Source organism: Salvelinus namaycush, chromosome 28 (assembly GCF_016432855.1).
Source record: "Salvelinus namaycush isolate Seneca chromosome 28, SaNama_1.0, whole genome shotgun sequence".
NCBI lineage: Eukaryota > Metazoa > Chordata > Actinopteri > Salmoniformes > Salmonidae > Salvelinus > Salvelinus namaycush.
The window spans coordinates 20200801-20344979 of NC_052334.1; the positions used below are offsets into that span (position 1 = coordinate 20200801).

The 144179-nt window shown below is 43.7% G+C and overlaps 3 protein-coding genes across 4 annotated transcripts in view; all 3 read right to left on the reverse strand.

The window, feature by feature from the left end:
- Positions 1 to 14984: 14984 nt before the first annotated feature.
- Positions 14985 to 17243, reverse strand: LOC120023636 (XK-related protein 6-like). Its single transcript, XM_038967682.1, has 3 exons — positions 16580 to 17243; positions 16074 to 16491; positions 14985 to 15937 (listed from the first exon to the last, which is right to left on the reverse strand). Exons 1-3 carry the CDS (start codon positions 16743 to 16745, stop codon positions 15445 to 15447), a joined length of 1077 nt encoding a protein of 358 aa, XP_038823610.1. The 5' UTR covers positions 16746 to 17243; the 3' UTR covers positions 14985 to 15444.
- A 6989-nt stretch (positions 17244 to 24232) lies between these two features.
- On the reverse strand, positions 24233 to 120546 carry LOC120023672 (transmembrane protein KIAA1109 homolog). Its single transcript, XM_038967725.1, is given in 87 exon segments — positions 24233 to 25241; positions 25491 to 25650; positions 25888 to 26022; positions 27732 to 27926; positions 28033 to 28236; positions 28529 to 28780; positions 28921 to 29138; positions 29303 to 29492; positions 29709 to 29866; positions 30161 to 30314; positions 31441 to 31686; positions 31917 to 32057; positions 32259 to 32435; positions 35157 to 35360; positions 35478 to 35676; positions 35853 to 35992; positions 36153 to 36314; positions 39534 to 39723; positions 39911 to 40091; positions 40278 to 40493; positions 40672 to 40943; positions 45694 to 45747; positions 46134 to 46224; positions 46347 to 46459; positions 46586 to 46709; positions 46810 to 46940; positions 47513 to 47713; positions 50717 to 50940; positions 51503 to 51562; positions 51871 to 52069; positions 54501 to 54712; positions 54844 to 55012; positions 55106 to 55294; positions 55414 to 55511; positions 55614 to 55719; positions 58044 to 58288; positions 58470 to 58705; positions 59000 to 59206; positions 61482 to 61575; positions 61683 to 61949; positions 62080 to 62278; positions 62410 to 62995; positions 65061 to 65236; positions 65410 to 65600; positions 65732 to 65899; positions 66108 to 66312; positions 66468 to 66616; positions 66803 to 67049; positions 67209 to 67361; positions 67601 to 67903; positions 68058 to 68269; positions 69423 to 69620; positions 69825 to 70027; positions 70650 to 70780; positions 70927 to 71070; positions 71189 to 71309; positions 71547 to 71717; positions 71818 to 71888; positions 76740 to 76877; positions 77077 to 77350; positions 77553 to 77999; positions 78146 to 78340; positions 78516 to 78836; positions 79016 to 79335; positions 84193 to 84312; positions 84470 to 84598; positions 84885 to 85061; positions 86197 to 86334; positions 86489 to 86707; positions 86846 to 87063; positions 87798 to 87904; positions 88045 to 88232; positions 92528 to 92625; positions 92751 to 92906; positions 102040 to 102157; positions 102465 to 102556; positions 103375 to 103453; positions 103617 to 103773; positions 103914 to 104061; positions 104180 to 104259; positions 104385 to 104578; positions 104703 to 104959; positions 105113 to 105177; positions 105277 to 105355; positions 105569 to 105685; positions 106085 to 106214; positions 120435 to 120546. Coding segments are annotated over 86 exon segments (15396 nt in total). The 5' UTR covers positions 106182 to 106214; positions 120435 to 120546; the 3' UTR covers positions 24233 to 25015.
- A 3460-nt stretch (positions 120547 to 124006) lies between these two features.
- Positions 124007 to 144179, reverse strand: part of LOC120023491 (guanine nucleotide exchange C9orf72-like) — a 25026-nt gene continuing 4853 nt past the window's right edge. For both annotated transcript variants that reach the window (XM_038967519.1, XM_038967520.1), the window contains exons 2-10: positions 131639 to 132095; positions 131381 to 131476; positions 129300 to 129364; positions 128487 to 128559; positions 128068 to 128184; positions 127504 to 127739; positions 127254 to 127311; positions 127020 to 127129; positions 124007 to 126903 (exon numbers count right to left, since the gene is read on the reverse strand). In XM_038967519.1, the coding sequence (XP_038823447.1) occupies positions 126717 to 126903; positions 127020 to 127129; positions 127254 to 127311; positions 127504 to 127739; positions 128068 to 128184; positions 128487 to 128559; positions 129300 to 129364; positions 131381 to 131476; positions 131639 to 132095 (1399 nt within the window). In that variant the 3' untranslated portion in view covers positions 124007 to 126716. The remainder of the gene's footprint in view (positions 126904 to 127019; positions 127130 to 127253; positions 127312 to 127503; positions 127740 to 128067; positions 128185 to 128486; positions 128560 to 129299; positions 129365 to 131380; positions 131477 to 131638; positions 132096 to 144179) is intronic.

Below are 144179 nucleotides of genomic sequence, written 5' to 3' on the forward strand. Positions count from 1 at the left end.
GGGGGGGGGGGTACACACAGGATATCCGAGTGGAGTGGCATGGAGCAGCCTGGTTCCTCTCTAGACCTTTGGTGTTCAGTCAGGATGTTTTGATGTAGTGTTTTTCCAGTTTGATGGCTAACTAGCCTTGTGACTATCAGCTCCGCCAGCTAGTTAGCTATCCAGCTAATTATCTAGCTGTGTCAGACACAGACAGTGGGAGTGTAGAGAAAACACAAGAGAAGATGGAAATCGATTGAGCCCAAATAGGTTCAAACTGTTTTTACCGAATGAAAAAAAAAAGAAAGCGTTGCTGGTTCTGCATATGTGCCCTTCCTTGCTAATTATATAAGCCATTTATTGTATGTTTTGAGTAGCCTAGATAATACTTACAGCCAATCACATCCTAAATATCACCTCCTTCATTGACTTCCAGTGTGTGCGTGCATTTTTTTGTGTGTGTTTATGTGTCAGCGGCAGACTCTTTCTTCTTTGTTCTCCACCTGTACACACACGGTGAGGTTAACACGTGATCTAGTACATGGACTTCATTAGATAGTAGAGAATAGAGAATGGGAGAGGAGAAGGGAAGAGAGAAGAGGAGAAGTGATGCGAAGGACCTAAATGGCCATGTACTCCTGTAATCTCCACCAGGCACAACCAGAAGAGGACTGGCCACCGCTCACAGCCTGGTTCCTCCCTAGGTTTCTTCCTAGGTTCTGGCCTTTCTTGGGAGTTTTTCCTAGCCACCGTGCTTCAGCATTGCTTGCTCTTTGGAGTTTTAGGCTGGGTATCTGTATAAGCCAAGGGGAAAATTGTGGTGTAGATATTGGGGGATGAACAGTAGACGGGTGGTCCTGGTGGTCCACCCCGGATTTTCTTTATGACATTTTAAAACACATTCCCTGCAATTCTACACAGTTTGAAATTACTTATTATGCCTCTCTTGAGTGTTATTTTGAGGGGTATATGGAGGGGTATTTTGAAAACACAGCACAAGTGGAAGGATAAGTAGAAGGCTACCCAACCCCCCCAAAAAATAAAATATAGATATAAATATATTTTTAGGAAACCAGCTAACTTCCTGCATTTCAACACCTTTTGTCATGGGGCAGAGAGAAAATTGTGCAGTTTATAATGCTATTCTACACATTTTCTCTTGAGTCTGAGAACATTTAGCAGTTTTAAAGCAAATGTCCTGCAATTCTACAAATCCTTCCATGTGGCAGAGAGAAAAATGTGCTGTTTTATAGCTTATCTCATGGTATTCTTCACATTTTGACATGAGGCAGAGATTTTCTTTTGCAGTTTTAAAGTAACTGTCCAGTGTAAATCTCACTTTTAAAAGTTAATAACTCATACCCAAATAATGTTGTTGACTCATCCTATACTTGTATTTGTGGCCAAAGCATAAATTGGAGAAAAAACACTTAAAAAAAACAAACATCTGACACTTGTATCTCAAACAGACCTTTTCAAAAATAATTCCTATTTCCTCATAGAGGATGATGTCATGATGAGCTGGCTAATCAGCGGTCTATTGCATGAACATTTTAATGACTGGTATATGCCCACACCATTCTGTTGTTGGGGTACACCCTCACAATTCCAACGCAGAAACGCTGTGTTTTAACATACTTCATTTTCCTTCCAAATTAAAAAAAAACTCATATTGTAATTCATTCCAGGTCATATTTCATAGAAATCTGGAAACACTGGACAGTTAGACTTTGGGCAAAAACACAAAAATAATTCCTTTAAACTGTATAACTGATCAATGCACCATCACACAAGGTCATTTAATGCTTAAAAAAATTGCTGCATAAGATTTTGGCTACAGAAGTGGCATTTCGTACCGATCTCTACAGCTTACGTCCAAAAACATATCCTGTGAAATGACGTCAACACATAGTGGAGTTACTAGTTAGCTACAAGTGGCTAGCATAGCTAACGAAGTAGCTACATCGTTCACCACCAAAGGCAAACCCCATTTTGTGTTTGAAACTTGAGAAAGAGGAGTTGGAAAGTTTTTTGTGCCCAAAGTTCACAGTAAAAGCTAATTTCCTGCAATTCTACAAATTTTGCCATTGCTTTTTGACATGTTCATATGCTATCTGGGGGCCCCACGACCCAATAAAAAAAAGTATTTTAAAGAAATAGCTCTGTCTATGAATTTGAGTGGTCACATTTCTCCAGGCCAATCCCTCAGCTTTATACCAAAACAGAGGTGGAGTGATCACTTTATTGTTTCAACTAAGGACTCTAACCTTAGTGTGTACTCCACACTAATTTGGTCTCTCTCTCTCTCTCTCTCTCTCTCTCTCTCTCTCTCTCTCTCTCTCTCTCTCTCTCTCTCTCTCTCTCTCTCTCTCTCTCTCTCTCTCTCTCTCTCTCTCTCTCTCTCTCTCTCTCTCTCTCTCTCTCTCTCTCTCTCTCTCTCTCTCTCTCTCTCTCTCTCTCTCTCTCTCTCTCTCTCTCTGTCACTCACTCACTCAGTCACTCACTCAGTCACTCACTCACTTTCTCACTCACTCACTCTTAGAATGTTAGCCCTGCTGTACTTCCTCTTTAGCGTTGCCTCATTGGCTGCTTTGTTGGGAAAGACAGAAAGTGGCGGCGGTGTTGTTGGTGTCGTTTGATGGTTTCAGAGCTGACTATCTCAGACGGTTCCTTCTACTCAACCTAAAGCTTCTGTACTCACAAGGAGTCCTGGTGGAGCAGATTACTAATGTCTTTATCACCAAGACCTTCCACATCCATTACAGCCTGGTAATATATATATATATATATATACTGTATATACAGTGAGGGAAAAAATTATTTGATTCCCTGCTGATTTTGTACGTTTGCCCACTGACAAAGAAATGATCAGTCTGTAATTTTAATGGTAGGTTTATTTGAACAGTGAGAGACAGAATAACAACAAAAAAATCCAGAAAAACGCATGTCAAAAATGTTATAAATTGATTTGCATTTTAATGAGGGAAATAAGTATTTGACCCCCTCTCAATCAGAAAGATTTCTGGCTCCCAGGTGTCTTTTATACAGGTAACGAGCTGAGATTGTGCTCCTACTCTTAAAGGGAGTGCTCCTAATCTCAGTTTGTTACCTGTATAAAAGACACCTGTCCACAGAAGCAATCAATCAATCAGATTCCAAACTCTTGTTGAAAGTGTTGTGGTCAGATGAGACCAAAATGGAGCTCTTTGGCATCAACTCAACTCGCCGTGTTTGGAGGAGTGGGAATGCTGCCTATGACCCCAAGAACACCATCCCCACCGTCAAACATGGAGGTGGAAACATTATGCTTTGTGGGTGTTTTTCTGCTAAGGGGACAGGACAACTTCACCGCATCAAAGGGACGATGGACGGGGCCATGTACCGTCAAATCTTGGGTGAGAACCTCCTTCCCTCAGCCAGGGCATTGAAAATGGGTCGTGGATGGGTATTCCAGCATGACAATGACCCAAAACACACGGCCAAGGCAACAAAGGAGTGGCTCAAGAAGAAGCACATTAAGGTCCTGGAGTGGCCTAGCCAGTCTCCAGACCTTAATCCCAGAGAAAATCTGTGGAGGGAGCTGAAGGTTCGAGTTGCCAAACGTCATCCTCGAAACCTTAATGACTTGGAGAAGATCTGCAAAGAGGAGTGGGACAAAATCCCTCCTGAGATGTGTGCAAAACTGGTGGCCAACTACAAGAAACGGTTGACCTCTGTGATTGCCAACAAGGGTTTTGCCACCAAATACTAAGTCGTGTTTTGCAGAGGGGTCAAATACTTATTTCCCTCATTAAAATGCAAATAAATGTATAACATTTTTGACATGCGTTTTTCTGGATTTTGTTGTTGTTATTCTGTCTCTCACTGTTCAAATAAACCTACCATTAAAATTATAGACTGATCATTTCTTTGTCAGTGGGCAAACGTACAAAATCAGCAGAAAACGGACCAGAAAACACCACCCACATATGACAGGCTCTTATAGAGGTGTGTGTCTAACACATTGGGCTTGTTTGAGTGGTAAGGCTGAAACAATCAACTGCAGACAAGTCGAGGAGTGAAGTCGGGGAAGGTGCATCTGCGACAGCCTAAAATCAGACACTGATGTAGTTTTCCAACAGCAAGGCTCAGTGCAACATGGCACATACCCTTGCTTTTCTTTGGAATAAACTCCCACATATCACACACTCACAAACTGGAAATATATGTGTGTACATTGTAATATCAATTGGTGAGAGAGAGAGACTCAAATATCACATTAATTTGTACATATCCACACTGTATACAATCACGTCAAAGTTTGTTTCAGTCACGTCTTTGGTCACGTTCGCTTGGGTCAAACAAAAACACTAATGATTGGTTGACAATAGAGCCTTCCACAATGCAGGGTGATGCTGCAGGGTGAAGTTGGGGAAGAGAAACTTCAGAAACTTGCAGTCGACTCACGTAATGACGTTTGATCACATGGTTATTGTAAAGCTCAGGCAGTCGTAATGTGGCGCAAGTCTGACAATGGTTGCCTGCAAGGAGACACGTGCCGTCATCATTGCTTTGCACAAAAAGGGCATCACAGGCAAGGATATTGCTGCCAGTAAGATTGCACCTAAATCAACCATTTATCGGATCATCAAGAACTTCAAGGAGAGCGGTTCAATTGTTGTGAAGAAGACTTCAGGGCGCCCAAGAAAGTCCAGCAAGCGCTAGGTCCAGCAAGCGCTAAAGTTGATTCAGATGTGGGATCGGGGCACCACCAGTACAGAGCTTGCTCAGGAATGGCAGCAGGCAGGTGTGAGTGCATCTGCACGCACAGTGAGGCGAAGACTTTTGGAGGATGGATGGCCTGGTGTCATGAAGGGCAGCAAAGAAGCCACTTCTCTCCAGGAAAAACATCAGGGACAGACTGATATTCTGCAAAAGGTACAGGGATTGGACTGCTGAGGACTGGGGTAAAGTCATTTTCTCTGATGAATCCCTTTTGCGATTGTTTGGGACATCTGGAAAAAAGCTTGTCCAGAGAAGACAAGGTGAGCGCTACCATCAGTCCTGTGTCATGCCAACAGTAAAGCATCATGAGACCATTCATGTGTGGGGTTGCTTCTCAGTGGGCTCACTCACAATTTTGCCAAAGAACACAGCCATGAATAAAGAATGGTACCAACACATCCTCCGAGAGCAACTTTTCCCAACCATCCAGGAACAGTTTGGTGACGAACAATGCCTTTTCCAGCATGATGGAGCACTTTGCCATAATCCAAAAGTGATAACTAAGTGTCTCGGGGAACAAAACATCGATATTTTGGGTCCATGGCCAGGAAGCTCACCAGACCTTAATCCCATTGAGAACTTGTGGTCAATCCTCAAGAGGCGGGTGGACAAACAAAAACCCACAAATTCTGACAAACTCCAAGCATTGATTATGCAAGAATGGGCTGCCATCAGTCAGGATGTGGCCCAGAAGTTAATTGACAGCATGCCAGGGCGGATTGCAGAGGTCTTGAAAAAGAAGTGTCACCACTGCAAATATTGACTCTTTGCATCAACTTCATGTAATTGTCAATAAAAGGCTTTGACACTTATGAAATGCTTGTAATTATACTTCAGTATTCCATAGTAACATCTGACAAAAATATTTAAAGACACTGAAGTTGCAAACTTTGTGGAAATTAATATTTGTCATTCTCAACTTTTGGCCACGACTGTACAACCCTTCTCTCTCTTCTCTCTCTCTCTTCCTCTCCCCTCTCTCTCTTCCTCTCTAATCTCTCCCTTCCTCTCCCCTCTCTCTCCTCTTTCTCTCTCTCTCTCTCTCTCTCTCTCTCTCTCTCTCTCTCTCTCTCTGTCTCTCTCTCTCTCTCTCTCTCTCTCTGTCTCTCTCTCTCAGGTCTGTTCAAGTTGTGGAGGCCACGGCGTCAGTCTGCCTCTCATCCCTTCCAACACATCTCGATACAGGACGATGATGTTGATGATGCTGACTATACTGACCAACCACAGATCATAACAACAAGCCAAAGCTTACCACCATGCTCCAAACAACCAATCAGAACTCAAAAGGGAATAAATAGGGAATAGTGTCATTTCAGACACAGCCATACTAGTTTTACAAGAGTTACAGAGCGGTAGTCAGATTTCAGATTTACACACTCCTCATTCTCTGTGGTACAATACTTACAGTATGGAGTATTCAAATAAATATGTACACTATAAATAAACATATTGAACCGTAAATAGATAAAACTAAAGAAATAAGACACTAAAGAGAACAGTCAATTAGTATAAACAGACTGGGGTTACTTGAATTTGTCTGTATACAGAGAAACCATCTAATATGATATAACACGTGTTTATATATTTGAACAAATGCTCTGTTAATTGTTTTGCAAGACGATCCTAAAAAGAAGAATACATGTTTGTTAGGAGAGCTTCTGTTAAAGGGATGTAAATTTGTATTTTGAAGGGTTTATTTCATAAAGAGTACCGCTATATTGCAGAAGTAGCAGTAGTAATTGTTTGAACAGCAGTGATGGGTTTTGTTAGCTACTTTGTAGACTGCTGAGCCAGGGAGTGGAGTCAGAAACAGGACTGAAGCTATGTTTCTGCTGTTTGTTAGTCAGTTAATTTGATTATATTTATAAGTGTGTGTGTGTGTGTGTGTGTGTGTGTGCTGAGATAAGCTATAGCTTTGGTACTGTATGGTTTCCTGTAGTGTTAAAAGGAGACAAACGAGCTATACTGTTCAATTCAGGTCCTTTATCTGAAAATAAGTTATTGAAGGAAAAAAGTTTCAGTTTGTCTGATTCTCTGGTCAAGCCACTGTGTGTGCGTGTGCCAGCGTGTGTGTGTCGGCAGAGAAAGGGCGTGTGCCAGCGTGTGTGTGTCGGCAGAGAAAGGGCGTGTGCCTGCGTGTGTGTGTCGGTGTAGAGAAGTCGAAGATCTGCTGTTACTATGGTTACTATAGCATAGTAACCATAGTACTATGATTAATATGCTGTAACTATGCTGTTATTATGGTTAATGTACAGTAACTCTACTGTTACTATGTCAACCGCCCGCCTCCAGGTGGCTACTGAACTGGTCCGCAGGGTGTTTCTGCTCATATTGTCATTGACTGACATATGAAAGTAAACCTAAATGTTGTGTCCACATTGTATCATTATTTTACAAAGCATCTATGCTTAATCATTACACTGGATATAATGACGTGTGTGTGTGTGTGTGTGTGTGTGTGTGTGTGTGTGTGTGTGTGTGTGTGTGTGTGTGTGTGTGTGTGTGTGTGTGTGAAAAAGAAGGGGAAAGAGTATGTGTCATTGGAACCACCAGGAAAAAAGAAAAGAACACAACCACACATGTTGGGTATGAATAGTTTACATACTCTTCATTTCAGTCACATTATAATGTATTAAAATGCAAAGATATAAAATTAAATAGATACTGACTCATGTAACATTTGTATATTTTTCTGATGAAACTACATGTTCTAAAATATGGGTTATCTTATCTCTTATTACCAATATCGCTATAGATACTACTACTATCTCTGTGGTATCTCATAGTATGTCTGAATTGTCACAGGTTAATAGTCTTTTCAGGAGGCAATGTTACAGTAATAATCCATCTCACAGCATCAACTTTAGTGCGACAATCTCCAAACATTAGCATCAGAGGGGTATGTCACCAAGAAAGATCAATAAGTTAGCCCGTCAAACCCTCCAGAGGGGTGTACTACAAAGCTAGATCAAGGAGTTAGCCAGTTAACTTGCCTGAATATTTTTAAACAGCTTTTTTTTTTGGTGGGGGGGGGGGGGGGGGGGGGGGTAAGCTTGAAATGGGGACGGTCTAATGGACTCTACAACCAAAAATACACATCTAGGTTTAGCTTTCTTAATGAACCAAAAAATCAACTGTTGTTTATCAACGTTAGCTGGCTAATTCATTGATAATGTTTTGTAATATACCCCTCTGGACACTCCCAGATACAGCAGACAGAGGATACAGCACTATATCAAAGTCCTATAAAACACTGTTTTCATCATTCTCATTCAGTTTGGACATTCTAAATGGAAGAACAGAAATCAGCAGTACATAACTAGAATCAATATTGCTAGGGGCAACAAGAGATATGTCCAAGCTGAGGGACATGGACACATCAAAATTAGAAAAATGTAAACCCTCACCAAATAAAAACACTAATATATTTATTTATTAAACTCCTTGAGATGAACCAACTAACTCGTTTTCAAGGGGGTCCTGTGACTTCAAAGGAAGTAATGACTTATGTCATAACTTCTATATCACACCTGTACAATACATCCATGTTAAGTTTGGTTAAAGGTAGATTCAACAATATGACATCATCATCATACACAGTGGTAGGGATTATGATGTGTAACTGGGATCCAAGGACTGTCCCGCAAAAACAATTTATGACAAGAAAAAAAAAATTAGAACATTTTCCCCCTTTGTCGCAGAAATGCATGGGCATCTGTCACAGACATGAAGTCTTAACAATTCAGAGAGACGTGAGGGAAAATTCTATCTTGTCCTGTCCTAGAGCCTAGGCTGTTTTCCTAACCATTCTCAATCCCACTGAAACCCCAAATTCTGACACCTGTCTCGTGTGAAAATTCCTAACTTTATTATGTAAACCATAGGTTACATTATCAAGGCACGTCTCTCGCCTATGCATGTCAAAATACCGCTGTAACATTTCCCCCGCTTCTCTGAGATGTCTCCTACTGCTGCCCATATAAGAACTTCGGTAGAGAATGTGGGATCAACCAACAGTGTGAGAGTAGATATGGATATTTTTAAAACCGAGTTGGCCCCTGTTAAGATACCTTGATAATTAAACTATTTCCACTCGTCATCTGCCCGTTATTATTGAGCTATCTGAAACATCAACTCAATTCTGCCAAATATAGGAGATATCTAGCAAGTTTAGCAACTTTGGTCATTTGACTTTTGTTTGACTGCTGTTACGTTTGTATGATTCGACAACGCAATACTCGGGATGCGCTCTGTGTCGAGATGGGCTACTGCTGAAATGCTCTGAATTGATAACATGATAATGCTCGGAATTTATGAACGGCTTGTTTCGCAATTCACAACGTCATTGGTGATTAAAGATATTTACTCTATCAATACTAAATATCAGTTTCATTTTCTCTGAAATCTTTACATAGTGCCACAGCCAAGCCGACAAGGTGGCGCAACGCCCCTCTTATTTAGGGATAACCCTGGCATTGTGACTATATCTTGGTTTTAAACGCTTTAAATGGGCACTTCTGATTTTTGGGGTATTTCCTGGGACTCTCGGGATAAATATGAATTATTCCCGATATTGAAACTTGGTAGATTTTTGGGAAGATATTCATCCCAACACAGCAGAGGGATTTCCAAATCTGTTCCCTCTCAATGTGTACTGTACCTTCCATTGAGACTATAGTGGCAGTGCCTACACTGACAGTCTTGGCAGAAATTAATTTTACTGTTGATTTCTGTAAGTAGGAAGTTGACCCATATGATAATGTCATATTGCAGTGTACCTTTAACCTGCTCTGTGCTTATAAGAGCTGGCTCCAGCTCAGCCTGATGCCCTGACTGACTTTATTTTTTATAAAACTAGTTTCTGATATGAACCTGGATCAATACAGCCTAATCTCTGAACCGATTGCGTCTCAAACTTTGGCTACAAAGTTCAGACCCTTTACCTGCTGTTACTTTTGACCCAGAACAGAAACAGAGAGAGGTTAAAGGTCAAATGTAGAATGCTGAGTCCACTTGTGACTCCAAATGCATACGCTCAAGTGTATTATTGCTTTTATAAATAAAGTTAATATATATTTGCACCATATGAAGTTTATATATATTTGCCAAAAAAATAAGTTCATATTATGTTCATATATATTTGCACCAAATAAAGTTCACATATATACAGTACCAGTCAAAAGTTTGGACACACCTACTCATTACAGGGTTCTTCTTTATTTTCACTATTTTCTACATTGTAGAATAATAGTTAAGAAATCAAAACTATGACATAACACATGGAATCATGTAATAACCAAAAAAGTGTTAAACAAATCAAAGTGTATTTTATATTTGAGATTCTTCGAAGTAGCCACCCTTTGGCTTGATTACAGCTTTGCACACTCTTGGCATTCTCTCAACCAGCTTCATGTCACCTGGAATGTTAATTTGTGGAATTTCTTTCCTTCTTAATGCATTTGAGACAGTCAGTTGTGTTATGACAAAGTAGGGGTGGTATACAGAAGAGAGCCCTATTTGGTAAAATACCAAGTCCATATTATGGCAAGAACAGCTCAAATAAGCAAAGAGAAATTACATTCCTTCATTACTTTAAGACATGAAGGTCAGTCAATCTGGAAAATGTCAAGAAATTCTAACGTTTCTTCAAGTGCAGTCGCAAAAACCATCAAGCGCCATGATGAAACTGGCTCTTATGAGGACCGCTACAGGAAAGGAAGACCCAGAGTTACCTCTGCTGCAGAGGATAAGTTCATTAGAGTTAACTGCCCCTCCGATTGCAGCCCAAATAAATGCTTCACAGAGTTCAAGTAACAGACACATCTCAACATCAACTGTTCAGAGGAGACTGCGTGAATCAGGCCTTCATGGTCGTATTGCTGCAAAGAAACCACTACTAAAGGACACCAATAAGAAGAGACTTGCTTGGGCCAAGAAACACGAGCAATGGACATTAGACCGGTGGAAATTTGTCCTTTGGTCTGATGAGTTCAAATTTTTGATTTTTGGTTCCAACCGCCGTGTCTTTGTGAGACTCAGAGTGGGTGAACGGATGATCTCCACATGTGTGGTTCCAACCATGAAACATGGAGGAGGAGGTGTGATGGTACTTTGCTGGTGACACTGTCAGTGATTTATTTAGAATTCAAGGCACACTTAACCAGAATGGCTACAACAGCATTCTGAAACGATAAGACATCCCATCTGGTTTGTGCTTAGTGGGACTATAATTTGTTTTTCAACAGGACAATGACCCAACACACCTCCAGGCTGTGTAAGGGCTATTTGACCAAGAAGGAAGGTGATGGATTGCTGCATCAGATGTGCCTCCACAATCACCCAACCTCAACCCAATTGAGTTGGACTGCAGAGTGAAGGAAAAGCAGACAAGTGCTCAGCATATGTGGGAACTCCTTCAAGACAGTTCGAAAAGCATTCCAGGTAAAGCTGGTTGAGAGAATGCCAAGAGTGTGCAAAGCTGTCATCAAGGCAACGGGTGGCTACTTTGAAGAATCTAAAATATAAACTATATTTTGATTTGTTTAACACTTTTTTTGGTTACTACATGATTCCATGTGTTATTTCATAGTTCTGATGTCTTCACCATTATTCTACAATGTAGAAAATATTAAAAATAAAGAAAAACCCTTGAATGAGTAGGTGTGTTCAAACTTTTGACTGGTACTGTATATTCATATATATTTGCACCATATAAAGTTGATCGGTGGAAGGCTTAGTGTTGATTGGTGGAGGGATGGTCAGACGTAGTCAGGTAAAGGTCTCTGTCACCATGACTACCTCAGGGATGAGGTCATCAGAAAGAGAATCACATATCCGTATTCTACATGACAGAAAATCTTATCTGTTCTACACAATTCATGTCTATCTTAACGTTCTGTAATGTTGTGCCTTCCTGAGCAGACAAACAAGCAAACATAATTTACTATGACTCACAGCTCAGGCACAACACACACAGTACACACACATCTCTGTACATATAAATATATACACATTCAGTTAAAAACTAAAGAGATCACACACCCAGTTAACCAAACTAAAGAGAATACACACCCAGTTAACCAAACTAAAGAGAATACACACCCAGTTAACCAAACTAAAGAGAATACACACCCAGTTAACCAAACTAAAGAGAACACACACCCAGTTAACCAAACTAAAGAGAACACACACCCAGTTAACCAAACTAAAGAGAACAAACACCCAGTTAACCAAACTAAAGAGAACACACACCCAGTTAACCAAACTAAAGAGAACACACACCCAGTTAACCAAACTAAAGAGAACACACACCCAGTTAACCAAACTAAAGAGAACAAACACCCAGTTAACCAAACTAAAGAGAATACACACCCAGTTAACCAAACTAAAGAGAATACACACCCAGTTAACCCCAAACTAAAGAGAATAAACACCCAGTTAACCAAACTAAAGAGAATACACACCCAGTTAACCAAACTAAAGAGAACAAACACCCAGTTAACCAAACTAAAGAGAACACACACCCAGTTAACCAAACTAAAGAGATCACACACCCAGTTAACCAAACTAAAGAGAACACACACCCAGTTAACCAAACTAAAGAGAACACACACCCAGTTAACCAAACTAAAGAGAACACACACCCAGTTAACCAAACTAAAGAGAATACACACCCAGTTAACCAAACTAAAGAGAATACACACCCAGTTAACCAAACTAAAGAGAATACACACCCAGTTAACCAAACTAAAGAGAATACACACCCAGTTAACCAAACTAAAGAGAATACACACCCAGTTAACCAAACTAAAGAGAATACACACCCAGTTAACCAAACTAAAGAGAATACACACCCAGTTAACCAAACTAAAGAGAATACACACCCAGTTAACCAAACTAAAGAGAATACACACCCAGTTAACCAAACTAAAGAGAATACACACCCAGTTAACCAAACTAAAGAGAACAAACACCCAGTTAACCAAACTAAAGAGAATAAATACCCAGTTAACCAAAGAGAAGAGAATACACACCCAGTTAACCAAACTAAAGAGAACAAACACCCAGTTAACCAAACTAAAGAGAATAAATACCCAGTTAACCAAAGAGAAGAGAATACACACCCAGTTAACCAAACTAAAGAGAATAAACACCCAGTTAACCAAACTAAAGAGAATACACACCCAGTTAACCAAACTAAAGAGAATACACACCCAGTTAACCAAAGAGAAGAGAATACACACCCAGTTAACCAAACTAAAGAGAATACACACCCAGTTAACCAAACTAAAGAGAATACACACCCAGTTAACCAAAGAGAAGAGAATAAATACCCAGTTAACCAAACTAAAGAGAACACACACCCAGTTAACCAAAGAGAAGAGAATACACACCCAGTTAACCAAACTAAAGAGAATACACACCCAGTTAACCAAACTAAAGAGAATACACACCCAGTTAACCAAAGAGAAGAGAATAAATACCCAGTTAACCAAACTAAAGAGAATAAATACCCAGTTAACCAAAGAGAAGAGAATACACACCCAGTTAACCAAACTAAAGAGAATAAACACCCAGTTAACCAAACTAAAGAGAATACATACCCAGTTAACCAAACTAAAGAGAATACACACCCAGTTAACCAAACTAAAGAGAATACACACCCAGTTAACCAAACTAAAGAGAACACACACCCAGTTAACCAAACTAAAGAGAACAAACACCCAGTTAACCAAACTAAAGAGAATACACACCCAGTTAACCAAACTAAAGAGAATACACACCCAGTTAACCAAACTAAAGAGAACACACACCCAGTTAACCAAACTAAAGAGAACACACACCCAGTTAACCAAACTAAAGAGAATACACACCCAGTTAACCAAACTAAAGAGAATACACACCCAGTTAACCAAACTAAAGAGAATACACACCCAGTTAACCAAACTAAAGAGAATACACACCCAGTTAACCAAACCAAAGAGAATACACACCCAGTTAACCAAACTAAAGAGAATAAACACCCAGTTAACCAAACTAAAGAGAATAAATACCCAGTTAACCAAAGAGAAGAGAATACACACCCAGTTAACCAAACTAAAGAGAATACACACCCAGTTAACCAAACTAAAGAGAACACACACCCAGTTAACCAAACTAAAGAGAATAAACACCCAGTTAACCAAACTAAAGAGAATAAATACCCAGTTAACCAAAGAGAAGAGAACACACACCCAGTTAACCAAACTAAAGAGAATACACACCCAGTTAACCAAACTAAAGAGAACACACACCCAGTTAACCAAACTAAAGAGAACACACACCCAGTTAACCAAACTAAAGAGAACACACACCCAGTTAACCAAACTAAAGAGAACACACACCCAGTTAACCAAACTAAAGAGAATACACACCCAGTTAACCAAACTAAAGAGAACACACACCCAGTTAACCAAACTAAAGAGAACACACACCCAGTTAACCAAACTAAAGAGAACACACACCCAGTTAACCAAACTAAAGAGAACACACACCCAGTTAACCAAACTAAAGAGAATACACACCCAGTTAACCAAACTAAAGAGAATACACACCCAGTTAACCAAACTAAAGAGAATACACACCCAGTTAATCAAACTAAAGAGAATACACACCCAGTTAATCAAACTAAAGAGAATACACACCCAGTTAATCAAACTAAAGAGAATACACACCCAGTTAATCAAACTAAAGAGAATACACACCCAGTTAACCAAACTAAAGAGAACACACACCCAGTTAACCAAACTAAAGAGAACAAACACCCAGTTAACCAAACTAAAGAGAATAAACACCCAGTTAACCAAAGAGAAGAGAATACACACCCAGTTAACCAAACTAAAGAGAATACACACCCAGTTAACCAAAGAGAAGAGAATACACACCCAGTTAACCAAACTAAAGAGAATACACACCCAGTTAACCAAACTAAAGAGAACACACACCCAGTTAACCAAACTAAAGAGAATACACACCCAGTTAACCAAAGAGAAGAGAATAAACACCCAGTTAACCAAAGAGAAGAGAATACACACCCAGTTAACCAAACTAAAGAGAATACACACCCAGTTAACCAAAGAGAAGAGAATACACACCCAGTTAACCAAAGAGAAGAGAATACACACCCAGTTAACCAAAGAGAAGAGAATACACACCCAGTTAACCAAAGTAAAGAGAATAAACTCCCCGCTAGGAGACAGCTTTCAGGCCGCTGTTTATATTACATTCACATTTTTTCTAATTTCATATGATCTTTTAGTATTATTCATGAAGACGTGAAAATAACATGACATGCTGTCTTCTGTCACTATCCAGTCTTCTCAGCAGAGTGAGAAATACAAAACAGAGATGAAGAGATAAAAACAGAGAGAAGAGTCACATTTGTGTGTATCAGTGTCGCTTCCGTCCCTCTCCTTGCCCCAACCTGAGCTCGAACCAGGGACCCTCTGAACAGATGAACAACCATCACCCACGAAGCATCGTTACCTGTCACTCCACAAAAGCTGTGGTCCTTGCATAGCAAGGGAAACAACTACTTCTAGGTCAGAGCGGGTGAGGTCACCGGTTGAACACTACTAGCGAGCACCACTAAATAACTAGCCATTTCACATCGGTTACATGTGCGCACTTGTAAATATGTGTGTTTGTCTATGTGTGTATGTGTCAGAAAGAAGACTCGTACTGCAGTAGTTCATAGAGCAGAGGTCTGTCCCTGTATCGTATGCCTGCGGCTGCAGGCGTCAGGTACTGTAGTAGGTTGATGGTCCTTCGCAGCCGTCTGTCCACGTAGTGAGCGTCCCAGGCCGGGTAATGTTTCCTGGGCATGTCAATCTTTATCAGAGGACCTTCGAAACGCCTCGAGGTGGGGGGCTCCAAACGCACCTGGAACACCGGCAGACAGCCTTCTGCGATGATGTCATCACTGTGAAACGGGGCAGCCAGGTGGGCTGGGGTGGGTGGAGCTGAGGGGGGCAAGGGGTTACCCCACAGCAGCTCATCCCACCAGGTCGATGCCGGGGTGGGGTGTGTGTGTGAGGGGTGAAGAAGGCCGTAGTACAGAAGCATCACCAGTACTCCACCCGCAAAGGACAGGTAGACACCACACAACGCTGGAACCGCGTAGCTGTCTGTCTCTTCATGGTCACGATACACATACCTGTAACACACACACAACTGTTAAGATATCCACGCACACACATTTGTCTCTGTACAATCATGAGAGATACACCTATTCGAAGATAAAACACATACTGTAGGTGTGTGCCTGTCTGTCTATCTGTCTGTCTACATACCACAGTCCAGTGAGCAGTGTGTTCTCAGCCAGTACCACAGAGTAGTAAGCCACCATGCGTCCCCTGGTGTGTCCCTCCTTGACGTTGAACCAACAGAAGATGTAGACGATGCCCACCACCATGTTAAACAGCACCTCCTCCCAGCGAGACATACAGAAGTCTGTTCCGCCATGCACCACCCACAGGGCCATGCCACACCAGTGGAGCACCACGAAGATGCCAAAGTACAGGTGGAAGAGGGATGCGAAGAGGGCGAGAGAGAGAACGCGGGAGGAGATGGTGAGGAGGCGCCAGAGAAGGTGGAGGAGGGCACCGCGATAACTCAGACTGCGCTGGTCGTCTCTGGAGTCGCGCAGGAGCTTGTGGTACGAGGCCAACACCCAGGATAGAGACAGAAGAGAGCCTAGACTAGATATACCTAGGGAGAGAGATGGAGTGACTCATCTTGATAGCTGTAATACCAGTTGACCAGTGAGTGTGTGTGTGTGAACTGTGTGTATACGTACACTGTAGAGTCTCAGCCCGGTTCTGCTGTATCATAATACAGAGCTGTAGTACTAGTTGAGGAGCTGACTCCAGGAAGGTCTCCAGTAGCCGCAGCATGTTGACGTCTGCGTACTCAAACATCATGGCCCAGTAGAACCTCCTCTGTGCCTCCTTATGCTCCTTCATACGGTGGGACTGGATACCCAGGTATAACGTACGGATATACCTGGGGGTCAGAGGTCAATAATCATGGCAGAGAGAGAGAGAGAGAGTGAGACGGTTTGTGTAGAATGAATCAGATTAAACACTGAGTGCCCCAGGCTGTGCTTGTGGGGTTTGTGCGTGTCTGTGTTTCTCTTGTGTGTTTGTGTATGTGTGAGTATGTGTGTAGACATGCTCATACAACCATCTGGGCTGCATCATATGAGCTAATTTCGCATGCACACATTTCACCAGATAAACCTGCAAGATGCCGCATCACAACAGAGTTTAATTTGGTAAATAATTGTATGTCGCTATCCATTATTCCCCTCCCCCCTTCACTTCTGTTATGCGTGTTCAAGCTCTTGTTTCTGCCCATTCTACTCCCTCCCTCCATCTCACAGTGATCTAACTCAATCAGACTGAACCATTCCACACACACCAATCTTTGGGAAAGACTCTATTAGGGAGATTGTTACAAACGTACACACACACTAGCTCTTAAGCCCACTCAACATCTCCCTCAGGCACCTAGGCCATGAAAGATTAGTCTGACAGAGAGAAGGAGAGAGAGGGGGGGGGGGGGGGGGGGGGGGTACACACAGGATATCCGAGTGGAGTGGCATGGAGCAGCCTGGTTCCTCTCTAGACCTTTGGTGTTCAGTCAGGATGTTTTGATGTAGTGTTTTTCCAGTTTGATGGCTAACTAGCCTTGTGACTATCAGCTCCGCCAGCTAGTTAGCTATCCAGCTAATTATCTAGCTGTGTCAGACACAGACAGTGGGAGTGTAGAGAAAACACAAGAGAAGATGGAAATCGATTGAGCCCAAATAGGTTCAAACTGTTTTTACCGAATGAAAAAAAAAAAGAAAGCGTTGCTGGTTCTGCATATGTGCCCTTCCTTGCTAATTATATAAGCCATTTATTGTATGTTTTGAGTAGCCTAGATAATACTTACAGCCAATCACATCCTAAATATCACCTCCTTCATTGACTTCCAGTGTGTGCGTGCATTTTTTTGTGTGTGTTTATGTGTCAGCGGCAGACTCTTTCTTCTTTGTTCTCCACCTGTACACACACGGTGAGGTTAACACGTGATCTAGTACATGGACTTCATTAGATAGTAGAGAATAGAGAATGGGAGAGGAGAAGGGAAGAGAGAAGAGGAGAAGTGATGCGAAGGACCTAAATGGCCATGTACTCCTGTAATCTCCACCAGGCACAACCAGAAGAGGACTGGCCACCGCTCACAGCCTGGTTCCTCCCTAGGTTTCTTCCTAGGTTCTGGCCTTTCTTGGGAGTTTTTCCTAGCCACCGTGCTTCAGCATTGCTTGCTCTTTGGAGTTTTAGGCTGGGTATCTGTATAAGCCAAGGGGAAAATTGTGGTGTAGATATTGGGGGATGAACAGTAGACGGGTGGTCCTGGTGGTCCACCCCGGATTTTCTTTATGACATTTTAAAACACATTCCCTGCAATTCTACACAGTTTGAAATTACTTATTATGCCTCTCTTGAGTGTTATTTTGAGGGGTATATGGAGGGGTATTTTGAAAACACAGCACAAGTGGAAGGATAAGTAGAAGGCTACCCAACCCCCCCAAAAAATAAAATATAGATATAAATATATTTTTAGGAAACCAGCTAACTTCCTGCATTTCAACACCTTTTGTCATGGGGCAGAGAGAAAATTGTGCAGTTTATAATGCTATTCTACACATTTTCTCTTGAGTCTGAGAACATTTAGCAGTTTTAAAGCAAATGTCCTGCAATTCTACAAATCCTTCCATGTGGCAGAGAGAAAAATGTGCTGTTTTATAGCTTATCTCATGGTATTCTTCACATTTTGACATGAGGCAGAGATTTTCTTTTGCAGTTTTAAAGTAACTGTCCAGTGTAAATCTCACTTTTAAAAGTTAATAACTCATACCCAAATAATGTTGTTGACTCATCCTATACTTGTATTTGTGGCCAAAGCATAAATTGGAGAAAAAACACTTAAAAAAAACAAACATCTGACACTTGTATCTCAAACAGACCTTTTCAAAAATAATTCCTATTTCCTCATAGAGGATGATGTCATGATGAGCTGGCTAATCAGCGGTCTATTGCATGAACATTTTAATGACTGGTATATGCCCACACCATTCTGTTGTTGGGGTACACCCTCACAATTCCAACGCAGAAACGCTGTGTTTTAACATACTTCATTTTCCTTCCAAATTAAAAAAAAACTCATATTGTAATTCATTCCAGGTCATATTTCATAGAAATCTGGAAACACTGGACAGTTAGACTTTGGGCAAAAACACAAAAATAATTCCTTTAAACTGTATAACTGATCAATGCACCATCACACAAGGTCATTTAATGCTTAAAAAAATTGCTGCATAAGATTTTGGCTACAGAAGTGGCATTTCGTACCGATCTCTACAGCTTACGTCCAAAAACATATCCTGTGAAATGACGTCAACACATAGTGGAGTTACTAGTTAGCTACAAGTGGCTAGCATAGCTAACGAAGTAGCTACATCGTTCACCACCAAAGGCAAACCCCATTTTGTGTTTGAAACTTGAGAAAGAGGAGTTGGAAAGTTTTTTGTGCCCAAAGTTCACAGTAAAAGCTAATTTCCTGCAATTCTACAAATTTTGCCATTGCTTTTTGACATGTTCATATGCTATCTGGGGGCCCCACGACCCAATAAAAAAAAGTATTTTAAAGAAATGATTGGGGGTAATGAATCAACCTATTCTGAATATTGGGTAGGACATATTGGGTGGCAAATGTGTCCTACCCAATATGGTATAAGCACTTTGTGACAACTGCTGATGTAAAAAGTGCTTTATAAAATACATTTGATTGAAATTTGATTGATTGAAGAAGAGAGGGGAGGTGAGAACAGGGGGCATGCTCTGTCCTTACCTCCAGACCTGTCCCAGCTGTAGAATGTGTATGGTGATCTGCCACAGCCACACTGAGGCCACTCTGACCCGGTCTGTTCCAGGATAAACCCCTCTTTGGCCGGCTGGCCCTTGCCTGGTCAGCTTTTCTCTCTCTCCTCCCCTGCTGCAGTCCACTGTCCCCAGCCAGGTGGTCAGACACTCTCCGCTGTAGTCCTGGATGAACCAGCGGAAGCTCAGTATCTGAACTACAATCGACGGCACCAGCACCAGGAAGAGCGTCAGGCCAAACCACAGATAGTCCTGTCTGTCATAGTAGTCCGCAGCGAGAAGTAGGTCTGTTCCCACATCCCAGAAGAAGACGAGGAGAGCCAGGATCAACCAGAGACAGTCCAGCCACAGTCCCTCTTCTGGCGGGCAGCGAGTCTCCCTCAAACTCCTACCACCGCCAACTCCGGTACCCCCGATCCTTCTATAATAATGATCATAATAATAATGGTAAAAGGCTCAAAATGAGAATAGCAGAGACAATTATCATAACACGCACGCACACACACACACTCTTACCCAGTAGTGTCTTTCCCCAGCAGGTTTCCCAGGCAGTTGGAGCGACAGCCCCAGTAGCAGACAGCAGAGTGACAGCAGAGACAGATGTGGATAGCTGCAGAGTCCAGAGGCTGACAGTCTTCCTCTGTGTCTCCATCAAACACCCCCTCCCCCACTCCTTCCTCCGTTTCTCCCCCTCCCCTTCCATCAGACTGCGCTGCCATGTTCCTCCCCTTTCCTCTCGTCCCGAACCAAAACACAACCTCCTCTGATTCCACGTTACTTCCCAAATACCTCCTGTCCCTCCCCAGCCGCGGTGTTTCTGCCTCTGACTCTCCCGGGTAGCCATCAGAGCCGGTCACCGCACGAAGGTGGCTGCCCCTCTGCCTCCTCCTCCTCTCCCTTCCTCATCGCCCTCCTCTCTAGGAAACACTCTATCCCCTCTCCTACCAGGCGCTCCTTGCGACCAGTGGCAGCGGTTGAATCCGTTCCTATTCCTCTCCTCCTCCAGCCTCTCTTCATCTCCCAGTCTCTCGCTCCCTCTGCATCTTCTACATGGCTGTACTCACCACGGTCATCTAGGGAGACAGTGGCTTGTTATGACGTAATGCAGCATCTCCCTGCTAAGAGACGTGTGTGTGTGCTGAGACATGAGTGTGTGAAAAGCCAGTGAATTAATCCTCATCCATGTGGAGCTGTGGTAGCGTTTCAGCCTTCCCCAGCCTGTCTCTCAACCTGTCACACATACACCACAGCAGCCTATGAGCTGTCCGCTCCACCTCACTGCTTGAGCCCTCTGCGCTGCACAGCTCAGGTCAGAACGCACTCACACACACTCCGCCTCCTAGCGGCAAGACTAGACACAACATCTGCACATCTGTACATACACTCTCTCTCCCAACCCCCCTCTCTTCCCTCCCTCAGCAGGCTTCAGGCCAATAGCTCAGCCAGCCTAATCACCCAGAACATATGTGTGTGTGTGTGCGTGAGCTCTGCCAAAGGAAGGAGAGGGGAGAAGAGATGGAAATAGAGAGAGAGGGAGAGAGGAAGGAGAGGGGAGAAGAGATGGAGATAGGGAGAGAGGAAGGAGAGGGGAGATAGGGAGAGAGGAAGGACAGGGGAGAAGAGATGGAGATAGGGAGAGAGGAAGGAGAGGGGAGAAGAGATGGAGATAGGGAGAGGAAGGAAGAGGGGGTGGGAGATGGGAGAGATAGTGAGGGGGTAGGGGAGGAGCAATTATAAGGATTTAAGAAGAGGGGGATGAGGGAGGGATAAAGCACAAACCAGCCTCTTCACTCTCTCCCTCTCTCTTTCTGTGTCCACTGGAGATTAGCCTCTATGTTGCCATGACTACCATCCCAGGGTGGCTGAAGGGGAGTCTGGTAATTTGGTCTGTGAAGGAAAGAGAGATGGAGAGAGAGAGAGAGAGAGAGAGGGGGAGAGGTAGTCAGTTGTAATTTGTTCTATAATCAATTCTCCTATTTCTCCATGTTTTTCCTAATGTGTATCAGATACAAACCACACTAGTCTACTGGCTACAGGGACTCTTATGCAATATCGATATTTGCATATTTCATAATGCCAATAACACTTTATATTAAATTGGACCGAGGGAGAGAGGAAGATGTACTGCTCACTTGAGATTAAAATAAGAATTGTTTTTTAGAAGCGGGATTGCATGTGATTTTAATTGATGTGACACTTGGTGCTCTGCTTTGAAATGTAGTCCTGTGGACTGTTAGATAACTAGTGTGTTTCTGAATGCAGACATCTTGGCTGGGTTTCCCAAATTCAAAGTTTTTTTACGATACATCGTTGGTTACTAAAGTGCAATATTAGTAACCAGTTTCAAATAAGCTTATGAAAATATATGATAACAGTGCCCCATAATAACACAAATGCATCAGGACTGACAAGTTTCAATATTGTTCATATATACTTTTTTACCAATTATATTTTTTGTTTTGTTTTATTGTTATTGTTTATGTGTGTAACCTAGACATCTTGCCAGATCCTCTTACCTAATCTTGGGTTTGTGTGTGTGAGGCTGCAAAGGGCCAGGATTCCATTCTAGAATCATAGTTTCGACTGATCCTACAGTTTTGTTTCAGTACTGCAGTTTAACTGTCGCCCAGCCCAGAAAGACAATTTCCACAGATGGCCACATAGAGAAGTCAGATTTGAAAATTCCTAATAAGACACTTTAGTCATCACCTTTGTGCACAAAACATCCATTGAATTCTTCCAATAATTGTAGCTGAGGCCAATTTTTTTTAATCACTCAAAGATATTAACAGCCGAACATATGAACATTTTATATTCATCCAATGTCTGCCATGTTTCTGGATGACGTCGTCGCTGCTCGCGTTGCACCCTGTGCACACTGAGTGCTAGTGTGCATGTGACGTTGGTCCGTATAAATTGGATACAACCCGAATATAGACGGTCTATGAATCAGTATATGCGAACATGAGTAAATTACCTTGAAAACAACGGTCCACCATCTTGGATCTTAATACACCTCAGAATTGTGATGTCAGGGTGCATGTGTGTGAATGCTTCCCCCCGGTGGTCAGGGGTATGTGTTGCATGCTGAGCTCTAGCAGGTCATACACCAGGCTGCTCTCCTTCAGCAGTCTCACCAGCAGCTGCTCTCCATTTATTGGACCAGGTCTCTCTTGGAAAAGAGATGTTATCTTAATGAGACAAAACGGTATAAATAAAAGGTGAGACTGCTGAATTATTTTATTTTTTTAACTAGCGGCTGCTCTCATCCAGCACTCACCAGCGGCTGCTCTCCTTCAGCAGTCTCCGACAATGCTGAATAAATGTTTTGCCTGCACTACTGATTGCTATATCAAGACTAGTAAAGGCCAAGTGCACTACTTTTGTGAAAAAATTATTTCGATTTGTATTTTGATTATTTCAGAAAAATATTGTGGTCTGTCAAAAAGCAGTGTCACTTGCCACATAATTTTGTCACACTTTGCTTTTTGAAAGACCAGTATCTTGAAAACTTGACTGCTGACATGCAAAACCTTTTTGGGACTGTTTCAGAGGCTTAATAAAAAAATAATCAGAATTGGTTCAAATTAGGTTGGGGTTAAGGTAAAGGTCAGTTTTAGATTTTGGTAAGCCGTTTTACAGGTCAGAAGTGTCTTTATAGCTTCTCCCGTTGCATTCCACTTAAACAGCGACATTTGGTCTCCATCTTCTGGCCACAAACATTTGGTTCACCATAACCCAATCAAACATTTGGAATGGGATTTTCCTATTCGTACTGACGGTTCACTGCACATAGTGCATAACTGTAGCTAAAATATCTGCAGGATAGTCTGAACAGATCCCACAAGAGGTCTGGAGTATAGTAACCTTCCCATTGCTCGCACACACAGCAACCAGGTTAAAGCTTTTTCTTTGTTGAGAAACACACAACTGTCACTTGACTCAAATCTAGAAAATCTGATAAATAACAGTAGGCTATACACAGTGTACAAAACATTAAGAACATCTTCCTAATATTGAGTTGCAACAACCTTTTGCCCTAAGAACAGCCTTAATTTCTTCGGGGCATGGACTCTACAAGGTGTTCAAAGCATTCTACAGGGATGCTGGCCCATTTTGACTCCAATGCTTCCCACAGTTGTGTCAAGTTGGTTGGATATCCTTTGAGTGGTGGACCATTCTTGATACACATGGGAAACTGTTGAGTGTGAAAAACCCAGCAGTGTCGCAGTTCTTCACACAAACGGTGCGCCTGGCACCGACTACCTAACCCCGTTTAAAGGCAGTTAAATATTTTGTCTTGCACATTCACCCTCTGAATGGCACACATACACAATGTCTCAATTATCTCAAGCTTAAAAATCCTTTAACCTGTCTCCTCTCCTTCATCTACACTGATGGAAGTAGATTTAACAAGTGACATCAATAAGGGATCATAAACTGACCAGGTGAAATCTATGGTCATGGAAAGAGGTGCTCATAAGGTTCTGTACACTCATTGTATATGACAACGAAGTCAGATGTAAAATTGGATGGCTATGATTTTATTTTATTCAGAAATCAACACTTAAGAAATTCACAGTCATTTTATATACACTCATCTATTGCACATATAAAAAAAACAGGCTTGACACACCCAGCTCACATGGGTTTTAGACTATACATTTCTGATCCCCATTAAATTAAGATTAAAAAAAAGAATTAACCATGGTTTAGCATTACAATACATTATATAAGTGGATTTAAACCATCCAATACTTTTTAGTTCATAGGAAAATTTTCCAAAAACTGTTGTCATTGGGATGAATTTAGAAAAGCTGACACTTAAAATGAGATTCCTCATTCCAACTATACCATTGGAAACAAAGAAAAGGCAATGATTTAGAAGTAACCCCCACACTCATCAGAAAAAAGGTAATGAACCATAAAAGAAGTATCATAAATGATGACTTCAACGTGTTTGTTCTGACAACAACCATATAAAGCATGTATATCATATAATTCATGTTGGGGTTTCAGGGTTATTATTTTAAGCTGCCAAATAATAAGACTTACTATTTTGTTCAAAATATACATAAAAACAGTGCACATTTTTCTGTCAAAACCCATAGTGGCATGCACCACAGTAAACATCTATGTTGAAATTCACACGGCTTAGCGGTAAATGTACCTATGACGCTATCCACTGTACAGCAAGTCTAGGAACTATCCAGTGTTTTCCAGTTTTCCAGTGTTTTGTTTGTTGACGATTTACTGTCTGACCTCCAGTTTTTAAAGTGTTGTGTTAGAAGGTATGGATGTTGGTGTTAGTGCTCTTCCTTGTCTCGTCCTATCTTCTCCTTCTTCTCTTTCTCGTCCTGCAGGGCCGTGCCCAGTTTCTTGATGAGGACAGAGAGGACCTTGTCCAGGGGGTCCATCACTCCCCTCTGGAGCCATTTGGGAATTGTAGTCCTTGCGTGGTGGAAGCCTAGCTTCTGGAGAATGTAGTCCACGCCGACAGGATCGATCTTCCGTCCCGTCCAGGAGATGAGCCTGTGGAAATGAATTATTAAGACTGTGTCAAGAAACCTCAGAGATGTATGACTTAAGGGTTTAGGGTTAGTGTATAGGCCTAAAAGTGGGCTTATGGAGTAGTTGAAATGCTCAGGTGAGGGGTTAAGGAGTCAAACACAGGGATCACATACACATACTACAAATGTATGCACTTACTATACTGTTAGTTTGGATAAAAGTGTCTACATAGTGGCATATATTGGGTCTGAGGGAAGGGGTCTGGTTTACCTGAGCGTGGGCTCCAGCTGCCAGGTGTTGCACATGAATTCTCTCCAGTCCACCGTAGTGTAGTTGATGCCATCCTCCTTGTCTGTGGAGTTCTCATCATTAAGGGCCGTTGGGCTCTTCTGGCCAGGCCGAGTGGCAAACATCCGGGGGTTGAAAAGGGCTTCAGACCAGGGAAGGGAGAGAGGGAGAGAAACTATAAAGAGTGCCTTGGTTCTCCTTTTTTTTTAGTTCCGCAATCAAACAGCACCTTCAACTGAAATTCTATTTTAGTTGTACCTTTGTTGCTCTTATTTTCTATATATAGTTCAGTGCTATTTATCTAATGTAAAGTACAGTTAATTGTTCTAGGTTGTGCAATGTAGTGTGCTGCTGCTGTTGACATTTCAGGTGCTCTCACCCTTCTCTTTCTCTTTCAGGTAGGCAGAGACCAGGTCATGCAGGAACATGATGAGCTCTGCGTCCATGGTGACACAGATGTGGTCGGTGAATTCAGTAACCAGGCTGCACTCCACCTTAGGCTTACTGTTGGAGTCTGAAACGGATGGGAAACAATAGTGTCGTTACCTTGCTTTCCAACAAAGATATATATATATAGAGATAGATATATATCTATATACACACACAAAAGTATGTGGACACCTTCAAATTTGTGGACTCTGGAATTTCAGCCACACTGGTTGCTGACAGGTGTATAAAATTGAGCACACAGCCATGCAATCTCCATAGACAAACATTGGCAGCAGAATGGCCTTATTGAAGAGCTCAGTGACTTTCTACGTGTCGCCGTCATAGGATGCCACCTTTCCAAAAAGTCAGTTTGTCAAATTTCTGCCCTGCTAGAGCTGCCCCGGTCAACTGTAAGTGCTGTTATTTTTTGTGAAGTGGAAACGTCAAGGAGCAACAACGGCTCAGCAAGCTCACAGAACGGGACCGCCGGGTGCTGTCCTCGGTTGCAACACTCACTAACGAGTTCCAAACTGACTCTGGAAGCAATGTCAGCACAACAACTGTTTGTCAGGAGCAGTTGCACACAAGCCTAAGATCACCATGCACAATACCAAAGTTCAGCTGGAGTGGTGTAAAGCTCACTGCGATTCGACTCTGGAGCAGTGGAAATGCGTTCTCTGGAGTGATGAATCTCGCTTCACCATCTGGCAGTCTGACCGACGAATCTGGGTTTGGTGGATGCCAGGAGAACGCTACCTGCCCCAATGCATAGTGCCAACTGTAAAGTTTGGTCTAGGAGGAATAATGGTCTGGGGCTGTTTTTCATGGTTCAGGCCCCTTAGTTCCAGTGAAGGGAAATCTTAACGCTACAGCATACAATGACATTCTAGACAATTCTTTACTTCCAACTTTGTGGCAACAGTTTGAGGAAGGTCCTTTCCTGTTTCAGCATGACAATCGAACACCTTTGGGATGAATTGGAACGCTGACTGCGAGCCAGGCCTAATCGCCCAACATTAGTGCCCGACCTCACTAATACTTGTGGCTGAATGGAAGCAAATCCCCGCAGCAATGTTCCAACATCTAGTTGAAAACCTTACCAAAAGTGTAGAGGCTGTTATAGAAGCAAATAGGGGACCAACTCATTATTAATTCCCATTATTTTGGAACGTGATGTACGATGAGCAGGTGTCCACATATACTTTTGGTCTTGTAGTGTCTCTCAGATATAGGTTAGAAACTCCCTTTAGATATTTTGGGGACTGTTGTTCCATGCAGTGAATCTGTTATTCAATGTGTTTGTATGGGCTAATAAAGGCCAAAAATAATTTTTCATACATTTTCAAGGGGTATTAAAATTCAAAATCAAATAGCTAAATGATCCTTGGGATGACCTTCTTAAAACAATTCCATATAGCTTAGTAGACCCCCCCCCGACTTAACCCATAAGAGTCTAAGTGCCTTTGAACAGGGTATGGTAGTAGGTGCCAGGCACACCGGTTTGAGTGTGTGAAGGACTGCAACGATGCTGGGTTTTACACTCAACAGTTTACCGTGTGTATCATGAATGGGCCATCACCCAAAGGATATCCAGCCAACTTTACACAACTACTGTGGGAAGCATTGGTGTCAACATTGGCCAGCATCCCTGTGGAACTCTTTAGACACCTTGTAGAGTCAATGCCCTGACGAATTTAGGCTGTTCTGAGGGCAAAGGGGTGGGGTGGGGGGGGGGGGGGGGGGGGGTGCAACTCAATGTTTTGTACACTCAGTGTATAACTCAACTGAGCCTACCAGTCAAGGAGGGTTCCTCGGGATCCTGAAAGTTTTTGGAGCTGAAATTCAGCTGCATCCTGGGAAGGGCGAAGATTGTCTCCGTCTCGTGGTTGTAGCTAGAAGAGCCGCTGAAGCTGCTGAGCAGGCTTGAACTCTTGGCGGCCGCCCCGCTCTCTGGGTTGTTGGCGTGTACGTTGCGCAAGAGGTTCAGTTCTGGGGAACAGGATACATTAGAATGAGGCAGAGGTCTTGAATAACATTGGGTCAAAGGAAACAATAGACCTTGAATTTGACATTGGTAGTATTTAGTACCCTTTACCCTCATTCCTCATGGCAGTTACGTAGTTGAACCACTCTTTGACCGTGGCTACTCCGTGAGGCGGGTTTTCGTGCCGGCGACGGGTGATTTTGGTGATGGTGGCCATGGGGCTCTCTAGCGCCCCGCAGGGTTTGGTTTCCATAGTGTTGTGACCCAGATTAAAAGCCAACGTCTGCACGATGTAGGTGGACTCATCAGTGGAGCCTGATTGGATAGAAAATAGGTTGAGGTTAGAGGTATTTAGGGCTTAACTTGCTTAGGGATGATGTGCCACTTTGTATGCCTATATGAATGTAATGTAGTTGTTCATAATTTTTTCTAGTCTTTGATCATTAGATGTTTGATTTTTACCATTGAGGACCACTTTGGAAACAAAAGTATCAATTAAAACACTTAAGTCCTATCCTCTGGGAAGACACTGTACATATTGTTGTATAGTTCTTTACCCAAATAAATCCAAATTCCCCATCCCTCCTCAGTCTCTTGAAAGCCTTACCGTCCTCCAATATCTTCTGAGCCTCAGTCAAAAAAGCTATGTTGGGCTCCTCCAGGTGGAATAAGGCCCAGGACTTGGAGCGGAAGTTGGGCCCGTGGAAGCAGGCCAGGGTCATGTGGTTGCCATGGAGACTAATGGAGCCACCCAGTTGCACTGCGTCTTCTGGAAGAGGCATCTGGAAGAGGGAGATGTGGCACCCGGCGATCACCTTCAGAACTCCAGGCCAGTGTCGATGGTGGGCCGCATCCATGTCTAGGAGAGAGGAAGGGAGAGAGCCGGAAGGTGCAATGGCAATAGAGGGGGAAAGGGACGGAAAGAGTGGATGAGCCTTCAGATAAAAAACAGTCCATTTACTTGATGAACCCGGGAACCCAGTCACAATGGATACTTACACAGCTCTGCAGCACCTTTCTCAATGTTGATGACCGGTGCCTTGGGGGGCAGGTAGGGGACTGGACCCCATGTGGACAATGCTCGTTTGCTTGTGTCAAACTGCTGGGTGAAAAACTCCTGCAGCTTCATCCCAATCTTGATGAGGTCGGGGGTAGTGGAGCGCGAGATGATCACCTGGAAGATATCCCACTGCAAGTCCCCTTGGACAAATATCTTACTGGAGAGAAGGAGGGATAGATAGAAAGAGAGGTAAAAAAATAGGAACAAATAATATGAGAAGAGGGGGAAGGGACAGAGGGAGAATGAGAACATACAAGAATGTAGCTTCCAGAGGGGTTATAGCTATACATTTTCTCTGGTAGGCTAGGCTAGCTTATTTACCTTTTCTCTGATAGGCTTGTCTCCACAGTGCACAGGTTGACCTTCCACTCATCCTTAAGCTTCAGGTCTGCGTTGCTGAAGACGCCCATGAGGATGCTGGAGCCCATGTAGTCCACACGGGCCTCCGTGGAACCCATGGTGATCTGGATGTTATGGCTGGGCTGCTGGTTGGGGTGCTCCGAGATGTGGGCTTCAACAAACATGTGTTGTTAGGATCGGCAGAGGGATTTCAAGTTCTACTCGTTTGACAGGGATATTTAAGTTAGAGCTGGATGCATTTATCATTTAAAAACACCAAGCCCGAGGCCAGAGTTCAATCTTTGACATCCATAACAATGTGTTTTGGAATCGCAAAAAAACAGTACATGCCAGTGGCATAATACATGATTCCCATCCCTGTACTTACAGACCATCTCCAGGGTGTTGACGTCTATATTGCCCCCCACCACGCCGCCTTTAGAGTCCAGTTTGGAGCGACCCAGACCCACGGACATGCTGATTTCTCTGTCTCTGTTACTACCCACTGACAGACGACCCTGACTCTTCAGCCCACTGGTGGTCCAACTAGAGGTAAACAAGAGCAAAAAGTTAGTTCCACCCACCTCCGCATGAATAATCAACATCTGCTTTCTATGAGACATGGTATGTTTCAACAGAAATATTTCAATGTTTAGAATCATACTTTTGGTAAGGGTTATATGTCGGATTGTGTTATGTTTTTATAGGTAGTCAGATATAGACATTAAGTAATATGCTGATATGAATTATAAGGAATAGACTTAAATCTGTGTCTGGGAAACTGGCTCCTAGTGTGTAGAGTATAGTGTGTTGAGTGGGAGGGGTAAAAGGAAGACATACGTGTTGTTGCCCATGACATTGCTCATGTTCATCTGGACGTTGAGCTGCTTCAGGTTGATGGCGAACACCACTAGTGTCTCCCACGGGGTCCCCTGGGGGCCGGCTGCCTTGCCGCTCTTATTGAACGATGGTGTGGACGTCTTGTTCACAGAATCTGTATGGGAGGGAAATACATTACCATTCAAAAGTTTGGGGTCACTTAGAAATGTCCTTGTTTACGAAAGAAAAGCAATTTTTTTGTCCATTAAAATAACATCAAATTGATCAGAAATACAGCGTAGACATTGTTAATGTTGTAAATGACTATTCTAGCTGGAAATGGCTGATTTTTAATGGAATATCTACATAGGCGTACAGAGGCCCATTATCAGCAACCATCACTCCTGTGTTCCAATGGCACTTTGTGTTAGCTTATCCAAGTTTATAATTTTATTTAAAGGCTAATTGATCATTAGAAAACCCTTTTGCAATTATGTTAGCACAGCTGAAAACTGTTGTACTGATTAAAGAAGTAATACAACTGGTCTTATTTAGACTAGTTGAGTATCTGGAGCATCAGCATTTGTGGGTTTGATTACAGGCTCAAAATGGCCAGAAACAAATAACTTTCTTCTGAAACTCATCAGTCTATTCTCGTTCTGAGAAATTAAGGCTAATCCATGCGAGAAATTGCCAAGAAACTGAAGATCTTGTACAACGCTGTGTACTACTCCCTTCACAGAACAGCGCAAACTGTCTCTAACCAGAATAGAAAGAAGAGTGGGAGGCCGCGGTGCACAACTGAGCAAGAGGACAAGTACATTAGAGTGTCTAGTTTGAGAAACAGACGCCTCACAAGTCCTCAACTGGCAGCTTCATTAAATAGTACCAGCAAAACACCAGTCTCAACGTCAACAGTGAAGAGGCGACTCCGGGATGCTGGCCTTCTAGGCAGATTTGCAAAGAAAAAGCCATATCTCAGACTGGCCAATAAAAATAAAATATTAAGATGGGCAAAAGAACACAGACACTGGACAGAGGATCTCTGCCTAGAAGGGCAGCATTCCGGAGTCGCCTCTTCAGTGTTGACGTTGAGACTGGTGTTTTGCGGGCAAAGTTATTACGGACAAAGTTATTCTCAGTCTTAATGAGGGATATAGTATTCATTCATCATTCTAACTGCATTTTAAGTCTAGCTTGTGAAAATAATCTCCATACTAAGCTAAAATAAATGACATTAACACAGGTTTAATTAGATAGTGTTCCTTGATGATGCTGAGCACTCATTTTTGAGTTGGTACCTCTTCTGGGGGCAGAGGAATCGGAGACACTCCTGGTGCGTCCTGGGGCCGGGGACTTGAGGTGGGAGGACAGGCCCCCGGGGGACATGTTGCTCCCAGTGGAGTGGTCTGAGAACACGTTGGGGGACTGGGGCATGTGCTGCCCAGTGCTACCGTCCCAGGTCCTCCAGTAGGCTTTACGGCTGGACTCTGGTGACAGGTGTTGGGCCATGTTCTCTACAGAGTCTGGGGTGGCTGGACCCGAGGCTGGAGGAGAGAAGCAGGTTCAGGTAAAGGGCATGTTTTGAAATCAACACAGGTTTGGGGAAAACATTCCTACGGTTTTAAAGAGACTGACATTAACAGAGTCGGAGAGTGAGAGAAAACAGAGTAACTAGGAAATAAACCCAGTCAGAAGTAAAAATGTTGATAATTTATTACACAAGGAAAATTACACTCTCAGGACTCAAAGGCCTATCGAGGAGTTGTGTTTCTACCTGTTGGCATGTTGATGGTCTGGTCTCCTAGGAAGAGGCGTCGGGCGATGCTGCGGCGGTACCAGGCTCTGGGGAAGGCCAGGATTTCACTCAGCCTCCGCATGTCATACTTGAAGGAGGCAGAGCCGATGTCACACACAGCTAAGAGAGAGAAAACATTCAAAGTTGGCCAGGAATACCAGTGTCTGTGGATTCAACCATCTTGGCAGGGGAATTGAAATGTCAAAATGGATCAGCTTCATTGTCAAGATATAAATGACATTCCCATTTTGAAGACCAAAGATTGAGCTCAGGTTAGACAGTGTCCAACCATTAACCCCGTTCCATGAGCAGATAAGGCACCTGAGATATTGATGAGGGTGGTGTCCATCTTGCCCCCCTTGCCGGGTATAAAACTCTCGATAAAGGTTGGTCCTCCGGTGCGTCTCATTCTGGACAGGCTGACCTTGACAAACTCCAGATTGATGCTGAGGGAATCCTTCCTCCCAGTCACAGAGGACGGCTCCTCATCCACTGTACCTTAAAGGAAAGAACAGCTATGAGGCGACATTTCATAGCGCTGTTTTAATGCTACACATTGAACTGATGGAAGACCGAACAAGCCTGCTGTGAAAGTACACTATTACTATAAGGCATGCTGTACAGCGTAGTTGGTAGACTTCACTGCAATATAATGCACAGGACTAAACATGGGCTATAGAACAGGGGATAAGGAAGCCGACTGTACCGACTTCAGACAAGTCCCAAGATGCTTGTGGGGGTCGTACAGCAAAATTAACTATTGTGTTCGTGAGAGTCATCTTTCCATAGGGTCCATAATAGTTTGTAGGCCAAACCGTTCGGACGCTACAGACGATTTTGAGAGAAGACCGATTTTCGGGATGTCTCATGATCTGACAAACACTGCTCTAGCTCTGTCACCACAGATGCGGAAGTGCAACATCGGCGGATGCGGTGGATTGAGATACCCGTATCTATATTTTTTTTGCATTTGATATCTCTAGTTTAAACTGACAGATTTTTATGGGGATTTTATGATGCTAATTAGTGTCTTCAGAAAGTATTCATATCCCTTGACTTATTCCACATTTGTTGTGTTACAGCCTGAATTTAAAACGGATTTAAAAAAAAGTTCTCACCCATCTACACAATTTATTGAAAAATAAATACAGAAATATCTCATTCTCACCACTGAGTCAATACATGTTAGAATCACCTTTGGTGGCGACATACAGCTGAGAGTCTTTCTGGGTAAGTCTCTAAAGAGCTTTGCACACCTGGATTGTACAATATTTGCTAATTATTTTTAAAAATATATTCTTCCAGCTCTGTCAAGTTGGTTGTTGATCCTTGCTAGATAGCCATTTTCAAGTCTTGGCATTGATTTTCAAGACGATTTAAGTAAAAAATGTAACCAGGCCACATTTTGCTCATTTTGCCTGAGCTTAGATCTATTCCGTTTATTTTTATCTTAAACTCCCTAGTCCTTGCCGATGACAAGCATACCCATAACATGATGCAGCCACCACCATGCTTGAAAATATGAAGAGTGGCACTCAGTAATGTGTTATGTTGGATTGGCCCCAAACATAAGAGTTTGTACTCAGGACATAAAGTTAATTTATCTTCATTTTTTTTGTTGCAGTTTTACTTTAACGCAAACAGGATGCATGTTTTGGATTTAAAAAAATTCTGTACATGCTTCCTTCTTTTCACTCTGTCATTTAGGTTAGTATTGTAGAGTAACTACAATGTTGTTGATCCATCCCACATTTTCTCCCATCACAGCCTTTCAACTCTGTTTTAAAGCCACCACTGGCTTCATGGTGAAATCCCTGAGCAGTTTCCTTCCTCTCCTGCAACTGAGTTAGGAAGGATGCCTGTATCTTTGTAGTGACTGGATGTATTGATACACCAACCAAAGAGTAATTAATAACTTCATCATGCTCAAAGGGATATTTAATGTATTTTATTTATTTATTTTATTTTTATTTTTATTTATTTTTTTAACCCCTTTTCTCCCCAATTTTTTCGTGGTATCCAATCGCTAGTAATTACTATCTTGTCTCATCGCTACAACTCCCGTACGGGCTCGGGAGAGACGAAGGTCGAAAGCCATGCGTCCTCCGAAGCACAACCCAACCAAGCCGCACTGCTTCTTTAACACAGCGCGCCTCCAACCCGGAAGTCAGCCGCACCAATGTGTCGGAGGAAACACCGTGCACCTGGCCCCCTTGGTTAGCGCGCACTGCGCCCGGCCCGCCACAGGAGTCGCTGGAGCGCGATGAGACAAGGATATCCCTACCGGCCAAACCCTCCCTAACCCGGACGACGCTAGCCCAATTGTGCGTCGCCCCACGGACCTCCCGGTCGCGGCCGGCTGCGACAGAGCCTGGGCGCGAACCCAGAGACTCTGGTGGCGCAGTTAGCACTGCGATGCAGTGCCCTAGACCACTGCGCCACCCGGGAGGCCATTTTATTTATTTTTTAATCTACGAATAGGTTCCCTCCTTTGCAAGGCATTGGAAAACCTCCCTGGTCTTTGTGGTTGAATTTGTGTTTGAAAGTCACTGCTCGACTGAGGGACCTTACAGATAATTGTATGTGTGAGGTACATAGATGCTGTAATCAAAAAGCATGTTAAATACTATTATTGCACACAGAGTGAGTAACTTACACAGAGTGTAACTTATTATGTGACTTGTTAAGCACATTTTTACTCCTGAAGTTATTTATGCTTGCCATAACAAAGGGATTCAATACTTATTGACTCAAGACATTTGTGCTTTTCATTTTTTATTAATTTGTAAAAAATTCTAAAAACATAATTCCACTTAAAAATTCTTGGGTAGGCCAGTGACACAAAATCTCAATTTGATTAATTTTAAATTTAGGCTGTAACAACAAAATGTGGACAAAGTCAAGGGGTGTGAATACTTTCTGAAGGCACTGTCTATATTTTTTTAGGATTTTAGTCTTAGGTAAAGAAATAATAAAAATCAGTTAAGAATAAGTTTAATTAAAAAAATCTGTTCCCAAGTATTACCATGAATAAATAAGGAAATGTGATCGTGTCTCAATGTAATAAAGGAATGAAATGGGCTTAGTTTCGGGTCAATGTTCCGGCACCTGACCATCCACTCCGAAAAACCCCCAAAAAACATTCAAATTGCTATAGAATATTAGAATATACATGAGAAATGTTAAAGTTGAGAAACTTTCCACTACACTTTTCCATACCTAGAGGTCCTGGGCCTGGTGCCTGCCCTGTGACAGCAGATTTCTGTTTCCCTGCCCCGTAAGGGTGGAACACGTAGAGGGAGAAGTCTGACATGCAGGCAGTGAAGCTGAGCCCTGAGGAGTTGCTGGGGGGGGCGGTGAGGTCTGACTGGCTACTGCTGTGATGGGTCCGGCCCAGAGGGCTACCCAGAGATGGAGAGGGACCTGGAGGTTAGATCAAAGAGGTTTTATTATGGACCAGATAGGCTTAGAAAACAAAATTCATCCACTCACACACCTAGAAGTTGCTTTACAGGTGCATTGGAGTGTTGCTATCTATACCTCCTTTGCCAGGGGGTGGTTTGAGGATGTGTAGGCTCGGGGGGGTGGAGGAGGGTGTATGTGGGCTGTCGGTAGGTTGGGTGCTGGATGGGATCTCCAGTTCACCGCGATTAGAGGAGAATACCAGGTCTAGAGATGGCAGTTTCAGCATGCACTCCACTCTGGACATGGGCAAGCAGCTGAAGCGGATCTGAGAGGGCTAGAGACATTGAGTCATATTAGAATAGAATTTGAAAACGTCATTACTTTGAGTGTGGTGTCTCAGGGATTGGACATTATGACAGCAAAACATACTCATATTGTACAATGGAGAACAGAGTGACATGAACTGAGCTATGGGGGCCACAGTAAGGCGGGCAGACGGAGGTAGGTTACCTGTACTCTGACATAAACCACCACGTCCACAGGAAAGGAGGAGTAGGCAGAGGTGGATGAGGACACCAGGGATGTGGTGGACTCCTCCAGGGGCTCCACTGGATCAAACTGGCCTAAGTCCTCCTCCTGGGAGTTCAGATCTGAGACACACAGAGACAAAAAGGGGTCAGCTTTGAGCAACGGTTTTGTAAGTTGTTGATGTTTTAGGTCCAGCAAACATTTATGGATGTTTTGTACAATTAAAATCCAAAGAGGTGAGGTGAACAGGTGATGTATTTGCAATGGAATGACCCTACATACCAGTATAGTTCCTTTCCACCGGTGTGATGGGAATGGTCTCCAAGGCTTTCTCCAGGAAGTCCAGAAGACAAGGGCTTATGACCATCTCTTCTGGGAGGGTCTGGAGGGCCACCCAGGCATACAGCTTGGCTGTCTTCACCCCACCACTGCCCTTGCCTTTGGCTGCAGGGGAGACATGATTGGAGTTTGGACAGGGTCACACACACACACACACACAAGGCTTCACTACACCAACCAACATTGGTAAGAGAGTGAAAACACAAAGTGAAACAGATATTGGGACAGATTTAACAAATGTTTTTCGCTCACAAGGAAATGAAACAAAAAAGTTAAGAAATAAGATCTTGTGCTTTCATTTACTTTTTGGGTCTACATGTTAGTGTCAAGAAAAACCCTTTGGAAATACCTGGATTTCTGCATAAATTGGTCATAAAATTTGATCTGATCTTCATCTAGGTCACAACAATATACAAACAGTCTGCTTAAACTAATAAAAAAACAATTATACATTTTCATGTCTTTATTGAACACACTGTGTAAACATTCACAGTGCGGGGTGGAAAAAGTATGTGAACCCTTGGATTTAATAACTGGTTGACCCTCCATTGGCAGCAATAACCTCAACCAAACGTTTTCTGTAGTTGCGGATCAGACCTGCAAAACGGTCAGGAGGAATTTTGGATCATTCCTCTTTACAAAATTGTTTCAGTTCAGCAATATTCTTGGGATGTCTGGTGTGAACTGCTCTCGAGGTCATGCCACAACATCTCAATCGGGTTGAGGTCAGGACTTTGACTGGGCCACTCCAGATGGAGTATTTTCTTCTGTTGAAGCCATTCTGTTGTTGATTTACTTCTGTGTTTTGGGTCATAGTCCTGTTACATCACTCAACTTCTGTTGAGCTTCAATTGGAGGACAGATAGCCTAACATCCTCCTGCAAAATGTCTCGATAAACTTGGGAATTCATTTTTCTGTTAATAATAGCAAGCTGTCCAGGCCCTGAGGCAGCAAAGCAGCCCAAACCATGACGCTCCCTCCACCATACAATAAAGTTGGGATGAGGTTTTGATGTTAGCGTGCTGTGCCTTCTTTTCTGTAAGTCTTTAGCTGACACTCTAGGATTAGAGATGAACGTCATTGAGCATTCTGTGCTGTGCTCTTGCAGTCATCTTTGCAGGACGGCCACTCTTAGGGAGAGTAGCAACAGTACTGAACTTTCTCCATTTATAGACAATTTGTCTTACCGTGGACTGATGAACATCAAGACTTTTAGAGATACTTTTGTAACCCTTTTCAGCTTTATGTAAGTCAACAATTCTTAAGTCTTCTGAGATCTCTTTTGTTCGAGGCATGGTTCACATCACATCTCATTGATTGGACTCCAGGTTAGCTGACTCCTGACTCCAATTAGCTTTGAGAAGTCATTAGCCTAGGGGTCACATACTTTTCCCAACCTACACTGTGAATGTTTAAATTATGTATTCAATGTAGACAAGAAAAATACAATAATTTGTGTGTTATTAGTTTAACTTCACTGAAAAGCGTGCCCAAATTAAACTGCCTGCTACTCAAGCCCAGAAGCTAGGATATGCATATAATTAGTAGATTTGGATAGAAAACACTCTAAAGTTTCCAAAACTGTTAAAATAATGTCTGTGAGTATAACAGAACTGATATGGCAGGCGAAAACGCGAGGAAAATCCAACCAGGAAGTACTATTATTTTGAAAGGCTGTTTTCCATTGAAAGCCTATCCACCATACAAAGAGTTAGGACCCAGTTCGTGAGCTCTATGGCTTCTTCTACATGTGGCCAGTCTTTAAGCATTGTTTCAGGCTTTTACTCTGAAAAATGAGGGAGATACAGCACTTTCAATGAGAGGTCAGTGGAAATTTCCAGACATCAGCCATGCGCCTGATCGGGAACGCGCTTTTCTTGTTTCTTCTTTCCTATTGACAAAGCTTTTGTCCGGTTGAAATATTATTGATTATTTATGACAAAAACAACCGGAGGATTGATTTTAAACATCGTTTGGCATGTTTCTACTAACATTTATTGTACTTTTTTTTGTGTGACTTTTTGTCTGGACTTGTGCATTCGGATTACTGGACAAAACGCGCAAACAAAAAGGAGGTTTTTGGTCATAAAGAGGGACATTATCGAACAAAACAAACATTTATTGTCTAACATGGAGACCTGGGAGTGCCACCAGATGAAGATCATCAAAAGTAAGTGATTAATTTTAATGCTATTTCTGACTTTTGTGAGCCCTCTCCTTGGCTGGAAAATGGCTGTATGGGTTTCTGTAGCTAGAGTTTGACCTAACATAAATCGCAAAGTGTGCTTTCGCCGTAAAGCCTTTTTGAAATCTGACACAGCGGTTGCATTAAGGAGAAGTTTATCTTTATTCGTATGTTTAACACTTGTATCTTATCAATGTTTATGATGAGTATTTCTGTTATTTGATGTGGCTCTCTGCACTTTCACCAGATGTTTGTTTGAGACAATGCATTTCTGAACACAACGCGCCAATGTAAACTGAGATTTTTGGATATAAATATGAACTTTATCGAACAAAACATACATGTATTGTGTAACATGAAGTCCTATGAGTGCCATCTGATGAAGATCAAAGGTTAGTGATTAATTTAATCGCTATTTCTGACTTTTGTGAGCCCTCTCCTTGGCTGGAAAATGGCTGTATGGTTTTCTGTGACTAGGTGCTGACCTAACATAATTGCATAGTGTGCTTTCTCCGTAAAGCCTTTTTGAAAATCGGACACTGTGGTTGGATTTACAAGAAGTTTATCTTTAAAATGGTGTATAATACTTATATGTTTGAGGAATTTTAATTATGGGATTTCTGTTGTTTTGAATTTGGCGCCCTGCAATTTCACTGGCTGTTGTCGAGGTGGGACGCTAGCGTTCCACTTGTACCAGAGAGGTTAAGCACACTATGTTTGTCTATTGTTGTGACTTAGCTGAAGATTAGATCAAATTTGATGACCAATTTATGCAGAAATCCAGGTAATTCCAAATGGTTCACATACTTTTTCTTGCCACTGTATGTTTTCTTTCCTCTGGAGAATAACTTTGCAACAGCGTTTAGAAAAACAGCCACTCTGCGTCTGTCCACTCACCCACTAAGTGTTTGAAACGGAATGAAATCAAACCGGATCTTAAAACATTCCAACACAGAAATTACCACCGTCTTCAACATTCACAGATCAAAGCCTTGGACAAGACAGCTTGAGCATGCATTAGATTTTAATGGGTGGGTTGATTAAGGATGTCTATGGGCACGATGGAGACGTGGCGCTCTACTGCGGGTCAACACAGAAGGCGAAAGGGCATGCAGGTAATGATGAGAGCTCTCAGTACCTGATGGTAGAGGTGGGGATGGGGGAGGAAGGAGCGAGTTAGTCTTGCTTTGGCCAGCATTGGAAGGGTTGTGAGGGCCGCTATCATTCATACCATACAGCTTGGATTCTTTGGAGAGGGTGCGGGGGAGGGAGGATCCGCGCGAGGCATCAGGCGACTCGGTCTTTATGGTCTTGGAGTTGTAGTGCAACTGGGGTTGGAGGAAATTGAAAAATGGTTTTGCATCAGAATAGTTTAACTCTTAGGTCATCAACGGCAATATAGTTCCTACCATTTAATGCATCCGATTGATGGGTCATCGTTTAAACTCATTATTTACACAATTCCATAGCTAGAGGGAAACAAACCAGTAATGGCCTGAAAACAAAATAACCGACCTTGACATCTACTCCCGGAATGTAAAAGACAGTGGTCTCCAGGTCACTGGATTTGGTCTGCAGAGAGGAGGGCACCTTCTTCCCGGCCAGGAGCTGGGTGGTGGAGGTATAGGTGGGCTGGAGCTTCTTCTTCTTGGGTGGAGATTCCTGGTCCAGACTCCTGGAGCTGCGGTCACAACTCCTACAGTACAGGAGGAGTAGGAACACTTTGGTTACATAGCATTCTTTGACTAAGAAACTTTGGTAACACTTTACTTAAAGCCTGCAGGTATAATGCTTTATAACTTGTCTAGATTATAATAAGGCATAGGTCTCTATATATATATATCAAAATAGTTAGAAGATCCCTAGGGTTCAGGTGCCGTACCTTCTGAAGGAGACATCCTCGTTCTCCGGCTGCTGGGTAGTGGGGTGCAGGACACACTTGCCGCTGTCAATCTCCACGCGCACGTCCAGCTCAAAGTCGATGTTCCTCTCGGTGACCGAGCTCATGAGGCTGCGATTGGTGGGCGTGCTGGGCCAGCGCTCGCTGAACAGCTGGCTGACGGCGGCGAAGCCCGATGGCTTCCTGTGTGGTGGTTGGCTGTGACACAGAGAGGAAAGCAGGGTCATTAGGGGTTCAGCAGGCACAAAAACAGGAGGAATAAAATAATAAATTGTTTGAATTATTATTCTCCATTGAGCATGCTTTTTAGTCCAAGAGTAGGCTTCATCTGGGTCCAAGAAACAGGCCAAATAAACAGTAATGTTAGAGGACTCACACAGGCCTCCTGAAGTAGCAGGAAGGCCTCTTGCGGTCAAACTCTTCCTCCTTGTCGGAATCCTCTGAGGAAGAGGAGGAGAGCTCGTCGCGGCGCATGTCGTCGTGCTGGAAGGGAATGCCAGGTGAAAAGACGGCAGGGGTGGCAGGGGCACTGAAAACTGAGTGGGGCCCTTCGCTAATGGATGGGAAATTATGAAGGTGATGAAGATGAGGATGGGGTCGCTCATCAATGGTGATAGACAACAGATCCATTTCTGTCTCCTCCGGAAACTTCAGCAGAGGACAGATGGGAGGTGTTGAGAGGGGGACAGTTAGACTCTCAATTAGAAAAGGTCAAACATTTTTTGTGATATAAACTCTGTAGCAGATAGCATCCTGCTCAAAGGAACTGTATGCACGTGTAGTACAAATTAATTTATCACGATTGTGGATAGAAAATTGTCATAACCAATGTGTATGACTAACATCTACTCTAACTTAGCATATATACATACAGTACCAGTCAAATGTTTGGACACACATACTCATTCAAGGGTTTTTCTTTATTTTGACTATTTTCTACATTGTAGAATAATAGTGAAGACATCAAAGCTAGGAAATAACACATATGGACTCATGTAGTAACCAAAAAAGTGTTAAATCAATATATATACACTGCTCAAAAAAATAAAGGGAACACTAAAATAACACATCCTAGATCTGAATGAATGAAATATTCTTATTAAATACTTTCTTTACATAGTTGAATGTGCTGACAACAAAAATCACACAAAAATTATCAATGGAAATCAAATTTATCAACCCATGGAGGTCTGGATTTGGAGTCACACTCAAAATTAAAGTGGAAAACCACATTACAGGCTGATCCAACTGATGTAATGTCCTTAAAACAAGTCAAAATGAGGCTCAGTAGTGTGTGTGGCCTCCACGTGCCTGTATGACCTCCCTACAACGCCTGGGCATGCTCTTGATGAGGTGGCGGATGGTCTCCTGAGGGATCTCCTCCCAGACCTGGACTAAAGCATCTGCCAACTCCTGGACAGTCTGTGGTGCAACGTGGCGTTGGTGGATGGAGCGAGACATGATGTCCCAGATGTGCTCAATTGGATTCAGGTCTGGGGAACGGGCGGGCCAGTCCATAGCATCAATGCCTTCCTCTTGCAGGAACTGCTGACACACTCCAGCCACATGAGGTCTAGCATTGTCTTGCATTAGGAGGAACCCAGGGCCAACCGCACCAGCATATGGTCTCACAAGGGGTCTGAGGATCTCATCTCGGTACCTAATGGCAGTCAGGCTACCTCTGGCGAGCACATGGAGGCCCCCCAAAGAAATGCCACCCCACACCATGACTGACCCACTGCCAAACCGGTCATGCTGGAGGATGTTGCAGGCAGCAGAACGTTCTCCACGGCGTCTCCAGACTCTGTCACATGTGCTCAGTGTGAACCTGCTTTCATCTGTGAAGAGCACAGGGCGCCAGTGGCGAATTTGCCAATCTTGGTGTTCTCTGGCAAATGCCAAACGTCCTGCACGGTGTTGGGCTGTAAGCACAACCCCCACCTGTGGACGTCGGGCCCTCAGACCACCCTCATGGAGTCTGTTTCTGACCGTTTGAGCAGACACATGCACATTTGTGGCCTGCTGGAGGTCATTTTGCAGGGCTCTGGCAGTGCTCCTCCTGCTCCTCCTTGCACAAAGGCAGAGGTAGCGGTCCTGCTGCTGGGTTGTTGCCCTCCTACGGCCTCCTCCACGTCTCCTGATGTACTGGCCTGTCTCCTGGTAGCGCCTCCATGCTCTGGACACTACGCTGACAGACACAGCAAACCTTCTTGCCACAGCTCGCATTGATGTGCCATCCTGGATGAGCTGCACTACCTGAGCCACTTGTGTGGGTTGTAGACTCCGTCTCATGCTACCACTAGAGTGAAAGCACCGCCAGCATTCAAAAGTGACCAAAACATCAGCCAGGAAGCATAGGAACTGAGAAGTGGTCTGTGGTCACCACCTGCAGAACCACTCCTTTATTGGGGGTGTCTTGCTAATTGCCTATAATTTCCACCTGTTGTCTATTCCATTTGCACAACAGCACGTGAAATTTATTGTCAATCAGTGTTGCTTCCTAAGTGGACAGTTTGATTTCACAGAAGTGTGATTGACTTGGAGTTACATTGTGTTGTTTAAGTGTTCCCTTTATTTTTTTGAGCAGTATATATATATATATATATATATATATATATATATATATATATATATATATATATATATATAAAAGTAGCCACACTTTGCACACTCTTGGCATTCTCTCAACCAGCTTCACCTGGAATGCTTTTCCAACAGTCTTGAAGGAGTTCCCACATATGCTAAGCACTTGTTGGCTGCTTTTCCTTCACTCTACGTTCCAACTCATCCCAAACCATCTCAATTGGATTGAGGTCGGGTGATTGTGGGGGCCAGGTCATCTGATGCAGCACCATCACTCCCCTTACACAGCCTAGGGGTGTGCTTTGGGTCATTGTTCTGTTGAAAAACAAATGATAGTCCCAGTAAGCGCAAATAAGATGGGATGAAGTATCACTGCAGAATGCTGTGGTAGCCATGCTGGTTAAGTGTGCCTTGAATTCTAAATAAAAATCACTGACAGTGTCAACAGCGAAGCACCCCCATACCACCTCCTCCATGCTTCACGGTGGGAATCACACATGCGGAGATCATCCGTTCACCTACTCTGCATCTCACAAAGACAAGGCGGTTGGAACAACAAAAAAAAAACTCTAATTTGGCCCCAGACAAAAGGACAGATTTCCACCGGTCTAATGTTCATTGCCTGTGTTTCTTGGCCCAAGCAAGTTTCTTCTACTTATTGGTGTCCTTTTGTAGTGGTTTCTTTGCATTAATTCAACCATGAAGGCCTGATTCACACAGTCTCCTCTGAACAGTTGATGTTGAGATGTGTCTGTTACTTGAACTCTGTGAAGCATTTATTTGGGCTGCAATCTGAGGTGCAGTTAACTCGAATGATCTTATCCTCTGCAGCAGAGGTAACTCTGGGTCTTCCTTTCCTGTGGTGGTCCTCATGAGAGCCAGTTTCATCATAGCGCTTGATGGTTTTTGCGACTGAAGACACTTTCAAAGTTCTTGAAATTTTCCGGATTGACTGACCTTCATGTCTTAAAGTAATGATGGACTGTTGTTTCTCTTTGCTTTTTTGAGCTGTTCTTGCCATAATATGGACTTGGTATTTTACCAAATAGGTCTATCTTCTATATACCAACCCTACCTTGTCACAACACAACTGATTGACTCAAACGCATTAGGAAGGAAAGAAATTCCACAAATTAACTTTTAACAAGGCACACCTGTTAATTGAAATGCATTCCAGGTGACTACCTCATGAAGCTGGTTGATTGTTCCTCCCGGGTGGCGCAGTGGTCTAGGGCACTGCATCGCAGTGCTAGCTGCGCCACCAGAGTCTCTGGGTTCGCGCCCAGGCTGGGCTGGGTTCGCGCCCAGGCTCTGTCGCAGCCGGCCGCAACCGGGAGGTCCGTGGGGCGACGCACAATTGGCATAGCGTCGTCCGGGTTAGGGAGGGTTTGGCCGGTAGGGATATCCTTGTCTCAGTATGTAAAATGTAATAAAATGTATGCACTCTACTGTAAGTCGCTCTGGATAAGAGCGTCTGCTAAATGACTAAAATGTAAAATGTAAAATGAGAGGAATGCAAAGAGTGTGCAAAGCTGTCATCAAGGCAAAGGGTGGCTACTTTGAAGAACCTCAAATATACACGTTTTTGGTTACTACATGATTCCATATGTGCTATTTCATAGTATTTCATGTCTTCACTATTATTCTACAATGTAGAAAATAGTAAAAAATTAAGAAACCCTGGAATGAGTAGGCGTGTCCAAACAATTGACTGGTACTACACACACACACATTTAAACATGGCCAATGTCATGGCTATTGCTAGATGTAATATATATTACTAGAGGATACAAGGTTGCTATGTGTGTTAAGTTTCTTTCGCCCCACAGGAGGCTCAGAGATCATGCAATGCTCTGGGAGAGGACATAGGAGATACAGAGTGAGAGATAAAGAAGATGAAGAGGAGGATGTTAGGATGAAGACACCTGGGTAGAAAGAAGCTGCAGGACAACATCTGGTTTCAGGACAGTGGATGAAACTGACAAACTCCCAAAACAGAAGACATTACAAGCCCTCACAAAAGACAGTATTAGTCATAAACAACCACCAACTAAGAAAGAAAGAAAACTCAATGTCACCTCTAGTCATGGCTTTGATGCACACTTATTCTGACGTTGGCCAACCTAAGGGTTTACAGTTTTAGGCTCAAACTATACAACCTAAAGTTTTGAAGTTGGCCATGCATAGCTGCTGTGGTTAGGAAAAGACATCTGTGGTTGAAGGAAGTTGATTAGGAACAACATGGAATTCCATAACAGGATGGGAAGGTGTGAATCAATTGTAATATTCAAATATAATTTTAAAATTATATTTGATAGAATACTATGGAATACTATGGTATACTATAGTATACATGCATAGAATACTATGCATGTATACTAACATGCACATGCATAGTCTATCCATATCTACGTAGCAGAAAAATATTGTCAATGACGTAGCTGTAGCAATGCAGTGAATAAATCATTTTCTTTGTAACACATAACCAGAGGCAACGGCTAGTTGAAAGCCTTGTTATTCCGAACATATTATTCCCTACTGACCATATTGCTATTAGAGTTGTATTTTGAATGCGTACAATTATTAACTAGAGTGCACTTGACTAGCTCATCTCTAGCTATTAAAGATGGCAAGGAATGACTCAAACCAAGATATGACAATCAAGCATTGATTGATAGTTCTAGCCTATATCCCACCATCCTGTTTGGAATGTCCACGTTTTCAGTTTTAACCAATTTATTAGAAGGAGAAAAAAATCTGGTTATTTTGGGATTTTCATTTGTTCGGGATAGTTTTTGGGGGGTTTTACAAATACCTTGAAGACTTCTCCTGGACTGACCGGTCGGTTTGTAGAGTCCTGATTATTAATCTTCAGTTGAACAGAAAGAGAACAATGGAATCCATCCAGAAAATGAAAGTATGGCATGTTCAGGATGGGATTTTGCACTCAAAAAAGGCACACCTAACTCTCCCTCAAGCTACAAGCAAGCGAAAAAGTTAACACTTAGCTTCCGCTGACATAGAGCTTTTCCACAATGTTTAGACACACACACAGTCAAGAGGCCTGTCATAGTGAAAAACAAACAAGGACATGGAGGATGAAATGATGCCATAACTCAGGGCTGCACATCTCCAGTTCTCTTCCGCTGCTGTACAGCTGCCATCTTGGAGAATCCTATTGTTTACAGCCCTATCTCAGGGTCTACATGGTAATAGCTACCATGAAGACTATTGTGGACTATTTCTATACACTACCATGTCCTGGATGTTGAAGGTGACTCTCGGTCCTGGGGAGGACGCATCAACTCTGATGTCCGGTAAGTCATCAACGTCTCCTATTCTGGAACTGAAAGGGAAATAAGAATAATAACAATCCAACCCATTGGAAATTCAATTCACTTCCTGAATTCCTGATTGACCCCACGACTGCTAGGTTCCGGCTGCAAGCGAGGATTCCTCTTCCAGTACCTTTGGCGTTCAATCCTTTTGAGTGGAGGCCTCCCTGCTGCTGTAGAGATGCTCTTGGAACGGTTATAGCTGGGTTTGTATCCCAGACCCCACTTGTCCTTCAGAGACGCAGCCTGGTAGAAAAGCAATGATCAGCAGTCATGGTGTCCTTTCCATTTCAGCTCAGGTTAATGACATTTTACATTATAGACCGGAAAATGCCAGTAGAATAAAGGGTGGTATTAAATGCGTTGTCTCACCCTCATGCTGGAGCGTCGTAGTTTCTTGCGCACGTCTCTCCTGATGTCGTTGACGGCCACAGACTCCAGCTGCTGGTAGCGCTGGATCTCCTGGTTGATTGTGCCTTCACTCGCTCCCAGTTTCCTGTTGAAGGGTGGGAAAGGAAAACATGATTGAACCTTGTTTTAGGTGATAAAATATACAACATGAGGTTACAATTGCATTTGACATGAAGAACTCTTACTTGAGGTCATCAATGACTTTGGCCTGCTCGTTCAGCTCTCTGATGTCCACTATTCTTTTGTTTAACTTCCCCCTTCTGGGATCCAAGATCTGGTTGCCCACTGCCGTCTGCCGCCTGAGGTCTATGGTCTCCTGTGGAGTATAGAGGACAAATGATACCCTGTAATTCACATATTACACCACAGAATGTTTGGTTATTTATATAACCTAGATTACCAACATTAAATAACCTGAATTAGATTACACCTCCACCAACCTGGGTTACTGTATTAGACCACAAAAAAAGTATTAAACCAAGCATGAATTATTACACCAAAGTTACATAGCTCACCACCTAATCCACATTTTATACTCACACCAATAATCAAGTTATACACACACATAAACAGCAGAGAAATACACAAAATGGAAGTCACCATCACCATAATCCTTGAGACCAATTGATGACCCAATTCTCAGATAAGGAAGTAATTACAACATGTGTAACCAGGTGACAAGGGAACCATAAGTGCTTAAACCCCACGAAGTCAATTGCTAAGTGATAGAATTTTGTTTGCCCTCTGAGATTACCACATTTCATGGTGTAATTTAGCAATTGAAATCTATTCTGCAGCTTGAAACATGGACGATAGAGACTTAATGCCACCCTAAACGTGATTGTGGGGCCCAGTAGATAGGAGACTAAAGGGTGGGGCAGTACATACACATCCCCAGGATATGGGTCTGGGAGCCCTGGTCCTGTTCCCTCTGGACTGGGGAGGAGAATAGTCGCTTAGGTAGTCGGCTGGTACCGAGACGCTCTGGACACTGGGGCTTTTCAGGCCCAGGATGCTGTTTACTAGCCGCTTCCTGAACGTGAGCCTGGGACTGAGCCTTGGGCTGCTGCACTCTCCCTCTGGGCTCCCCTGCAAGCAACGGTAAGGATACACCCAAGGCAAGGTTCAACTGGGTGCATGGACTTAGATAGCTTGGATAGCTTTTAGCGCTGTCACAGTGGCTGGAAGGGGTTAACGTGGCTTGAACAGATATGCAAAGCCTTAACACGCACAGTGCATTTTTACATTTTTGACACAGACTTAGGGTTTTTACACCCACACAGAGCTACAATAATCTCTTACACAAACAGTCTTTTAAACCGTCTCGTGGTTGTACTGCAATAGAATCACAGGTATTAGCAAACTCTAACAGGGTATTAACACACTCAGACTTATGCAACAATTCCAACGATTTTACGGAGTTACAGTTCATATAAGCAAATCAGTCAATTGAAATAAATAAATTAAACCATGGATTTCACGATTGGAATACAGATATGCATTTGTTGGTCAGATACACTATATATACAAAAGTATGTAGACACCCCTTTAAATGTGTGGATTTGTCCATTTCAGGCACACCTGTTGCTGACAGAAGTATAATCAAGTACACAGCCATGCAATCTCCATAGACAAACATTGGCAGTAGAATGGCCTTACTGAAGAGCTCAGTGACATTCAACGTGGCACTGTCATAGGATGCCACCTTTCCAACAAGTCAGTTTGTCAAATTTCTGTCCTGCTAGAGCTGCCCTGTATCACCTGTAAGTGCTTTTATGGTGAAGTGGAAAAGTCTAGGAGCAACAACAGCTCAGCCCCAAAGTGGTAGGCCACACAAGCTCACAGAACTGGACCGGCAAGTGCTGAAACGCGTACAAATCTTCTCTCCTCGGTTGCAAGACTCACTAGAGTTCAAACTGCTTCTGGACGCAATGTCAGGAGTTTCATGAAATGGTTTTCCATGGCCGAGCAGCCGCAAACAAGCCTAAGATCACCATGCGCAATGCCAAGCGTCGGCTGGAGTGGTGTGAAGCTCACCGCCATTGAACACTGGAACAGTGGAAACGCGTTCTCTGGAGTGATGAATCACGCTTCACCATCTGGTAGTCCGACGGACGAATCTGGGTTTGGCTGATGTCAGGAGAACACTACCTGCCCCAATGCATAGTGCCAATTGTAAAGTTTGGTAGGAGGAGGAATAATGGTCTGGGGCTGTTTTTCATGGTTCGGGCTAGGTTGCCTTAGTTCCAGTGAAGGGAAATGTTAACGCTACAGCATACAATGACATTCTTGACAATTTTGTGGCAATAGTTTGGAGAAGGCCATTTCCTGTTTCAGCATGACAATACCCCCGTGCACAAAGCGAGGTCCATACAGAAATGGTTTGTCGAGATCGGTGTGGAAGAATTTGACTGGCCTGCATAGAGCCCTGACCTCAACCCCATCGAACACCTTTAGGATGAATTGGAACGCCGACTGCGAGCCAGGCCTAATTGCCCAACATCAGTGCCCAACCACACTAATGTTCTTGTGGCTGAATGGAAGCATGTCCCAGCAGCAATGTTCCAACATCTAGTGAAAAGCCTTCCCAGAAGAGTGGAGGCTGTTATAGCAGCAAAGGAGGGACCAACTTCATATTAATGCCCATGATTTTGGAATGAGATGTTTGATGAGCAGGTGTCCACATACTTTTGGTCAAGTAATTGTACCTTAAAAAAAGAAGTAGGGGCGTGGATCAGAAAACCAGTCACTATCTGGTGTGACCACCATTTGCCTCAAAGCAGTGCGACATCTCATTCGCATAGAGTTGATCAGGCTGTTGATTGTGGCCTGTGGAATGTTGTCCCAGTCCTCTTCAATGGCTGTGCGAAGTTGCTGGATATTTGCAGGAACTGGAACACGCTATCCAACACGTCGATCCAGAGCATCCCAAACATGCTCAATGGGTGACATGTCTGGTGAGTATGCAGGCCATGGAAGAACTGGGACATTTTTAGCTTCCAGGAATTGTGTACAAATCCTTGCGACATGGGGTCGTGCATCATCATGCTGAAACATGAGGTGATGGCGGCGGATGAATGGCACGACAATGGGCCTCAGGATCTCGTCACTGTATCTCTGTACATTCAAATTGACATCAATAAAATTCAATTGTGTTCGTTGTCCGTAGCTTAAGCTTGTCCATACCATAACCCCACCGCCACCAAGGGGAACTCTGTTCAAAGTTGACATCAGCAAACCACTCACACACACTACGCTGTCTGCCATCTGCCCGCTACAGTTCATCCGTGACGAGCACACTTTTCCAATGGCCATCGAAGGTGAGTATATGCCCACTGAAGTCAGTTACGACACTGAACTGCAGTCAGGTCAAGACCACGGTGAGGACGACGAGCATGTAGATGAGCATACCTGATATGGTTTGACAGTTTTTGCAGAAATTCTTTGGTTGTGCACACTCATAGTTTCATTAGCTGTCCGGGTGGCTGGTCTCAGATGATCTTGTAGGTGAAGAAGACAGATGTGGAGGTCCTTGGTTGGCATGGTTACACATGGTCTGCGGTTGTGAGACCGGTTGGACGTACTGACAAATTCTATAAAACGATGTTGAATGAGGCTTATGGTAGTGCAATGAACATTCAATTCTCTGGCGACAGCTCTGGTGGACATACCTGCAGTCAGCATGGAAATTGCACACTCCCTCAAAACTTGAGACATCTGTGGCATTGTGTTGTGTGACAAAACTGCTTATTTTAGAGTGGCCTTTTATTGTCCCCCAGCACAAGGTGTACCTATGTAATGATCATGCTGTTTAATCAGCTTCTTGATATGCCACACCTGTCAGGTAGATGGATTATCTTGGCAAAAGAGAAATGCTCACGAACAGGGATGTAAAGAAATTTGTGCACATCATTTGAGAAATAAACTTTTTGTGTGTATGGAAAATGTCTAGGATCTTCCATTTCAGCTCATGAAACATGGGACCAACGCTTTACATGTTGTGTTTATATTTTTGTTCAGTATACAATTCACATGTTCAAAGTGATTTATACAAATATTCAGCATGGTTATCATGTTTAGGCAAAGACTGACCATATGGATGGTGGGCGACATGGTGTCGGCCTCATCCTCATCAGAGTCCACCATGTTGATGGAGTTGAGGTCAGCGATGTCGTCCACGTCCTCCTCGCCCGTCAGCGATGTCAGCGTGTTGCCCAGGGCGTTGAGCCGCTTGCCGATGTTGGGGTCCATGTGGACATCGATACCACACATCTTCCACAGCACGTTCAGTGCCCAGGTGCCCGCACTGCTGCTTTCTGAGGGTCGTAGAGGGAGAGAGAATATTACCCTACACTAAATCCATCTATCACACAATACAAAAATCTTGTTCACAGAGAAGTAGAAAACAGCTGTGCTGTGTCTTGGATAACAGCCTGACAATGTTCACACTGACCCCTTTCATAATAAACACAAGGTTCTGTCACGTCCTGACCATAGTTCTTATGTGTGTTGCTTGTTTTAGTGTTGGTCAGGACGTGAGCTGGGTGGGCATTCTATGTTGTGTGTCTAGTTTGTCTGTTTCTGTGTTCAGCCTAATATGGTTCTCAGAGGCAGCTGTCAATCGTTGTCCCTGATTGAGAATCATATATAGGTGGCTTGTTTTGTGTTGGGGATTGTGGGTGGTTGTCTTCTGTCTTTGTGTTCTGCACCAGATAGGACTGTTTTCAGTTTTCACATTTATTGTTTTGTTGTTTGTAGTGTTCTCATATTCTTTATTAAATCATGTTGAACACTAGCCACGCTGCATTTTGGTCCTCTTCTTCATCCCAGGAAGAAAACCATTACAGGTTCGATGCTCATTATCAGTGCAGTACTTACCTGCTGACGGCTGGCCTGTGGTTCTGGAGCAGACTTCATATGTGCCATCAGGAACAACACCTACAACAGCAAAACAAACAACATTACATCAAAAAGGGGAACAGCACAGTGTAGGGGACCACACTGCAAGAAGTAGGGCACAAGTAGACCTTATTTAGGGCGGAATATCAAAAGGTATTGGTCCGTTTGATACACAGTATTTGGGTGAAGCTGAAGACCTTCCCTATGTAATTTTATCTACTTATTCTTAAACTTCAAAACTCAGCTTTCCCAGGCCCAGCTCTAAATACAGACAAGCCATCCTATTTATGCTTTTTTCAATCCCAGTCTGCATGTAAAAGTCAACATTTCGCAGTCCAATCACTCACAGGCGTTCATGATCATGTCTCCTCGGATCTCAGGCTTCCAGTCGTCCCAGGATGTCTCAAAGCCCTCGGCAAAGCGGATGCAGAAGTTCTTGAAGTGGCCCTTGCTGACCAGCGACTCAGAGGAGCAAGCGGTGATCAGCGTGCTCTCGATGGTTAGCACCAGGGCCGAGCCAGTGTCAAAGTCAATGCTGTGGTTTGCCTGTGAGAATGGAGGTTTAAAAGGTGGAGTAAGATGTTACAGTTAGGCCATCAGATAAATCTTACACAGGGATAATATTTAGGCTGAAGTGTCAGTCGTTTGTTGGAAATAGTTAAAGGCTTAATGGTAACATTTTATTTGACAGTCTGCCTATAAACACTATTAAATAGTTTGTTAACAATTAAATGAAGTCGACACACACACACACACAAAGGGTTCACCTCAAATAATGTAAGAGGGGCGTTGCACCACCTTGTTGTTCGGCTACACCACTATGTAAAAAATTAATTAAATAAAAATAAGTTACTTTATTTGTTATCAAGGCCAGGCACCACACCCTAATAGTATTTTTTTGCTTTAGATTGCAGGAAATGGCAGTTAAAAGGTGTTTAAAAATGCACAAACCCCCTTAATAATATAATGGTTTACAAATGGTTAAAAACGATGTAATAATTGTTTATTGGCAGACCCTCAAATAAAGTAGGTTACTGAGAATAGGAAACGTGCCTGTGTGTAATGTTGAAAAACACATTGCTCCTTGGAAACACCCATTTAGTTGCAGCCTGTGATCAAATGTTGCATAGTTGATGCAAGTGTGACATTGTGCGTGCCATAACACTCCATGATACATGAAAACAATAGAATATCTGTGCCAATTGACAGTAACCATTTAAGATTCTTGAAACGGTGAGACGTTAAACCAGTCAAACCATTTCAAGCTTAAATTAAGTTATCCCAGTAGTATCAATAAAATGGTTGGTTGTAAACTGCCATAACCTGTTATGTCAGCATTGTGTTAAGACTGCATCATAAACACTAATGACAGGTTGTTACAAGTAAAGCAGTAAGACTGCTGAATAACATCACACAAGTGTTCAAAAGAGATTGAATAGGTTGTAAGGTTACTTTTCGTGCATATTTTTTCTGGCCTACAGATCTGCTGGCCCCAGCTTCAGAGCGGATGCCTTCGAAACCTGGTATATGTCCTTTCTATGGAGATAAGGGATACAATTATAACTTTAACTAACTTGTAGGAGAACTCACCAGGGACAGTGGATGTAGTCATCAAATTCTAACTTTGATTAATCCCCAATAACTATTTTCCTATATCAGTCAGTCATTCACCAAGTCATAAATGCAATCTTTAGCATTTATGAAGACATTTATCTTGGATACATTTTGTAATTTGCTGCTAATACAAAGGAGGTCACTGCACTGACAAACATTTCTCCACCATTCCCATGTTTGCTACATTTCCAAGTTCATCAAGGTATGTCTATTTACATATATACAGCTACATACTACTGCAGAGAGCTATATATACACTGAACAAAAATATAAACGCAACATGTAAAGTGTTGGTTCCATGTTTCATGAGCGGAAATAACAGATCCCAGGAATGTTCCATAAGCACAATAAGCTTATTTCTCTCAAATGTTGGGCACTAATTTGTTTACATCCCTGTTAGTGAGCATTTCCCCTTTGCCAAGATAATCCATCCACCTGAAAGGTGTGGTATATCAAGAAGCTGAATAAACAGCATGATCATTAGACAGATGCACCGTATGGCCACTCTAAAACGTTCAGTTTTGTCACACAACACAATGCCACAGATGTCTCAAGTTTTGAGGCAGCGTGCAATAGGCTGACTGCAGGAATCTCCACCAGAGCTGTTGCAATAGAATTGAATGTTCAAATCTCTACCAAGCTGCCTCCAACATCGTTTTTGAGAATTTGGTTGTAACCACGCCAGCCTAGGACCACATCCGGCTTCTTCACCTGAGGGATCATCTGAGACCAGCCAACCGGACAGCTGATGAAACTGAGGAGTATTTCCATTTGTAATAAAGCGCTTTTGTGGGGAAAAACTCATACTGACTGGTGTGCCAATGCCTTCCTAAGCCCACCCATGGACACGCCCCTGCCCAGTAATGTGAAATCCATAGGTTAGGGCCTAATGAATTTATTTAAATTGATTGATTTCCTTATATAAACTAACTCAGTAAAATTGTTGAAATTGTTGCGTTTATATTTTTATTCTGTATAGCTAACTATATTTAAATAAAATCAATGAAGGATTGTGAGAATGGTTGAGAAAAAAAACAAGACAATTTGGATCAGTTCTTTAGGGAATGAAATTACCTATGATTTGATGACTACTCACAGAGAGTGCCACTTTCAGACAAGCATATTTCTTACAATTTAGCTCATATGAATATAAACACACAAACAGTTCCAGGACAGGATCTGAAACAGAATCTAAGACAAAATGGGTCTAAGTGTATAAGACAAAATGGAGCACTGTCAGGGTTGGGGTAAAAAAAAATCCCACACCATTTTAACATGCCGCATTGCAAAGGTTTTCTCCTTAAAACATATATGCAATCTTTGGTTGCAAAAATCATTGTTCAGATCATCATTCTCCTCCTACCAGTGAGGTGTTGGTGATGGGCAGACAGATTCCCAGGTCGTTGACAGTGAGCTGCAGGAACAGGGTGCTGAAGGCCTGGGCAGAGGTCTGCTGGATGCCCGGCAGCTTGTCCACCACCTCCTTGGTGGCCATGTGAATGTCTTTGTTCAGTGCCAGACGCTGCTCATTCCAGTTGTCATAGGCCGCCTTGTAGTTTAGCCAGAAGAGTACAGCTGCAATGATAAGGGAAACAGGGATGACGTTTCACTATAACTCCCACTTCAGACGATTTTGTTGGAGGTTATACGATTTAGACATTTTTATTTAGAGAATTAGAAAACATAGTCTATTATCAAGACCTGACCTCTGTCAAAAGCCACAGGCTGAGCAAAGACGATTGGCCGGTTGAGTGTGATGAGGACTGCCTCTTTGTCTGAGGAGCCACTAATCTCCTCCTGAAGGGCGTTCCGTAAGCCAATACGAGTGCGGAAGTAGGCCACCTGGTGAAAGTCTGAACCTGCCTCCTCATAAACCTGTGAGAAAAAAAAAAGGGTTATATCTAACAAAACCTGATTGCAGCAGCCAATAGAAACTAACACAACCTATATTGATTTGCTGTAGCCTACCTGGTGTTTGACTATCTGGCCCAGGGCGAGGTTCAGATCCACTTGGCACTTCCCAAACAGTTTGAGATAGCTGCTGCTGCCGCCGGCCTGGGCTTTACACTGGATCCTGTTGGAGAGCTCCAGCTCTATCAGCCCTGTCTCGAAGCGCACCGCTCTCATGGACGGAGTGGTGGCCGTCATCTGGATCCCCTGCAAACCACAAGTGTTCAGGAAAGTCAATTTATTTCATTTTCAAATGATTAGGACACGTGACGATAGGTGGGTATATATGCATATTGCAGGACTTTTCTTGCTTCTCATACTGGTACCTTAAACATCAGACTGAGTGAGTAAAGCAGAATCTTGGGCTTGTCAGCGTCTGTCGAGATGTCGTGCTCATTCCATAGAGGGATGGGCTGCTCTCCTCCTGCATAGACACAAACAAGCATTTACCCAAAGTGTCTAAGCAAAATACTGAAACACAACATCAACAACTTTCAATGTTCTTGTGTTATACAGCGGGACAGACCTGATACTTTCTGGATGACCTCATTGACTTCCTTCATGAAAACCTTCTGCAGGAACACCAGGTGGTTCAGGAGGTCCGTTGTGAGGTTGTGCTCAAAAGAACCAATCTAGGTGAATGGGGATTGATATCAATGAAAATAACAAAGGCATGCAAACTGAATATGCTCACAATTACCACATTTCAGGGCTCTACAATGTGACCATTTTACTCGCATATGCGCCTAAATATTTTGCTGTGCGAACTGACATTTTTATTTAGGAGCACCAGTGTACCTAGAAAAATTAAGGATTCTATCTTTATTACCTCAAATATTTGTAATTGTTCTCCTAAATTTCTTTGTGTGGACCTACATTCTTCAACTTAGGTGCACACGTTCTCCTTGTAAAAAAGGTCAGCGTAGAGCCCTGGCTTTATTGACAATGTTTCAATCCACAAGGATCTTCGTCAGGTCAAACGGACTGAGTGCTCACCACAAATACACTGAGTATACAAAACATTAAGAACACCGGTGTCAAGAACTGCAACTGTGTTAGAGGATTCTTCAAAGTAGCCACCCTTTGCCTTGATGACAGCTTTGCACACTTGGCATTCTCTCAACCAGCTTCACCTGGTATGCTTTTCCAACAGTCTTGAAGGAGTTCCCACATATGCTGAGCACTTGTTGGCTGCTTTTCCTTCACTGTGAGGTCCAACTCATCCCAAACCATCTCAATTGGGTTGAGGTCGGGTGATTGTGGAGGCCAGGTCATCTGATGTAGCACTCTATCACTCTCCTTCTTGGACAAATAGCCGCTACACAGCCTGGAGGTGTGTTGGGTCATTGTCCTGTTGAAAAACAAATGATAATCCCTCTAAGCGCAAACCAGATGGGATGGCGTATCGCTGCAGAATGCTGTGGTAGCCATATTGTTTAAGTGTGCCTTTAAAATAAAAACAATTAACATTTAAACATTTTCTATGGCGGTTTTGGAGCAGTGGCTTCTTCCTTGCTGAGCGGCCTTTCAGGTTATGTCGATATAGAACTCATTTTACTGTGTATATAGATACTTTTGTACCCGTTGATTTGCACTTTTCGCACCAAAGTACATTCATCTCTAGGAGACGGAACGCGACTCCTTCCTGACCGGTATGATGGCTGCGTGGTCCCATGATGTTTATATTTGCGTACTATTGTTTGTACAGATGAACGTGGTACCTTCAGGCGTTCGGAAATTGCTCCCAAGGATGAACCAGACTTGTGGAGGTCTACAATTATTTTTCTGAGGTCTTGGCTGATTTCTTTTGATTTTCCCATGATGTCAAGCAAAGAGGCACTGAGTTTGAATGTAGGCCTTGAAATACATCCACAGGTACATCTCCAATTGACTCAAATGATGTCAATTAGCCTATCAGAAGCTTCTAAAGCCATGACATCATTGTCTGCAATTTTCCAAGCTGTTTAAAGGCACAGTCAACTTAGTGTATTTAAACTTCTGACCCACTGGAATTGTGATAGTGAAATATAAGTTAAATAATCTGTCAGTAAACAATTGTTGGAAAAATTACTTGTGTAATGCACAAAGTAGATGTCCTAACCGACTTGCCAAAACTATAGTTTGTTAACAAGAAATTTGTGGAGTGGTTGAAAAACAAGTTTTAATGACACCAACCTAAGTGTATGTAAACTTCCGACTTCAACTGTATATATGTATGTATGTATGTATGTATGTATGTATGTATGTATGTATGTATGTATGTATGTATGTATGTATGTATGTATGTATGTATGTATGTATAACATACAAAGTTGCACAGAAAAAGCCATATGTCAGACCTGCCAATAAAAAGAAAAGATCAAGATGGGCAAAAGAACAGACTGGACAGAGGAACTCAGAAGGCCAGCATCCCGGAGTCGCCTCTTCACTGTTGACTTTGAGACTGGTGTTTGCGGGTACCATTTAATGAAGCTGCCAGTTGAGGACTTGTGAGGCGTCTGTTTCTCAAACTAGAAACTCTAATGTACTTGTCCTCTTACTCAGTTGTGCACCGGGGCCTCCCACGCCTCTTTCTATTCTGGTTAGAGACAGTTTGAGCTGTTCTGTGAAGGGAGTAGTACACAGCGTTGTACGTGATCTTCAGCTTCTTGGCCATTTCTCGCATGGAATAGCCTTCATTTCTCAGAACAAGAATAGACTGACGAGTTTCAGAAGAAAGTTCTTTGTTTCTGGCCATTTTGAGCATGTAATCGAACCCACAAATGCTGATGCTCCAGATACACAACTAGTCTAAAGGCGGTCAGTTTAATTGCTTCTTTAATCAGAACGGTAGTGTATGTATGTATGTATGTATGTATGTATGTATGTATGTATGTATGTATGTATGTATGTATGTATGTATAAAAAGTATAGTCAGGAATACTGGAGCTACTCTACTTGACTGTGGCAGCCTCACCTCAGCCACACAGCGCAGGTAATTCCCCTGGAGGTAGTTTCCCTGCTTCATGGGGATTGGGAAGTCGTCTGTGAAATCCGAGTGGCCCTCGTGGTCCTCCATGATGTACTCTCCGGACATGGTGACTGGCGGGAGGTTGAGGCTGGCCGAGGGGGGCATGGCGGACATGGTGTCCACCGGAGACACCTTGGACTGAAAACATAGCTTGTGGTTGGGCAGCTCAAACGTGAACCTTGTCTGGGCTCCTGCACAGAGAACAAACAAGGATGAGGAAGTCCAATTGAAGTCAATAACTTTATCAATCAACTCAGAGGAAATTAAGAAAACATTGCCATATCACAAATAGTAACATCATGTACATACACAGTAATACAAATACAATATCCCATTACCTAAATCAGGGGTTAAAGCTTGGTGCTACGCTACCTGTCATGCCGTGGCTCTTCATGCGGCCCATCTTGTACTCAGCCTTGAGGGAGGGCAGCAGGGCCGCTCCTATGGTGATGCCGTCCATCATGGCACTGAACTTGAGGACGATGGGCTTCTTCTCCAGCCCCTCCGGCAGCTGGGGGAACTCGTTGGCCTCCACAGGAGTCTGGTTGATGCTGGACGCCTTGTCAGAGGGCTGAGGGGTGGGAGTGTCCTCCCTGTTGGAGGGTGGCCTACAGAGAAAAGAACGTAGTTCGGAATGAAGAAGACAAGTATTGCTTAGTCCATGAAGGAGATACAGAGGAAAGGAAATTATGGTTTCTTCTCTAAATGTTACGATTCACTGAAGTGCTTTACTCTCATACAAGATCCTTTTGGTGAGGACCACACTGAGCAAGCAGTTCTGCCTACTCAGCCCCAATTCATCGCCGGGGCTCCCCTAGGAGATACCTATAGATTTCAATGGGACTCAAAGTATATATAATACAACTTATGAATAATCCAACCATTTCCTCCCTGAGACTCACACGCTGGATGGCTGGCGGATGAGGTCGGAGATCTGCTTGGAGAGCTGGTGGGAGCTGCGGACCATCATGCTGTGCAGCGTGGCTGGGTGCTGGGGGATGTTGATCATGATGGCGCCCACCTTGAACACAGCGGCGTTATTGTTCTTCAGGCCCCGCTGGGCGCTGTACAGGGCCTGGGACTTTGCTATGTTGCATTTCACAACTGTTCTGGAATGGTAGAGCAGAGTGTCAGCGTTCCAAATATGACTGTTTGACTACAGGTTAACAAAGGACAACGTCGATAGAACAACAATGTACAAATATGACTGTTTGACTACAGGTTAACACAGGACAACGTCGATAGAACAACAATGTACAAATATGACTGTTTGACTACAGGTTAACACAGGACAACGTCGATAGAACAACAACAATGTACAAATATGCTTGTTTGGGTCATGTTAGACACAACAAGCACACTAAACATTAACAGGCACACAACAACATCCATGTTATGGGGGCATAAGAACTACAGGGTTCTATATGACCTTGCATTACATTGCCTAAATTATCAACAAAAAACAAACAAAATAATAATATTGATCACGATTACAGGAGGAATCGCTGTCATATGGCTGATCTTTAAAGATGATCTACCCGCCATACACATAAAGGAAGGAACACAGAAACAGAGGAGAAAAGGAGTGGGTGATTATCAGACTAACATGAAGAGGGAGAATAACATAACTAGAGCTGTACACTGACAAAACACTGGGGTACCACAGGCTCGAGATAAAATGAAAGCTGTCCTAAACTTAGTACTACAGTACTGTGGCATTGTTATGATGTGCCAAGGTGCAGTAGTTATAAACACATACAGAAACTCTTGTTTGGCAGTGCTGGTAGGAGATGTAGGGAAATCCTCCAGTCTATTCAAGACGATGGAAGAGAAATCCAGGGGACGTAAAAAAAAAAAAAAAAAAAGAGAGCAAATGAGATAGAACATTCACGCAGAGATATATGGAGACAACAGACTAGATTAGAATACTTATTCACCATTCTTCAACTGCCAAAAGTATTTCCAGTGTTGCCAGCCGAATATGTGCAGTCCTTTGAATATTTCTAGGATTTGTTTAGAGTGAAGTAACTGTAGGAATTACTCACACAGTAGGTTGACATGCAATCAGTAGGCAGGTTTCCATTGAACAAGATTTATTTGACAAACGCAAATGTCGCAAAAAATAAAATCACTGCGACATGTGTAATGGAAACGGCAGATATGAGACATTTCTAAAAACAGACAACATTTTTATCCATTAGATTGGGGTGGATTTTTCTTCTTGACGAATAATTTTGAAGGTACGCTGGGCACGTGATCACGTAACTATAAAGCGCCACTTTAATTCTATATTTTTTCTGCTGGCAAAATCAAAATGTTCAACTATAAAAAAAAATATGTTTCTTTGCAGGATAGGGATTGTCCTGACGAAACTTCACTTCTTATCTGGTTGGCTGGCAAGTTTCACTATCCAATTATTTTAGATCTACAGGACTTCAAGTTTCACCATGGGACAGACAGTGGCGATACGTTGGCATGAGAATTATTAGAATATGTCATATATTAGTCAATTATTGCATTCTATCTATTCTATTGCATTCTTTCGCGGGCTATTTGAGACATGAAACAGATTGGTCTGACGTCATTACATCCAGCTGTTTTTATTGACACAAGGGGTGCATTCGTAAATTCGCTCTGGCTATCTACTCCGATTTCAGAGCAGTCTCGTCTGAATGTACCAGAGTGCAGAATAACTGACGAATTTACGAACGCTCAACACCCGTTGAATATGGCCATATATGGTCAGTAAACATTGACAAAACAGCGTAATTAAATTGTTACCAGCATCAGTTGCAGTCACCAACGCTCTGGATAACCAGCTCTGTTAGGGTGAGTAAAATGGTCAGTGAGGTGTTCTCTCATTTTTGTAGCGGGAAAGCTAGCCAACGTTAGCCAGTTAGCTTGGGTGCATGACTGCCGTTGTGAGGTTAGAACGCTCGGATCAACCCTACTCCTCGGCCAGAGCGTTCAGTGTGCGCTCTGAACACTCCCAGAGCAAAACGCTCTGAATTTACGAAAGCCCAGAGGGCACTCTGAGCTCACTCTGGCACTCCAGATTGGCTTTACGAACACACCCAAGATAGTTAAATGGAAAAGCACCCAATTGTCGCATCTATTTTCTATATCGAGACAAATGTTAAATGTCGACACAAAATCACTGGACAAGTTAAATCGAAACATAGCTACAGACACAGTGAGGTAGGAAACTCAAACGTTCATAATTAATCTTACTGGTTACCAAAATGACAGGTAAACCAACTAGAAACGGAGTGTATTTTAGGTCTTATAATTAATTAACAAACCTAATGCACAGTATCAAACTTCAATCCTCAATGTGACAATACAAATTAAACAGTTATCAACTTAAATTGGAGCAGTCCTTACTGAATGTCTGGGGTTATACCCTCCAGGAGCACAATGTTAACTCCTCCTATGTGGGCTGATGCACAAGTCTCTGTCATCTTCTGGTGCAGTATGTCTGAAAAACAGATTTGGGAATTATAATCCAGATATGGCACTGAACAATGTAATACAAAGAGGCGGTGTATTGAACTAGTGACATAACCCAAGAGCTAAGAGCCTCACCTTTCATCTTCTCCTTAAGTGTGAAGCTACCTTGTATCTTCTTTAGCTCTGCCTCCATGGTCAGGCCCCCGATGTCTGCCTCCAGGTGGGTGCGGTTCACAATGCCGATGCCAAACACGATGAGGGTGACGTGCTGTGGCTCACAGCTTACCAAGCTACGCCGTCGCCCCCCCGCTCCGAGCCCAGCCGGAGGCTTGTTGGTGGGGTCCTGCTGCTCGTTCTCAAACATCACCCTGCACAGGGGCTCCGAGGGGCTGCGGCCACCGTCTGTACAGCACACATAACGCACACACACACAAATGATCGAACGATGAGTGTGAGGCTTTCCTACTTCTACACAAGAGCCTAGGTGGTAGGGGCTAGAAGTGGCTAAGTGGAAGGAGAGAGAGAGCCTTACCCGAGAGGCAGTTCTCAGGGGAGCTCTTCTCCAGGATACCGGTGGGGTCGGAGATGAGGGAGTAAAAGTTGAGCAGCTTGTACATGTTCTGCCAGCACTCTGCAGAGGGCTCGCTCTGCTCTGACACTGTGATGGAGTCTGAGTCGTCCATCTGGATGGTCATGTGGTCCGCCACATCCCGTGAGCCCTTCCGCGACACCTTGAGATCAATTGATTGATTGACTTTATTAGATACCAATTAAAACAGAGCACACATCATTTGATAGGTCACTTAGAAATATACAGTCTATATGATTATTGTGAAATAAAGATACATACTGGTTGGTGTACCTTGGAGGTACGGCGCTCCGAGCGAGCAAGCGTGTTGCGTCCCCGGGGCTCCCTCCTGCCCAGCGTGTCCAGTCCTGACTGGGGGCCGTTGGGCGGTTGACCCGCCCCTCCACCCCCCCCCCGCTTGCTCTTCTGAGCAGTGTTCCCGCCGCTGCCAGCCCCACTCCGCCCGGCTCCGTTGACGCTTCCTCGCGAGCTGCGGCTAAAGTCAGAGGAGCGGAAGTGGCGGTAGGGCCGCACTTTAAAGGTGGGTGTGGGGGAGGCAGAGCCGGCAGTGTAGCGGCTGAGCTTGATGTCTGTCTGTGTGGCCTTGATGTCGTCCACCATGGTGCTGAACTGGTGGATGAGGCGCACCAGGGCCATGTCCACGCGCTGGCTGATGGCCTGGCAGGCGATGGTGAAATCGCAGTGAAAGGTGTTGTAGTGGCGACGATTCAGGTCGTGAAAGGCGAGGGGAGCAGCGGCAGCCGTGGAGTTAGGCGGGCCAGTGCTGGTAGACTTCTCCATCACCACAGCGTTCAGGCTGAACGTCTCGATCAGCAGGGCAGGCTTGAACTCCAGCAGAGGGAGGTTTGGCATGCCCTGTCTGGAGGGAGGGAGAGAGAAGATTACCTTTACATGGTAGGACATCTTAGAGCAGGGATCATTAACTAGATTCAGCCACGGGCCAAGTTTTTCTTGAGTTGGAACACACACACAAAAAAAAATTTAGACTGCAAATTGACCGCAATAAGCACAAAAATATATAATATTTGTCTAAAACATAATCATTACAAAACATCATTGATTACATATGGGGACATTGCCCAGCGTAGGGTGCGGTCTTTTGGATGAGACGTTAAAACGGGTGTCCTGACTCTGTGGTCATTCAAAATCCCATGGCTTATTGTAAGAGTCGGGGTGTTCACCCCGGTGTCATGGCTAAATTCCCAACCTGGACACATTCCATCATGACCACCTAATCATCCCCCTAATTGGCATATATCCCTCCTCACCTCTCCACCTGATAGCTGATGTGATGAGCAGTCTGGCACAAAAATGGTCGCCGTGCATCAATAAGGTGGGTGCTACACATTAATGGTGGATGAAGTGAGTTTCCCCCTACTACAGTATGTAAAGTGCCTTGAGAAGCTCAGTTGGCAGAAAAGCACTACGTACAACCAATAAATTATTATGAATTATTTGTATACGATCACGTCTCTCTACTATGCGAAAAAAAGAAAGAAACCCCCCCGGAAATATCACATTAACATAAGTATTCAGACCCTTTACTCAGTACTTTGTTGAAGCACCTTGGCAGCGATAACAGCCTTGAGTCTTCTTGGGTATGATGCTATAAGCTTGGCAAACCTGTATTTGGAGAGTTTCTCCCATTCTTCTCTGCATATCCTGTCAAGCTCTGTCAGGTTGGATGGGGAGCATCGCTGCACAGCTATTTTCAGGTCACTCCAGAGATGTTTGATCGTGTTCAAGTCCGGGCCACTCAAGGACATTGAGACTTGTCCCGAAGCCCCTCTTTCGTTTTCTTGGCTGTGTGCTTAGGGTTGCTATCCTGTTGGAATGTGAACCTTTGACCCAGTCTAAGGTCCTGAGCGCTCTGTAGCAGGTCTGTACTTTACGCCGATCATCTTTCCCTCGATCCTGACTAGTCATCCGGTCCTTGCCGCTGAAAAACTTACACACAGCATGCTGCCACCACCATGCTTCACCGTAGGGATGGTGCCAGGTTTCCTCCAGATGTGATGCTTGGCATTAAGGACAAATAGTTCAATCTTGGTTTCATCAGACCAGAGAATCTTGTTTCTCATGGTCTGAGAGTCCTTTAGGTGCCTTTTGGCAAACTCAAAGCGGGCTGTCATGTGCATTTTACTGAGGAGTGGCTTCCGTCTGGCCACTCTACCATAAAGGCCTGATTGGTGGAGTGCTGCAGAGGCGCTTCTCCCCCAGTTGCTCAGTTTTGCTGGGCGGTCAGCTCTAGGAAGAGTCTTGGTAGTTCCAAATGTCCATTTAAGAATGATGGAGGCCACTGTATTCTTGGGGACCTTCAATGCTGCAGAACTTTTTTGGTACCATTCCCCAGATCTGTTGCTTGACACAATCCAGTCTCTGAGATCTACGGACAATTCCTTCAACCTCATGGATTAGTTTTTGCTCTGACATGGAATGTCAACTCTAAGACCTTATCTAGACAGGTGTGCACATTTCTAAATCATGTCCAATCATTTGAATTTACCACAGGTGGACTCCAATCAAATTGTAGAAACATTTCAATGATGATCATTGGAAACAGGATGCACTTGAGCTCAATTTCAAGTCTCATTGCAAAGGGTCTGAATACTTATGTAAATAAGGTACCTCTGTTTAAAAATTGTAATATTTGTCAATATGGGGTACTGTGTGTAGATTGATATGGATTTTAGAATAAGGCTGTAACGTAACAAAATGTGGAAAAAGTCAAGGGGTTTGAAAACTTTCCGAATGCACTGTATATTTTTTGTTTTGCTCAGAAAACTTGGGGGCAAAATAAAACCACCTCTGGGCCAAATTCATCCCGAGGGCCACCAGCTGGGGAACCCAGTCTTAGAGATTGCACCTTTAAGACTATTGGGACTCGCTAAACATGATATATTTTAGATACTTGGTTTATTTACCTTTTCAACCGTTTATTTTTCCGCTCTTTGGATGTGTCAGAGTCCACAATGTCTGCTCTGAGACACTCCAAGGTGCCAGAGAAGGAGAGGTGCTCCCCAAAGTACATCTTGTAGCTGAGAGGAGTGGTGTCCTGGGCCTGGATCCCTGTGTGACTCAGCAGAGGCTTGAACACAACCTGTGTGTTGTGAGGGAGGGGAGAGAGAATCATCAGAATTATAACTCACTCACTCACTCACTCACTCACTCACTCACTCACTCACTCACTCACTCACTCACTCACTCACTCACTCACTCACTCACTCACTCACTCACTCACTCACTCACTCACTCACTCACTCACTCGGTTACCTGGGCGTCTGCTAGCTGAACAGCGGCGGGACACTGGTTGCCCTCCTCAATGTCGGCCATCATTATGTCATCTTGGCTGGTGCTGTGCTGAGAGTGCTGAGACTGTGTTCCATCAAGAGTGTTCTGGTCGCTGGACAGCACCGTGTTGAAGTCTGACGCTGATGGGATGGTGTGGAGGTTACAGGTGATGCCTGAGGAGCAACAGAAAGACACTTAGGGTGACCTTATTTTTTAAATTATTTTACTGTGAGCATTCAGGGTTGGTTACGTCACCAACATTTCCCCCAACATTCACAGAAGATTCTCACAACATTCCCCCTACCTGTCTGCAGGATATTGTGCTGGGAGCAGTTAACCGGGGACTCCTGGGGTACAGCGGTCCCTCCGCCCCGGTTGCCCACAGCGTTGGACATCCAGTTGTAGAAGCTGACGGAGGAGGGCTCAGACAGCAGGGGGTGTTCCGTCACCACATCTGGGCCCACACTGTTACCTAAAGGGGGGAGCAAACATAATGTCATGTTGCAGTCCAATTATATACCAATTCTCTATCATGATAGCTTGAAAAGGAATCAAAGTACTATAGAAATACAGTGGAAATTCCCTATAACCCATGCTTTAGGAGAATGTTCACACTTTCGGGAATGAGGGTATGGAATTGGAACCCAAACCAAGTCAGAACCAGGATAATGTGAGCATACCTGTGCTCTTGGTGGTGGTTTCATTCCTCTGGGGCGTGCCCTCCAGCAGGTTGTGCAGGCTGGGGAAGCTGCCTGTCAGGTAGCTCAGCAGACTCTCCTTACGGGGACTGTCCTTGGCAGTCATGCCCACGCGACTCACATGGGCAGGAGAGTCAGCCGCTGTGTCCCCGCTGGTGTAGCTGAGGGACTGGTATGGGTGGGAGCCCTGAAGAACACACACCAATATCATTATTGTGAAAACAAATACATTCCTATGGTATACTAATGGCAAGTGGTACCGCCCTGTCGCCCCTGTCCACACATTATATAATTATAATGGTACAATGTTAAAGTAGAAAATGCAGACAGACATACCTTTACCTTTATTTTGAGGGCAGATTCACTGTGTGTGTGGGACTTGGAGAGCTTCCTCATGATCTCCACCCCACTAACTGGTCCAGATTTGTCTCCTGTGGGCAGAGGGCGGCTGCATGCTCCCTCCAACAGCATGGTGTGTTCACTCACTGTGGCTGGACAGCAGTTACAACCCATTGGACCAACATACTGCATGCATTATTGCCATCATCATTATGATCATTATCAAATTCATTAACACGTGGGGGGACTTTTCAGTACAATTGGTTCAAAAAAAGTATATCTGTCATGTATTCATTTACCAGAAATGTCATCGTCCGAAAAAAAACATACGTTCTTACCTGCGTCAAACTCAAACTCAGCCCCGTCAGCACTAGTGTCACTCTGCAGCGCAGCTCCGTTGTCCAGGCCCTGGCTCTGGTCCTGGAAGGTCTGCTGCTGGGGGGTCTCCTTGGGTTTGGGCAGCTGGTTGGGCCTCATCAGGCCGATGGCCTTGAAGCCCTGGGTCACCACAATAAACTTCATCCACTGCCGGGCCAGAGCCACCAGCCCCTTCTTCAGGGTCACCAGGGCAGGCAGCCCGTCATTCTAGTGAGGACAAGATCAGATGGGTTTAATGGTTAATTAGGAGGTAACTTAAGGTAGATCCATAAGAACTATTTCCAGCCCAGTACTAGCACACATGATTCAGTCAATCATGGTCCAGACTGAAGTTCTCAAGCCTCTAAACACACACACACGTCTCACCATGGTGGCCTCCTCTATCACAGAGTAGTTAGCCTGCTGTAGGTAGCGATGCAGGATGTTACACAGCAGACAGGAGGGGTTCTCGTGAAGGTAGCGTGCTCGCTTGGTCACCCTGTTGTACTTGCTCCGAAAGGGGATGTGGATACTCTTTTTCTGTACAGAACAAGGGAAAGAAAAGGAAATGTGTCTCATATAGAATAAGAATCACCGTTATTTGCCAAGGACATTTACATGTACCCTCCATTTGACCTGGTGAAATGGTGCTGACAGCAATAGACAAAATATAGCCAGAGGAATATACACAATCACCATACAGTATATACAATACGTGGAAATATAGGACAATTAAATTGATAAAAGGCATTGGAACCCTCAATCTGTGCAGTACTGACCTCCAAGGCTTCAGTCATGATGCAGCCCATGACAGCACACACTCTCAAAGTGCCCTCCATGTCAAGCTTACGCAGAGAAGACTTGAGCTGGTCGATGGGGACCAACCAGGCGCCAATCGCTGGCGTCGCTGTGCTTAGGAGATTCAGCTGCCTGGAGATGGCCTGTGAGGGGGAGCGTACGTTGGTGGGGGCAGCGAAGCTGAACCAAATCTCCTTGATGGTGAGCTTCATGCTGCTGGAGTCAGGGGGCGGGGGCATGAGGAGGAGGTCCTTCTTCAGGTCGTCAGACTCCACCCCTTCATCCTGCAAGAGCAATCCACACAGCATAAGCCAATGAGAGAACGGGAGCAAGAGAGAGAAGCAAGTCTATTTTTTTTGTGAACGCTTTCTGTTACTGCAACGAGGTTGTATCAAGTACTTGTACAACAGTTCAAAGTGACGGACAGTGATGAGTTACCTGATCGTCAGAGTCTGAGTTTCTGTTGGCATCAGAGTTGGGTCTTGTCACGTCGTTAGGCAGATTGTCATCAGATACATCGGTGCTGTAGCCGCTGCCAGTCTGAGAACACGATGAGCCATTAGATTTGGACATGCCAGTCTTCACGCCCGTACCAGACTGTCCCATGATGCCAAACGCACTGTACAGCACTGCACCCGACTGACGCCCACCTGCACAAAGACAGGCACAAAGACAGGCACACTAATCAGGCAACAGTGTTCAGTGACGGGGTTAATAACATTAATTTAATACATTAAAATTAAATTCAGTTTATTCAAAGTGAATCTAAATGCCAATGTCTATATACAGTGCCTTCAGAAAGTATTCATACCCCTTGACTTAATTCACATTTTGTTGTGTTACAGCCTGAATAAAAAAATAAAATTCTCACCCATCTACACACAATACCCCAAAATGACAATGTGAAAACATGTTTGTAGAAATTTTTGCAAATTTATTGAAAATGAAATACAGAAATAACCCATTTACAGAAGTAGTCACACCCCTGAGTCAATACTTTGTAGAAGCACCTTTGCCAGCGATTACAGCTGGATTGTGCAACATCTTCTCATTATTATTTTCAAAAGTCTTCAAGCTCTGTCAAATTGGTTGTGGATCAGTTCCAGACAACCATTCAGGTCTTGCCATTGATTTTCAAGTAGATTTAGGTCAGAACTGTAACTCGGCCACTCAGGAACATTCACTGTCTTCTTGGTAGCATGATGCAGTCAGCACTATGCTTGAAAATAATGAAGAGTGGATCTCAGTAATGTGTTGTATTTGCCCCAAACATAAGAGTTTGTATTGAGGACAAAAAGTGAATTGCTTTGCCACATGTTTTGCAGTACTACTTTAGTGCCTTGTTGCAAACAGGATGCATGTTTTGGAATACTTTTATTCTGTACAGGCTTCCTTCTTTTCACTCTGTTAATTAGGTTAGTATTGTGGAGTAACTACAATGTTGTTGAGCCATCACAGCCTTTCAACTCTAACTGTTTTAAAGCCACCACTGTCCTCATGGTGTAATCCCGGAAGCGGTTTCCTTCCTCTCTGGCAACTGAGTTAGGACGGACGCCTGTATCTTTGTAGTGACTGTCTGTATTGATACACTATCCAAAGTGTAACTAAGAACTTCAACATGCTCAAAGGGTTAAGCACCATTTTACTCCTGAACTTATTTAGGCTTGACATAACAAAGGGGTTGAATACTTTTAGCTTTTAATTATTTATACATTTGTAAACATTTCTAAAAACACAATTCCACTGACATTATGGGGTATTGTATGTAGGCAAGTGTACATATATTTGGCAATGACACATTACCTTTGACAGTGAGGTTCTCAATGCCGCACTCAAACATGATCCAGCCCCACTTCTCCAAGGATGCGCCGGTCCGGGCCAGGTCTGCAGCCACCTGGTTCTCTGTCTCATCCACCAGGGAAAACTCATCCATTTCCTCCAGGCTGAACAGCACTTTGGACTTCTCAAAGGGGATGGCCGTGATTGCACATGTTCCTATGTCTAAACCACAGGACAGGAAAAAGGAGAAAATATGAAAGTTCTGTTCACAACTGTCTAACACGTAATATTTTATTAGGGCAGGGGTCTCCAACTCCAGTCATGGACAGCCTGCTGGGTGTGAAGGATGGTGTTCCAGCCTAGCACATGTAGAAAGAAAAAAAGAAGAAGCTGTAGAGCATAACATTTAAAATAGCAAATTCTTACCTGTGGAATCCAGGCCTCGTAGTTGGCTGTGGATGCGGTGGATGTTAAGCTTGGCAGCGATCTCCTTGCCCTTCTCGATGCCAGCGTTGGAGCGCAATGAGCCTGAGGACTGCGGCTGCATCTTGGTGGCCGATGCGTACTTTTCCAAGTTGACAGAGGGACGGCCATTCTCTGCTGTGTTGGGTGTCTCCTCCACTATGCCCCTATGAAGACAGACAGTAGGGTACGCACGTGTAATAATAATAATTTGGTGGGTGCTTTTATTTGTCCTATTTCATAGTTTTTAAAAAAATATCCCAACTCCCCCTAAGACACCATCGGAGTGGGGTGACGGCCAGGGTCTGCCATTATCAACAGCAACCCTGGAGCAATTAAGCAATAAAGCCGAGGGGGTGTGGTATATGGCCAATATACCACGGCTATGGGCTGTTCTTAGGCAGGACGCAATGCGGAGTGTCTGGACACAGGCCTTAGCCGTGGTATATTGGCCATATATCACAAACCCCCGAGGTGCCTTATTGCTATTATAAATTGGTTACCAACGTAATTAGAGCAGTAAAAATAAATTATTCATCATACCTGTGGTATACGGTCTGATATACCATGGCTGTCAGCCAATCAGCATTCAGGGATCGAACCACCTAGTTTATAATTAGGTTCAAGTACCTTGCTTAAGGGCACAGAGATTTTTCAGCTAAGGGATTCGAACTAGCAACCTTTCAGTTACGGACCCATGACGACTACCTGCCACCCGCAGGTGCGGTGTAACTGTGTGTGTGTGTTTGTTGTAAGGAGACCCGTGCAGGCTGGTGGAAGTGAGGTTACCTGTTCATGCGAAACTGTGTGGCGATCCTGTCGAAGCACAGAGCAACCAGGGAGACGTGTGTGATGTGGCTCTTACTGGAGTTGGAGGGAGAACACTCTTCTACCGAGGCCTGGAGCAGACACAGGTTCACCTGTACAGTCAGAGACAAAGATGTGTTGTACTTTTGAAATGCAACTCAGGACTCCTGATAAGTTCACTTCAAATTAGTGCGAACTCTGTTTAAGCCCAATACAATTTTCTTGGCACAATGACACAATTCCATGGCACAATTCCTACCTTGGGAATTGACACATTAGCTTGCAGGCCCTTGATCTTCACGTTGTCTGGTTTGACCGTCAGGTCCGTTTGGCCATGGGGCATGTTGAGGGAGCCTGTGGTACCCTCCGTCTTTGATAGCTTGTTCTCCTGCTTGGCTGAGCTCTATAGTGGGGGAAAAAATGTCAAAACAGGACAAACTTAGGGTTAATCTAAAATCGCACTCTATTCTCTTTATAGCGCTACTTCTGGACAGATTTGCCGATTGGTGAGGTTCACCTACGGATTCAGTTACTGTGGACTTGCTGATCTGATAGGCTTCATTGAGGACCTTCCCATGCAGGTCATCCAGAATGGCTGCAGGGTGACGGACACTGACGTAGTGGACCATGGACTCAATGTACCTGAAAGAACATCCCATACATTGTCACTGACTTGAGCAATATACTATTCCTGCAATATGCCAAGGAGAGTGGTTGGGCACAGTTGCAGTGGGGAGACACTGATTGCAGATGGAAAGCTAATATGGTCAGTATTTTCTATGAGGAGCTGTTCTATAAAATTACATATAATGGTATTTCCACAAAAGCCTTCGGTGGCTATGGCATACCAGAATTTAGTATTAACCCAGTAGCTGTTACCTGTCCAGAGCTTCAGCCACCAGAGGGGTGAGCACCACATTGATGGCCCCCTTCACCTCCACGATGGCGGTGGTTCTGGTCTGGGAGAGGGGCTGCTCCATGGTCCAGTCGTCAGTGGTGGTGTCGTCTGTGTTCTCCATAGCCTTCTTATCCAGAGGCGTGTAGGGTTGGCTATAGTCACATAGCGAGAGATGCAGTTACAGATGTGTGTGTGAAACACATGTCGAGCAGACCATAGAGATCCAAGTTAAGCAAAATAAATTCTAAATACTTGTTTGTGTCTCCCATCAACGAAAGGCCTCTGTCAAGTAGAGAGCTGGCAGAGAGGCCTTGTTTCACCACCTACAACATAAGATGACGGGCTATGACTTTAGGGTACACCATGGATGAACAGACACACACAGTAACACACAAAAAAACACACAGTCTATAAAATCTGCCATACTCAGACAGACCGCAGTCTGGATCCGGACACAGAACAGGATCAATACGTCCCGCAGGTCGATTTATACAGTACAAGTCAAAAGTTTGGACACACCTACTCATTCAAAGATTTTTATTTGTATTATTTTACCATCTACTACATTGTTGAATAATAGTGAAGACATCAAAACTATGAAATAATACCTACAGAATCATGAAAAAAGGTTAAATCAATCAAAATACATTTCATATTTGAGATTGTTCAAAGTAGCCACCCTTTGCCTTGATGGCAGCTTTGCACACTCTTGGCATTCTCTCAACCAGCTTCATGAGGTAGTCACCTGGAATGCATTTCAATTAACAGGTGTGCCTTGTTAAAAGTTAATTTGTGGAATTTCTCTCCTTCTTAATGAGTTTGAGCCAATCAGTTGTGTTGTGACAAGGTAGGGGAGGTATACAGAAGATAGCTCTATTTGGTAAAAGACCAAGTCCATATTAGGGCAAGAACAACTCAAATAAGCAAAGAGAAACAACAGTCCATCATTACTTTAAGACATGGTCAGTCAATACGAAAATGTCAAGATCTTTGAAAGTGTCTTCAAATGCAGTCGCAAAAACCATTAAGCGCTACGATGAAACTGGCTCTCATGAGGACCGCCACAGGAAAGGAAGACCCAGAGTTACCTCTGCTGCAGAGGTTAAGTTTATTAGAGTTACCAGCCTCAGAAATTGCAGCCCAAATAAATGCTTCACAGAGTTCAACAGACATCAACAACAACGGTTCAGAGGAAACTGTGTGAATCAGGCCTTCATGGTCGAATTTCTGCAAAGACACCCCTACTAAAGGACACGAATAAGAAGAAGAGACTTGCTTGGGCCAAGAAACACAAACAATGGACATTAGACCAGTTGAAAACTGTCCTTTGGTCTGATGAGGTCAAATTTTAGATTTTTGGTACCAACCGCCATGTCTTTGTGAGACGCAGAGTAGGTGAACGGATGATCTCTGCATGTGTGGTTCCCACCGTGAAGCATTGAGGAGGTGTGATGGTGCTTCGCTGGTGACACTGTCTGATTTATTTAGAATTCAAGGCACACTTAACAGCATGGCTACCACAGCATTCTGCAGCGATACACCATCCCATCTGGTTTGAGCTTAGTGGGACTCTCATTTGTTTTTCAACAGGACAATGAACCAACCTACCTCCAGGCTCTGTAAGGGCTATTTGACCAAGAAGGAGAGTGATGGTGCTGCATCAGATGACCTGGCCTCCACAATCACCCGACCTCAACCCAATTGAGATGGTTTGGGATGAGTTGGAATGCAGAGTGAAGGAAAAGCAGCCAACACATGCTCAGCATACGTGGGAACTCCTTCAAGACATTTGGAAAAGCATTCCAGGTGAAGCTGGTTGACAGAATGCCAAGTGTGCAGAGCTCTCAAGGCAAATGGTGCCAATTTTGAAAAATCTAAATTCAAAAATATATTTTGATTTGTTTAACACTTTTTTGGTTCCATATGTGTTATTTCTTAGTTCTGATGTCTTCACCATTATTTTACAATGTAGAAAATATTAAAAATAAAGAAAAATCCCTGAATGACTTTTGACTGGTACTGTGTGTATACAGTATATAGACAGTTGAAGTCGGAAGTTTACATACACCTTAGCCAAATACATTTAAACTCGGATTTTCACAATTCCTGACATTTAATCCTAGAAAAATTCCCTATTTTAGGTCAGTTAGGATCACCACTTTATTTTAAGAATGTGAAATGTCAGAATAATAGTAGAGAATGATTTATTTGAGCTCATTCCCAGTGGGTCAGAAGTTTACATACACTCAATTAGTATTTGGCAGCATTGCCTTTAAATTGTGTAACTTGGGTCAAATGTTTCAGGTAGCCTTCCACATGCTTCCCACAATAAGTTTGGTGAATTTTGGCCCATTCCTCCTGACAGAGCTGGTGTAACTGAGTCAGGTTTGTAGGTCTCCTTGCTCGCACACGCTTTTTCAGTTCTGCCCACAAATGTTCTATAGGATTGAGGTCAGGGCTTTGTGATGGCCACTCCAATACCTTGACTGTGTTGTCCTTAAGCCATTTTGCCACAACTTTGGAAGTATGCTTGGGGTCATTATCCATTTGGTAGACCCATTTGCAACCAAGCTTTAACTTCCTGACTGATGTCTTGAGATGTTGCTTCAATATATCCACATAATTTTCCTTCCTCATGAAGCCATCTACTTTGTGAAGTGCACCAGTCCCTCCTGCAGCAAAGCACCCCCACAACATGATGCTGCCACCCCCGTGCTTCACGGTTGAGATGGTGTTCTTCAGCTTGCAAGCCCCCCCCCCCCCTTTTTCCTCCAAACATAACAATGGTCATTATTTTTTGTTTCATCAGACCAGAGGACATTTCTGCAAAAAGTACGATCTTTGTCCCCATGTGCAGTTGCAAACCGTAGTCTGGCTTTTTTATGGCGGTTTTGGAGCAGTGGCTTCTTCCTTGCTGAGCGGCCTTCCAGGTTATGTCGATATAGGACTCGTTTTACTCTGGATATAGATACTTTTGTACCTGTTTCCTCCAGCATCTTCACAAGGTCCTTTGCTGTTGTTCTGGGATTGATTTGCACTTTCGCACCAAAGTATGTTAATCTCTAGGAGACAGAACATGTCTCCTTCCTGAGCAGTATGACGGCTGCGTGGTCCCATGGTGTTTATACTAGCATACTATTGTTTTTACAGATGAACGTTGTACCTTCAGGCGTTTGGAAATTGCTCCCAAGGATGAACCAGACTTGGCTGGTTTCTTTTGATTTTCCCATGATGTCAAGCAAAGAGGCACTGAGTTTGAAGGTAGGCCTTGAAATACATCCACAGGTACACCTCCAATTGACTCAAATTATGTAAATTAGCCTGTCAGAAGCTTCTAAAGCCATGACATCATATTCTGGAATTTTCCAAGCTGTTTAAAGGCACAGTCAACTTAGTGTATGTAAACTTCTGACCCAATGGAATTGTGATACAGTGAATTAAAAAGGGAAATAATCTGTCTGTAAACAATTGTTGGAAAAATGACTTGTGTCATGCACAAAGTAGATGTCCTAACTGACTTGCTAAAACTATTGTTTGTTAACAAGACATTTGTGGAGTGGTTGAAAAACTAGTTTTAATGACTCCAACCTAAGTGTATGTAAACTTCCGACTTCAACTATATATATATTTATATAAATAAATAAATAAATAAAGTTCAAAAGTTTGGGGTCACTTAGAAATGTCTAGTTTGAGCAGATGCCTCAAGTCCTCAACTGGCAGCTTCATTAAATAGTACCCGCAAAACACCAGTCTCAACGTCAACAGTGAAGAGGCGGCTCCGGGATGCTGGCCTTCGAGGCAGAGTTCCTCTGTCCTGTGGCTTAATCTCTTCTTTTTATTGGCCAGTCTGAGATATTGCTTTTTCTTTTGCAACTCTGCCTATAAGGCCAGCATCCTGGAGTCTCCTCTTCACTGTTGAAACTGGTGTTTTGCGGGTACTATTTAATGAAGCTGCCAGTTGAGGACTTGTGAGGCATCTGCTTCTCAAACTAGACACTAATTTACTTGTCCTCTTGCTCAGTTGTGCACCGGGTCCTCCCACGCCTCTTTCTATTCTGGTTAGAGCCAGTTTGCGCTGTTCTGTGAAGGGAGTAGTACACAGCGTTGTACAAGATCTTCAGTTTCTTGGCAATTTCTCGCATAGAATAGCCTTCATTTCTCAGAACAAGAATAGACTGACGAGTTTAGAAGAAAGTTCTTTGTTTCTGGCCATTTTGAGCCTGTAATCGAACCCACAAATGCTGATGCTCCAGATACTCAACTAGATTAAAGAAGGACAGTTTTATTGCTTCTTTAAGCAGAACAACAGTTTTCAGCTGTGCTAACATAATTGCAAAGGGTTTTCTAATGATCAATTAGCCTTTTAAAATGATAAACTTGGATTAGCTAACACAACGTGCCATTGGAACACAGGAGTGATGGTTGCTGATAGTGATGGTTACTGAAAATGGCCCTCTGTACGCCTACGTAGATATTCCATAAAAAATCTGTCGTTTCCAGCTACGATAGTCATTTACAACATTTACAATGTCTACACTATATTTCTGATCAATTTGATGTTTATTTAAATGAACAAAAACATTTTGCTTTTCTTTCAAAAACAAGGACATTTCTAAGTGACCCCAAACTTTTTGAACGGTAGTATGTATGTATGTATTTTTTTTTTTAAAGAAATCAGTCAGGCTTTTAACTTACTGCTCTTGATAGCTGTAAAAGTAGAAGGCACAAGGAGGAATTTCTAAATGTGGTAGAGCATGGGCCGTTTTCTCATGTCATTCACTGATAGAACTTGTCAGAAATGTCCAGTTGATCAACTAGAGCATGTTAGCTAGGTAGGTAAGATAGCTGGTTAGCACATCTAAATATTGTTGTTATCATGTCCAGATTACGTGCCCAGTGGCCTCGACCCCAAGGGGGCCCATAATGATTCTGTTGAGTCACTGTGTAGGGTGTGTAGGGTTGCAGGAAATGTGCTTTAAAACTGCAAAATGTTCTGTCTACCAACAAGACGGGTGTGAACAGTTTGTGGTAAAATGCTTTGCAAGGTGGGGGTTTGTTACTATGCCAAAAATGACAATATCCATCCGGACCCTTGCAACCAAGGAAATTTGCCTGACCGGACCTTCTCAAATAGTAGTTGAATACCCCTGATCTATATAGTGTGTGTTTCTTACCTTAAAGCTGGGAACAGAGAGCTGGTCGAAGGAGGCGGAGCTCTCCTCACTGGTGGGCGTGTCCAGGTCCAGGGGGCGATGTAGTGAGGATTTGGAGGTCCTCTTATTGGTGGGCTGCTTCTGAGACCAGTTGGACACCTGGGGTGTATTCAGAAGGATAAACGGTCAGAAGGTTGAAGACATAATGAATAGAGCAGACATGATTCCCTATTCTACCTGACAGACAATCATACAGGGGTGTCACATTGCCGTACGATACATGTCTTAATTTTCTGATCAAATCATAGAATAATAATATTTAGTTCAGGGATAATACACTATTGTGTACCAGCCTTACCTGGTAGTGGGCCAGGTAACTCTGGTAGCAGGCCATGACATGGGGCTGTCGAGTCACCAGGCCTGGCTCGGGAGTCTTCTCCACCTCCACCGAGCCCTCCTCCTCCAACCCCATGGCTGACACAAAGGAGGCCTGCGAATGGTGGCCGGGGATGGGGTGGGCTGGCAGCGGGGGCAGCATGGGGGGCATGGGCAGGGGCCTGGGCTCTGTGATGAGATCCCCATTCAACACATAGGTGAGAGGTCCCTCCACACTGTGGTAGATGGAACTTCGGCTGGAATCAGATTCACAACAGATTGGTTTAACTACTGTAATCATGCATTGTTTCCCTTTATTTTATGAAGTAAAATGACAACACATTCTCTAAGAAAGAAAAAGGTTAGGTAAGAGGGGGAAGGTTCGGACTGGAGGGGCAGTCATTTAGCAGGTACAGGTCCAACCTGTAGTGGTCCATGTGGTAAGGCTGCTGCTGGGGCTGATACTGCATCTGCTGCTGCCTCCTCTTCTTCTTTCTGCCAGGGTAGGTGCCTGGACCTTCGTCTGCACTGCTGATGGGCTCAAAGTCCTCTGTTGCTGAAAAGTAAGCCTCGCTGTCCGCCACCGACATGCTGGAGTCTGCTGAGCGATACTGGTGGAAGGTGCTAGAGTCTGCGGACGGCGTGAACGGGAAGGAGCTGTAGCTCCGGCGCTGGCGAGGAGAGTCCAGGACGTTCTCGTCGCTACGGGAGACCTCACTGCTGAACTGGACGCCAGAAAGGGGCGGTGGGGGCTTGTCGGTGAAGACTGCCGCCGACAGGCTCTTAGTGCTGCCCAGCCGGCCAGATTGCACAGAGGACTGGCGCTTAAGGGGTGAGCGGAGAGAGGAGTGCTCCTGGGCACTGTTGGGGGACACTGGGGTGCCCTCAGGGAGTTCTGTAAGAGTACTGTGAGGAGAGAAGGAGGGGTTGAGAATATCAAGATAATGCACTTTTGTCAGCTACTTCACTAGTATATGGGCTGTTGGTGAATTGTGAATGTGTGTAAACACTGTATGCATGTTGCACCCGTGCTGCACTCATCTGCTACTCACTCTGCAGTGCTCTTGCCGTTCATGGGGAACATGCGTTCCTCAGTGCTAGGAGACGGGCTGTCCCTCTCCCCGGCCAGTAGGGGCAGTGCTGCGCTGGAGGAACTATTTTCCTCGGAAGAGGAGGCAGAACTGTGGGAGCGCAGAGGCACCTGTAGGCTCAGGTGTTGGCCCCGTATTCCGAGCTCCGGGGCCGGACTGGGGGTACAGGTGTCTCCCTTCACCCCCACACCCTTACCTACAAGAGGGAATACACAGTATGTCACAGTACTGTAGGTTGGGTGTGTTCCAGATACACAGATCAAAGCTAAAATGGAACAGACCAGCAACCCTATCATTTAACACAACTTTCAAAGTGAACCCAGATATGAACCTCCGTGTCAGTCTCCAATCCCAGTGAAAATGTTTTATTTATTTTGATAAATACATTGAAACAGTCGTACCGTTAGACAGCTTGGGCGTCTCCTTGGTGACAATCCACTCTCCAGGCTGCAGCAGTGATTGGCCGTAGCACATGTCTGACTCAACACTGGAGGAGGAGAAGGCCAAGCTGCAGGAGGGGGTCATCTCCTCCAGATGGAAGAAGTCCAGGCCCGTGTTGGTGCCCCCATAGAAACGACAGCCCCCCAGGCAACCACACTTGTTCCTGCTGCGCTTGTTGCGACCAGTCTCATCTGGCCACAGGAACCATAGCCTGGGAGGAAAGGAAAGCGAGAGAGAGCGCTCATGTCTCTGTGATCTGATGTATGCATGTGTGTCTGTCTAGTCTATGCTACTGGTGGTGGCAAGACCAATTTTCTCTAGGGATCCATGTCTCCCAAATTTCTTTGGGATCAATAAAGTGTATTCATTCCTTCCTTCCTCCATTCCTACCTCTTGGTGTAAGCATCATGGAGCTCCAGGAATAGCCTCTGCACCTCGTACTTGGCCGGGTGGTCCGCAGCCAGTGCCACGTCAGCTGTGATCAGGGCGAAGTTGACCGAGCCAGCCTCCAACCAGAAGGATCTCCGCAGTACAGCGGGCTGGCCCAGCCCTAAGCCCTGACCTGGAGAGGGTCCTGGTCGGACCCCGTCTGACTGAGGCTGCTGCTGTTCGATGTACTGGTGGATATGGACATCTTGCACCACAGCACTGATCCCTTCTCCCACCGCCTGGTTGTGCAGGTTGCAGTTGGCCAGTCGGATGGCACCCGTCTAGGTAAAGGCAGAATTGGAGCAGTGTTTCTCAACTCCTGTCCTCAAGCCTGAGAGCGTGTGCCCTCAGGCCTGGAGGGAAGCTAAAGTCATTCCGCTACCCAAGAATAGTAAACCCCCCTTACTGGCGAAAATAGCCGACCAACCCTTACTAAAATGATGTTTGACCAGATACAATGCTATTTTACAGTAAACAAATTGACAACAGAATTTCAGCATGCTTATAGGGAAGGATGCTCAACAAGCACAGCACTTACACAAATGACGATTGGCTGAGAGAAATTGATGATAAAATGATTGTGGGTGCTGCCTTGTTAGACTTCAGTGCAACATTTGACATTATTGATCATAGTCTGCTGCTGTTAAAATGTACGTGTTATGGCTTTACACCCTCTGCTATAATGTGGATAAAGAGTTACATGTCTAACAGAACACAGAGGGTGTTCTTTAATGGAACCCTATCAATTAGAATACAGTTAGAATCAGGAATTTCCCAGGGTAGCTGTTTAGGCCCCTTGCTTTTTTAAATTTTTATTAACGACATGTCACTGACTTTCAGTAAAGCCAGAGTTTCTATGTATGCGGATGACTCAACACTATACACGTCAGCTACTACAGCGACTGAAATGACTGCAACACTCAAATCAAAGTTTATTTGTCACGTGCGCCGAATACAACAGGTGTAGACCTTACAGTGAAATGCTTACTTACAGGCTCTAACCAATAGTGCAAAAAAGGTATTAGGTGAACAATAGGTAAGTAAAGAAATAAAACAACAGTAAAAAGACAGGCTATATACAGTAGCGAGGCTATAAAAGTAGCGAGGCTACATACAGACACCGGTTAGTCAGGCTGATTGAGGTAGTATGTACATGTGCTATGGTTAAAGTGACTATGCATACATGATGAACAGAGAGTAGCAGTAGCGTAAAAGAGGGGTTGGCGGGTGGTGGGTGGCGGGTGGCGGGACACAATGCAGATAGCCAATGTGCGGGAGCACTGGTTGGTCGGCCCAATTGAGGTAGTATGTACATGAATGTATAGTTAAAGTGACTATGCATATATGATAAATAGAGAGTAGCAGCAGCGTAAAAAGAGGGGTTGGGGGGGGGCACACAATGCAAATAGTCCGGGTAGCCATTTGATTACCTGTTCAGGAGTCTTACGGCTTGGGGGTAAAAACTGTTGAGAAGCCTTTTAGTCCTAGACTTGGCACTCCGGTACCGCTTGCCATGCGGTAGTAGAGAGAACAGTCTATGACTGGGGTGGCTGGGGTCTTTGACAATTTTTAGGGCCTTCCTCTGACACCCCCTGGTGTAGAGGTCCTGGATGGCAGGCAGCTTAACCCCAGTGGTGTACTGGGCCGTACGCACTACCCTCTGTAGTGCCTTGCGGTCAGAAGCCGAGCAATTGCCGTACCAGGCAGTGACGCAACCAGTCAGGATGCTCTCGATGTTGCAGCTGTAGAACCTTTTGAGGATCTCAGGACCCATACCAAATCTTTTTAGTTTCCTGAGGGGGCTTTGTCGTGCCCTCTTCACGACTGTCTTGGTGTGTTTGGACCATTCTAGTTTGTTGTTGATGTGGACACCAAGGAACTTGAAGCTCTCAACCTGCTCCACTACAGCCAATGTCGATGAGAATGGGGGCGTGCTCGGTCCTCCTTTTCCTGTAGTCCACAACCATCTCCTTAGTCTTGGTTACGTTGAGGGATAGGTTGTTATTCTGGCACCACCCGGCCAGGTCTCTGACTCCGCCCTATAGGCTGTCTCGTCGTTGATCAAGCCTACACTGATGTGTCGTCTGCAAACTTAATGATGGTGTTGGAGTCGTGCTTGGCCATGCAGTCGTGGTTGAACAGGGACTACAGAAGGGAACTGAGCACACACCCCTGAGGAGCTCCAGTGTTGAGGATCAGCGTGGCAGATGTGTTGCTACCTACCCTCACCACCTGGGGGCGGCCCGTCAGGAAGTTCAGGATCCAGTTGCAGAGGGAGGTGTTTAGTCCCAGGATCCTTAGCTTAATGATGAGCTTTAAAGGGTACTATGGTGTTGAACGCTGAGCTGTAGTCAATGAATAGCATTCTCACATAGGTGTTCCTTTTGTCCAGGTGGGAAAGGACAGTGTGGAGTGCAATAGAGATCGCATCATCTGTGAATCTGTTTGGGCGGTATGCAAATTGGAGTGGGTCTAGGATTTCTGGGATAATGGTGTTGATGTGAGTCACTACCAACCTTCCAAAGCACTTCAACGCTACGGACGTGAGTGCTACGGGTATGTAGTCATTTAGGCAGGTTGCCTTTGGGTTCTTGGGCACAGGGACCATGGTGGTCTGCTTGAAACATGTTGGTATTACAGACTCAATCAGGGACATGTTGAAAGTGTCAGTGAAGACACCTGCCAGTTGGTCAGCACATGCCCAGAGCACACGTCCTGGTAATCCGTCTGGCCCCGCAGCCTTGTGTATGTTGACCGGTTTAAAGGTCTTACTCACGTCGGCTACGGAGAGCGTGATCACACAGTCGTCCGGAACAGCTGATGCTCTCATACATGCCTCAGTGTTGCTTGTCTCGAAGCGAGCATAGAAGTGATTTAGCTCATCTGGTAGGCTCGTGTCACTGGGCAGTTCGCGGCTGTGCTTCCCTTTGTAGTCTGTAATAGTTTGCAAGTCCTTCCACATAAGATGAGCGTCGGAGCCGGTGTAGTATGATTCAATCTTAGTCCTGTATTGACGCTTTGCCTGTTTGATGGTTCATCGCAGGGCATAGCAGGATTTCTTGTAAGCTTCCGGGTTAGAGTCCCGCACCTTGAAAGAGGCAGCTCTACCCTTTAGCTCAGTGCGAATGTTGCCTGTAATCCATGGCTTCTGGTTGGGGTATGTACGTACAGTCACTGTGGGGACGACGTCCTCAATGCCATCGGAAGAATCCCGGAACATGTTCCAGTCTGTGATAGCAAAACAGTCCTGTCGTTTAGCATCTGCTTCATCTGACCACTTTTTAAAGACAGAGTCACTGGTGCTTCCTGCTTTAATTTATGCTTGTAAGCAGGAATCAAGGGGATATAGTTGTGGTCAGATTTACCAAATGGAGGGCGAGGGAGAGCTTTGTACACATCTCGTGTGTAGAGTACAGGTGATCTAGAATTTTCTTCCCTCTGGTTGCACATTTAACATGTTGATAGAAATTTGGTAGAACTGATTTAAGTTTCCGTGCATTAAAGTCTCTGGCCATTAGGAGCGCCGCCTCTGGGTGAGTGGTTTCCTGTTTGCTTATTTCCTTATACAGCTGACTGAGTGCGGTCTTAGTGCCAGCATCTGTCTGTGGTGGTAAATAAACAGCCACAAAAAGTATAGCTGAAAACTCTCTAGGAATGTAGTGTGGCCTGCAGTTTATCACAATATACTCTACTTCAGGCGAGCAAAATCTAGAAACTTCCTTAGATTTCGTGCACCAGCTGTTGTTTACAAATATGCACAGACCGCCCCCCCTCGTCTTACCGGAGTGTGCTGTTCTATCCTGCTGGTGCAGCGTATATCCCGCTAGCTGAATATCCATGTCGTCATTCAGCCAGGATTCCATGAAACATAGGATATTACAGTTTTGATGCCCCGTTGGTAGGATATTCGTGATCGTACCTCGCCTAATTTATTGTCCAATGATTGCATGTTGGCGAGTAGTATTGACGGTAACGGCAGCTTTCCCACTCGCCTTCTCCAGGTCCTCACGAGGCGTCCAGCTCTTCGTCCTCTGTACCTGCGTTGCTTCCTCTTGCAAATAACGGGGATGTCGGCCCTGTGGGGTGTTTGGAGAATATCTTGTGCGTCCTGCTTGTTGTAGGAAAAATCTCAGTCTAATCCGAGGTAGTGATCGCTGTACTGATATCCAGAAGATACGGTTGCAGAAACATTATGTACAAAAAAGGTTCAAATAACGCGAAAAAAACTACATAATAGCACAATTGGCTGGGCGACCGTAAAACTGCTGCCATTTCATCCAAATTTTATCCTAACACTCAACAAAGACCTGCATTTAGTCTCAGAGTGGGTGGCAAGGAATAAGTTAGCCCTAAATATTTATAAAACTAAAGGCATTGTATTTGGAACAAAACACTCACTAAACCCTAAACCTGAACTACATCTTGTGATAAATAAATGTGGAAATTGAGCAAGTTGAGATGACTAAACTCCTTGGAGTAACACTAGATTGTAAACGGTCATGGTCAAAACATATTGATGCAGTAGTAGCTAAGATGGGTAGAAATCTGTCTATAATAAAGCGATGCTCTGCCTTCTTAACAACACTATCAACAAGGCAGGTCCGACAGTCCCTAGTTTTGTCGCATGACTACTGTTTAGTCGTGTGGTCAGGTGCCACAAAAAAGGACTTCGGAAAATTGCAATTGGCTCAGAACAGGGCAGCACGGCTGGCCCTTGGATGTACACAGAGAGCTAATATTAATAATATGCATGTCAATCTCTCCTGGCTGAAAGTGGAGGAGAGATTGACTTCATCACTACTTTTATTTATGAGAGGTATTGACATGATGAATGCACCGAGCTGTCTGTCTAAACTACTGGCACACAGCTCGGACACCCATGCATACCCCACAAGAGGTCTCTTCACAGTCCCCAAGTCCAGAACAGACTATGGGAGGCACACAGTACTACATAGAGCCATAACTACATGGAACTCTATTCCACATCAGGTAACTGATGCAAGCAGTAAAATTGTATAAACTGCCTAAATTTTGCTGGACCCCAGGAAGAGTAGCTGCTGCTTTGGCAGCAGCTAATGAGGATCCATAATAAATACAAACATTACACATTTTGTTCTAGTGTGGAAGATTTGTGTTACCTTGATGTTGGCTGCACAGCTGTGCTCCACTATGAAGAGGTCAGCCCCATCCACAGCCAGACGGGTCATGGTGTACTTGAGCTCCTCAGATGTCCGACAGTGTCCAGGCAGGCAGGACATCTACGAAAGTAGAGAACAGAATAGTTACAATGGTTAATTATTGCCTTCGGAGGTCAGACTCACATTTTTACACAAATATACAAAACCAGTAGATTTGACAAACTACAGATTTTCAAGTGTGTGATTTCCATGCGCAGAAAAAGTGGGAACGTATTACCTTGGAGTCACACACACGGCGGTCCACCCCGTGCTGGCAGATGACAGAGGGCTTGGGCTGCTCCAGCTGGAACTCCCGGGAGAAGACGTGGAACATGTACGTCTCACCCCACTCCATCACACTGGCCAGCTGAGGAACAACACATTCATTAGATATACACAAAATAGAAAACGCATACACACACACAGCACAGCCAGAAGAGGACTGGCCCCCCCTCATAGCCTGGTTCCTCTCTAGGTTTCTTCCTAGGTTTTGGCCTTTTTAGGGAGTTTTTCCTAGCCACCGTGCTTCTACACCTGCATTGCTTGCTGTTTGGGGTTTTAGGCTGGGTTTCTGTACAGCACTTTGAGATATCAGCTGATGTAAGAAGGGCTATATAAATAAATTTGATTTGATTTGATTAGCACACACAGACCTGTGGCACGGTGACTCTCCCCGTGAGGGCCCCAGCCTGCATGTCTATGAGCCAGGCGTACTCCAGGGTGTCTGTGCCTAGAGGCAGCCCCTGGGCTGAGAACATGGCGTGGGCACGCATCTGCAGGCCAGACAGACTCAGGTGGCCGTCCCTCAGAACACCATCAGACGTGGGCCGCTGTGTGGACACAGGTAATAATATTAATAATAATAACTTTTTGCCGTGTAAAGACAGATGGAATTAGCTTCAAATATGCATATATACGCATCACAGAAACAAACATTTTGTGGTTCTATATTATGCATGCACATGTACAGGTAACAAAATAAAGGAAACACTTGAGTAAATGAGGGATACAAAGTATATTGAAAGCAGGTGCTTTCACACTGGTGTGGTTCCTAAGATAATAAAGCAATTAACATCCCTTCATGCTCAGTTGCCAATTATTTTGCTGACCATGGCTAGAAGAGATCTAGGGGGTTTAAATGGTGTGTGTGTGTGTGTGTGTGTGTGTGTGTGTGTGTGTGTGTGTGTGTGTGTGTGTGTGTGTGTGTGTGGTGTGTGTATGTGTGTGTGTGGTGTGTGTATGTGTCTCAGTCACCAGATCTCAACCCAATTGAACACTTATGGGAGATTCTGGAGTGGCGCCTGAGACAGCGTTTTCCACCACCATCAACAAAACAACAATGATGGCATTTCTCATGGAAGGATGGTGACACTTCCCTCCAATAGAGTTCCAGACACCTGTAGAATCTATGCTAATGTGCATTGAAGCTGTTCTGGTGCCCAACGCCCTATTAAGACACTATGTTGGTTTCCATTATTTTGGCAGTTACCTGTACATCTATCATACACCCATCACATGCAGACATCACAAAAAGACCTCTTAGAATGGCTATTTTCTGCAGTTTGACTGTCAAATGGTAGTATTGTGCAATGTGCTTCTGTGCCATTCAAATTTTTAGCCAGCTGATCGACATTCACTGTACTCTCAAAACACTGAGTAACAACAAAACTCAGCTGTCTATTATCCTCAGCAGAAATCAGTTCTGAAGGTCATTGCATGAGGGAAGAGATTACCAGGGCATTTCAGGTAAAGCTCTAAGCTCTTAGCTCTGAGGCTCCTGTAATAACAAACCCAGGGCTACTGCTTAAGCATACAATCATAAACCATGTACTGCGTCATATCTACACCAATCCAATGCTTTTAAATCCTTGTGAACATGAACAAATGCACCCTTTGGAGTGAAGGTAGAGGGTTCCTGTATGAATGCATCCCTAAAGATGGTCCCATCGATTGTGGTCGACTCACCTGGTAGTTGTCACTGATGAAGATATGAGCCGGGGAGAGCACAAGCTGGAGCATGGTCTCCTTATAGCCCTTCTTCATCTCAAAACAGAGCCTCTCTAAGAACCCAGAGGGGCCCTCAGGACTGTCGCTGCCGCAGTGCTGTCCAGACAGGTGGAAAGAGTTAGAAGAATGGGTGGGTTTAGGGGTATCTCCAGTCCTAGAACTGGCGCAAAGTGGTGCTGGTAGACCCATAATGTGTTATGTGTTGATACAAATGGGTGGTTGTTGGATGGGTGGGTGGGGGTGGACTTACCATGGGCAGGCGTCCGTGCACCTTGTAGAGGTTGATGAGGACGGTGATGTCCCAGGGACGCAGGGCCAGGGGGTGAAGGGTGGCGGCAACCCTCCCGTCATCATCCTGGCCCAGTGGAGACCAGCCCAGGATGGAGGAGGTGGACAGGTAGGACAGCACAGGGCTGGACACCGCCTCCTCAAAGTCTGTGTACATGTCGTCCTCGCCAAAGTAGTTCTCCTGCAGAAAGGAGGAGGGAAGGGTGGATGGATCAATCTTATGACTCATCCCTCAGATTTACTAAAATGTCCCATTTACCATCCCTGGGAAAGTTTAGGATGAGTCACTGGAGTCTGTGTGTTGTGTCCCTGACTGTACCTTGATGGAGACGAGGGCCTTGAGCAGGGGCCCGTAGAGGATGATCTGGGAGTCGGGGGACATCTCCATCTCCACGTGGAGCCTGTCAGGGGTCAGCTCCGAGGGGTCTGTGATCACTCTGCTGTTAGGGGCAGAGCGGCGAGGCGGAGGAGGTTGGGGTACAGACGAGTGCTCAGGGGGGCGCAAGGACGACAGCATGGCATCCTCCATCTCCGACACTGCAGGGAAGGAGAAACACTTGCATACATAAGCACAGATTAAGACCATATAAACCAGCGGTCACCAAACGGTGGATCGTGATTGACTGGTCTATCTCCAAGGCATTTCTAGTCGATCACAAAACATTTATTTTAAAAAATCTGACGATAAAGCCTTGCCATCAGCTGGAAGACGGTGTCCCCTTTTGGTCAGTCTTAGCGAAGGGGGAGAGCTGAGGGACGATCAGACCGTGAGAGGCAGACCCTCTGATGCTCTCCCTCCACTAAGACTGACCATCAGATGCAGGCACCATCAGTCCAGTAAAATAAAGCAAATTGTTTAAATTCATGCTCACTCAGCTGTGCCTCACAAGTAATACAACAAATTATGCTATATTACCAGTGTGATCATATACTTCAAGTTTTGAAATATAATTTTTAACTGGCCTAAGAAGATTAACATTGGCAGGGTAATTCTAGCATAGCCAATATGCAGTGATAATGAACTGGGCCTATAGCCTACTGCACAAACCTCATTGCTACAGAACTGGTTTTAATAGGTTCATGTTGCATAGGCATACTGTTTTAAGTGATGTTTTTAAAACATTCTGAGCAGTAGATCTCGGCTCAGCGGTAGACTCAGAAAATGATCTTGGTTCAGAAAATTTTGGTGACCACAGATATAAACAGACATATGAACAGTATACACGTATTAACACAGACATGAACTTAAAACATAGGAGGCATCTGTTTACAGGACTGCTTGAGCTGTTCGTCTGCTTTCTGAGGATAGATAGGGTGCCAGGTGTAATCAATGATGAGCAGGAAGTTTGGGACAGTCCAACAGTCCACCCAGCCAGCCCTGGAGAACAAGAAACAAATGATTTACTTATTTCTCAATTAAACAAGCACCACAAGGCACAACCACACAATTTGTTAGTAAATGATGGGTAAATACTGGTGGAATACTGTAAAATAAAAGAGCTAGTGGGTCTAACTCACTCTGCATGGGTGATGTTCCTCCAGCGGGACTTGTTGAGTTTGGGCGGGCCGCTATGGCTCTGACTCTCCACAGGCATGCACATGTCAGGGGGCAACTTGCTGTTCTGGTATTCCTTGGCCAGGGTGAGCAGCGGGTACCTGCTGGGGTGGCAGTCTGGCAGGGACAGCCGCAGGTCTGTGTCTTCAGCCTGGGGTTTACACAGAGACGGAGACTTATGAGTGCCCACATGGATTAAGTACAGTAAATGCGTCAGCATGCTTCAGTTAGGCAGCCGCTAGGCGAACCGAACGAGTGTGCTCACGGACTCCCTTAAAAACGTGAAAAAAGCGGCAATAGTACTGTTTGCCCATTTTGAGATTTTTCTTTTTTTTTAATATATTAAAGAGAAAAAAAATCACCTTTATTTAACCAGGTAGGCCAGTTGACAACAAGTTCTCATTTACAACTGCGACCTGGCCAAGATAAAGCCAAGCAGTGCGACAAAAAAACGACAACACAGAGTTACACGTGGGATAAACAAAAGTACAGTCAATAACAAAATAAAAAAATCTATATACAGTGTGTGCAAATGGCGTAAGGAGGTAAGGCAATAAATATGCCATAGTAGCGAAGTAATTACAATTGATCAAATTAACACGAGTGATATATGTGCAGATGATGATGATGTGCAAGTAGATATACTAGTGTGCAAAAGAGCAAAAAAAAGTAAATAAAAACAATATGGGGATGAGGTAGGTAGTTGGATGGGCTATTTACAGATGGGCTGTGTACAACTGCAGCGATCAGTAAGCTGCTCAGATAGCTGAAGCTTAAAGTTAGTGAGGGAGATATAAGTCTCCAACTTGAGCAATTTTTGCAATTCGATCCAGTCATTGGCAGCAGAGAACTGGAAGGAGAGGCGGCCAAAGGAAGAATTGGCTTTGGGGGTGACCAGTGAGATATACCTGCTGGAGCACGTGCTACGGTGGGTGTTATGGTGACCAGTGAGCTGAGATAAGGCGGAGCTTTACCTAGCAAAGACTTAGAGATGACCTGGAGCCAGTGGGTCTGGCAACGAATATGTAGCGAGAGCCAGCCAACGAGAGCATACAGGTCGCAGTGGTGGGTGGTATATGGGGCTTTGGTGACAAAACGGATGGCACTGTGAGACTGCATCCAATTTGCTGAGTAGAGTGTTGGAGGCTATTTTGTAAATGACGTCGCCGAAGTCGAGGATCGGTAGGACAGTCAGTTTTACGAGGGTATGTTTGGCAGCATGAGTGAAGGAGGCTTTGATGCGAAATAGGAAGTTAATTCTAGATTTAATTTTGGATTGGAGATGCTTAATATGAGTCTGGAAGGAGAGTTTGCAGTCTAGCCAGACACCTAGGTATTTGTAGTTGTCCACATATTCTAAATCAGAACCGTCCAGAGTAGTGATGCTAGTCGGGCGGGTGTGGGCAGCGATCGGTTGAAGAGCATGCATTTCATTTTACTAGCTTTTAAGAGCTGTTGGAGGTCACGGAAGCGTTTGGAGGTTTGTTAACACGGTGTCCAAAGAAGGGCCAGATGTATACAGAATGCTGTCGTCTGCGTAGAGGTGGATCAAAGAATCACCCGCAGCAAGAGCGACATTGTTGATATATACAGGGAAAAAGAGTCGGCCCGAGAATTGAACCCTGTGGTACCCCCATAGAGACTGCCAGAGGTCCGGACAACAGGCCCTCCGATTTGTGAACCAGGCGAGGCAGTCATTAGAAAAACCAAGGCTGTGGAGTCTGCCGATAAGAATACGGTGATTGACAGAGTCGAAAGGCTTGGCCAGGTCGATGAAGACGGCTAAACAGTACTGTCTTTTATCAATGGCGGTTATGATATCGTTTAGGACCTTGAGTGTTGCTGAGGTGCACCCATGACCAGCTCTGAAACCAGATTGCATAGCAGAGAAGGTACAGTGGGATTCGAAATGGTCATTGATCGGTTTGTTAACTTGGCTTTCGAAGACTTTAGAAAGGCAGGGTAGGATGGATATAGGTCTGTAACAGTTTGGATCTAGAGTGTCACGCCCTTTGAAGTGGGGGATGACCGCGGCAGCTTTCTAATCTTTAGGAACCTCGGACGATACGAAAGAGAGGTTGAACAGATTAGTAATAGGGGTTGCAACAATGGTGGCGGATAATTTTAGAAAGAGAGGGTCCAGATTGTCTAGCCCAGCTGATTTGTACGGGTCCAGGTTTTGCAGCTCTTTCAGAACATCTTTATCTGGATTTGGGTGAAGGAGAAGCTGGGGAGCCTTGGGCAAGTAGCTGCAGGGGGTGCGGAGCTGTTGGCCAGGGTTGGGGTAGCCAGGAAGAAAGCCGAGATGAAAAGCTTATTGAAATTCTCAATTATTGTGGATTTATCGGTAGTGACAGTGTTTCCTAGCCTCAGTGCAGTGGGCAGCTGGGAGGTGCTCTTATTCTCCATGGACTTTACAGTGTCCCAGAACTTTATGGAGTTAAAGCTACAGGATGCAAATTTCTGTTTGAAAAAGCTAGCCTTTGCTTTCCTAACTGACTGTGTGTATTCGTTCCGGACTTCCCTGAAAAGTTGCATATCGCGGGGACTATTCGATGCTAGTGCAGTATCCCACAGGATGTTTTGTGCTGGTCGAGGGCAGACAGGTCTGGAGTGAACCAAGGGCTATATCTGTTCCTGGTTCTACATTTTTTGAATGGGACATGCTTATTCAAGATGGTGAGGAAATTACTTTTAAAGAACAACCAGGCATCCTCTACTGACGGGATGAGGTCAATATCCTTCCAGGATATCCGGGCCAGGTCGATTAGAAAGGCCTGCTCACAGAAGTGTTTTAGGGAGCGTTTGACAGTGATGACCCCGCACCCATAACGGATGCAGGGAATGAGGCAGTGATCGCTGAGATCCTGATTGAAAACAGCAGAGGTGTATTTGGAGGGCAAGTTAGTCAAAAGATGCCGTAGCCATTATAGACTTACTCAAAATAGTCAGAATTAATCGAAGATAACTCAAGAAATCGGTCATTTCGCAATGCTAGCTGTGCCACTAGAGATTCTGGGTTCGAGTCAAGGCTCTGTCGCAGTCGTCCGGGAGACCCGTGTTGCGGCGCACAATTGGCCCAGCGTCGTCCGGGTTAGGGAAGGGTTTGGCCGGCAGGGATGTCCTTGTCCCATCGCGCACTAGCGACTCCTGTGGCGGGCCGGGCGCAGTGCACGTTGACACAGTCGTCAGGTGTTACGGGGTTTCCTCCGACACATTGGTGCAGCTGGCTTCCGGGTTAAGTAGGCATTGTGTCAAGAAGCAGTGCGGCTTGGTTGGGTTTCGGTGGACGCATACCTCTCGACCGTCGCCTCTCCCGAGTCCGTACGGGAGTTGCAGCGTTGAGACAATTGGATACCACGAAATTGGGGTGAAAAAGGGGTAACAATGTTTTTTATAATAATAATAATTAATAATGTCATTAATTTTCATGTTTTTGACTCATTTTACATCTAAGAAGTTTGTTGCAGGATTTCTCATTAAAAAAACTGCAGGAAAACAAGTCATCTCTCATTGAATGACAAAATACTTTATTGAAGAATCCCTACAGTACACCAATCACAGACGAATGGGCGTAGACTTCAGCTCCCGAACTTTGGCTGAAAAAAATCCTTATCGAAGTCCAAAACAAACTAAAACATTACAAAATGTCGACATAATATATGCACAAACTCTTCCGAACTGTTTCAGCTGGGAGCTTGCGGACGCCTTAAGGCAGGGGTTCTCAAAGTGGGGTCCGCAGAGGTACTGCAGGGGGTCCGCAATATCTGTTCTTAACCCTGTTCAACATGGGTCTGGGAGGCTCACAGGGATATTGGTATCCACAGTAGTCCTATACTCCACCAATTATACATTTTTCAACTCAATACTTCTTGTATACCGCTGTAATTTAAGCTTTAAAATGCACTATAATTTAAGCTTTAAAACTGCTAAGTTCTTTGCCGTATGGACAAATGTGTAGAATTACAGAATATTAGCTTTAAAGCTGCAACAACAAAACATCACGCTGCCACATAAATCTGTAGATTGCTGAACATTTGATTTAAAATGTTAATTCCCAGGGCCCCAAGACTTGGTTTGTCCGGACATGCACTGCCGAAGTCATAGCCAAACTCTTTGTATGTTATTTTTATCTCACTCGATTTGTGTTCTGATTATGAGGGGGTCCATGATACATTTGCTATCACAAAAGGGGTCCCAGGAGTGACTTATATGGCGCCGACAGAGATGGTCGCCTCGCTTCGCGTTATTAGGACACTATGCAGCATTTTGCTTTTTATGTATTACAAGCATTTCGCTACACTCGCATTAACATCTGCTAACCATGTGTATGTGACCAATAACATTTGATAAGGCAAAAAGTTTGAGAACCCCTGCTGTAAGGGTTTTCCATTCTTCACATGATCAGAAAATCATGAAAAATCCCATCTGCTATTAACTACTCACCCTCAGACAGAACTTTGTATTGCAGGTGGTAGGGACATACTCATTAAAAGGCAATGTGAAATCAATGATCAGAGTCTCCCCACAAGCAGCCAGGTACACTGAAAGACAAAGGGATAATATCAAAAGTGCAGCCAAAGTGTAAACGTTCACTAAATGAACTATTTTGTTTACTCCTTGCGAATTATTGAGTTTGTTCATCATTGAATTCCAACAGCCCTCTCACCATTCTCCTGTTGCTTGGTGGAGCAGTCGATCCAGTTGTGCTGGTTGGCAGCCCAGATCATCTCAAACTGATGGAAGAGGACCTTGAACTTCCAGGCGTAAGGGACAAATGAGTAGATATCTGGGGCGCTGTCGCTGGCCCAGTCCCCGATCAGGTCTGGACATGGACAGAAACAAACCAAATACATGATGTTAAAGGGATAATCCACCCTAGAAATGATGGTATGGGCATACTGATTCTATATATTTAAGAATTAAGGAATTCCTCGACCACGCTCACAAATTGGGGAAGACAAACATTCTATCCCATTGACCCCCATTATAAAAAAGAGCCAACTTGGCCGTAGATTTTTTGTTATACAGAAATAACAAAACTTGCTTATTTTTTTGTATTTAACTAGGCAAGTCAGTTAAGAACAAATTCTTATTTACAATGACGGCCTACCCCAGCCAAACCCGGACGACGCTGGACCAATTGTGCACCGCCCTATGGGACAACCAACCACGGCCGGATGTGATACAGTCTGGATTCGAACCAGGGACTGAAGTGACGCCTCTTGCAGTGAGATGAAGTGCCTTAGACCGCTGAGCCACTCGGGAGCCCTGATAAACTGCTGTGTTCTTCAATGTACATGTAACCAGGTTACATGTACATGTATAACCAGGTTTATTTCCCACGTAGGGAAATAGAGCCTGCAAGAAGAGCCATGTGGCTTCAGGCTACCCGGCATATGTGGAGACCCAGTGTCCAAGAATCCTACACATAGCTGTGTGTGTAAAATATTTAAATCACAGGTATGACACATTTAACTTAATTTGTATAGTCCATTTGTAACTCCACTCACTACTTGTCGCTGTATAGTCTGTTTGTAACTCCACTCACTACTTGTGGCTGTATAGTCTGTTTGTAACTCCACTCACTACTTGTAGCTGTATAGTCCGTTTGTAACTCCACTCACTACTTGTAGCTGTATAGTCTGTAACTCCACTCACTACTTGTAGCTGTATAGTCTGTAACTCCACTCACTACTTGTAGCTGTATAGTCTGTAACTCCACTCACTACTTGTAGCTGTATAGTCTGTATAGTTTATTGTCACTTCCGGGTTGGAGCGAGTAGTCGCACTTCGCTTCGCTCCACAGGTAATATTACATTTCATTACAGTACAACGGTTTGATTTGTTTGATCTGAGCAATTTTTCTTAGCTAGCTACATAGCCGTCTTTGTATCAAAGATAATTGTGTAGTTTAGAGTAATTATCGAGGTTAGCTAGCCAGCTATTTTTTTCGTCCGCCGCGCCACCGTTCTCCTACCTAGTCAACAACTGCTAGCTAGCTAGTCAACTTCTACCGGCTAGCAGCACTGTAGAAACGAATACATTACAAGGGAACGATTTGATTAGTGTAGTGTTAGCTAGCTACATAGTTGTCTTTGCTGTCTTTGTATCTAAGATAATTGTGTAGTTTAGAGTAATTATCGAGGTTACCTAGCCAGTTATCGAGGTTACCTAGCCAGCTACACTTTCAAACAAAGTCAACAACGCAGCCACTGCTAGCTAGCCTACTTCACCAGCCAGCAGTACTGTATCATTTTAATCATTTTAGTCAATAAGATTTTTGCAACGTAAGCTTAACTTTCTGAACATTCGAGACGTGTAGTCCACTTGTCATTCCAATCTCCTTTGCATTAGCGTAGCCTCTTCTGTAGCCTGTCAACTATGTGTCTGTCTATCCCTGTTCTCTCCTCTCTGCACAGACCATACAAACGCTTCACACCGCGTGGCCGCTGCCACTCTAACCTGGTGGTCCCAGCGCGCACGACCCACGTGGAGTTCCAGGTCTCCGGCAGCCTCTGGAACTGCCGATCTGCGGCCAACAAGGCAGAGTTCATCTCAGCCTATGCTTCCCTCCAGTCCCTCAACTTCTTGGCACTGACGGAAACATGGATTACCACAGATAACACTGCTACTCCTACTGCTCTCTCCTCGTCTGCCCACGTGTTCTCGCACACCCCGAGAGCTTCTGGTCAGCGGGGTGGTGGCACTGGGATCCTCATCTCTCCCATGTGGACATTCTCTCTTTCTCCCCTGACCCATCTGTCTATCGCCTCCTTTGAATTCCATGCTGTCACAGTTACCAGCCCTTTCAAGCTTAATATCCTTATCATTTATCGCCCTCCAGGTTCCCTTGGAGAGTTCATCAATGAGCTTGATGCCTTGATAAGTTCCTTTCCTGAGGATGGCTCACCTCTCACAGTTCTGGGTGACTTTAACCTCCCCACGTCTACCTTTGACTCATTCCTCTCTGCCTCCTTCTTTCCACTCCTCTCCTCTTTTGACCTCACCCTCTCACCTTCCCCCCCTACTCACAAGGCAGGCAATACGCTTGACCTCATCTTTACTAGATGCTGTTCTTCCACTAATCTCATTGCAACTCCCCTCCAAGTCTCCGACCACTACCTTGTATCCTTTTCCCTCTCGCTCTCATCCAACACTTCCCACTCTGCCCCTACTCGGATGGTATCGCGCCGTCCCAACCTTCGCTCTCTCTCCCCCGCTACTCTCTCCTCTTCCATCCTATCATCTCTTCCCTCTGCTCAAACCTTCTCCAACCTATCTCCTGATTCTGCCTCCTCAACCCTCCTCTCCTCCCTTTCTGCATCCTTTGACTCTCTATGTCCCCTATCCTCCAGGCCGGCTCGGTCCTCCCCTCCTGCTCCGTGGCTCGATGACTCATTGCGAGCTCACAGAACAGGGCTCCGGGCAGCCGAGCGGAAATGGAGGAAAACTCGCCTCCCTGCGGACCTGGCATCCTTTCACTCCCTCCTCTCTACATTTTCCTCTTCTGTCTCTGCTGCTAAAGCCACTTTCTACCACTCTAAATTCCAAGCATCTGCCTCTAACCCTAGGAAGCTCTTTGCCACCTTCTCCTCCCTCCTGAATCCTCCTCCCCCTCCCCCCTCTCTGCGGATGACTTCGTCAACCATTTTGAAAAGAAGGTCGACGACATCCGATCCTCGTTTGCTAAGTCAAACGACACCGCTGGTTCTGCTCACACTGCCCTACCCTGTGCTTTGACCTCTTTCTCCCCTCTCTCTCCAGATGAAATCTCGCGTCTTGTGACGGCCGGCCGCCCAACAACCTGCCCGCTTGACCCTATCCCCTCCTCTCTTCTCCAGACCATTTCCGGAGACCTTCTCCCTTACCTCACCTGCTCATCAACTCATCCTTGACCGCTGGCTACGTCCCTTCCGTCTTCAAGAGAGCGAGAGTTGCACCCCTTCTGAAAAAACCTACACTCGATCCCTCCGATGTCAACAACTACAGACCAGTATCCCTTCTTTCTTTTCTCTCCAAAACTCTTGAACGTGCCGTCCTTGGCCAGCTCTCCTGCTATCTCTCTCAGAATGACCTTCTTGATCCAAATCAGTCAGGTTTCAAGACTAGTCATTCAACTGAGACTGCTCTTCTCTGTGTCACGGAGGCGCTCCGCACTGCTAAAGCTAACTCTCTCTCCTCTGCGCTCATCCTTCTAGACCTATCGGCTGCCTTTGATACCGTGAACCATCAGATCCTCCTCTCCACCCTCTCCGAGTTGGGCATCTCCGGCGCGGCCCACGCTTGGATTGCGTCCTACCTGACAGGTCGCTCCTACCAGGTGGCGTGGCGAGAATCTGTCTCCGCACCACGTGCTCTCACCACTGGTGTCCCCCAGGGCTCTGTTCTAGGCCCTCTCCTATTCTCGCTATACACCAAGTCACTTGGCTCTGTCATATCCTCACATGGTCTCTCCTATCATTGCTATGCAGACGACACACAATTAATCTTCTTCTTTCCCCCTTCTGATAACCAGGTGGCGAATCGCATCTCTGCATGTCTGGCAGACATATGAGTGTGGATGACGGATCACCACCTCAAGCTGAACCTCGGCAAGACGGAGCTGCTCTTCCTCCCGGGGAAGGACTGCCCGTTCCATGATCGCGCCATCACGGTTGACAACTCCATTGTGTCCTCCTCCCAGAGTGCTAAGGATCTTGGCGTGATCCTGGACAACACCCTGTCGTTCTCAACTAACATCAAGGCGGTGACCCGTTCCTGTAGGTTCATGCTCTACAACATTCGCAGAGTACGACCCTGCCTCACACAGGAAGCGGCGCAGGTCCTAATCCAGGCACTTGTCATTTCCCGTCTGGATTACTGCAACTCGCTGTTGGCTGGGCTCCCTGCCTGTGCCATTAAACCCCTACAACTCATCCAGAACGCCGCAGCCCGTCTGGTGTTCAACCTTCCCAAGTTCTCTCACGTCACCCCGCTCCTCCGCTCTCTCCACTGGCTTCCAGTTGAAGCTCGCATCCGCTACAAGACCATGGTGCTTGCCTACGGAGCTGTGAGGGGAACGGCACCTCCGTACCTTCAGGCTCTGATCAGGCCCTACACCCAAACAAGGGCACTGCGTTCATCCACCTCTGGCCTGCTTGCCTCCCTACCTCTGAGGAAGTACAGTTCCCGCTCAGCCCAGTCAAAACTGTTCGCTGCTCTGGCACCCCAATGGTGGAACAAACTCCCTCACGACGCCAGGTCAGCGGAGTCAATCACCACCTTCCGGAGACACCTGAAACCCCACCTCTTTAAGGAATACCTAGGATAGGATAAAGTAATCCTTCTAACCCCCCCCCACCCCCCCCCTTAAAAGATTTAGATGCACTATTGTAAAGTGGTTGTTCCACTGGATATCATAAGGTGAATGCACCAATTTGTAAGTCGCTCTGGATAAGAGCGTCTGCTAAATGACTTAAATGTAATGTAATGTAGTCCATTTGTAACTCCACTCACTACTTGTAGCTGTATAGTCTGTTTGTAACTTCACTCACTACTTGTAGCTGTATAGACTGTTTGTAACTCCACTCACTACTTGTAGCTGTATAGTCCGTTTGTAACTACACTCACTACTTGTAGCTGTATAGTCTGTTTGTAACTCCACTCACTACTTGTAGCTGTATAGTCTGTTTGTAACTCCACTCACTACTTGTAGCTGTATAGACTGTTTGTAACTCCACTCACTACTTGTAGCTGTATAGACTGTTTGTAACTCCACTCACTACTTGTAGCTGTATAGACTGTTTGTTCGTGTTGTTGGTCTTTGCATGAGGGAAGCCCAACAATATTTCGCTTTTCTAAGTAGTTAGAATTTTTTGTTGTTGATGCTTTGAGTAAAATGGGTAACCTAGGTAACCACAGGTTGTTTTCCCCACAGGTGTGCAGGGCCGCAACTTCTATCCAATACCGACTGGGACTATACTGGTCTAGAACACATCCATCTGTCTGTATCATCGTAAGAAAGTATATATGTTGTTCAAATGTACTCAGTGCGCTGCCAAATTAATATCCTTTCTTCCTTCAACTACCATGGCGCAAAGCGTTTTTTCTCCTCCGTCTCCCTGCACGCAGGGCCCTTGCACGTTGCCAGAGCAACCTGACACACAGCTTTGAGCTAGAAACACAATCTCTACCAGGTTGAACATGGTGAGATTGTAACTCCTAAATTGAGTGCCGTTTGCTTCAGGGATTTTACAACTACTTCACATGCTGATATTGACTGGTATTATTGTGTGTAGCTATGTTTTCTAGCTAGCTACCTACCTAGTTAGCCAGCCAGCCTCCCTTTCTAGAGAGAATTTGCATTGCGGTTTTTGTCGTCGACTCTGCAGACTTCCACAATTTTTACTTTGCTCCCTAACTTATTATAACCATGAAATGCAAAACATTTTCACAACATATATTGTTCTCAGTTGTGTTATTTAACAATGTAAATCACAAGGAATTGGTGGTTTTGAGTGGATTATTCCTTTAAGGGCAGATCTGTACAGTGCATTCAGAAAGTATTCAGATGCCTTTTTCCACATTTTGTTACGTTACAGCCTTATTCTAAAATGTATTAAATAAATAAAAAATCCTCAATCTACACACAATACCCCATAATGACAACGCGAAAACAGGTTTAGAAATTCTAGAAAATGTAGGGGGAAAAAAGAAATACCTTATTTACATAAGTATTTAGACCCTTTGCTATGAGACTCGAAATTGAGCTCAGGTGCATCCTGTTTTCATTGATCATCCTTAAGATGTTTCTACAACTTGGAGTCCAGTCCACCTGTGATAAATGCAATTGATTGGACATGATTCGGAAAGGCACACACCTGTCTATATAAGGTCCCACAGTTGGCAGTGCATGTCAGAGCAAAAACCAAGCCATGAGGTCGAAGGAATTGTCTGTAGAGCTCCAAGACAGGATTGTGTCAAGGCACAGATCTGGGGAAGGTTACTAAAACAATTCTGCCACATTGAAGGTCCCCAAAAACACAGTGGCCTACATCATTCTTAAATGGAAGAAGTTTGGAACCACCAAGACTCTTCCTAGAGCTGACCGCCCGGCCAAACTGAGCAATCGGGGGAGAAGGTGCTTGGTCAGGGAGGTGACCAAGAACCCTATGGTCACTGACAGAGCTCTAGAGTTCCTCTGTGGAGATGGGAGAACCTTCCAGAAGGACAACCATCTTTGCAGCCCTCCACCAATCAGGCCTTTATGGTAGAGTGACCAGACGGAAGCCACTCTTCAGTAAAATGCACATATCCTTCAGGTGCTAAAAGCTATCTGAAGTACTCTGATCATGAGAAACAAGATTCTCTGGTCTGATGAAACCAAGATTGAACTCTTTGGCCCCAATGCCAAGCGTCACTTCTGGAGGAAACCTGGCACCATCCCTACGGTGAAGCATGGTGGTGGCAGCATCATGCTGCGGGGATGTTTTTCAGCAGCAAGGACTGGGAGACTAGTCAGAATCAAGGGAAATATGAACGGAGCAAAGTACAGAGAGATCATTGATGAAAACCTGCTCCAGAGCGCTCAGGACCTCAGACAAAGGTTCACCTTCGAACAGGACAACAACCCTAAGCACACAGCCAAGACAACGGAGGACTGGCTCTAGAGCAAGTCTCAGAATGTCCTTGAGTGGCCCAGCCAGAGCCCGGACTTGAACCCAATCGAACATCTCTGGAGAGACCTGAAAATAGCTGTGCAGCGACGATCCCCATCCAACCAGAGAGCTTGACAGGATCTGCAGAGAACAATGGGAGAAACTCCCCAACTACAGGTGTGCCAAGCTTTTAGCGTCATACCCAAGAAGACTTGAGGCTGTTATCGCTGCCAAGGTGCTTTAACAAAGTACTGAGTAAAGGGTCTGAATACTTATGTAAATGTGATATCAGTTTTTTATTTTTAATACATTTCCAAACATAACAAAAAACTGTTTTTGCTTTGTCATTATGAGGTATTGTGTGTAAATTGATGAGGCTGTAACGTAACAAAATGTGGAAAAAGTAATGGTCTGAATATTTTCAGAATGCACTGTAGCTTTCATTCAGTTTAATATACAGTACCAGCCAAAAGTAATGCCAAGAGTGTGCTAAGCTGTCATCAAGGCAAAGGGTGGCTACTTTGAAGAATCTAAATTATAAAATATATTTAGATTTGTTTAACATTGTTTTGTTACTATATGATTCCATATGTGTTATTTCATAGTTTTGATGTCTTCACTATTATTCTACAATGTAGAAAATAGTAAAAATAATGAAAAAACCTGGAATTAGTAGGTGTGTCCAAACTTTTGACTGGTACTGTACAGTCGTGGCCAAAAGTTTTGAGAATGACACAAATATTAACTTCCACAAAGTTTGCTGCTTCAGTGTCTTTAGATATTTTTGTCAGATGTTACTATGGAATACTGAAGTATAAAACAAGCATTTCATAAGTGTCAAAGGCTTTTATTGACAATTACATGAAGTTGATGCAAAGAGCCAATATTTGCAGTGTTGACCCTTCTTTTTCAAGACCTCTGTAATCCGCCCTGGCATGCTGTCAATTAACTTCTGGGCCACATCCTGACTGATGGCAGCCCATTCTTGCATAATCAATGCTTGGAGTTTGTCAGAATTTGTGGGTTTTTGTTTGTCTGCCCGCCTCTTGAGGATTGACCACAAGTTCTCAATTGGATTAAGGTCTGGGGAGTTTCCTGGCCATGGACCCAAAATATCAATGTTTTGTTCCCCGAGACACTTAGTTATCACTTTTGCCTTATGGCAAGGTGCTCCATCATGCTGGAAAAGGCATTGTTCATCACCAAACTGTTCCTGGATGGTTGGGAGAAGTTGCTCTCGGAGGTTGTGTTGGTACCATTCTTTATTCATGGCTGTGTTTAGGCAAAATTGTGAGTGAGCCCACTTCCTTGGCTGAGAAGCAACCCCACACATGAATGGTCTCATGATGCTTTACTGTTGGCATGACACTGGACTGATGGTAGCGCTCACCTTATCTTCTCCGGACAAGCTTTTTTCCGGATGCCCCAAACAATCGGAAAGGGGATTCATCAGAGAAAATGACTTTATCCCAGTCCTCAGCAGTCCAATCCCTGTACCTTTTGCAAAATATCAGTCTGTCCCTGATGTTTTTCCTGGAGAGAAGTGGCTTCTTTGCTGCCCTTCTTGACACCAGGCCATCCTCCAAAAGTCTTCGCCTCACTGTGCGTACAGATGCACTCACACCTGCCTGCTGCCATTCCTGAGCAAGCTCTGTACGGGTGGTGCCCCAATCCCACAGCTGAATCAACCTTAGGAGACGGTCCTGGCGCTTGCTGGACTTTCTTGGGCGCCCTGAAGACTTCTTCACAACAATTGACCCGCTCTCCTTGAAGTTCTTGATGATCCGATAAATGGTTGATTTAGGTGCAATCTTACGGGCAGCAATATCCTGGCTTCGCGCCCTTTTTGTGCAAAGCAATGATGACGGCACGTGTTTCCTTGCAGGCAACCATGGTTGACAGAGGAAGAACAATGATTCCAAGCACCACCCTTCTTTTGAAGCTTCCAGACTGTTATTCAAACTCAAATCAGCATGACAGAGTGATCTCCAGCCTTGTCCTCGTCAACACAAAGACCCGTGTTAACAAGAGAATCACTGACATGATGTCAGCTGGTCCTATTGTGGCAGGGCTGAAATGCAGTGGAAATGTTTTTTTGGGGGGATTCAGTTAATTTGCATGGCAAAGAGGGACTTTGCAATTAATTGCAATTCATCTGATCACTCTTCATATCATTCTGGAGTATATGCAAATTGCAATCATACAAACTGAGGCAGCAGACTTTGTGAAAATTTATATTTGTGTCATTCTCAAAACTTTTGGCCACGACTGTATGTGTATAATACATTTGTCTATAGACAGAGGAAAGGGGGGTCTTACCTGTGAAGAAGTTCTTCTGGGCGTAAATGAAGTGATAGGTGGCCTTGTACACCTCTATCTCACAGTTCCAGGACTGGGGCATGTTCCATACACAGGGATAGCTGGCAATCACATGGAACTGAGGGGACATGTAAAGGTAATAATTTTTTGGATGTCTGATTAATTTTTTTACTGTCTTTTTTGCCATTTATGAATGTGTTATTAAATGTGTTTCTATGGGCTATAGTAGTAAAGGCCACATTTTTGTATATAATTTTTTATACCTAAAGGGGTCCTAAAATTCTAAATCAAATAGTGAAATGATCCATGGAATGAATTTGAATCCCAAAAATCACTCTATTGCAGGTCAAAACTTGTATTGGAAATTCAGGCTATGGCTTGTGGTAGAATAGGACCCCTACAGATTCCTATTGTACGGTACTTACAGCCAGCATCTCAGCCTCCAGTAGGGTCCTGTACTGCATGCTGGTGGTGGTGTCAACATGGAGCAGCTGACCTTTGATTGTGGGAGAGTAGCCTGGGGAGAGAGAGGAGAGAACGAATGCTCACAGACAGTCCAAGTTTGAACTTTATTGATGGTAATATTGATTAATGAGTCAGGATTAATGCATGCTTTCATGGCATCCCTCCTCTGTCTTACCCTGTAACCATAGACCTAAAGACTAGTGGTGTGCCGAGTAGTCGGATAAAACAAGAATTGTAACGGATATGGGCAATTGTCCTGATACGATTATGATCCAAGTATTTTTTGTTATTATCCGTGATCGGAAAGTAAGTCATTTTCGGGTGCCAGTGCGTATCTTTCAATCAAATACAAGGTGCTACGTGGTCTAAATAACTCAACTGGCTAGTTTTCCTGTCTGTAAAGAGAAGGGCGGGCTCTACGTTGATCCTGCTGCTCTGATTGAATAGAGCGAAGCTGTATTTCACCCGACCACTTCTCCTTGCATCTTTTGGTTTGATAATTTATTGATGCTGCCTTCTGTTAGCCTCCTATGGGTAGGACATTTGCTCAAGCTATCAATGTGCAAAGTATCTAACAAGCAGGCCGAGGGTAGGGAGAAAAGATGACTGAGTGACAGCAAACTGCCTTCTGCAAGTTGAGGTCAGACACACACACGGCTCCTAATCTGCAGTTTATTTTGCAGGGAGATTGGTATTTTGACAACATCTATTTAGGCATATTTAAACACTGTGTTTTCAGATCACGAATATCATCCGATCCGACTATCAACTGTTAATTATGGATACGATTACGAATATGGTCAGGTCGGCACACCCTTACTAGACACACTTTCTTCTAACCTCAGTTGTTTCTCTCAGTGTCCCACTCACCAGACTCCCCCACAGTCATGGGGATATTCACTTCCAGATAAGAGCCTGCTCCGACATTCACATGGACAGCATTGGTTTCCTAAGAGCAGAAAAATCAACAGAGCGCATAATGTGAGAAACACATGATCCCATTGTGGAATGGATTATAATAGTTTAGAGCTATTTAGATCTGCCATTATCTAATACATGGAGCTTTTAACAAAAGGAGAGGAGAGAGAGTGAGAAGCCTGGTCTCCTAGTACCCTGTTTTTGGTGAAGAGCAGGTCTATTGTGGCGTCTGCGATGATGTTCATGCGCAGCTCAAAGGCTAGGATCTGTCTGGGTTTGCCAGGCTGAGCCACCTCCGTAACACCCAAGGACTGGTAGTCTGCCGGGAGGAAGAACTTCCACAGGCAGTCCCTGCATACAGAAATATAAATATTAGTAATTATATTCCTATGGTCTCTGCACACAGGAGCGAATGCTGCTGAGTCTGGTGAACAGCCAATTATGTTTTATGTAGTAGTATAGTTAGTTTGTGTGTGTGTGTGTGTGTGTACCTCTGCCTGTCTGCCCAGGGTCCATAGTTGAAGTCAGTTCCTTTTCCACAGACTATGTCCAGACCCCAGCAGGGAGGCAGATCTTGCAGTTTGGTGCCCTCTCCACACAGCTCTGGATCCCCACTCTCCTGCTCCTCTGGGACCAGGCCTGACAATACACACACAAGAATATTAATTACTAATGACTTTACAGGTATAAAAAAAAAACTATTCAGGACTCTTCGATCCTGGCAAACAGACCAGAATTCTACACAATATGTTCATACCTGGTTCATCCTGGTAATAGTAGATGTCCACGTCATTAGACTGCATGACCACAAATCCTTCTCCCATCAGTCTGGGCGGCCTATGGAGGACAATAGAGGTTGTATTCTTTTGGATTAAGAGGGTTTAGGGTCGATGGTCAGCTCACTTATCGTTCAGCGGGCCCATGTAATGGGGGTTAGGGTTTAGGGTCAAAGGTCAACTTACTCGTCGTTCTGCATGCCCAGGTAGCGTGGGCTGGGTACGAGCATGACGCGGACATTCTCCAGAGAGCCCTTGACGATGTGCATGTATTGGTCCAGGTGGCTGGAGGGGGGTTTGGTGGCGTAGGTCAGGAAGGCATCCTCAAAATTCACACATATCGTCTGTGGGAGGTGGTGGTTCCCAAATGCTAAGCGACCCTGGAGAAATGCACACGATACAGTGATGAGAATTAAACATAAGTGCACTTTCAGATAACCTAACTATTGACTAGCGTGTGTGGGTATGATGTCTCAGATGTAGCTGAGCTAACGGGAAACTCACTGTGCTGATGTTGACTTTGATGACGGGGATGAGGGATCTCCAAGATGACGACGGGTCTGGAGACTCTGCTTTGATGTTAACACTGTCCATGCTCTTTTCTCGTTCCTCTCTTCCTCTCTCCTCGTCTTTTTTGGGAGGTATGAGGGTGGGGTCCAATCCGAAGGTCTCCTGTAGCCGTGCGTAGAGGTCTGTGCGGTTGTAAACGTGGAACTCAAATCCATTTACGGTCACGTAGAGCCTGGTCTCAGCCTTGGGGTCTGGAGAAGAGAAGAACAAGATCATCTGTAACTTTGATACGATGGTCAAGAAGAGTACAAGCCATTTGAGTTATTGCGGCCTCCCACCACTCCTACACCTATGGACTTGTTTCCCATATCAAAACAATAATGTCTCTTGTACAATCCACTGACCGTGCTGTTTCTGCTTAGGGTTATACATTTTCCACCAGCGGAATATAAGGAAACCATCTTGTATTCTGCAACACAAAATACATTGAAGGTAGAATAAAATAGTATTAGAATATAAGCATGTACTGTACAGAGAGTAGAATACATAACACTGTAAAAGTAAGCACCTGATGGACATGTCTTCGTTGATGAAGTACACATCTCTGAACATGACCTTCCCCGACAGCACCGAGAAGGAGAAGGAGCCTGTGGAGAGAGGACAGACAGTCAGACAGTGATGCTAAAACTGATGCAAGTAGGTCACAGATTCACACTAAATTTCAGACACGCAAACATTAGATTCTTCACACTGAATTCCATAAATAGGGCACCTGTAGCCAAGTCTGAGTCTGCAAGTCTCTGGCAAGGTTCATAATTCACACATCTGCAAGCTTGTTTCATTACATTATTTACACTCACCAATGTGAATGTAGCCATTCTTGTAGAGTCTGTTGGTGATGAGGGTTAAGATGAGGCCGATGTTACGGGAGTTGTAGTAGGTCAGGTAGATGATCCATCCACAGGACAGAATGGTGGCTGGAAGAGAAAACAGAGCACAGTCAGCTAGCGTCACTGATGTCCCACCATCCTTAGTTCGGGAGAAAATGTTTGGTACTGTCGTAACGACTTCATTAAGGTTGTCACAACAGTGACATAATAGCTGGTCCACGTCCTGCCATGACTCAAGTGAAAGATGGGTTACCATTAAGAACGGAATTACACCCCTGGTTACCACTGACTCATAGAGGGTTTAAACTATGTCTCATATCGTTATGATAGTGTTAAATGAGGCTTCACGCCTGTATACTTGGAGTTAAGTGCTCCCCATGCATCAACTCTAATTTGAGAAATGGGTGCGATTCACTGCAGCCAGCCCTCTAACTCAGGTGTTTTTCCACTTCCACTCTTCGTCTAGAAAATTTCCTCAACACTTACCCACAAGTAGCCACACAAAATTGGAGTCGTGCTTGGTGAGGAAATCATCTAAGTCTCCAAAACTAGGGAAGGTGCTGTCGTTGGCTTTGGCATCCATGACTACAGCTGCGGCTCAGTATGACAAACAGCACTGAAACAGACCAAATGGCATCATAAGATGAGTTTACTGATTATCACAGCAGAAAGCCAAATAACTGTGTTTCAAAATAAATGACTCTGGGAAAACGCCAGACATAACACTCTTCTAGCACTAACGCAGATTCTACTAGTCAATGAACCATCAATGCCTTTGCTTGGTTGAATTAGGTGTGCTGCTACAAAAATGAACAAACGTGTGCAATAGCTGAGGGACCCTAAGCCTAACTAGTTGCCAACATTGTTAAAAGAATTGCATGACATGTTAGTAAAGGGTCATTCCATTTGATTTCAATCACTTTTTGAATGGACCCCTTTTGATTTGAATGAAACTTTCATACATATTTGCTTATGGTAGAGATGGTCAGAAAGTGACTTTTTGGACTTCAATGCAAAAACATTTTAGGAGATAGAGGTGCTCAGTTGACCCATTTTGCACACACCACCCTCCCATGAGACATCCCAGGTCTTCATCACTGGAAAAGATAAACAGTTGAGTGTGATATAATTTAAAAGCTTACAAGCAGGGTTTTCAAACTATTTTATTATTAAAAAATGATTAATCCTTTAATTTAAATTGTCAAAAAAAAAAAAAACGGCTAAAATCCAAATGTTTTCATTTTCACATATTATGTTGTAGTTTGACTAGAGTTGGGCGGTATCCCGATTGTCATACCATTTCTGTACTATACGGTATTTCCGGAAGTGCACACAAGGGGCCCTATTTCTAAAATAATATGTATGGTTTTCTTGGACGCACAAAATAATTTAGGCAACAGGGATCTTGATCCAGGAGGGGATTGAATGTCTCTAGTCTGTGTACCAGTCTTCTTTGCTAACATTCCACTCCATGTCATTGCCAAACACTGGCCTTACGGCAATTTCAAAGTTCAATATGCAGCTGGATTTATGACAGAGTTGCTCATTGGTTGTTGGAAATTACATAAACATTTTCCATGACAACACGTGCAGCCTGAAAAATAGATTTAGAAATGATAACAAAGTCAAAAACAAACATTTAGCTGTTAGCTAGGCAAGTTGTTGTATTTTGAGGCTTAAAATCAAAACAAAGAGGTTTTGTGGTTGGATTTGCAATATGTATTTAGTTTGAGAACTTAGACATGAGATAGCAACTTTTGACAGACTGGTTTCATCTGGACAAAAAAAAAACGGTTGCTTAGCAATGGGATACAAACGTGTTCTGTTGAGAAAAAAAAAGTATAGTTCCAATATTTGGATAATTGTTGTGATTGGAGGATAGCTGTGAGGGTTATCGAATCAGAATCAACTCCTCTGTCCTCCTCGAGCTCATTAATGATAGAATGTTCATATCTGAAGATGGCAGAAAGGCCAGTCTCTTTGGCAATGACAAGGAGTGCAATATTAGCTAAAGAAACTGGTACTCAGGCTAGAATGTCTCTGCTGTAACCAAGAAGCTTGATCTAGAAATATAGCCACTTAGCTAGCAAGTTAACAAACCAAATGCATAGCTGGAGCCCTGAGCTGGATTTAATTTATTTGAAACATTTTAGATATCTAATAGTTATACTTAACCTATAGTTAGTTATAAGCAGTGACTTATCACACACACCCCCACGAGGTGGTGATTTTCAATAAACGGTATTGAAAATCATACCGTCAGTATTTCAAATATACCATTTATACCGAGGTGTCGCCCAAGCCTAAATTTGACCCTATTTTACATATTCTGAGGTGTGTGTGTTATGCTCGCCATCAGTTGAGACACAGCATACTCTTGAATACAGGGTAGGTGTAGGGCTGTGGTGGTCACGAAATTTCTTCAGCCGGTGATTGTCAAGCAAATAACTGACGGTCTCACAGTAATTGACCGTTAACTAACATAAACACAATCTCCTGGCTTCCACTGATGCAGACCTTTGGAACATCTACATTTTAAAGTCTAATAAATCCATGTAATCTAGTCTACACCATCACAATACAGGCATTATTTATTTTTAGACAGGTCTAAAGGAACATGTGAAGAAAATGTAGTCTATATTTCAGAAGAACAGAATAGCATACTCTGAGTTGTCCTTATGTTAGACCCTGAGCTGGCTATGCCAAATGGCTATGGGCTACACTAGTTCATTTAGCAGACAAGATTTGCTTAGAATTCCATGGCATTATTTTATGGTATCAAGAATACAATTGAACAAAGCTGAATAAAATAAAGGATATTTTCTCCAAACGATTTGAGGGAGTGCGCACATGCAGGTATTGTGTTGAGCGGTTAACAAAGAAACAGGTACTTCTATATGCTTGATTAGCATTATTAATGTAACTTTAGTTGTGATACAAACATTGGGCTATATGTTTAGATTTTTAATACATTGTAAGACTGCATGATGCAACTAATGATGATTTGTTTTTTGCGCAGGCTGTACACACTTCATCAGTCACTCATTCACAATTTGACAAACACTTGATAATGCCTAGAGTTTCACGGCGGCATCCCCTTTGTGTGGTCGTAATGCACCATAAAAAAATCCATGCCTTTAGTGGCTAGTGGCCGTTGTGACCTTCTCCCTGAGTGCTGCGTGCTCAATAACGTGATCGGGTCTTTCTCACAGGCTACAAGTGAAGAGAGACACATCGGCAATGCAAATGCATGCGTCCTTATCCAATTCCGAGGTGCATATTGAAGATATTGGAAGAAATGTCCACATTTACTTTTCGTCAGCCAACAAGAGGAGTAGGCCTAACAAACAGCAAAAGCATTAGCCCATGTCACTCTACTATCCCCCATAATACAAAGGTTGACCTACTCCATTCTATGCGAGAAATAAATATTACAAACATGGTCTGGGACAGTTGTGGGATGCGATAGATCCCAAATTAATACAACCACTAGCATTAAAAAAAAGTTTTCACGCAATGTGGCCGACGCAACAGATCAGAACGTTTAGCCTAAAATATTGATAGCCTAATCATTTATTTCTTCACATTATAAGCACAGCAATGCAAAAATGTTCCATTACCAGGAAAACACCATTATCAAAAGTGGCCGCAAATGCAATTATGCATGTATTGCTTTTATTATAAAGGTGCATTTTTATGGTGAAAATTATCTTCCCCAAACTTCAAACTCACACGCCGCTTATGTATGCCAGTTAGACTCTACACCCCTTGTAAAGAGGATTAATGTGATTAATGTGCTTATTTTAAGAAGTTATTTGACCACTTTAGTTGTGATACAAACCTTATCAAAACATATAGGCCTATGGGCAAGGCCACATGAAGTGTGAGAATTGGATTCGAAAAATGTGCTAATTTTTTTTATTTGTTTCTTATTCTGGGGATCATTCACAAGCAACAATACATAATTCTCAAGTGATAGGCTATTTTCACCCATCAGACTATTCTTGATTTAATCTGATCTTTACATACACTAAATAATAAACTCAGCAAAAAAAGAAACGTCCTCTCACTGTCAACTGCGTTTATTTTCAGCAAACTTACAAATATTTACAAATGTTATGAACATAACAAGATTCAACAACAGACATAAACTGAACAAGTTCCACAGACATGTGGCGTCATGCATGTTAGCATTAGAAGCCTACTCCCTAAGTTTGCTTTATTCACTGCTTTAGCACATTCTGCCAACCCGGATGTCTTAGCCGTGTCTGAATCCTGGCTTAGGAAAACCACCAAAAACCCTGAAATTTCCATCCCTAACTATAACATTTTCCGCCAAGATAGAACTGCCAAACGGGGCGGTGTGGCAAACTACTGCAGAGATAACCTGCAGAGTTCTGTCTTACTATCCAGGTCTGTACCAAAACAATTCGAGCTTCTACTTCTAAAAATTCACCTTTCCAGAAACAAGTCTCTCACCGTTGCCGCTTGCTATAGACCACCCTCTGCCCCCAGCTGTACCCTGGACACCATATGTGAATTGATTGCCCCCCATCTATCTTTTGAGCTCGTGCTGCTAGGTGACCTAAACTGGGACATGCTTAACACCCCGGCCATCCTACAATCTAAGCTTGATGCCCTCAATCTCACACAAATTATCAATGAACCTACCAGGTACAACCCCAAATCCGTAAACACGGGCACCCTCACAGATATCATCCTAACTAACCCGCCCTCAAAATACACCTCTGCTGTTTTCAACCAAGATCTCAGCGATCACTGCTTCATTGCCTGCATCCGTAATGGGTCTGCGGTCAAACGACCACTCCTCATCACTGTCAAATGCTCCCTAAAACACATCAGCGAGCAGGCCTTTCTAATCGACCTGGCCAGAGTATCCTGTAATGACATTGATCTCATCCCGTCAGTAGAGGATGCCTGGTTGTTCTTTAAAAGTGCCTTCCTCACCATCTTGAATAAGCATGCTCCATTCAAAAAATGTAGAACCAGGAATAGATATAGCCCTTGGTTCACTCCAGACCTGTCTGCCCTTGACCAGCACAAAAACATCCTGTGGCGTTCTGCATTAGCATCGAATAGCCCCCATGATATGCAACTTTTCAGGGAAGTTAGGAACAAATATACACAGGCAGTTAGGAAAGCTAAGGCTGACTTTTTCAAACAGAAATTTGCATCCTGTAGTACAAACTCAAAAGTTCTGGGACACTGTAAAGTCCATGGAGAATAAGAGCACCTCCTCCCAGCTGCCCACTGCACTGAGGCTAGGAAACACTGTCACTACCGATAAATACACACTAATTTAGAATTTCAATAAGCATTTTTCTACGGCTGGCCATGCTTTCCACCTGGCTACCTCTACCCCGGTCAACAGCCCTGCGCTCCCCACAGCAACTCGCCCAAACCTCCCCCACTTCTCCTTCACTCAAATCCAGATAGCTGATGTTCTGAAAGAGCTGCAAAATCTGGGCCCCTACAAATCAGCTGGGCTAGACAATCTGGACCCTCTTTTTCTAAAATGATCTGCCGAAATTGTTGCAACCCCTATTACTAGCCTGTTCAACCTCTCTTTCGTATCATCTGAGATTCCCATAGATTGGAAGGCTGCCGCGGTCATCCCCCTCTTCAAAGGGGGAGACACTCTAGACCCAAACTGCTACAGACCTATATCTATCCTACCCTGCCTTTCTAAGGTCTTTGAAAGCCTAGTTAACCTGTTTGGGCTGCAGGGGCAGTATTGAGTAGCCGGATAAAAGGTGCCCATTTCAAACGGCCTCGTACTCAATTCTTGCTCGTACAATATGCATATTATTATTACTATTGGATAGAAAACACTCTCTAGTTTCTAAAACCATTTGAATTATATCTGTAAGTAAAACAGAACTCCTTTTGCAGCAAACTTCCTGACAGGAAGTGGAAAATCTGAAATCGATGCTCTCTTCTAGGGGCTGCCTATTAAAGTCCTTGAGATTTATTCATTTAGATGCACTTCATACGTCTTCCACTAGATGTCGACAAGGAGTGAGAGAAGAAATGAACTGTGTAACTTGATCTGGGCTCGTATAATTGCTCTTTGTATGACGTGTGACCAGTTTCCTGTTTTCTGGAGAGCGCGTCATGGGACCTGGATTTGCCTTCTGATAAGCTAAATCGAGAGGGAAAGAGGCCGTTCTAAATCCAAACAACGATTGTTCTTGACAAAGGACCCCTTGTCCAACATTCTGATGAAAGATCAGCAAAAGTAGGAAACATTTTATGATGCTATTTCATATATCTGTCGTACATGTGAACTAGTCGTCGGCGCCCAGCTTTTGGGTACTCTCTAGCTATACCGAAGTTGTATGTCGTAATGAAGTTCTTTTTAGAATTCTAACACGGCGATTTCATTAAGAACTAATGGATCTATCATTTCCTATACAACATGTATTTTTTTGTTATGTTTATGAATAGCTATTTGGTCAGAATATGTGTGTCAGAAAAATATCCGGACGTTGTTGGAAAAAGTAGCTAAGTTAGCACAATGTATAACCACTGATTTCAGCTCTAAATATGCACATTTTCGAACAAAACATAAGTGTATGTATAACCTGATGTTATAGGACTGTCATCTGATGAAGTATATCAAGGTTAGTCAAAAATTATATATCTTTTGCTTGTTTGTTACGATCGCTAACTTTTGCTACTGGGAAATGGCTTGTGTTTCTGGCTATTGTGGTAAGCTAATATAACGCTATATTGTGTTTTCGATGTAAAACACTTAATAAATCGGAAATATTGGCTGGAATCACAAGATGCCTGTCTTTCATTTGCTGTACACTATGTATTTTTCAGAAATGTTTTATGATGAGTAATTAGGTATTTGACGTTGGTGTCTGTACTTACTTTGGCTGCTTCGGTGCTATTTCTGACAGTAGCTGTGATGGTAGCTGCAATGTAAAACTGATTTATAGCTCAAATATGCACATTTATCGAACAAAACATAGATTTATTGAATAACATGTTATAAGACTGTCATCTGATGAAGTTGTTTCTTGGTTAGTTTGGTTGGTTCTTGGTTAGTTAGGTTGGTTTTGTGCATGCTACCTGTGCTGTGAAAAATGTCTGTCCTTTTTTGTATTTGGTGGTGAGCTAACATAAATATACGTGGTGTTTTCGCTGTAAAACATTTTAAAAATCGGACATGTTGGCTGGATTCACAAGATGTTTATCTTTCAAATGCTGTATTGGACTTGTTAATGTGTGAAAGTTAAATATTTCTAAAAAATATATTTTGAATTTCGTGCCCTGCACTTGAGCTGGCTGTTGTCATAAGTGTACCGACCTCGGGCTTGCAGCCAGAAGAAGTTAACAAACATTTCGAATCTCACCGTACCTTCTCCGCTATGCAATCTGGTTTCAGAGCTGGTCATGGGTGCAACTCAGCCACGCTCAAGGTCCAAAACGATATCATAACCGCCATCGATGAGACATTATTTTGCAGCCGGATTCATCGACCTGGCTAAGGCTTTCTACTTTGTCAATCACAACATTCTTATTGGCAGACTCAACAGCCTTGGTTCCTCAAATGATTGCCTCGCTTGGTTCACCAACTACTTCTCTGAAATAGTTCAGTGTGTCAAATCGGAGGGACTGTTGTCCGGACCTCTGGCAGTCTCTATGGGGGTACCACAGGGTTCAATTCTCGGGCCGACTCTCTTCTCTGTATATATCAATGATGTCGCTCTCGCTGCTGGTGATTCTTTGATCCACCTCTACGCAGACGACAGCATTCTGTATACCTCTGGCCCTTCTTTGGACACTGTGTTAACTAACCTCCAGATGAGCTTCAATGCCATACAACTCTCCTTCCGTGGTCTCCAACTGCTCTTAAAAGCTAGTAAAATGAAATCCATGCTCTTCAACCGATCGCTGCCCGCACCTGCCCGCCCGTCCAGCATCACTACTCTGGACGGTTCTGACTTAGAATATGTGGACAACTACAAATACCTAGGTGTCTGGTTAGACTGTAAACTGTCCTTCCAGACTCACATTAAACATCTCCAATCAAAAATGAAATCTAGAATTGGCTTCCTATTTCGCATCAAAACATCCTTCACTCATGCTGCCAAACATACCCTCGTAAAACTGACCATCCTACCGATCCTCGACTTTGGCGATGTCATTTACAAAATAGCCTCCAACACTCTACTCAACAAATTGGATGCAGTCTATCACAGTGCCATCCGTTTTGTCACCAAAACCTCATATACTACCCACCACTGCGACCTGTATGCTCTCGTTGGCTGGTCCTCCCTTCATACTCGTCGCCAAACCCACTGGCTCCAGGTCATCTACAAGTCTCAGCTAGGTAAAGCCCCGCCTTCTCAGCTCACTGGTCACCATAGCAGCACCCACCCGTAGCACGCGCTCCAGCAGGTATATCTCACTGGTCACCCCCAAAGCCAATTCTTCCTTTGGCCGCCTCTCCTTCCAGTTCTCTGCTGCCAATGACTGGAACGAACTGCAAAAATCTCTGAAGCTGGAGACTCTTACGTCCCTCACTAGCTTTAAGCACCAGCTGTCAGAGCAGCTCACAGATTACTGCACCTGTACATAGCTCATCTGTAAATAGCCCATCCAATCTACCTCATCCCCATACTGTATATATTTATTTATCTCGCTCCTTTGCACCCCAGTATTTGTACATCCATCTTCTGCACATCCTACCATTCCAGTGTTTAATTGCTATATTGTAATTACTTTGCCACCATGACCTATTTATTGCCTTAACTCTCTTATCCTATCTCATTTGCACATGCTGTATATATATTTTTCTACTGTATTATTGATTGTATGTTTGTTTATTCCATGTGTAACTCTGTGTTGTTGTATGTGTCGAACTGCTTTGCTTTATCTTGGCCAGGTCGTTAAATAAAAGGTGAAATAAAATAAATAAATGTAACTAACAGAAATTGAATATTGTGTCCCTGAACAAAGGGGGGGGGGTCAAAATCAAAAGTAACAGTCAGTATCTAGTGTGGCCACCAGCTGCATTAAGTACTGCAGTGCATCTCCTCCTCACGGACTGCACCAAATTTGCCAGTTCTTGCTGTGAGATGTTACCCCACTCTTCCACCAAGGCACCTGCAAGTTCCCGGACATTTCTGGGGGGAATGGCCCTAGCCCTCACACTCCGATCCAACAGGTCCCAAACGTGCTCAATGGGATTGAGATCCGGGCTCTCGCTGGCCATGGCAGAACACTGACATTCCTGTCTTGCAGGAAATCACGCACAGAACGAGCAGTATGGCTGGTGGCATTGTCATGCTGGAGGGTCATGTCAAGATGAGCATGCCGGAAGGGTACCACATGAGGGAGGAGGTCGTCTTCCCTGTAACGCACAGCATTGAGATTGCCTGCAATGACAACAAGCTCAGTCCGATGTGACACACCCCCCCAGACCATGACGGACCCTCCACCTCCAAATAGATCCCGCTCCAGAGTACAGGCCTCAATGTAACGCTCATTCCTTCGACGATAAACGCGAAACCGACCATCACCCCTGGTGAGACAAAACCGCGACTCGTCAGCGAAGAGCACTTTTTGCCAGTCCTGTCTGGTCCAGCAACGGTGGGTTTGTGCCCATAGGCGACGTTGTTGCCGGTGATGTCTGGTGAAGACCTGCCTTACAACAGGCCTACAAGCCCTCAGTCCAGCCTCTCTCAGCCTATTGCGGACAGTCTGAGCACTGATGGAGGGATTGTGCGTTCCTGGTGTAACTCGGGCAGTTGTTGTTGCCATCCTGTACCTGTCCCACAGGTGTGATGTTCGGATGTACAGATCCTGTGCAGGTGTTGTTATACGTGGTCTGCCACTGCAAGGACGATCAGCTGTCCGGCCTGTCTCCCTGTAGCGCTGTCTTAGGCGTCTCACAGTACAGACATTGCAATTTATTGCCCTGGCCACATCTGCAGTCCCCATGCCTCCTTGCAGCATGCCTAAGGCACGTTCACGCAGATGAGCAGGGACCCTGGGCATCTTTCTTTTGGTGTTTTTCAGAGCCAGTAGAAAGGCCTCTTTAGTGTCCTAAGTTTTCATAAATTTGACCTTAATTGCCTACCGTCTGTAAGCTGTTAGTGTCTTAACGACCGTTCCACAGGTGCATGTTCATTAATTGTTAATGGTTCATTGAACAAGCATGGGAAATAGTGTTTAAACCCTTTACAATGAAGATCTGTGAAGTTATTTGGATTTTTACTAATTATCTTTGAAAGACACGGTCCTAAAAAAGGGGCGTTTCTTTTTTTTCTGAGTTTATGTGTGAAATTTGTTTTGATTTAGAATGGACCATTATCATGCACCTGTATCGAAACAGGGGCAGCGGGGAAAAAATACATGTCATCTATACACTTAAATAGCGAATAGAGGACGCTTTTCCCTGTGGTTTGTTTTCATGCCAGCCAGGTAGGCTATACTCCTGTTGTAAATATAAGCAACATGCTTAATATTAGGAAAGTTGAAAAATAAATATAGTAGGCCTAGCCTATAGAAAGCTGATTCTCCTCTTTTTAGTAGAGGCCATCACTCTGTTCTCACGCAATTGCATAGCCTATAGAAATGTTGTGCAACATAAGCTCATGGGCTCTCATGAAGTGTTTGATTAGATTTTCGATTACATTTGCATTGCTGTCAGAGTGATTAGAGGGACAATAGTGCTGAGTACCAGGCAGTTAGCAAGTTTAGTATGCTACTAATGACCATAAGCAGCATCAGAGATTGGGGAGAGCCTAATTAACGTGATTAAACGGTCATGTGGAATTTGACTGCTTTCATGACTCATGACCGCCGGTGTGACAGTAATACGGTCACAGCAACAGCCCTAGGTGAGTGTCATTTCAATCATACAAATATAATTAATTTTGTGGACATATCCCTTCAGAATACTGCAATTTAACTGGTACATCATTTAAATATAATTTTAATTATAATTTTTACTTCCAATTACTACCACAAAGGTGGCTGCCGGTCCATCCACCATAGAATGTCAACTTAATAGGAATGTCTATTCAATTATCTATATGATTTCAATAAGTTATTTTTCTGCACTGTTCAACCAATCCAGTAAATTCCCACCATTTACACTCGTGGGAATTGGCCTACATTGATAAGGATAAATTCAAATCTTTCTTACATTAGAAATATGAAATGCATAACCATTGTAGCAATTGAAAGGGAACAGTTGAGATAATGGGGAAATTATTAGACCAAAGGTGAGTACACGACAGTTCACCTGACAAGACTGAATCCAAACATTACACTGTTGATTTTATGTGCATTTGACATTCTGTACTTTTCCGCATTTGTTGATAACGAAATCTAAAAATACTCTGGATACATTCAGAAACATTATAGAACCATTCCTGGAAAATGTGGGGTAGCTGCAACATAAGACTAAAACATTAGAAGATTTTAAGTGAGAGGACTAACATGTGGCCACACACCTCTTCAAAGTACACCGTTCCTAAGCAATTTGAATGCACTTTTATGACTCAAAGAAGAGTCTTCAACTATAAGGTACTTTTTTTTTTTTTTACTCTCCTAGCTGTTAAAGAACTATAGCAAGGACACTTGTATTTGTCTGGAACACAACGCTGCTTCCCCGCCATCACACAATTACTGTTGTTCTTTACTCAATACAAAAAAAGCCAATTATAAATCACAATCCAGGGAAGGTGGGCATGATTTGAAAGCTTGTTTTATTGCCAACATTACTAGCTAAGTTATAAAATACAAGCTTACCGTGTTAAGCTTTCACAAGGCAATTCAACTTTTTTATTTTTTCGCATGGAAAGGAGTCATGCGTGCATTCATGAGCATATGCCGCAGCTCATTTTCTTCACAATAAACAAACATATGCTCATTCTGTTCAAAACAACCCCAGGGTATGAAAACATGTAATCTTGTAACTGTACATCAAAACATAGAGATCATAAATGTTGACACTGTGTATGACATGACTTTTATGATTTGGAAATGTTTAGTGTACATTTGGACTCACAGGTGTTTGGCTTACTTGTATGAGATCAAAGCGTTAATTATTATAATCCTCAACATCTGATCTTTCAAAATACATCAAGTCACCTTAATTTACAGCATTTCTCTCACTCAAAACAAAACATTTGCAAAAGTTGCCCAATTACTAGGAGGGATGGAGGCAACTTCTTGTCACGCGGTGCTCAAGTTCAGAACGGCTATCAGTCAAACCCCATAATGTGCTGTGATGTGCAGAGCCAGAACGCTGATGTCATGTACAGCATGTTGCTGTACAGCCACTACGTTCCAATTTAGGTGCTTATTGATGCCCAAATCTGCCATTTTCAACCCGTATACGAGTACGAGTGTAAAGAGTTAACATCCAAAAGTAGAAGTAGCGTCATAGGCTCTCTTTCATTTCCCCTGAAAACCGGAACATCTAGTTGCTGGGGACTCAGCAGAGGCTAAGTTACAACATATTCAAAAATGAAAAGAATCTGAGTTTAAACGCTTTTAGATAATTGATGTGAATGCGGCAATTAGCAGTTGAAACAATTACAAAAGTGTCCTCCTCGCCACTGTTAAGGTAAAAAGCTGAGGGATTGGGCTGGAGAAATCTAACCATTCAAATTCATAGACAGAGCTATGGATGCAAGGACTGACCATCCATGATAACAAAATTATTAGTTTTAACCATGTTTTGATGGTATACAGTGTTTGTTTACATTTACTTTGTTTACAAGCGTTGGAGTATTTTGGGTTCATGAGACATTCATAAGAAGTTATTTTCATAAATCAATGAATACATCATTCATATATAATTTTTAAAAATGTAGCAACTGCAGATTGACCCTTTAAAAAAGGTACAAATATTTTATAGATTTTTAAATTCTAGAAATGACAAAATAGTTTGACAACCCGGTTTGTAAGCTTTTAAATGATAATCAAACTCAACTGTTTATATTTTCCAGTGTTGAAGACATGGATGTCTCATGATAGGGTGGGGTGTGCAAAATGGTTCAACTTTGTTCTCCTAAATGTTTTGGCATTCAGGTACAAAAAAAGTTACTTTCTGACCTCTTCTACCATGGGCAAATATGTATAAAAAGTTTTGTTCAAAAAGTGTTCGAAATCAGATGAAACGACCCTAAACTGACCAGACATAGCCTAGTCTGCAGCCCTTGTGGTTCAGGTGTAAGCTTACTCTCCAACAATACTGGAAGAGTATTGTTTAACTTGGACACTTCCAAGTATTGATTGAATGGGGCCCAGTTTCTCAGGCAGGTCATGTTGAGTGGGGCAAGAGTGAAACCTCTTAGCTATCTGTGTGTGAGTAAGGCTCAACGCAAAAGCATGGTGTGGGTGTAGTCCAGTTGTTACATTGAAAAAGAGGTCAGTAGTTGTGAACACACACAAGCAAATCCCTACCTAATCCACCTTAGATCATGCTGTGTAGAAGGGGGGGGGGGGGGGGGGAATGCACAGGACATAAGCACTGCCGTTCATAAACACTCCTGTGTGTGTGTGTTAGTCCGGTTGTGTGAAACCAGAACTGTGAATCAGGCTTGTCTGATGAAGCGACAGTTTTTCCTGAAAGTTCAGTGATCGTATGCCTAATACTACAGGAAGTTGATGAATCAGATCTGAGGAAAGTGATACGAAGCATGCCATGGTAGTAGATTATGAGCAACAGTTATGACAAAAATAGAATACTATCTAGGTCCTGCCAGGCACACTATCTGAAAATCTACTTTTTCAACCTAGGACATCACGTGACAATGTTGTTATTTCCTTGTGTCGATGAGGCTCATCATGTTGGCCCAGTATGCTGACAGCAAGTCATCTCACGCAGACAGCAAAAGAGGATTCATTCTTTGAATCTTTCAAGGCAGGCTCAGACATGTTGCAGTAGAAAATTGGATGTTTGATAACAGCACAATCAGTGAAGCAACCATAATGACAAATAGTTTTGTACTAACTAGCCACGTGATTATGTGAGTCATAAATTTGAGTATTTCTATTTGTTTGCAAGTTAGTAGGTAGGAAGTTAGTTGGAGGCAAGCTAGCTTAGTCAGCCAGCTAGATAGGTGGCTTTCAGAACAACAAGTGAACCTTGCACTCTCGGTAGTGCAGCGTATCCCAAACTCCGTCCGGAGGACCCAAAGGGGTGCACGTTTGTGTTTGCCCAAGTACTACACAGCTGATTCAAATAATGAAATCATCGAGCTTTGATTATTTGAATCAACTCTGTGGTGCTCAGGCAAAAAACAAAACGTGGTACCCAGGACCGAATTTGGTTCGTTTAACCTTGTACTAGCGACTTATTCCATCACCATTTTCATGGATTGCAATAAATACAGCTAGTTGCTGTTCACGACCATGTTTAGCCTGTGGTCCCCAGATCGATAGTATTTAACGACCAGGTGAAGGCCCCCCGGCTAACCCGCGATGAACGTTCTGAAAACATATTTACTAAGTTAGCTAGTAGCTAATGTTAGCTAGATTTGTTTGTTGTGGGCACGAGCGTTAACTTGTACGGCCTTCCGCAAACAATTAATTTGAGATTTGCGGTATTCTCAGGTCATTAACTTAAACTATGAACAAAACACATAAATATGGGGAAATTTGATGTAAACCGACAGATAATTGCTGCGTCTGTCTCGTAACATATTTTTGACAGCCGTGGTTCCCCACCGCTTCAGGTAAGATAATGACGTTAGCTAGCTACTGTTACAACAGGCCGCACCCAACGACTTGGTATTATTTATCCTTATAGAAAGTCTAAGGGCAAAAAGAGAACACAAACCTTAATATACGTTGTATGACATTAGATTTCATTTTGCGCCAATTCTTCGGGAATTACTATTCCTTTGTTCTTTTAGACATCCTTAGCAGCTCTCCAAAATATCTGCATGGCAGCAAACTAGTTGATAGTTCTTCCTTTCGCAGACACCAAACACAACATTCGACCAATGGGTAAATTGTGGGCGATAAATCAACCAATTAAGACAACGGATTTGACAAAGTACAACCCACTTTGAAGATTGACATTTATTTCAGCGTATCAACTGTAATGTTTTTATTATTATGCACGACCTGAGTACTATCTAATGCAGGGTTTCCCAACTGGCCGCCCAGGAACCGAATTTGCCCCGCGGGTCGTTTTATTTGTCCCGCCGTGTTTTGAGCGCAAAATAAATACAACTAAAACTTTTGTGGAATATAATTTTTGGATATAATACTGTAAAAAAAAAACAGAATCAGCTCCAATTGATTTTTAAATTAGGAAATATGTTCCCAAATATTCCTAGGCATAATAGAGACATGTGATTGTATATAAATAATAATTGATTGGATTGAAAAAAAAAATATATATATATATATATATATATATAACTTTTCTACCAGCTGAGGTACTCAAATTGCTTTACATAGTAGGGGGAAACTCCCCTCATCCACCATCAATGTGTAGCACACACTTTAGTGATGCATGTGTAACAGTTTAACTTTAGTCCGTCCCCTCGCCCCGACCCGGGCGCGAATCAGGGACCCTCTGCACACAACAACAGTCACCCACGAAGCATCATTACCCATCGCTCCACAAAAGCCGCGGCCCAACGCTCACCATACATCAGCTATCAGGTGGAGAGGTAAGGAGTGATATACAAAATTATAATTAAACACAAATGTTCCTTCCAACAGTCACATGTTCAGTCATTTCACCACTAACCCTCAATGCACATCACATTTCCAACATTTGTAAAATTAGTCTGACTGTACATTAGGAATGAGGGGGATGATTAGGTGGCTACGTTGGGAATTTAGTCATGACACCAGGGTGAACACCCCAATGTTGTAGTGGCGGGTATAATCAGGTATAACCGCTTATTTTTCAGTGTCGCCACTGATACTTATCAAAGTAGTGAAGGTATACGCGTATCAATCAATAGGACTGATAGAACAGATCGGAATGTTTAGCTTAACATGTTGATAAACTATTATTTCTTAATTTTAGGCGCAGAAATGTACACACGGCAGTAGGCCTAAACGTGAACGTTCCAAAATGCAATTGCGGGAAAATACCGTTCTAAAATTCGCACCGCACATGCAAGTGGTTTCATGGACAGAGATGGAAATATCCGTTAGAAAGAGGGGGGATTTACAAAGATGCAACAACTATCAGGGGTTGCTAATATGATTAGGATAATGCCTTTGGCTGCTAGACAATGAAATAAAGTTGAAATTAAACCAATAGAACAGGGGAACACATATGAGTGAGTCTTTATACAAATAATTGCCTCCACGTTTCTATGGTGGGATTTTGGCTATAGGCTATTTTTAAGTAAGGTAAGACATGCCTCATAAAATGAAGTAAAACATCCAGGTTTCAAACAATTAAACAATTCAAACAGGAAAAATATAGCGATACGGTAGGCCTAACCGTCTTCTGCTTGATGGTAGCCCATGCCCATGTCAGAATGATATCATGATGATTATTTGAATCAATCCAGTGGCCATTCCTTTTGCAAACTCCATCTCATGCTACAGAAACACCACTAATCAAACAATAGTGCTAGGTGCCTGCACACTTGAATTAAAGGGTAACTACTCAACAAAAACGGGTCTCCTGGTGTGTTTTAAGAATTATTATGGGCTTAAAAAATACAATAGAGTTTTTCTGTGAAAAAAAAAAGGTGTGACTTTCAGAATGAAAACAGAAACTTGTGAATTTCTGAAACAGTTTGTTTCAATAGTTGGCCTACTTTTAGCCTACTGCAGAGTACAGCTTGGGTTGGCCTGACTGTGAAAGACCAATAGGAGATTTATCATTTTAGGTCATTCAGAGTGTATGTCACTGTTTCTCATATAATTACAAAAAAAAAAAATCCTTCGCCAAGGGAGCTGTATTTTTTTCAGCTAAATGTAACTATACCCACTTCTCCAGGCACCCCTACTCTTACAATAAGAGCCATGGGATTTTGAATGACCAGAGTCAGGACACCTGTTTTAACGTCCCATCCGAAAGACGGCACCCTAAGCAAGGCAATGTTCCCAAATGTAATCAAAGTTTGAAATGATTGTTTTAGTCAAATATTACATATGTTTAGGCTTCTTGCGGTCAATCTGGCCCCCCGGCTATCTGCTCAAGAAAAAATTGTCCCGCGGCTGAATCTAGTTGATGATCCCTGATCTAATGCATTTATGTATAAAATGTTTGATCATACAATCACAAATGTCTTTTTACATTGTCTTATGTAATGTACTGTATACAGCACATTTGGAAAGTATTCAGACCCCTTGACTTTTTTCACATTTTGTTACATTATAACCTTATTCTAAAATTGATTAAATTAATGTTTTTCCTCAATCTACACACAATACTGACTAATAACAAAGCGAAAAACAGGTTAAACATTTTTGCAAATGTATTAAAAATAAAAAGGATGCCTTATTTACATAAGTATTCAGACCCTTTGCTGTGAGACTTGAAATTGAGCTCAGGTGCATCCCGTTTCCATTGATCATTCTTGATGTTTCTACAACTTGATTGGAGTCCACCTGTGGTAAATTCAATTGATTGGACATTATTTGGAAAGGCACACACCTGTCTATATAAGGTCCCACAGTTGACAGTGCATATCAGAGCAAAAATGCTGTGTTGATGTTTTTCAGCGGCAGGGACTAGGAGATTAGTCAGGATCGAGGGAAAGCTGAACGTAGCAAAGTACAGAGAGATCCTTGATGAAAACCTCCTCCAGAGCGCTCAGGACCTCAGACTGGGGCGAAGGTTCACCTTCCAACAGGACAACAACCCTAAGCACACAACCAAGACAATGCAGGAGTGGCTTCGGGACAAGTCTCGGAATGTTCTTGAGTGGCCCAGCCAGAGCACGGACTTGAACCCGATCGAACATCTCTGGAGAGACCTGAAAATAGCTTTGCAGCAACCCTCCCCAATCAACCTGACATAGCTTGAGGCTCTGTGGAGAAGAATTGGAGAAACTCCCCAATTACAGGTGTGCCAAGTTTGTAGCGTCATTCCCAAGAAGACGTGAGGATGTAATCACTGCCAAAGGTGCTTCAACAAAGTACTGAGTAAAGGGTCTGAATTCTTATGTAAATGTGATATCAGTTTATTTTTTAATTAGCAACAATTTAAAAAAAAAAACTGTTTTTGCTTTGTCATTATGGGGTATTGTATGTAGATTGAGGATTTCTTTTTTTAAATCTATTTTAGAATAAGGCTGTAATGTAAATGTGGAAAGTCAAGAGGTCTGAATACTTTCCGAATGGATTGTAAATCATTTAGACATTGTTTCTATGCACATTCTGTAAGACTAGTAAATGTGTAAACTAATTGTAGTAAATATGCATACCATTTTGTATTGACACATTTATTTATTATCATCATGGCTGCATTGACAAATGTTAGAATACAATTTGAACACTGCATCAGCATGAAGGCCAGTGGGGTGAACAATATTAAGTTCTCATTGGTATACGCCATAAACCACATCTGCCAATGAAAGTTTGTGAGAAAATAAGTTAAGGCCACTTGAGTCAAAGTTGATGAGTCAAAGATGCTATACGATAAAACATTAAACATTAAGATGCATTTAGAATCATCAATGGCAACTATATGATGACAAGTATGGCAAGACATGATACCGATATGATATGGCCTGGTGTATCACATTATACCTCATAAGTTACGTTAATAATTCATTCTATAACCATCAAGATGTACATGTGAAAAACAATTACTAAAAACTACCTGTCTCTTGTCAACAATCAGCATGCATGCTCAGACCTACAGTATATATCCATAATTGCAATGTGCTCAAATTCAAGACTACAGACCATATCTCATGCAAATGGTTCATTATAACAAAACCAGAGGGTGTGTTGACCATACATGCATCAGATGAAGTTGTCCCTCTTGTAATTATCATTTTGCCAACCTAAAGCTCTACAATAGGCTACCATGTAAGCATGAAGTATTGGCACTGCAAAGTGCAATTATGGTTCATAACCTAGACATGGCTGTTCTAGTCTGTCAGTCAACAGAAAGACTACATTAACTCTGGATTTCCACCATGTAATTAAACATGTTCTACAATCAGTGTGCTAACATTGATATGAAAGGTATCCAAACATTCAAGTTTCACAAATAAAGTGAAGTCCAGTCAAGTGCTTGTTGTACCAAACAGACACTGAAGACACCAGACTCACGCTTTCAATAAGACATTGAGTGTTTGGACTTTAAATAGGACAGAGATCCTCCAAAAATTCAACATCTGAAATGTGGACCTTTGGAAATTCTGTATTGTTTTTGCACATTTCAAACACTGTTTAGTGGACAGAAAATGTCTCCCTAATAAAAGGCAGCTTTTGGACAAATCACATGTAAATGTCTTACCCATTTCAAGACATGATAGTTAAGTTTTATTAGTCTTATGTACAGGATACGCATGGTATACGTCAAGGTTATTATAGTTTTGTGATTTAATATTAGTTATTTCTATTGTTTGTTTTTCATTTGAAATTCAGTTTAGTTTGTTAAATCAGACTTGGTTTACTTGTTTTTATTTAGTTTAATAAAAACAATTCTATTGTTTTTAGTTTTAGGGACAGAAAGCAGCCTGTGTGTAGGAGGCCAGGAGCCATGTGTGTTGTAGGTCTATAGTTCGTTTTTTTGGGGATGTCACTTCTTGCCAGGGGGGGGGGGGGGCAGTAATACATAAGGGGATAGGCTTTGAATCATGATGGCTTCTGTGAGAGCATGGGCAGCGCAACTGAGGCCACCTCCCATATTGAAATAGTACATTTTCTTCTTAACAAGTAAACTTCATTGGCTGATCCCACCCGATGACCCGGCTATCATGACTCCAACCGGTTCATCAAGAGGGATCAAGTCTATGGCCCAGGACCGAGTTTGGGAAACCCTACACTAGAGGCCTCCATACAACTCCATGTCCAGGAGATAGGTTTGGTTAGGTTTAAATTATAAATCAATCCTAATGTGACTTGGATTTAAAAGGATAAACACCAAGACTGGTGCAAGAAATATGGTGGAAGGAAACTCTTGCCCATGTTAACATAAATCCAATGCTTTTTTAAATTTAGTAAATATAAGAATCAAGTACCTTTACCTGACAGAAAGGAAAAAACAAATGAAGTCATGGCACATTTGACATGTTATGTTTATGTAATATTAAACATGTATCACTGACTAAGCCCTTCAAATAGGTTAATAAAAATGGCTGCAACAGCAAAAACATAAGCAACACATTCACAAATCTATCAGTTCAAAGCCAGCCAGCTTGTGTGTGTGTTTCTGGTCCACCAAACAAGATCTTCTGGTTCATTCTCAAGAAGACTGCGTTCCAGAGAGGTGGTCGTTCGGTTTCTCAAGCCTGATGACAGTTGCCCACGGACAAAGAATATCCTCTCCACGAACTCTTGGGATGCAGGGGCAGAAACCAGATCCAGTGCCACAGCTTAGGATAAACAGCCATCCTTGCCGGAGGTGACTTTCTCATCCTCTCCCCCAGTAGTAGTAGATTGCAAGTGAGAAGGCACGGCACCCCATCAGACAGCGACTGGCTGTCAGTCTGAAGTTTGTCGTTGTAGATTGTGAACGGCTCCAACTTCACAAGCTGTTCTAGCTTAGCCCAGTCCGGCTCTGCGCTCACCCTCAGATTTCTTCCCTGTTAGCTAGTGATAGCAATGCACAAACTAAGCCTATTTGAAACCTCAGCATCTACTGGCAGTACTTACCCACCATATTCAGAAGCTCAAAAACCCGATTAGAAAAAAATGTTACATCGTATTAGATTTGTTTAGAAGGGGAAAAAAATAAATCATTTATGATGGCTTCTATTTTGTTTTAGTTTGTTTTGCAGTCAATTATACGTTTCAGCATGTTTATTTGTTTACTATATTGTTTTTACAATTTTAGTTTACTATAATAACCTTGGTATACACCGTCCAATTAAATGCTTACTTGCAGGTTCCTTATTGACAATGCTACAATAATAAGAAATAATTAAAGATAAGAAACAAACATAAGTCATGAGGATAAGAGTCAAAAACTCATGAGCACATCTCGCTCCTGTACACTGGTGTAGAATGGCTTCCCAAATACAAAGGAGTGCAGTCCAGCCCTCAGCTTCTCAGCAAAAGCCATGACAATATTCAGGTCACCTTCCACCATCAGGTCGAGGTCTGTCTTCAAGCTGCGCAAGGAGCGGAAAGGCTTCTTTCCCTTTTGCCTGAGGGTGGGGAATTCAAACATAAAAAAAGTTGTATTACACGGTGTCCTGCTGTGCTGGGACAAAAGTCCTATTGAAACCAATTACATCTGCTTCCATAGCGGGAGGTAACTTACGTTTCATCTTCAATGTATTTGAGTAGCGTGAGAGCCTTCCTGTGAAGGATCAGCAAGAACTGGGCTAAGTAAGTACTTCGCAGATTGAGGCCTGGCTTCAGCATGAACACCTGAGAACAAAACCGAGAATCAACTATTATTGTTGGCCCTGATAAGCCAACAAAAGGCCGACATATGAGGAGACCATTTTTCAGCACCACAAATATTGTTGCTTCCTTTTTTCTGGTGTCTTACCTCATCTATAAATAACTTCACCAGAGTGTCTTTATGCATAACGTCCTGAAAAATATTTCTGAGAAAGGAGTGGAGCTTTTAGTGGTCATAAAAACAGAATAACATCCACAGCTTTCATGAATGTTAATGTAAACAAGACATAAAATGTTTATACATATGAAATAAATCAATCAATGCTGTTAGGCATCGAAATAAACACAGGCAATTCCAATCTAATTGGAATAACAGAACAGGAGAGAAGAAAGCATACAGGTTGGGGGTGAAGGACTCATCGGTGTGAATGACAGCGTCGGGGGCGATGTCATCCTCGCTGGCCGCCTTCCAGAGCGTGCTGAGCTCCGAGCGCATGTAGAGGCGCTGGTTGTACGTGTGCTCATGGCAGGGTGGCATCTGCTTCACCGTGTTGATGTCCACGTCGATGTGCGTGGTCGGGTAGGGCGAGTACAGCACCTGGCGGAAGGGCAAGACGAAGCTGCCAGTGGAGTCCTTGGTTTTGGAGAAAGGAGGGGGAGAGTAATGAGGGGGATCACAATGCCAAACTAGCAGTCTGTTAAGCTATGACCTTTTGTTCATTTTTTGAGGCCTTGGTTTGAAATAAAATACTTACTTTGCATGACTATTAATTTGCATGCACTTACAATGGGATAATCAAGATGTGAGAAAACAAAATTAAGTAACCCTCATTGAACACATTGGACCGAAGATCGCTTTTAGTGCGTTAGTGCTAAAAATAAATATATACAAAAATTGCCTGCACATCCACTGGCTCTCCAGGACCAGCATTAGAGAACTGTAATTTAGAGTGGCGTGGTACCTTGAGGAGGCCTTGTACAAACAGTCCTGTGTCGTACTTGAAAGAGGAGTCAGCTTTACAGAGCCGAGAGCACTTCCTCTCAGCAGGGGTGAGGAAAAGGCTCAGTGTTCGCACTATCTAGAGCACAAGAAAACACAAATAAATATCAAAGTGGAATTCCTCACAACACATCCGCATTTTAGTGAGGGAGAGAGGATTTGGAGGAGAGTGTGGGTGTGTGCGCGTGTTAACCTGTAATGTCAGATTTTGTATGCTGCAATTTTTTTGTAGATACACAATAACATATGCAGACACACCTGTGTATAGACATTTTTTATACAACTACTGTGTGCATGAGTGTGAATACATATGCTGATACAGCAGCCAATGTATGTATGTATGTATGTGTTAAGCACAGAGTATTGGCAGCCTGTCAGTACCTTGTTGACTTTGTCTGGGTTGCTTCCGACCACCATGGAGCAGCCACACGTTTGGAGATGAGAACTGATTGCCCTGAGAGACGGAGGCAATTTCATTGGTGTGTATTTTTTATTAATGCCAAGGATGAGGAATAGTCACTTGATATTAATTTAGCATAATGAGAACATGAGCAACATTAAAATGTATTAAAATGTGTCCACGTGTTTGTCATAAAAATATGACTTTAATATAGGTCTCTAAAGTGACATAAGTGTTTCCTGACTACTGCAAGAACACTTAAAAGCTGAGTAAAGAAATTATGACTTGCAGTGCATTTGTCATCTCCACAGGCAGTTAAGATAATGATGTTTAGACAGATTTGTCAGGGGGTGCATAACTGCATTCCCCTGATAACTACAATCTCATCACAAATATAGTGTGCAAGGTAAGCAATGTGTACCTAATGGACCTGCCCAGTTTGGATAAAACGGAGAGAAAAGCTGTTAACCTGAAGGAGAGTGAAACATTTTTTTAACCCTGTTAATCCCACAAAAAGAAAAGCAGGGGCACTCAAGGTTGTTTCTTGATAATGTGCAGGGTTTTCCACTTGTTGGCAACATTAGTTAATAGAGATTACTTATCAGTCTCAGAGCTCAATTTAGTCAACACTGCATTGCAGTATTTATAATTTTCCTATGGTTAAATAGTCACAGAATGGTTCTGGGTACTGTAAAAAAACAAAAAAAGAGAAAAAAAAAAACATGTAGACAACTTACTGTAGATGCTTCCAATTTTCAGAATGAAGCAGATAGGCCTACAATAAAAGTGCTTACTTATGCAGGAAATCTTCATGGCAGCTGTCTCCAATGTCGTCATCATTTAGGATGGTGTCCTTGATCTAACACAGATGGAACAAACAAGAGTTCTTTGGTGAAATAGTCCTCAACATGAAGGACAAGATAAAAATGTTTGCCTACTGTAACTGTAGAGAGACAGAGTAGTTATTGCCCGAATTTGAGTAGTCTAATCCTCAAATTATTGTGGAATTGTGTGTGACTTAGCACATTTTTACATCTCATTGATGAACATCAAAATGATAATTAAAGCTTCAGTGGAGCCTCAGTGGTTAGAACTTTCAGCTTTCTTTTCCACAGAAATTGTGGAGGCTTTGAAGTTTTAGTTTCATTTTCAACTGGGGTTTTTGCCTGGTAATGAAAGCTGTGCAAGACTTAACATATCAGTGAAACTAGTTGGATATCATTCTTGGATACCCATGTGATAATGTGACAGTGAACTGCAGGCATAATAGTCTCCTTCTCATGGACATACAGTGGGGTCAGAAATGATTGACAGCTTTGATAAAGATGAGCAAAAATGACGATAAAAAATAAATACAATATAGCTAAAAATGTGTATGCTCAAAAAAAAAGGGGGGGAAATTATAATATTTTATACTAACATAATTGCTCAGAAAAGAGATTTTGTTTTACAAGTAATAATCTTTCTCAAAAAGGTATGGGTAAAAATGATTGACACCCGTTTTCAATACCTCACCTTGCGAGGATAACAGCACAGCCTTTTTCCTAAAATCTTTTATGAGTTGGAGAACACATTGGGAGGGATCTTAGACCATTCATCCATACAGAATTCTTCCAGATCCTTGATATCCTTCGGTCCAAGCGTATGAACTACCTTCTTCAACTAAAAACATGGGGGTTTCAAGACCTGAGATAACTATGGTTAACTATGCTTTGTGGAAAGTAACTATTTTTCCAGGGGAACAACTACTTGAATATAGATCCCAAAAAATAACTACTTTTTAAAACAATTTGAATACAGATCTGAGAAAACTACTACTTGATATAACTACTTGGAGATTGGGTGGTGGCTGTTTTAATCTGGCTTTGGCCAGATCAGTTTTTTGGTCTGGAGCAGCAAGAGCTGCTGGAGCGGTAGGTAGCCTAGTGGTTAGAGCGTTGGGCCAGTAACCGAAAGGTTGCTGGATCGAATCCCCGAGCTGCTGTTCTGCCCCTGAACAAGGCAGTTAACCCACTGTTCCTAGGCTGTCATTGAAAATAAGAATTTGTTCTTAACTGACTTGCCTAGTTAAATAAAAGGTAAATGAAAAATATTTAAATTTAAAAAAGAATTTTTTTTAAAAGCTGACATGCACTGGGAGGGATATCAAACCCACACTGGACAGGAACCTACCGGATGTTACTTGGCTGTAGACCTAAGGACAATACTGTTGGATTTCTGTTTTCTTTTGTTGGATATGCCGGTAAACAGCTTAGATGTCCGGTAGCAGAGAGGGACCGGAAAGACCTGTGTAGAAAGGCTCAAAGACGAGCTAGGTGGGGTTTGGTTTTATTGCTACCCAGCGCCGTGGCGCATTCTGTTGTTTCGTTCCCTGAATAAAAGTCCTGGGTCATTTCCCTGGAGAAAGATCCATTTTGGTCTACGCTTGTGTTATTTCACACTCTCATCAATTGTTGGCCAGCCCCCCTGCCCAGGTCTGCTTGAAAACCTGTTGAAGAGGACAGTCAGTCCATAAGCCCAGATGTAGGATATCAAGGATCTGGAAGGAGAAGTGGTCTAAGATCCATCCCAATGTGTTCTCCAACTCAAAGCATTTTAGAAAAAGGCTGTGTCATTATCCTTGCAAGGTGAAATATTGAAGACAGGGGTGTCAATAGTTGAGGACAACAAAATCTCAGAAATTGTATTAGTAAAAAATTTTTAAAAAAAAATGTAATTTTTGCTAATCTTTATCAAGGTTGTCAATTTCAGACCCCGCTAACTTTTAAAAAGCAAAGTTGTAACATAAATGGGTCTGCAGAGTATAGTGAGCTTTACTGTATTTTTTGCACGATGAAAGTGTTGCCAAATGTGCACAATGGCTTCTGATACTCACGTCTATGTCCTCTGGGACACTGTGTGTCTTCATGGAGGACAGCAGCTCCATGATGGGGACAATCTCTGATGTCAGCACAGAAATTATGTTGTAGCCCTGTATGTCAATGACAAATACCGGCATGGCAGGCTAGGTGATTCAGGTGATAGTACTGGGCTATAATGATAGTCAATTTCACCAGTGATGGATTGAGAAACACTGCCTTAAGGGGATGGCCTAGTAGGGGATAGACTTGGAACTTAAAATCTGAACACTTACTTTCTGCATCCAGATGCGTCCCTTGCGGATTATGTGTTTGAGCCTCTCCACACAGACAGTGTGCAGGGGCAGGTAGAAGGCCAGCTCTGTCTGTGGAAGAATAATGGACAGGGCACACGTGTTCTTGTCACCCTTCAGCTCGCCGTCAAAGATCAGCGAGACAATGATGACACCCTTCTCAGCTAGGACGAAGAACTTGACGTCCACCGCTCCACACTCGGCACTGCGCAGAATCTCCCCGTTCAGCGTGTGATTGGCCAGGAAGGTGACTTCACCGTCACTCAGCAACAGCGGCTGCTCACACCTGGGAGCCCAGATGTGGCGCACCCGTGGGCCCAGGATGTTGTCCCAGTAGGCAAAGGTGGCGGCGAGGAGAGGGCATTCTCCTTCGACAGTCACCTCTGTCTTAGCCACTGCGGGCGACTGAGGTGGGCCAGAAGACATGTTGTTACTGTACCTGGGGGTGGGTTGGAAGACCAGAAAGGTGGAATGTAGATCACGCCTGGCTGGTAGAATTATACATCTATTTATTGTTCAAGCTATCTTATAGGAAGAGAAAATAGATGTCAGACAAATAGAGTACATCCCACAAACTAACAATATTGAACTCTTGCACCTTCATAAATACAAATCTCCATTAAAAACATATAAGTCCACACAAGACATAATACTTTTTAACAATCTAAAATAAAATAAAAATTGGTGTGTATTTTCCAGTGTTGTGTTCGGGAGCAAATCGAGTCTGAGTCAAGACCATGATTGTAAATTGTCAAATCACCATAATAAGAGTTCAAAATGTCCAGTATTTCTGTGTTCATATTTCAGAACATATGGATTCTTTAGACATTCAGAATAGTGAAACAATGCACGCTGAGGGAAAATAGAGCCACTCTATTAATTAATTATTATTATAATAATTATTATTTTCAATGATGTTCTGATTTAATCTCTTTAGTTTTATTGGAAAGGGTTAACACTAAAGAGAGAAAAAATATCCAATTAGGATTTTTCTGTGCTGGTCTCTGGGGAGATAAATCTAGCTATCCAAGTCAGCCATTGGCTAAGCCATCAGAAACTAGATAAAAAGGCATCTGCCATTCAAATCAAATCAAATTTTATTTGTCACATGTGCCAAATACAACAGGTGTAGTAGACCTTAAGTGAAATGCTCAACTGTATTAGGTAACATTTTTGGAGTGACAGTGGAATCAACCAATCACATTGACTTAATAAGTGGGACCGTTTTTACAAAAACTTCTGCCTTCTTGAAGGCTAATAGGTCACTGTGCAATAGCGAGCAGTAGTTTTCCCACGGTCTAGCTAGCTAGTTTGCAGCGGCTGCAGCAGGTGTTATCAAAGAGGATGTTGTTGCTAATTTGTTAGCTTCTCCCTTTTCAAGAATAACTTTCAACAAGAAGTTAAGTTTCAAATGATCATCATCTGGTGAGTGGAACTGGATTTTTTACTGCAGCATGCTTGCCGTTAGACATCTCTTTGAAAATAACTTGTGTGCGTGTGAAACATTGTTGCATTTAAAGTGGAACGGACAGCATTTTAGCAATATGAAACCTTACTCAAATCTGTTCATATACACCCCCAGAAAGAAGGACACTTTAAAATGGTCTGACAAGCGACCACTTAGTCATTTTCATAAATTCTTAGAATGTTTGGGAAGGCATTTGTGAAAATGCTATAGCAATATAGAGTGGGAAAGTGGCCGTGCATTTGGACAATTAATAGACACTGCAGGAAATAAAACCGAATAAAAACACTCAGACCGGTGCGCTGTAGCCAATCAGAGCGACAGTAGACAGTAGTCGCATTTCGCTTCGCTCCACAGGTAGTATTACATTTCATTACAGTACAATGGTTTGATTTGTTTGATCTTAGCACTTTTTTCTTAGCTAGCTACATAGCCGTCTTTGTATCAAAGATAATTGTGTAGTTTAGAGTAATTATCGAGGTTAGCTAGCCAGCTATTTTCGTCCTTCTAACGTTGTCAACACTGCTAGCTAGCCAGCTAGCCAACTTCTACCGAAACATTACAACGGAACGATTTGATTAGTGTAGTGTTAGCTAGCTACATAGTTGTCTTTGCTGTCTTTGTATCTAAGATAATTGTGTAGTTTAGAGTAATTATCGAGGTTACCTAGCCAGTTATCGAGGTTACCTAGCCAGCTCCACTTTCAAACAAAGTCAGCTAGCCAGCTATTTTCGTCATCCTAACGTTGTCAACACTGCTAGCTAGCCAGCTAGCCAACTTCTACCGAAACATTACAACGGAACGATTTGATTAGTGTAGTGTTAGCTAGCTACATAGTTGTCTTTGCATCTAAGATAATTGTGTAGTTTAGAGTAATTATCTAGCCAGTCATCGAGGCTACCTAGCCAGCAACACTTTCAAACAAAGTCAACAACGCAGCCACTGCTAGCTAGCCTACTTCACCAGCCAGCAGTACTGTATCATTTTAATCATTTTAGTCAATAAGATTTTTGCAACGTAAGCTTAACGTTCTGAACATTCGAGACGTGTAGTCCACTTGTCATTCCAATCTCCTTTGCATTAGCGTAGCCTCTTCTGTAGCCTGTCAACTATGTGTCTGTCTATCCCTGTTCTCTCCTCTCTGCACAGACCATACAAACGCTTCACACCGCGTGGCCGCTGCCACTCTAACCTGGTGGTCCCAGCGCGCACGACCCACGTGGAGTTCCAGGTCTCCGGCAGCCTCTGGAACTGCCGATCTGCGGCCAACAAGGCAGAGTTCATCTCAGCCTATGCTTCCCTCCAGTCCCTCAACTTCTTGGCACTGACGGAAACATGGATTACCACAGATAACACTGCTACTCCTACTGCTCTCTCCTCGTCTGCCCACGTGTTCTCGCACACCCCGAGAGCTTCTGGTCAGCGGGGTGGTGGCACTGGGATCCTCATCTCTCCCATGTGGACATTCTCTCTTTCTCCCCTGACCCATCTGTCTATCGCCTCCTTTGAATTCCATGCTGTCACAGTTACCAGCCCTTTCAAGCTTAATATCCTTATCATTTATCGCCCTCCAGGTTCCCTTGGAGAGTTCATCAATGAGCTTGATGCCTTGATAAGTTCCTTTCCTGAGGATGGCTCACCTCTCACAGTTCTGGGTGACTTTAACCTCCCCACGTCTACCTTTGACTCATTCCTCTCTGCCTCCTTCTTTCCACTCCTCTCCTCTTTTGACCTCACCCTCTCACCTTCCCCCCCTACTCACAAGGCAGGCAATACGCTTGACCTCATCTTTACTAGATGCTGTTCTTCCACTAATCTCATTGCAACTCCCCTCCAAGTCTCCGACCACTACCTTGTATCCTTTTCCCTCTCGCTCTCATCCAACACTTCCCACTCTGCCCCTACTCGGATGGTATCGCGCCGTCCCAACCTTCGCTCTCTCTCCCCCGCTACTCTCTCCTCTTCCATCCTATCATCTCTTCCCTCTGCTCAAACCTTCTCCAACCTATCTCCTGATTCTGCCTCCTCAACCCTCCTCTCCTCCCTTTCTGCATCCTTTGACTCTCTATGTCCCCTATCCTCCAGGCCGGCTCGGTCCTCCCCTCCTGCTCCGTGGCTCGACGACTCATTGCGAGCTCACAGAACAGGGCTCCGGGCAGCCGAGCGGAAATGGAGGAAAACTCGCCTCCCTGCGGACCTGGCATCCTTTCACTCCCTCCTCTCTACATTTTCCTCTTCTGTCTCTGCTGCTAAAGCCACTTTCTACCACTCTAAATTCCAAGCATCTGCCTCTAACCCTAGGAAGCTCTTTGCCACCTTCTCCTCCCTCCTGAATCCTCCTCCCCCTCCCCGGATGACTTCGTCAACCATTTTGAAAAGAAGGTCGACGACATCCGATCCTCGTTTGCTAAGTCAAACGACACCGCTGGTTCTGCTCACACTGCCCTACCCTGTGCTTTGACCTCTTTCTCCCCTCTCTCTCCAGATGAAATCTCGCGTCTTGTGACGGCCGGCCGCCCAACAACCTGCCCGCTTGACCCTATCCCCTCCTCTCTTCTCCAGACCATTTCCGGAGACCTTCTCCCTTACCTCACCTGCTCATCAACTCATCCTTGACCGCTGGCTACGTCCCTTCCGTCTTCAAGAGAGCGAGAGTTGCACCCCTTCTGAAAAAACCTACACTCGATCCCTCCGATGTCAACAACTACAGACCAGTATCCCTTCTTTCTTTTCTCTCCAAAACTCTTGAACGTGCCGTCCTTGGCCAGCTCTCCTGCTATCTCTCTCAGAATGACCTTCTTGATCCAAATCAGTCAGGTTTCAAGACTAGTCATTCAACTGAGACTGCTCTTCTCTGTGTCACGGAGGCGCTCCGCACTGCTAAAGCTAACTCTCTCTCCTCTGCGCTCATCCTTCTAGACCTATCGGCTGCCTTTGATACCGTGAACCATCAGATCCTCCTCTCCACCCTCTCCGAGTTGGGCATCTCCGGCGCGGCCCACGCTTGGATTGCGTCCTACCTGACAGGTCGCTCCTACCAGGTGGCGTGGCGAGAATCTGTCTCCGCACCACGTGCTCTCACCACTGGTGTCCCCCAGGGCTCTGTTCTAGGCCCTCTCCTATTCTCGCTATACACCAAGTCACTTGGCTCTGTCATATCCTCACATGGTCTCTCCTATCATTGCTATGCAGACGACACACAATTAATCTTCTTCTTTCCCCCTTCTGATAACCAGGTGGCGAATCGCATCTCTGCATGTCTGGCAGACATATGAGTGTGGATGACGGATCACCACCTCAAGCTGAACCTCGGCAAGACGGAGCTGCTCTTCCTCCCGGGGAAGGACTGCCCGTTCCATGATCGCGCCATCACGGTTGACAACTCCATTGTGTCCTCCTCCCAGAGTGCTAAGGATCTTGGCGTGATCCTGGACAACACCCTGTCGTTCTCAACTAACATCAAGGCGGTGACCCGTTCCTGTAGGTTCATGCTCTACAACATTCGCAGAGTACGACCCTGCCTCACACAGGAAGCGGCGCAGGTCCTAATCCAGGCACTTGTCATTTCCCGTCTGGATTACTGCAACTCGCTGTTGGCTGGGCTCCCTGCCTGTGCCATTAAACCCCTACAACTCATCCAGAACGCCGCAGCCCGTCTGGTGTTCAACCTTCCCAAGTTCTCTCACGTCACCCCGCTCCTCCGCTCTCTCCACTGGCTTCCAGTTGAAGCTCGCATCCGCTACAAGACCATGGTGCTTGCCTACGGAGCTGTGAGGGGAACGGCACCTCCGTACCTTCAGGCTCTGATCAGGCCCTACACCCAAACAAGGGCACTGCGTTCATCCACCTCTGGCCTGCTTGCCTCCCTACCTCTGAGGAAGTACAGTTCCCGCTCAGCCCAGTCAAAACTGTTCGCTGCTCTGGCACCCCAATGGTGGAACAAACTCCCTCACGACGCCAGGTCAGCGGAGTCAATCACCACCTTCCGGAGACACCTGAAACCCCACCTCTTTAAGGAATACCTAGGATAGGATAAAGTAATCCTTCTAACCCCCCCCCACCCCCCCCCTTAAAAGATTTAGATGCACTATTGTAAAGTGGTTGTTCCACTGGATATCATAAGGTGAATGCACCAATTTGTAAGTCGCTCTGGATAAGAGCGTCTGCTAAATGACTTAAATGTAAATGTAGACCTTTACAAACAAGCCATTTGCCACCCGGGGCTACCATCATTCACTTTGAACTGGACTGTGTGTTTACAGGCAGTTGAACAGCGCGACTTTAGATCATTAGAACGCATTCGCCAAAAGCCACAAAATAAACCCGAATGGATTTCTGCAAATATGTAAACACCACAGGAGTCCTCTTACATTTTGGAACTTTACAGTCCTATTGACCAAACAACCATGAAAAGGTAGACTCTCTCTCCCTCAGTTATGAGCAAGATAAGCTCAAATCTAATGAAGGAACATTAGATAAACACTAAAACTTTTTTGGCTAGTTGGCCGTAAAAATTGCACTGATAAACCATAGGGAATTGTAACCTACTCTTCCTTCTGTAGCTTGCCTGCCAATGCATGCTTGTCCCCAAGCTAACTGGCTAAAGTTGGCTAGCTTGCTACTCCCAGACACAAATGAGAACACCTCACTCTGACCATTTTACTCGGCGTAGTAGAGCTGCTTACATGTAATCTACAGCGTTCTTGATTAACTATAACTTTTTTCCCCCTACGTTTACTGATATCGGTCATATTCAGCAGGTGTTCCGCGTTCATAAATTCATCAGTTCTGCGCTCTGGCACACAGACGAGAGTGCTCTGAAATTGAAGTAGATGGCCAGAGTGAATTTGCAAACGCAAGAGATATGCTTACTGTATAATAGTTGTACAAATTCTTGCTAGCTAACCAAATGAAACCTGCTTCTCTAGCAGTGTATAGCCACCAAAAAACAATGAGGGGGAAAAAGTCAGTCACTCACCCACCCACTCCTCCAATGGCATGTCATCCTCCTAGCTAACATTAGGCTCCGTGTTTTTAGCGTGCTACATAAATAGATACATTAGCCTATTAGCCACATTATGACTGACTTGTGATCATTGCTAGTTTGAATGTATTGACATTCCCAGCTTTGGTTACATTTGTCAGTTTTTGTCCAGAATATTGAGTCATTGAAACAGTGCATCCGAATGGAGGCAGCAAACAATGTACCAGGCCAGATGTAATTTACAACCTGATAAAAATACTTTTTGGACTACCAAGAAATGTATTGATGAATTATATTAATCATGCATTGAACTGTATTAATCTATTCTGCCAACAATGCCTTAGCGTATGCCATGGAACGTTGAGTCAAATAGAACCTATTTTTAAAACCTCTTGACTGATATTATGATTGTCTGTTTGTTTCATATCAGCAAAGCAATTGAAAGGCTGTCAGTTTCACTTTAAGTCACTGGTTACTTTGTGCTAACTGTTTCATGCAACGGGAGTAATAGTTGTACATTTTGATTGGGAAACGCTTAATGGCTGTTTTTGTATTCTTATGATTGGGATCTACTGGCTTATTATGTCCGAGTTCATGGACTGCTTATCCTTTAACATCATACTGTGTGTGTGACTGCTGTCTTTCCATCGGCCCTATACAGTGGTGTAGTGGTGCCTGGAGAAGTGGGTATACTCAAATTTTGCCAAAAAGTTCCCAAATGGCCCACGCAGCGAAAGGCACCCTGTGTGAAAATCTAGTTTTTGTTATGGTTTTCCAGATTCCCCCCCCCCCCAAAAAAAGTACACTTTATTTAATAGGAAATACAATTTTGATGGTCTAAGTCCACAACAATGCTGAAAACACATACATCTGATTGGGTGGGCCTGTCAGGGTCTGGCTCCCCATTGGGTGGGCCTCTGTCCGCCCAGGCCCATCCATAGCACTCTGACATCGGCTGGATAACCTACGCGGAAGGTTAAACTACCAACGGGACATTCAAAACTGTAATAGATTGTTTCACGGAGTCATGGCTGAACGACGACATTATCAACATACAGCTGGCTGGTTATACGCTGTATCAGCAGGATAGAACAGTGGCGTCTGATAAGACAAGGGGCGGCAGACTATGTATTTTTGTAATTAACAGCTGGTGCACGATACCTAAGAAAGTCTTGAGGTTTTGCTCGCCTGAGGTAGTGTGGTCTACAGCTTATCATGAAATACTCTATCTGTACTTCTCATAGCCGTCTACATACCACCACAGACTGAGTCTGGCACTAAGACCGCACTCAATGAGATGTAACGCTCACGCAGAGGCGGCGCACCTAGTGGCCGGGGACTTTAATGCAGGGAAACTTAAAGCGGTCTTACCAAATGTAAATTAAGTTTTATCTTGTTATTAACACTTTATTCTAGCTAGCTATTTGTGTAGGTAGCTATCAAGTAAACTAAATGATACAGTGTCAGAGGAAGGCCCTAAAAATTGTCAAAGACTCCAGCCACCCTAGTCATAGACTGTTCTCTCTGCTACCGCAACGCAAGCGGTACCGGAGCGCCATGTCTAGGTCCAAGAGGCTTCTAAACAGCTTCTATCCCCAAGCCATAAAACTCCTGAACATTTAATCAAATGGCTACCCAGACTATTTGCATTGCCCCCCCCACCCCCTCTTTTACACCACTGCGACTATGTTTATTATCTATGCATAGTCACTTTAATAACTACCTAAATGTACATATTACCTCGACTAACCACTGCCCCCGCACATTGACTCTGTACCGGTATCCCCCTGTATAGTCTCGCTATTGTTATTTTACTGCTGCTCTTTAATTACTTGTTACTTTTATTTCTTATTCGTATATATAGATAGATATTTTTTTTTTTAAACCACATTGTTGATTAGGGGCTCATAAGGTCTAGCTACACCTGTTGTATTCAGCACATGTGACTAATAAAATGTGATTTGATTTATTCCGCTGAAAGTAGGCTGAGTGTGCGGCGTGCATGTTAATATATTTCACACGGGTTGTGATTGTGTAGGCTACTTTGTGCATGATTTCTCTATTGTAATACATAATTGATATGTCCTATACCGCCACTACACTCATACGCATCAGTAGGGACTAAGTAGTGTGTATAAGCAATGTTGACTGTATTTTCTAAATCACGAACCTGTCACACTCTGAAGGACTATTGGTTCAATACTGCGCAAACATTAAGATTTGTTAAGATATTAATGTTTCAAGAAAGGAATATATACAGTACCAGTCAAAAAAGTTGCCACACTTACTCATTCAAGAACCGCATGTGTGGTTCTGACCGTGATGCATGTAGGTGGTGTGATGGTGTGCATTTGCTGGTGACACAGTTGGTGATTTATTTATAATTCAAGGCACACTTTCCCAGTATGTCTACCACAGCATTCTGCAGCAATACGCCATCCCATCTGGTTTGCACTTAATGGGACTATCATTTGTTTTTCAACAGGAAAATGACCCAACAACACCTCCAGGCTGTGTAAGGGCTATTTGACCAAGAATGAGAGTGATGAGTGCTGCATCAGATGACCTAGTTAAATAAAGATTAAGTAAAAATAAATAAAACCCGGCTTCCACAATCTCCCGACCTCAACCCAATTGAGATGGTTTGGGATGAGTTAGACCGCAGAGTGAAGGAAAAGCAGCCAACAAGTGCTCAGCATGTGGGAACTCCAAGCATTCCAGGTGAAGCTGGTTGAGAGAAAGGGTGGCTACTTTGTGTGTGCAAAGGGTGGCTACTTTGAAGAATCTCAAATATAAATTATATTTTGATTTTTTAAACATTTTTTGGTTACGACATGATTCCATGTGTTATTTCAGAGTTTTGATGTCTTCACTATTATTCTACAATGTAAAAAATAGTAAAAATAAAGAAAAACCCTTGAATGTGTAGGTGTTTCCAAACCTTTGACTGGTACTAATACACTGCTCAAAAAAATAAAGGGAACACTAAAATAACACATCCTAGATCTGAATGAATGAAATATTCTTATTAAATACTTTCTTTACATAGTTGAATGTGCTGACAACAAAATCACACAAATGATCAATGGAAATTAAATTTAGCAACCCATGGAGGTCTGGATTTGGAGTCACACTCAAAATTAAAGTGGAAAACCACACTACAGGCTGATCCAACTTTGATGTAATGTCCTTAAAACAAGTCAAAATGAGGCTCAGTAGTGTGTGTGGCCTCCACGTGCCTGTATGACCTCCCTGCAACGCCTGGGCATGCTCCTGATGAGGTGGCGGATGGTCTCCTGAGGGATCTCCTCCCAGACCTGGACTAAAGCATCCGCCAACTCCTGGACAGTCTGTGGTGCAACGTGGCATTGGTGGATGGAGCGAGACATGATGTCCCAGATGTCCTCAATTGGATTCAGGTCTGGGGAACGGGCGGGCCAGTCCATAGCATCAATGCCTTCCTCTTGCAGGAACTGCTGACACACTCCAGCCACATGAGGTCTAGCATTGTCTTGCATTAGGAGGAACCCAGGGCCAACCGCACCAGCATATGGTCTCACAAGGGGTCTGAGGATCTCATCTCGGTACCTAATGGCAGTCAGGCTACCTCTGGCGAGCACATGGAGGGCTGTGCGGCCCCCCAAAGAAATGCCACCCCACACCATGACTGACCCACCGCCAAACCGGTCATGCTGGAGGATGTTGCAGGCAGCAGAACGTTCTCCACGGCGTCTCCAGACTGTCACGTGCTCAGTGTGAACCTGCTTTCATCTGTGAAGAGCACAGGGCGCCAGTGGCGAATTTGCCAATCTTGGTGTTCTCTGGCAAATGCCAAACGGTGTTGGGCTGTAAGCACAACCCCCACCTGTGGACGTCGGGCCCGCATACCACCCTCATGGAGTCTTTCTGACCGTTTGAGCAGACACATGCACATTTGTGCCCTGCTGGAGGTCATTTTGCAGGGCTCTGGCAGTGGTCCTCCTTGCACAAAGGCGGAGGTAGCGGTCCTGCTGCTGGGTTTTTGCCCTCCTACGGCCTCCTCCACATCTCCTGATGTACTGGCCTGTCTCCTGGTAGCGCCTCCATGCTCTGGACACTACGCTGACAGACACAGCAAACCTTCTTGCCACAGCTCGCATTGATGTGCCATCCTGGATGAGCTGCACTACCTGAGCCACTTGTGTGGGTTGTAGACTCCGTCTCATGCTACCACTAGAGTGAAAGCACCGCCAGCATTCAAAAGTGACCAAAACATCAGCCAGGAAGCATAGGAACTGAGAAGTGGTCTGTGGTCACCACCTGCAGAACCACTCCTTTATTGGGGGTGTCTTGCTAATTGCCTATAATTTCCACCTGTTGTCTATTCCATTTGCACAACAGCATGTGAAATTTATTGTCAATCAGTGTTGCTTCCTAAGTGGACAGTTTGATTTCACAGAAGTGTGATTGACTTGGAGTTACATTGTGTTGTTTAAGTGTTCCCTTTATTTTTTTGAGCAGTATATATATATATATATATATATATATATAGCCTGGTGAAGCGTTTTTATGAGCTGACAATGGGTCTCGGGAAGAAATTACGTCCTCACTGTCTGAGACGAGTACAAATGTATCTGACACAGAGACAATACCGAGACACTCAATATGACCAGACTTTACAACACAGGTATTTTCTGTAATTCAGGGCTCATCTGTGAAAGAGACTATAGTTTTAGTATGACTCCCTGATAAAATAAAGGTTCAATAAAATGACATTTTGACAGCTGTCATCTAGCTAGCTGCGTTACCGTTAGCTCTCAAACACTAGGCGTTATTCAGCACTAGTTCCAAAAAGTTCTGGGACACTGTAAAGTCCATGGAGAATAAGAGCACCTCCTCCCAGCTGCCCACAGCAATGAGACTTGGAAACACTGTCACCACTGATAAATCCACGATAATCGAAAATTTCAATAAGCATTTCTCTACGGCTGACTATGCTTTCCACCTAGCTACCCCTACCCCGGCCAACAGCTCTGCACCCCCCACAGCAACTGGGCCAAGCCCCCCCCCCCGCTTCTCCTTCACCCAAATCCAGACAGCTGATGTTCTGAAAGAGCTGCAAAATCTGGATCCCTACAAATCAGCTGGGCTAGACAATCTGGACCCTCTCTTCCTAAAATTATCAGCCGCCATTGTTGCAACTCCTATTACTAGTCTGTTCAACCTCTCGTATCATCTGAGATTCCTAAAGATTAGAAAGTGGTTGCGGTCATCCCCCTCTTCAAAGTGGAGACACTCTAGACCCAAACTGTCACAGACGTACAGTGGGGAGAAGAAGTATTTGATACACTGCCGATTTTGCAGGTTTTCCTACTTACAAAGCATGTAGAGGTCTGTCATTTTTATCATAGTTACACTTCAACTGTGAGAGACGTAATCTAAAACAAAAATCCAGAAAAATCACATTATGATTTTTAAGTAATTAATTTGCATTTTATTGCATGACATAAGTATTTGATACATCAGAAAAGCAGAACTTAATATTTGGTACAGAAACCTTTGTTTGCAATTAGAGATCATACGTTTCCTGTAGTTCTTGACCAGGTTTGCACACACTGCAGCAGGGATTTTGGCCCACTCCTCCATACAGACCTTCTCCAGATCCTTCAGGTTTCGGGGCTGTCGCTGGGCAATACGGACTTTCAGCTCCCTCCAAAGATTTTCTATTGGGTTCAGGTCTGGAGACTGGCTAGGCCACTCCAGGACCTTGAGATGCTTCTTACGGAGCCACTCCTTAGTTGCCCTGGCTGTGTGTTTCGGGTCGTTGTCATGCTGGAAGACCCAGCCACGACCCATCTTCAATGCTCTTACTGAGGGAAGGAGGTTGTTGGCCAAGATCTCGCGATACATGGCCCCATCCATCCTCCCCTCAATACGGTGTAGTCGTCCTGTCCCCTTTGCAGAAAATCATTCCCAAAGAATGATGTTTCCACCACCATGCTTCACAGTTGGGATGGTGTTCTTGGGGTTGTACTCATCCTTCTTCTTCCTCCAAACACAGCGAGTGGAGTTTAGACCAAAAAGCTCTATTGTCG

Bases quoted from the DNA above. Each gene is read 5' to 3' on its own strand.
- LOC120023636 (XM_038967682.1), bottom strand. From the start codon at position 16,745: ATGAAGGAGCATAAGGAGGCACAGAGGAGGTTCTACTGGGCCATGATG. The intron at 16,492-16,579 runs GTACGTATACAC...CTCTCTCCCTAG, and splicing joins CCGGGCTGAGACTCTACAGT to GTATATCTAGTCTAGGCTCT. The intron at 15,938-16,073 runs GTATGTAGACAG...TGTGTGTTACAG, and splicing joins ACACTGCTCACTGGACTGTG to GTATGTGTATCGTGACCATG.